The 143,754-nt window shown below is 45.0% G+C and overlaps 3 protein-coding genes and 1 long non-coding RNA gene across 7 annotated transcripts; 3 read left to right on the top strand and 1 right to left on the bottom strand.

Annotated features, from left to right (window-relative positions):
* Window positions 1–20,354: 20,354 nt before the first annotated feature.
* CD37 (CD37 molecule) lies at window positions 20,355–42,507 on the top strand. The gene is made up of 10 exons (XM_063137668.1): window positions 20,355–20,443; window positions 25,178–25,252; window positions 25,637–25,709; window positions 26,552–26,676; window positions 28,770–28,844; window positions 31,353–31,457; window positions 34,640–34,831; window positions 37,258–37,341; window positions 40,835–42,017; window positions 42,048–42,507. The coding sequence occupies exons 2-9, from the start codon at window positions 25,187–25,189 to the stop codon at window positions 40,910–40,912; spliced, it is 798 nt and encodes a 265-aa protein (XP_062993738.1). The 5' UTR covers window positions 20,355–20,443; window positions 25,178–25,186; the 3' UTR covers window positions 40,913–42,017; window positions 42,048–42,507.
* Window positions 42,508–42,667: 160 nt separating this feature from the next.
* Window positions 42,668–89,623, top strand: DKKL1 (dickkopf like acrosomal protein 1). The gene is made up of 5 exons (XM_063138319.1): window positions 42,668–42,868; window positions 83,218–83,388; window positions 86,371–86,487; window positions 87,244–87,333; window positions 89,149–89,623. The coding sequence occupies exons 2-5, from the start codon at window positions 83,251–83,253 to the stop codon at window positions 89,479–89,481; spliced, it is 678 nt and encodes a 225-aa protein (XP_062994389.1). The 5' UTR covers window positions 42,668–42,868; window positions 83,218–83,250; the 3' UTR covers window positions 89,482–89,623.
* On the bottom strand, window positions 43,801–70,260 carry TEAD2 (TEA domain transcription factor 2). 4 transcript variants are annotated; one of them, XM_063138317.1, is made up of 12 exons: window positions 69,962–70,260; window positions 59,169–59,378; window positions 55,532–55,596; window positions 55,368–55,430; window positions 52,955–53,080; window positions 51,561–51,619; window positions 51,381–51,445; window positions 51,149–51,282; window positions 49,873–50,049; window positions 48,277–48,339; window positions 45,975–46,130; window positions 43,801–45,135 (listed from the first exon to the last, which is right to left on the bottom strand). In XM_063138317.1, the coding sequence occupies exons 2-12, from the start codon at window positions 59,314–59,316 to the stop codon at window positions 45,022–45,024; spliced, it is 1,170 nt and encodes a 389-aa protein (XP_062994387.1). In that variant the 5' UTR covers window positions 59,317–59,378; window positions 69,962–70,260; the 3' UTR covers window positions 43,801–45,021. The 4 variants fall into 4 exon arrangements, with proteins under 4 accessions (XP_062994387.1, XP_062994385.1, XP_062994386.1 ...); XM_063138315.1 differs by having other exon boundaries at window positions 48,184–48,339; window positions 69,962–70,259; XM_063138316.1 differs by having other exon boundaries at window positions 48,184–48,339; window positions 49,873–50,043; window positions 69,962–70,256.
* Window positions 89,624–97,837: 8,214 nt separating the features above from the next.
* Window positions 97,838–124,478, top strand: LOC134406130 (uncharacterized). The gene is made up of 5 exons (XR_010025962.1): window positions 97,838–97,896; window positions 116,357–116,448; window positions 118,159–118,306; window positions 122,178–122,340; window positions 123,836–124,478. It is a non-coding gene; the product is annotated as an uncharacterized LOC134406130 (long non-coding RNA).
* The last annotated feature ends 19,276 nt before the right edge of the window (window positions 124,479–143,754 follow it).

The following is a 143,754-nucleotide window of genomic DNA, read 5'->3' on the forward strand; positions in this document are numbered from 1 at the left end:
CGGCAGCCCATTTCATTGGAGAGGCTGCAAATTTAGGGCCGAGTTGTTAATTTGGGAAGCTATTTTTGATTCTAGCAGGTTACTATAATAAGGGACAAAGAACAAAAAATTTGCGCATTTTAAAATCGTCTTCTCCATCTCTCAATTGTCTTCGTTATTGATCTCTTTTAATTTCCCCTGAATTATTGCTGCTGCTTTTAAAATAATATTTAATGTGTAATGGTTTAATTTGTTTTTAGCTGTGTATATTTGTTTTATATTGTATAATTTCATTTGTACACCGCCCTGAGATCCTAGTGATATAGGGCGGGATACAAATGTTTTAAATAAATAAAATAATAAATATCATTGGTTTTATTATGTTTGCTTTTATTTTGTATGTTAGCCTGACTGCTTTGGCTATGAAGTGACTAATAAATGGGGGGAAAGTAATAATTAAGCATGACTTTTCCTTGTAACAGTAAGTAATAGTAGCTTTTGTGTCTTCCCAACTTGTGATCGGGGGCAAGAACCCATCTCATTTTTTAAAAAAAGTTTAATTATTTTGTTTATGCAACTCTGTAAAGTGCTATATATGCTAATGGCACTGTAGAAATATTATTAATATTATTTTATTACCCCTGCTACTACTAAATATTATTATAGACAATAATCATAACTGTGAATTTTCTTCATGTCAGGCATGTGCCCTGTATTTATTTATTTATTGCATTTCAATTGATCTTGGCCCCTGGGCAAATGCTCTACCATACCACCTCCTGGAGCCAGCCCTGCCATTAACTCTTGCATCTGAAGAGAAACATATTCACCAATCTGTTGTACAGCCTATGTGACACAGCACTGGATTCCATTGTTCTGTAAAAGCAAAAAGGCAGCCAGGCATAAGGGGTGTTCATACAAACCCGTAACTTGTTAAATGGAGGTGTGAAGTGGCCCGTGGGAAGTGGGATTACACCCTCTGGTCATCTCCCTCACCAACACGGACACACCTGCATTTATATTTCATGGCATCACAAAATCGCACAAATAAGTTTTTTCAAGTTATACAGGAGTTTACTTCCTTGGTCATCAAAAATCTGTAGTTATTATCTCTTGACCCGTTTACCTGGGGCAGTCTTGCAATGGTATGGGCTAACCTGGTGGCTCCTGCTCCAAATTTCTAAAAGCATGATTCCTACCAAGTCGATTTTCACTGGCCTATACTAGGGTGACCATATGGAAAGGAGGACAGGGCTCCTGTATCTTTAACAGTTGCAAAGAAAAGGGAATTTCAGCAGGTGCCATTGGTGTGCATGCAGCACCTGGTGAAATCCCCTCTTCATCACAACTGTTAAAGCTGCAGGAGCTATCCTAGAGTGGCCAGATACAAAAGAAGGCAGGGCTCCTGCAGCATTAACTGTTGTGACGAAGAGGGAATTCCCTTTTCTATACAACTGTTAGATACAGGAGCCCTGGCCTCCTTTCCATATGGTCACCCTAATCATAGAAAGTCGATTGGAAGAGGCATGCCCAGAGTTTACAAGAGACTTTAATTAAAGAACTAGTTACATCTGCAGCATGGCTATGGTTCTCTCCATCCGCAGCAGGGCGCACACACAGAGTTTGGAAATGACCGGACTCAACTGATTGAGGCATACATCTTTGTCCGGCATACTTCCCCTGCTCCCATCCCAGTCCTATATGGATCAGTGGGAAGTTTGCCCTCTTCCAAGTGCTGGAGCCAGCTTCCAAATGTTCCATCCCACTCACTCTCTCCTTCGTTCAGCATCGTGTTACAAAGTGACCTACAAACCTTGGCACAGAGGTTGCTGCCGCTTTAAAAGCAGCCTTGAGCATCTCCTTAAAAAGGAAGTGACAGCAACAGACAATTAAACCACAGATCTGCCAGTTGTTCCTCTCTTCTTAGATTAGGAGACCTGCTAGTATCAGGACAGATCTCTCTCCTCCTTTTAAATCCAGCTTTTGGACTCAGTCTTCCCCACAAGTGAGCCTCCACTGAACTCCCTCTCTGTAAAGATTTGCAGGATCAGGTTGCAGGCTGGCTAAGCTTGGCGAATCAAGCAAAGCACTTTGCAAGGCAGCTCAGCTCCTTTGCAAGCCACTTAGCAGTTGAACCTGACTTGACAGGGTGGTTTATTTATTTATTTAACATAGTTTGATCCTGCTCCTCCGCCAAAAAGGCTCGCCAGAGCAGCTTAGATAACCGTCAAGACAGTTCTGCTTGCAGGCTTACAATCAGAAAGACACGACACGCAAGGAAAAACGAATGGGGAGGGAAGAGGGGGGGAAATCAAGTCTTCTAGCAGAGCTGGCCCGGCTTCCACTCATCCACCCCTGCCCATCTCCCTCAGTATATTTATTTATTTATTTATTTATTACATTTATATACTGCCCCATAGCTGAAGCTCTCTGGGTGGTTTACAAAGGTTAAAAACAGTTAAAAACAAATATACAAAAATATAGCTGGCTGCAATGGCTGGTCGTGGTTGCGTGTACAGCTGTAGTTGCATGTGGCTACCTCATGTTATCTTCATATTACAAAATTAGCAGATATTCATTGGCTCAGTTAAGATATTGGGCTGGATGTAGACTATGTTAGCAGCACTTAGTTACATTGAAATGAATGGGATTTAACATGACTAACTTTTCACATTGATTTCCATGGGACCTAAGCACAACTAGTTGAGTCTCGATTCAGCCCTTTCTGTAAAAGCATGCGAAGGTTAAAGCTGATGGTTTGGAGCGATCTCTGAATTGACAAGCCATGGTTTGCAAGTGGCCAGAAAAGCGGAGTAACAAAGCATGCTTCAACCTTGGTTTGGCCCCTGCCAAAGGAAGTGAGGCAGGTGGCTACCAGAAGGAGGGCCTTCTCTGCTGTGGCACCCCAGCTGTGGCATGAGCTCCCTAAGGAGGTTCGCCGGGCACCTACATGATATGCTTTTAGACGCCAGGTGAAGACCTTTTTATTCTCCCAGCATTTTAACAGTCTATAAATAAATTTTAACTCGATATTTTAAATTTGTAATTTTGCATTGCTGCTGTTTTTATCTGGTTGAGCTTTTATATTGTATTTTATTTTATGGTTTTATACTGTTGTTTTATACTTTGAATGTTTTTAATTTTTGTGAACCGCCCAGAGAGCTCCAGCTATTCGGCGGTATAGAAATGTAATAAATAAATAAATAAATAAATAAATAAAATCATGGTTAGTGTGACTCTGGTGTGGCGCAGCGACTGAATGAACTTTATCTTACGAGTCGACTAAACGCTACAGCCCTAACAAAGATCAATTCTAGTTTCAATTCTCTTAAGACCTGTTTCATATATTGACTGTTCAGAAGTCACAAAAAAACCAAGTTTTTTTTTTTAAACCCAGGATTGCTGTGAACGAAGTGCAAGCAAACATGCTGGTTCTCACTGCCTGATCGCTCCCTCTAAACAAGTGGGACAACTGAGCTAGGTTGAAGTATGACACACAGGCCCAGAATTCCATGTTGATAGAAAACTGTCCGTGGGCAGAACGGACTTTTGTCGTTATTTTCCTCCCAGTAAATTGGCCATTGTCTAACTGCAAGCATGTCCTGTTGAACTTCCAGACTAGCACGGAACAAACACGGGTACAGACTAACTCAACAGACAGAAGGGATTAAGGGTGTTGATTCAGGATACAAGCAAGGTAATCAAAGGAGTTTCGGCCGAGAAGGAGGGGGGAAGAAGGAGCAGGGAGTTGGCTACTTAAACTCTGTGTATGTTCAATAAACTTCACTTCGGCCCTCAAACCTCGGTGTGTGCGAGTTACTACAGTAGGTAGTCTGAGTTGTTGCGGGGAGAGACAACTCAAGAGTTGGAACCCAACTTTGGGTTGTTGTGACATCCGAATGCGGCCGATGAGAGTTTAGGAGACATCCGCGTTCTATATGCTAAAAACGTAACCCTCGATGCAAGGAACTCGTGGTTGGTTGCAACTCTTTATTATGGTACACACCTCTCTGGGAAAAGAGAGCCTGTTCCCCAGCTGTCACTCCTCCTCCTCCTCCTCAGCAAAGATACCTTGAGGCCAAATTCTCTTTTTGTGCTGCAGAAACACCCTCCCTGACTTCACATTCCCCGTCAAAAACCCAAGTGCCACTCCCTGGGAACTGGAGTTGCTCCACCCTTAACCCCAAACCACACACCAAAACAGCCCTGGTGTTTATATACTGCTGGATTGTGGGAATCATCTCCTCTCCTCTTACCCACATATTTTTCACCTGGTCCTTCTTGCACACTCACTCACACACACACACAAGCCCACATACCAACAGCCAAACTTAAGAGAGAATTTAGATACCGCCCCTCCCGCCTTTCTCTGATGCTGCTACAAAGTCCACTCCTGCCTTTCCTAAACTTTCTTCATTTCAGCAGCCTAATTTTTTTGAGGGGAGGGGGGTTATTTCGTTGTTGCTATTGTATGTATCTGTACATTTACAGAGAGCCAATGTGGTGTAATGGACTGGGAGTTGGGAGACCCAGGTTCTAATCCTCACTCAGCCATGGATGATCACTGGGTGACTTTGGGCCAGTCACAGACTCTCAGCCCAACCTATCTCACAGGATAGAAATTGAATTGTGAGGATAGAAATGGAGAGGGAGAGAATTAAATACGCCGCCTTGGGTTCCTTGGAGGAAAAAAGGCAGGATATGAATGTCATTAAATAAATAAATTTGTAAATTTTTAAGTCGCCTTTCAGCCCAAATTGGGCCCAGACAGTGACTGTTATTGTAGTCAGAACCCATTGATCTTCCTGAACCTGGTGTCCTCCAGACATGTTGGACTACAACTCCCAGCATCCACAGATAGCATTACTGAAGCTCTATTGTAAATCACCCAGAGATCTGCCAGACATTCTTGATCTAGGTTACGCTCACACCATTCTGTATTGAACTCGCCTCTTTTCCCCCTCCATGCAACTCTTTATTATGGAATTACATCGTAATTCTATATTTACGATGTATAGAATTACATGTATAGAACTACATGTAATTCTATAGCAGAATTACATCGGGGAAAGAGATTAATTTTCTCCACCACCACAAAATGCCGCAGACCTAATCTAGACTGGGCTACACATGACCACCTTGCCTCCCCACCCATACACATTTAATTTCGCCCACATACAAGCTTTTATATTGTATTTTATATTATGGTTTTATACTGTTGTTTTATACTTTGAATGGTTTTAATTTTTGTGAACCGCCCAGAGAGCTCCAGCTATTGGGCAGTATAGAAATGTAATAAATAAATAAATAAATCCCTTCCCAACTCCTATTAACATATGCTCCCCAAATCCCCGGGCTATGCATTCCTCATGCCTGCTGTGCATGCTAAGGAGAACTCATATCTTTATATTATTATTAGGGTTGTCACATAATAAATATAATCTTAGCCAGACACATTTTAGGCTATTAATAACAGGAATAAAAAATTGCCTATGAGTAAAACCAATATCTTTAAAAAAAACCGCACACAGAATAAAAAACCCCCCACTGTCTTGGTTTCCCCCCCTTACATGTGTCATAGTAGGCATCCTTTTAGAACAGGAGTTTCTACTGTGCGTGAGAGAGAGCGAAGACGGGGAATCGTTCTTAACAGTTGTTTGCCAGGTACAATTTTTAGAATTACTTGTATTCAAAATAATTTCATTTCAAAATTCTGCCACCTGATTAATTGGGGGGGGGGGGTAGTTTACACACATGTGCTTTTCCTTGGAGGGTGTGTTAATTATAATCGCTTTTAGTGCGCAATCCTATGCATGAGCTCCGGCAATTGGGCAGTATAGAAATGTAATAAATAAATAAATAAATAAATAAGCATTCCCCAGCCCTTACCTATCTGTCTACCCAACAAATCAATTAGACATTTCACCCCAGTTATCACTTCACACATTTCAAGGACACGTTTCAGGAAAACCTAGGCCAGGGCTGGGCCTCATACTCAGGGCTTACATACTTTGTTTCTTTCAAAAAAAAAAACCATCCAGATCAATCACAAACAAAAGACGCACATTCAGAATTAAAGCATTCTGAGCCGAGGAATTCCTCCCGCATAGGAGAACTGCATGATAACAAAACAATTCTTCACACACGTGTTGTCATGGAGTCGTTTTTGGAATCGTTTTGTTATTCCCCGTCGTTCAAGTTTTGGGGAGTCAAAAATCCTTGCCGATCTACTTCAAATCACCCAGAGATCTACCAACAAATCCAGAAGACCTGCCCACCCCTGTCCTGGATCACGCTCAACGTATGTTCAAACCAGATTCCCTACCAACCTAAACCCTATCCAGGATCGCCTTTTGAGCCTGGGGAACCTCTTCTTCCTTTCCTACCTCCTTCAGGACACATCTATCTCCCACCCACCCCCAACCCATTAGCCTGGCAGAGTTCCTTATTCTATTTATGGCATCGATTGCCCACTGTGTGACAGGCAGAAGTCCAACAGGGGAAACCTGCCCCAACCTGCAGATATACAGATTATGACCTGGAGGAGGGAGAGAGGAACCTTTAGCGATGAAGGATTATGTTTGCTTGTTATTATGCTGCTATTCAAACCACACGTGCCCTGGCTGGATTTTTTTAATGCTTTCTGTAGCAGTGGTTAATTCCCCCCCCCCGAGGACTATTTTGCCGTGGGGAGTCCCCGATCCGCTCCCCAGCAGCAGGAATCCTACATCTTGTTCCTCCAGCTGCTGCCTTTCAGATGTTTTAAACTACGTCTTCCTGGATTCCGTACCACGCTGGCCCTGCTGTCTGGGGCGGATGGACGTTGGAGTCCAAAGCATATGGCGCGTCCCAGGCTAGGGGAGGCTGCTGCTACGGCCCCCCTTCTTCTCGCGAAGGGTCCCCTTGCGCCAGCGCCGCCGCCCACTGCGAGGAGGCAGCCCCAGACCTACCTGTTCGTGCGTCCGGGTGTCCTGGCTCCGCCGTGACACCTGAAGAGCAAGCGAGGGCAGCGCTGGCTCTTTGCAAGCGTGGCCACGTTGCATCAGCCAACCCCAAAGCGGGCGAGGCGAGGCGAGGCGGGAAGAGCCGCCCCTGTTCCCGCCCAGCGCTTCTCCCCGTCTCTATAGGAAGGCGTTTCCGTTACGGTCGCTTTCCAAATTGCTCGGCTTGCTGAGAGGCGAAAGCGGGGAAGGAGGTCGGGACCCCAAGGTTGGAAGATCACGCAGACAGACAGTGGCGCGTTCCGTCCCACACTCACGTCCTGGGTAAAAAATGGGGCCTAAAGCAGGTCTCCTCCAAAGGCGTTGGACTACAACTCCCATCACCCCAGCCAGCACTCTGGCTGGGGGTGATGGGAGTAGTAGTCCACCACTTCTGCAGGGCGCCGGGGGTTGTGGGAAGGGGCTGACCGAAAGAATGCGTCTGGCATTTCAGGGTTTATTTTTAGCCTCCCCACCTAAGGAAGGCTTGTGGCTCCGATTTCGGTGGGGCTGTGAATACATTCTGGGTTTCAGTCAGAACCAGCCAGAACTCTAAAGGAGCTATCCAAAGTGCTGAACCCTATCTCCAAAACGAGTTCAGTACCTTGGACAGCTCCATTAGAGTTCTGGCTGGTTTTGACTGGAACCCCGAATGGATTCACAGCCCCTCCGAAATTGGAGCCACCAGCCTCCACTGCTCCCACCACCACCACCTGTGCAAGCAACTGGCTCCACCGTCTCCCAGAGCATCCTCTGCATTAGGAGCTGGGAAGGTCTGTGGTCCTCCAGATGTTTTTGGACTGCAGTTCCCATCAGCCCTAGCCAGAGGAGTGGGATGGTGGGAAGTGCAGTCCAACAACATCTGGAGGGCCACATGTTCCCTGACTCTGTTGTACACACACGCGCACACAAGGCTTTTCCTAACCAAAATAGAGAAAAGGAAATGGCAGAGGACAGGAAAGAGGGAAAGGAAAATGAGAATAAATGGTGGTTGGAAAAGACAGAAAGGAAGGGGAAATGAGACAAAAAGGCAGAGGAAAGAGGACACTGGCTTGCAAACAAATCAATTTCTGGGGCCTCTCTGGATATAAAATAAACTGGATTCAACTGAAGCCATGTCCATTGTGCAGATTTTTCATAGCACATGGCTTAATGTCCAGCCATTTACGTGGGACACTGATGCTTTAAATACCTTGGCATACACATACCCAGGCAAGTAGGGCAGGCTATTAAACTCAATCTAGACAGGCTCCCGGCATGGATTCAAATTGAATCAACTGGGCAAATATAGCAATTAGCTTTCAGGCGGGCTGAAGGGAGGAATAAATATCCTATGAATCAACACAAGCCCGCCACAATATTTTAGAAAGATAAGTAGTTTATTTAGAACTTCACTGTGGCAGACAGTAGCAAAACCACACGTTGCACTATCCAAATTACAACTGCCTGTAAAAATTAGGCAGTTTAGGCTTACCCAATTTAGGTATATATCATATCAGCTACCTAGTAACGCAAGCCAAATGTGAAAGGTGACTGCCCAGAAATGGCAGCACTAGAAACATTCCCTGTATTGCTGTTACCGGGATGGCCAGTGTTGTGATCAAAGCACATCAAGCATTGGGCAGATGAAGTAATTACTCTTTGGGCTAAAAGATGGGGACGGGACGGGACATAAGGGTCAGCCTAGGTTTGACCTGTATGCCCATAGCAAATACACTCTATGGGGGAACCCACATATTCTAAATTGCCACAAACCCATAATTTGGAAGGCATGGGCTGGCATGGATGTTTTTTTGTTTTTTTAATGTAGTTATCCCAATTACTTATAGAGATTTCAAAGCATTCCAAGCCCTTCATGATGTCAGGTATAGGTATAGGCCTTGGACCTAGTGGTTGGATTTATTAGGAAATAACCCTTTGAGAATGTCAGATGTTCCTTGCAAGCTTATCTCTGTAAGCAGTTCCCATGGGAGTAGCTGGTTCACTCCTTTGCTTCGGCCTTGAAGTAGCTGGTTCTCTGGGAACTTCAGAGTGTTTTGGAAAAGTTGGGGGACACTCTTCGAAGTGGGTTGTAACATCCTGCCCTCCCTCCTGCTTTGGATTCCATCTCTGCTTGGGACTTTGAAAGCACTCTGCACATGGACGCTTTGCTATTTGGACTTTGGATATCAAAGAACTGTGCCACGAAAAGTAGTGAGGCTTTTCATAGACTTAGACTTGCATAGGCTGTGGATTCTGTGTTCGTGCCCAGACTCAGGTGGCAAGGAGTTCTCAGTCCTTAGCAGAAGGATAGGACTCCTGGGCCTGAGGCTTAACCTTTCCTGAAGTCATGGTAACGGGGTCAGCTCAGTAGTGGTAGGCTGAGACTGACAAGTGCGTGACGGATCTCTCTGCCTGGCTCTGGTGGCTCAGAGCAACCTTTCCTGGGACTTTGTTTTAGGAGATTGGCCGTGTCCCTTTGAGGAGCTAGCATATGCGGTGTCTGGAGAAGCTCAAAGCTGTTATTGGCATACCCTATTCACACACACCCTCTCTGTTTGCCTTAAAGATCATTTCAGAAAAAAGATCCTAAAGCTTCCTAACCATCGTTCAGTTTTAAGTGTGTTTTAGAGACTCTGTAACAATTAAGCTTGTCTACTGTGTGATTTCCTCAGTAAAAGAAGTCTCACTGATGTGAGCGTCTCATGTAAGCTTGCCAGAACGTGTGAATGCCAGAGGGAACAGGCATGAACACGACACATGATGAATTTGATCTATCCTCAGTCATATGGCCATACAAACAATAAGCACAGGTTCATTTCCAAATTTAGCCCAGATGCACTAAGTGCAGCAGATTTTCCCACTTCTATTGGCAAAATTTCACAAACGTGGCACTTCACAAAATCAATACATTTCTTTATGCTACTCAATAAAATTCAAGCTTTAAGATATAATCTATCAGCCCTGTTGGGGCCCTCCAGATGTGTTGGACTGCAAGTCCCATAATTCCATGCTGGCTAGAATTATGGAAATTGCACTCCAACACATCTGGAGTGCACCAGCTTGGAGAAGGCTGGGTGAGGTGCTTTGTGGTGCTGCCATGACACAAAAATTGTCAAGGAAATGGGTCCTTACAGAGCTTTATGATGTTTATTTGAGAGATAAGAAGCTGCCAGATCTGGAAAGGATTTGTTTTTATTCTATGTGCAGTGCCCCTTATGGTGAATCATCAGAACTGCAGCTCAGAACATCTTCCTGGAGTGAAGCATTCTCAGGATCTAGATTGGCCCCATCCACCCAAGCTGACCACTGAATGCTCCTGGACAGGAAGGGCTATGCAAGGCTTGGTATCATGTTCTCTGGTTTTGATTCCCCTCCCCCTCTGGCTCAGGGGAGGATACCAAGGTGGAGGAGGCATGGTCCAGTGAGCCATACCTTCATGAAGCCTCAGAAGGCCTCTACATGTTGCTGAGACAATAATGCTTTTGGAGTCAGTTCCAGCTAGCATAGATCTGTCCATGGTCCTGTTTGGCCATGCCATTCTACCTCATTGGATTTTACTCTGATTCATTGGACTTGACTCTGCCTCACCATTCTAGAAATGGCTTCAGATGGCTCCCCTGGAAGCTTTGAGCCAAGCTAGACAGGACTCTTCCTCTCTGGGCTGGGTTCTTGCCGGAGCAATATGGCTCAGGTGTGTTTCTGTGGTGCTGACTGATTCAGTACTGACTCCAGGTTTTTGAGGACCCTTGGGCAAGATGTCCTCAATGGGACCCCTCCCTCAATGAGTCTACCTTCTCACCACCATGTTCCTGCTCCTTATGCTCTTTCTCCTCATTGCTACCACTTAGTTGCTTGACAGGCAGAGAGCCAGTGAGCAAGTAGTCCTTGGTATCTGCTGCTGCTCCTTTCACCGCCATCCTTGTCTGGGCCAGAGCAAGAGTCAGGTAAACAAGCAGGATGCAATGGTGAAGAGAAGAAACATCTCCAGTGGGGGTCTTCTCAGTGGGCCTGTGTATGGCTGTGCCCAACCATGCTTACCCTTGTTTGATGTTGGCCCTGCCCTGATTCACTTCTGTCAGTTGCCACCTGCCCAGCCTCGACAGCCCCAAATCCCCCATTGTGTTAGAGATTGGCAGCAACATTCATTCATATGCTGCTTTCCCACAAAAAGTGCCCAAAGTGGCTAGCAACACAACGGCTGTACAAAAACAAGAAAGCATACCAATTTATCTGTTACGATAGTACACCATTACAATAAAAAAGCCCAACCCAAACAGTTCACTTCACTACTACCTACATCATATTGTTTCAAATTGATTACGAGATAGGCAAAATCAACCATTACAACACAATGTCTATTGTTTATCAGGGATGCATAAGCCAGAGCCAAATAATGTGTACGCCTTTCCTATGCGTGGAGGCATTAATAAACAATACAAACTGCAAACAGCTACCGCAGAAGTACAAAGTGCAGAAAATAGCGACAAAATTTCTTACAGCCTGCAGCAAGTGAGCTCTCTCATGCCGGTGCAATTCTCAAGGCTCCAACAGAGACAAGGAGTATGTGTGTGTTTAGTCTCTTCCCCTGTGCTCTGGATATTTCTGGCGCTTCTCACATCCATGCTCACAGATTGCATGAGCTCATTGCACGTAGCATCACGGTGGTGCCAAAAATGAATTTTAAAAAATCATGGCATAGATCGTTGTGATTTTTAATGGACACATCCCAGCTCTGCCACGGAATCACAGCTCACATCTGTCTCCAAGACTGCTGAAACAAATCCCAGGACCATTGGCTTGTGGCACAGAAAAACGAGATCCGCAATTTTTACAGGCAGACTTGCTAAATTCATTGTCCACTCACAGATCACACTAGGTGGCACACTTTCCTCGCCGGCGCATAGCTTTACAGAAGGGCTATTCCAACCCATGCAAGATCAGATCCTTTTGCTAGTTTGTAAATATATAAAATGCTGTGGAACACTATAGGTCTTCAGTGATCACTCCTACAAAAGGAAGCCAAACCTTAGCAAGTGCTGTCCCTGGCAAATCTTTGCTTGGGGAAGTGGGGAACATATGACACACTATAACACAATAGAACATTAGCAGAGGTCAAAGAAGGGCTATTCCTCGGACACTTTGCGTAATCCTGAGTTGCGCAAACCCACATTCTCGTCAGTTATCTGGAAAATGCCATTTGCCAAAGATCAATGCTTAGTTCTCTCTGTTCTCAGCACGTCTTTGCGAAGGGATTCGAAGGAAGCGAAGGTGATCTGGAAGGCAGTTTGTGTACACCGAAGTGAGCTGAGGATTTCAGCTTTCTCTGTGCAAGACTATGGCCAGGGTCAGCTATAGAATAAATAGCACCTTGGGCAAGGAGTGCCTTAAGTTCCCTGCCACCCCTCCCAAGGTCAGTTTTGCAGGGCCATGCAGAGGTTTTATGGGGCCTAGTGCAGTTGATATCCATCGCGAATGACATTTCTCAAAACCTTGATCTCTCATCCACCGTGCTACAGTTTGTACAAGCCAAACTTCAAAAAGCCACATTCTGAACAGTGGCAGTGTGCTATGCAACGCAACACAGTAGAATTATCACAGGATGTTTTAATTCTATATTTTAACCTATATCAATTTTTGCTGTGTGGTTTTAATCCTGGTTGTGCTTTTTATATTGTATTTTGTATTCATGTTTTTAAATTTTTGGTTGTTTTTATGCTTTTCATGGTTTTAATTTTTGTGAACAGCCCAGAGAGCTTCGTCTATTGGGCAGTATAAAAATGTAATAAATAAATAAATAAATAAATAAATACAAATACTTAATTGTTGTTTAATTTTAATTTTGTAGTAGTTCTTATCTTTTGGTAAGTGTTCTGTATTTTAGAATAGCCATTATGATTTTTCTTTAAAATAATAAGAAAAATATTTTTTAATATTTAAAAATAATATTATTTTTCTTTAAAAATAATAAAGAAAATTTGTAAATATAAAAAGAATCCAGCTGGCCTTTTACAGCTTTATTTCATTACTATTTAGATAGTGCGTACAGTATTTACAGTATTGGAAGTGCTAAGTGCTGGGTAATGTTGCATCAAAGGAAAGCTGTTTTCCACTGATTTTTACATGGCGTAAATTAGATCAAAGTGGAAATTGAAAAAGGAACATAAGAAGAGCCATGCTGGATCGGAAAGGCCCATTTAATCCAGCACTCTTTTCACACAGCGGCCAACCAGCTGTCGATCAGTGACCCACAAGCAGGATACAGGTGCAACACCACCCTCCCTCCCATGTTCCCAGCAACTAGTGTATATAGGCTTACTGCCTCGGATACTGAAGGTAGCACATAGCCATCAGGGCTAGTAGCCGTTGATAGCCTTCTCCAGCAATTCATCCAACCCCCTTTAAAGCGATCCCAATTGGTGGCCATCACCACACCTTGTGGTAGTGAATTCCATAGTTTAACTATGCGCTGTGTGAAGATATACCGTATTTCTTCGATTGTAAGACGCCATCGATTGTAAGACGGACACTAATTTCAGTACCACCAACAGAAAAAAAAACCTTAAGACACACCTGCGATTCTAAGACGCACCCCATTTTTAGAGATGTTTTTATGGGGAAAAAAGTGTGTCTTAGAATAGAAGAAATAGGGTACTTTAAAGCTAATTGAGGGAAGATTGTTTTTGTAGTTAGAACCCAAAAATCCTGTAGAACCTTGAAAGAAAGGTTACAGGCACTTGCTTTTTGCCACCCTAGTTTACTAAAGACAGGACTTAAAAACACACATAGCCACTTAGCTCAGCGTCCAGGGCAACCGCCGAGTTCATCCATCCCTGAGGCCAGCCATGATCCCGGGCTCTGTTGTTCCAAGCTTGTTTTTGCACTGCAACAGTGCCATAAACCACAGGAGCTGTGATACCGTATTTCTTCGATTCTAAGACACACTTTCCCCCCCATATAAACATCTTTAAAAACGGGGTGCGTCTTAGAATCGTGGGTGCATTTATTATTTCTTAGAATCAAAGCTTTTTTTCTGTTGGTGGTACTAAAATTAGTGTGCGTCTTACAATCGATGGCGTCTTACAATCGAAGAAATACGGTAGTTGTTCCCCTGTCTAAATATGCATATGTTTTGTGATAAGATGGTAGATTCCTGAGACCTGAGAGAAAAAAGTATTTGGAATCTTGATGCAGAAGCCTGATTTTGCAACCCAAACTCTGGATCCTGGATTTCTACACTGTAATCCACAGCGATGGATGGGAGTTATGATTAAAGGGTTGCTTTTTGTGAGTTACATGTGGGGAGATGCAGCATTGAAGGTGAGTGGCTTTAGGCCTAGTGATCTTTCTCCGCTTTACCTACCTTAGAGAAAGGGGAATAAATGAGGATAGAATGGATGGGAGAACGTTGTACACATTGTACCCTCCAATATTTCAAATAGAAATATTTGAAAACAGCCCTTTCCACCTCTCATGGTTTGGCCTGTGAAGTAACTGGGGATAGGGGAACTGGCTTCAGTTTGGTTAGGGAGAAGAACTGGGACTTCTAACACCTGTTTGGTGGTAAAAGTAACTGTACAGAAACCATGTTTAAAAGAAGTAATAACATTCTGCAAAGAAGGTGGAAATTGAACTTTTCTCCTTCAAAGCAAACACATTTTGATCTTTGCAAATAATACACACTTTACAGTGTTAGCCGGACAGGAGAGCAGCAACTGCTTCAAGAAAGCCACAAGAAAGAAATGAAACTAAACTAATTTTTTAATGAACCAAAACAAAAGTGGTGACATTAGGAACCCAAAACTCAAAAAGCTGCAGGAAATACAACCTACACAACACAAAAGAAAAAAAAAGCAATGGGGAGGGGAAATTGAAAATTGGGCACTATCCAAAGTTAGTTCTGTGTAGAGTAGATCCTTTGAAATGAATGGAATTTAAGTTAGTTGTCTCATTCATTTCAGCAGGTCTACTTTACATAGGACTAACACTGAATGCTACCAATTATGATTTAGTCAACATGCCTGGTGTTTTACGGAGTAGGTCTCTGCCCGGAAGGGCATACAATCTAAAATTTGACACAGGGAAAATATTAGAGGAGGGTGAACCAGGATTAAACAGGAGAAGTCTATGGGCTCATCTACACCAAGGAGGATATTTCACTATGAAAGCAGTATATAAAAGGCAGGAGCCACACTACTGATTTATAGCGGTATTGAAGTGCACTGACAACTGTTGGGGCCCATTGACACAGACCATATACCGCTTTCATACCACTTTCATAATGTTATATCCTGCTTGGTGTAGATATGTCATGGGCCCCAACAGTTGTCAGTGCACTTCAGTACCACTACAAAGCAGTATTGTAGATCCTGCAGTGCACTTCAATACCTCTATAAAGCAGTAGTATGACTCCTGCCTTTTGTATACTGCTTTCATAGTGGAATATCCTGCTTGTTGCAGATGAGCTCTATGTGACTGTTTCAGTTACCAAGGCTTAGGGTTAGTTATAGAGGAGGCCATGGGTTTTAAAAACGTTGGAGATCATTAACTTTTCAGGCGCCTATTGGTGTTATGATTTTTGGCTCTTTGTCCTTTAAAACCGTGTGATCAGAACCAACTCCTGCACATTTGGGATTGCAGGAGGAAGAGCAGGAGAGGAGAGCCACTACCTCAGAGACGGTGAACAGGGCTGCTTCAAGATATTTTGCTGTCTGAGCTGGGGCAGCAAATGGCACCCTACCCCACCCCAAGTCAAGGCACATAGTATCCAAGGCCAGTCAAATTATTTTGACACCTGAGGAGTAAAATCCTACAAGCTAACAATTTGCTGTCCTTTCATGACATCCCAAACCAGCCGCTTGAGGCGGCCGCCTCTTCCTCCTCCCTCACAAACCGCTGCTCCTCACAACTTACATAGGGTTTTCCAGCTCCAGAAACAGATCCTACCGTGCATAGTAGTGATGTTGGTGCCAGATCCATTCCTGGAGCCAGGCCAGGATTTCTAAATGCTCTGGATTTATCACAGTGGGATCCATGCCAGGAATTTATACTAGATTGGCAGGGCAAGGAGCAATTATGGGAAGAGGAAGAGCAGCCTATGCAAGAGGCAAGGAACTCTAAAGCTGAGCTCTGCATTTTAGTCTGAAACTGGATCCTTGATTTCCAAGAGTTCCCAGGCTCCTGAATACAACAAGCAGTAGTAGCTGTAAAAGGAATTGGGAGGGCCTTTGACGTAGTTCACCCCCTATTGTGCAAAGAAAGTTGATCTATTTTTATACCCACCTTCCCCAGCCTGGCGCCGTCCAAAGCATTGGAGTACAGCTCCCATCGTCCCAGCCAGGGGATGATGGGAGCTGTACTCCAACGCTTTGGAGGGCACCAGGCTGAGGAAGGCTGCTATTACAGCAACAGAAGCATCAAAAGCGAATCGACACTGGCTGGGACAATGGGAGTTGTAGTCCAACCCCTGTGAAGGACACCGAGTTGGAGAAGACTGGTATTATAGCAACAGAAACATCAAGAGCAGAGGTTTTTTATTATTATTATTCCACCAGTGGATGCAGAACTCAGCGATGAAGTCATGAAACTTTTAAGTGCTTGTCTGATTAAGATGAAAAGATTGGAACACATCGTCACTTCGGTCCCCTCCTTGGCTGACTGCTCAGCCCTGATCCACTGATAGCCTAGGATTAGATAAGAAACCACACATGAACCTAGTCCTCAGCAACTCTGTTCTGAAGCGACTCTGCCTGGCACTGCCAATTCCTCAGGAGAGGAGGCATTTTGAGCAGAAGGAATAGATTCCCTCTCTCAATAAACCACTGAGAGCTCCTTGTTTCTTATGGTGAAGTGTAAAATAAGTGTTAATCCGCTGTTGTCCTTCCACCAACAGGCAAAGAGGTTTTAATTGGCTTGGTGCTGTTGATTTCATTTAGGGCTCATCTACACCAGCCAGATATTCCACTATGAAAGCAGTATGAAAGTGGTATATAAAAGGCAGGAGACACACGACTGCTTTATAGCAGTATTGAAGTGCACTGACAACTGTTGGGGCCCATTGACACATACTATATACAGCTTTCATACTGCTATATCCTGCTTGGTATGGCTCCTGCCTTTTATATACCACTCTCATACCACTTTCATAGTGGAATGTCCTGCTTGGTGTAGATGAGCCATTAGTGTTATGTTATTCATGTATTTGTTTTTACCTCAGCCTTTAAACAAAAAAAAATTAATCTGGCTTTTGTGGTTAGCTACCTAAAGCTCCATTTTGGGGACGGAATGGTGGGATATAAATTAAATAAACAAATAATTCTACTTTGAGCATGAGTTATTTGTGTTGCTGTTGTTATACTGGGTTGTTTTCTAAATGAGCCTTTAGTGTGATCCAGCATAACTCTTCTTATGTTTTCATATTTCTTGTTCACCTCAAAATATTCTGATCCTATTTACAGTAAACACAACTCCTGTTTTTGAGAAAAGTCCAGAAGTGTATTGTTCTCTAGACCGAACTAATGTCGTTTCCATACAGTTTGGCACCTTCCCCGGAAATATTGATTTCTCTCCTTCCTCCCCCAAATCTCCTATCTTTTCCCATCTTTCTCTCCCAACTGCTCACTCTTAACACAATTCTCTTTCCCCTGCATTCTCTGCTATTGCCTGGTAACCAGTCACACCCAGGGCCAAAACAGACATTACTTTAAATATGCGTCTAGCAGCTATGTCTAATTTTATTTTTTACACTAGAGTAGGTGCAGCGGGGATGATCCAGATCTTAAAATCGCCCCACTTCCTAAACCAGGGTCCCAACCCAGACTGAAGGCACTGCGCCTACCTCTAGAACAGCGGTTCTCAACCTGTGGGTCGCGACCCCTTTGGGGGTCAAACGACCCTTTCACAGGGGTCGCCTAAGACCATTGGAAAACACATATTTCCGATGGTCATTTATTTGTAATTAGAAATAAATATTTCACAATATATAATCACATATTGTTTTTGTGATTAATCACTATGCTTTAATTATGTTCAATTTGTAACAATGAAAATACATCCTGCATATCAGATATTTACATTACGATTCATAACGGTAGCAAAATTACAGTTATGAAGTAGCAACGAAAATAATTTTATGATTGGGGGTCACCACAACATGAGGAACTGTATTAAAGGGTCGTGGCATTAGGAAGGTTGAGAACTACTGCTCTAGAATAAAAATGGAGAGAGAAAGGGCAAAGGCACTAGATACACATTTAAAGTCTGTTTTGGCCTTACGCTGCAATTTTATTATTTGTGGCCGCACCATCAATGTGCAACAAAGTATGAGAGGACAGGGTGGTTCCCTGCCCCAAGGACCTTACAGTCTAACATTTGATGCAGAGGAGACAACAGAGGAAAGGGAGAGAGGGAGGCAGGATGGAATAGAAACCATCTGCTTGAGGTCTCTGTCAGTATATAGGAGACTGTTAATCTTGTTCATTCTGACATGTTACTGTATGTGGAACTCAGAAAACCTGACATGATCTAAGATGTTCTAAGCCTAAAATGATTCAGTGGGATTGGTTATTTCTGGGAAAGTAACTGTGTAGTCATGCATAACATTCTCTGTTAATCTGTTAGCAACATCTAAGCAAATGACACATCCTTAACATTTTACCCAGTCCTATGCATACTTACTAATAGGGAAGTCCCAAAGACTTCAATGGGACTTACTGCCAAATAACTATTTCCAGAGGGCGCTCTGGTGCATGAAAGCTTATTTATTTATTTATATAGGCACAATCCTATGCATGTTTAGACAGAAACAGTCATACAAGTCCCAGGATGTGCCCTAGCCAGCCCTTCATTTATTTATTTAATCAATTAATATACCTGTTACCATATCAAAAGATACCTTTCAGCATTTTACTTAGAGTTAGTCTTTAAGGTGCCACAAGATTCTTCGTTGTTCTCACCTACACTGAGTATAGCCTTTACTGACTATTTGCACATGCAAACACTCCATTTCCATTTCCTGTGGAAAGCAAAAGAAAGTTCCTGTTTTTTAGTAACAAAGAAATTATGTAAGCCAAGTAAGCGGAATGGACAAAAGTTTGGGTATTTCCCACAAACCAGATTTGGGGTATTTTATCTTACGTGGAAAAAAAAGACTAATTACTAGTCCTGATGGCTATGTGCTACTTCCAGTATCAGAGGCAATAATCCTCTGGAGAACATGGGTGGGAGGGTGCTGTTGCACCATGTCCTGCTTGTCCCTGGTCAACAGCTGGTTGGCCACTGTGTAAACAGAATGCTGGACTAGATGGACCCTTGGTCTGATCTAGTGTGGCTCTTCATACGTTCCTATGTTCTCCCTCTGAATAAATATTCCTTCTTTTGTACTATGCTCTGTATTACTACTAGTAGTAACCATCAAAACGAACTGTGTTTTACAGAGCAATAACGAAGAAATATACAAACTCAGATTTCTGTACTATTCCATCCCATCAGTGGCAGAAAACAATGGAATCCATTACTTTGGAATTGAGCTGATAGAGGTTTGGGATGTCTCCATGTAAACATCAGGAGGATTCATTCACGAGGATTCGTCCCTTCGTTATAGACTTTTGGGGGCATGGCAGCTCCAGAAATCCAAATGGCGCAGTCTACCTCTGAACAATGCTTTGAGGTCTGATGATGGTGAATTTGGGATCTGTCTTCCATGTAAACAAAAATGAAGAGCCCTGTCATGGATCCAGCCCTGCACTCCAGAAAGAGCTGGGTTCATGATTTGTACAATACAAATCGTGGGCAAGGATCTGACCTGTGCTTTGATGTTGGATGTGGGGTTATTTTTCTCCATATAAAACCCAGCGAGGATCAATGAGGAATGGCGCCGTGACTCTGCGGTTTTGCACGTTAGCGGTGCCAATGCCACGAAGTTTTTTTATGTGGTTTCTATGGTGCTGGGTTGCGTTGCTTTTGTGGCATGGGCTAGGATGAGTGTATCCCTCCCCCTCCCCGCTTTTCTGGTGGCAATCCATAGGGGCTGGGATGATTTGTATGGCATGCTTGAAAAATTCACGTGAATGGTCAGGAGCTTTGCATGCATAAGCTATATTAGATCCGATCTGTACAATTTCTCGGGTGCGGAGGGCGCAGGAAATAAACGTCATGAAACAAAACCAAAAAAGCCCTTACGAAACAGTTCCACCTTAAAAAAAAAAAAACACAGCACCCTCAACCTCCTTGGGGAAGGATAGAACCGCGAGGTCTGTGGGGTGGAACGCTGGAATCTATTAATTTTTAATATATACGCCCCGCCCCCTTTTTTCCTACGGGCAACCAATGAGAAGCGAGAGAAACTAATGAAGGAGGTGGGCCCCATTGGGTGGATGGGGGAAGTTTGGAAACTTTGTACTGTCTCAAAAGAAAAAAAGAAACGGAGGGCGGTGGGAGGAAACTCGTACCGTGATAGAAGCAGCGGCAGCAGTAAGAGGCGAAGGATCGTCTGAGTGATAACCAGGGTAAGCCATTCAGAGCTGATCCTGATGAACACTGAGAAGTGTTGGGGGTAGATTAACGGTATGAGATAGAATGGGATATTTGCTTGGGATGAGGGTTGGATATCTGGGGTGGGAACTCTTTGTTTTTGCCCCAGATACACAACCCCCCAATATCACCATGTTGATTACAGAAAGAATAGTCAACCCAAGGGGAATGGTTGGGTTGGCATGAATCGGTGAGGCATGGGGGGGGGGGCAGGTAAGCTTGGCTGGGTCTTTGCTATATTTTTTTATCTTTTGTGTTTTGATTTTGTCATCACCATTCAGTGCTTGGGAATTTTGTAGGCGTAGAGCTAAATACAGTATGTATGGTGTGTGTGTGTTGCTTAAGGGGCATCTTTGAGAGAGGTCTGTGGAGTGGGTGATCTATAGATAGGGCATAGATGTGGGGTCAACTGAAGTGAGGCTGGTGCAGATTTGGACCTATGGAAAGAAGGCACATTAGGGTGGTAGTGGAAGACAGACAGAGTGGTGGTGGTGGTTTCAGGTTGGGTGACATGAAAGAGATTGTGTGGGGCACAGGGTGGTCAGCTTTTGTGAGGTGCACTGGCTTTGTAGTGTGCCTGGGGACAGGGGAAATTGGGGGACGTATTTGTCCCCAAAGCTGACAATATGTGGACACCAAAGACTGGAAGGATAAGGATCCTAATTCTGTGTGCGCGTGACATTTTGCTTGTGATTCAGGCGACCCACCACAAACATGCGTCCCTGTCAAAATGTATATGGGACAAAGCGATTAAAAGCGCCCTGTGTGAATGCCTGTGTAGCTGAAAGCTGGCTGGCTTCGTCACTGCAAGAGGCTAAGTATCGCCGTGAATATGCATGTACCAGAACATGCTTGCGCGCACAATCCGAGAAACTCTTGTGCAACCTCAGAAAGGCTCATGAGTTTAAATGTGTCACAGGGAGTTACATAAGTGGTTCAGATTGCACATGCTTTTGCATGCGTAATGATGAGCACAAAACATTTTGCTTGAATTAGGGTGTGAATGAGCGAAAAACAAAATTCAGTCACAAAAGAGCTATACAAGTGAATCTGAATTTTTACATTAGAAAGGGTATGTTTAAATTGTGTAAAAACGTTTGTGCCAAGGAAGGTGTTCATGCAAGCTAGCATCTATACATGGAACCAGGTGTATATACTTGCCTATAGGAAACTGTGCGTACAAGGGGAAACTAACCACATAATTGTGCAAATGAGTGTCACCAGAAATAGGGCGGTATACGGATGAGTGTGAAACTCGTGAATGTAAAGTGTGTCAGCTCAGCCAGTAAAAGGCAGAGGTGTAGAGCAGGGGAATTCGTTCTCTGATCTTGGCATGCAAGATGGCAGCTCTTGCGCGGGCGAGACGTAAGAGTCAGTTGCATGCAGCCCCCAGGAAGTGAGCCTGTCTTTCTCAGAATCTGCGATGTGTGGCAGCTACGAAACTAACCGCTTCCTCTTTTGCTCTGCTGTGTGATGATATCAGCTGTCTTGCCGGCAGGGCTCAGCCTTGAAGCATTGTTCCGGGTGGCAGGAATGTGTGACATACAGTGACAATGCCTCTGTGCATGGTTAGAGTGTATTTTCTTCCATCACCCAGTAACCGCGGGTTGTCCAACCACAGGTACAGGATTGTGAGAATAGTTGAGCTAGACCTGACAAAAGTTCATCTAGATCAGCCTTTCCCCAACCCGCTGGCAGATGCTGGGACTTGTAGTCCAACACATCTGCGGGGCACCAGGTTGCAGAAGGCTGATGTAATTCAAAGCACTAGAAAGCAGAAGACCAGATGGTTTGGATTTCAACTCCCAGCATTCCTGACAATTGTCCATACTGCCTGAGGCTTTTGGAAGTTGAAGTCCTAAACATCTAGAGATTTATCTTGTAGTCACCAAGCCTGGTCTCTTCCAGGATTCTCTATTCCTGCTTTCTGACCTCCTCCCCATGGTTTCGCTGCCAAGAGCCATCTGTGGCCACTAACTATGCTCAGTCACTACAGCTCAGTTCTCCTCGTTGGGCTCCCTTAGGGTGGTTATTTTTTTAATCTAAATATTGTTTGGTACTTTGGCAGACTTGGGCTTCTCCTGAGCCTGCTCATACTTGTCTCATGTGTGGATGGTGCAGTTTTGGCTGCACAAGGACCCACGCTTGGAGGATGTTTGTTATTAGTATGTAGGACACTGGTGCTGAACATAGAGTGTCAGTCAGTAGAGGCTGGTGGCTCTGATATCAGTGTGGCTTGAATCCGCTCCGGGTTTTAGTCAGAACTCTAAAGGAGCTACCCAAGGTCCTTCCTTTAGAGTTCTGACTGAAACCCGGAGCAGATTCACTGCCCCACTGACATTGGAGCCATCAGCCTCCACTGGTGTCCATACAGCCGCTGTTGCTGAGAGAAAGCTTCTAGGTCTGTGAGGGTAGCTTTAAAACATGTGAAACATCTTATTTTGGAAATTAAGCAGTGTTGGTCCTACCATCCTGGGGTGCTTCCCCAGACATATAGCTCCTGGCTCCTGCCTTTCAAAAGACATTCATTCATTCATTCATTCATTCATTCATTTAATTTCTATGTCACCAGCTAGCTAGAGTTCTCTGAGCGGTTCCCAAAAATCATATCCCTAAACATGGCACGTTAAAAACACAATATAAAATCCTTAACATACCGAAATTTAAAACAATTCTGCAGCTATTCCATCTTTTCACCCCTTTGTGGGTTTTCTGAGGTAAGAAAAAAAGATGGAAGCAGCAGCAGGGGGAATGCAGGAGGATTATGAACAGAAAACTATGTCGTCTGGACACCTCGTAAAATGCCTTGAATGAGACAGGGCAAAAGCCTCGTCTGGAAGCCCCCCAAATGCATGGCTGTCATTGGGCTACCTCTAGCCCTGCGGTCGCCCAGGTTTTTTTATAGATATATACCCTCAGAACGGTTCCTCATATTGCTCTGGCATTTTGATTGGAACTGCCTTGGACTTGGAGACAGCAGGCCTCTGTATCTCCTGCACCCTGAATCTTGCAGCCAGGTTAGAGGCCGCACGATTTTGGAGAGGAGGGAGGTGTATGTGCCTTGTTAGCTTCAGGTTTTGGAAGCCCCATAGGCAAGACACCCTCAATGGCCAGTGTGGTGTAGTGGCTAGGTTGTTGGACTGGGAGTTGGGAGATCCGGGTTCTAGTCCCCACTTGGCCATGGAAACCCACTGGGTGACTTTGGGCCAGTCACAGACTCTCAGCCCAAGGTTGTTGTTAGAACATCAGAAGTGCCCTGCTGGATCAGACCAAGGGTCCATCTAGTCCAGCACTCTATTCACACAGTGGCCAACCAGCCATCGGCCAGGGATGAACAAGCAGGACATGTTGCAACGGCACCCTCCCACCCATGTGAGGATAAAGTGGCAAGGAGGAGGAGGATTATGTACGCTGCCTTGGGTTCCTTGCAGGAAAAAAAGGTGGGGTATAAATGCAATAATAAACAAAAAATTAAATGGGCCTCCTCCCTCAGTGAGTTGGCTTTCTCACCACCATTGTCACTACCTATTGTTCCTCCTCATCTTTCTTATCACTGATACCCTTTACTTGCTTGACAGACAAAGAGTCAGAGAGCAAGTAGGCCATGGCGTCCACTGCTCCTTCTCACGACTGTTGTCTGGATTAGAGTGAGAGGCAGGAGAACTAGCAGGTTGGAGTGGTAAAGTGGAGGAGTGAGCCCAGGGGGATCTTGTCAGTGGGCCCCTGCTAGGATGTGGACCCCCGGGAGCTGCCTGGCCATGCCTGCCCTTGACATCAGCCGTGTGTGTGTGTGTGTGTGTGTTTGTGTATGGTGAATAGGGTCCCAAACTGACCAGAGAAAATACAACAGCCTGAGGGGTCTTCAACATCAGAGTGATGTGCAGCAATTCACAGATGAAACTTCTCACAGCATGAAACTTCCCACACCTTAGATTTTTATTTATTTATTTCCTCCTTTGCTCATTCATTCATTCAAAGCATGTTTTATCCCGCTCTTCAGCCAAAGCTCTCAGAGGGGCTTACAAAGATCAGAAATAAGACAATCTGAGAGGCGTGACACAAAAGAAAAGGAGATTGAGAAAAGAGGGGGGGGGGGAGAAGCAAATACAGGCACTCAATTCTTCGTTGCCATGTTCAGCAAGTTCATATTATGCCCTAATAATGTTAGTGCCTTGACCTGCTTTTGGAGGTACAGCTGTGACAGCCGGTTTAAAAGTTGGCAACCCAATAGGTCTGTAGGTCTGGAAGATGGGTGGGAGCGTGTTATCGCTTGGAACCAGTTGCCAACAGCCATTGTTATCAGCAAGTCCTGGATCACAGCTCTTCAGGGGTTAGAGAAAGGAGGCTGGGAAAATCTCCCATTCTCTTTTTATTTCTTCTGCTCCCCCTCCTCAGCCTGCAAGTCCTGGAATGGAACTGGCACCCCCCAAGATGGGCGCTTCTGTTTCCCCAGCAACCAACTGGGCCCCTATTGTGACCTCGCTCCCTAGGCGTCTGGGTTACAATAGAGGCCGAGGCTCCATCTTTGTAGAAGACCTTTTTTAAAACCCAAACCCAAAAACAAAACCCTTTCCTTGAGGATGGGGTGGAGATAATATCCATGGATGTAGAACAAGGCTAAGAAGGGAATGGATCCCAGCTAAACTAGAGCAAGCCAAACTTGTATTTTGTCTCTCTTTTGACACCCCTATTGTTTTTCCTCCCCGCAGGAAGGAACTATGTCCCGCAAAGGGTGCCTCAGCGTCACAAAATATTTTCTCTTCATCTTCAACCTCTTCTTCTTTGTGAGTAACTAAGTGGGGGCAGGCCTGATGCCGGGCTAGATGGACCCAGAGTGGCCCACTTCTGGAGGGTGGGATATCATTAAAGAAGAATTGTAGTAGTATTTGCTAACATGGGCCTAATCTACACCAAGCAGGATACTGCCCTATGAAAGCGAGATGAAAGCGGTATATAAAAGGCAGGAGCCACACCAAGCAGGATGTAGCATTATAAAAGTGGTATATGGTACGTGTCAATGGGCCCCAGTGCACTTCAAATACTATAAAGCAATAGTGTGGCTCCTGCCTTTTATATACAGCTTTCATTCCATCTGCTTGGTGTAGATTAGGGCCACATCTTATAACCTCCTTTTTTAATTCTCTTCTTCTTCCCCCCTCCGCCTCCAGATCCTTGGAAGCCTTCTCTTCAGTTTTGGCTTATGGATACTTTTTGACCGAAATAGCTTTGCTACCCTCATCGGTAAGACCACGGAGCTCCCAATCCCATTCCCCATCCTCTTCTAACCCCCCCCCCCCCTTTCCAGGTTTGCTGGTAGTCTTCCATCCCAACTGGCGCTGCAACCCACCCTCTGGGCCCACTGGGGGACAGCTCTGGGGAATTAAAAAAAATCAGTCTTAATCACAGCACCCCACCCCATGTTTCCTACCTCCCATGTGGGTTACTGGTACATTTTGAAGTGCGGACGCTTATCATGACAGTCCCCCACAAATGAGTCTAAAATTGCAGGCAGTTGTGTTGATCCATGTCAAGACCCCTGTTCTAGCATTTTTCATCTCTACCTGGAGCAGGTCTTTTCTAAAACACATGGGTCTTAATTGCCCATTCAAGATCAAGCCACCCTGAAATACTTTACATTACAACAAGAAGCAATATATTGTTGCTGGAAAAATTCGTTTCCCACCCCCAGCTACTGTGAGTATTGCAGCTAAGAATTCGGATAGCAGTGTTGCAGTTGCGTCCCTGCTAGTGAAAGAGTGTTGGGACAGCATCCCTGTGAGCCCAGGTTCTGATACACCACTTCTCCCACCACATGGCCATTGTCAGCTCCTGTGTATCCTCTTTTGGGGCTCTTCAGAGGAGGGAAGCTTGTGGCATGTCCTGCAAAGGATTTTGGCTCCTTTGAACACAATCCGATAAGCAAGGATTGCTCCCCCTGAAGCCCCCTGCAAGGGGAAGAGCAGAGAAACCAGATGGCTGGAGAGGTGGACCCTTGAAATCTTCTCCACACCAACTTTGCCCTCTAGAGTTCCCAGCCAAGCCAGACTCTGGACTGATTTCTCTATTTCTCCCTTCCCCTGCAGGTTCGTCATATTATGCCCTAAAAGTCTGGTCCTATGTTTTCTGCGGTGTCGGCATCCTGACGATGCTGATGGGATTCCTCGGATGCCTGGGTTCCCTCAAGGAAATCAAGTGTATGCTTGGATTTGTAAGTTGTCTGTGGGGAGAAACAGGGAGCCAAAATTCTGGAGTTCTCTAAATAAGGGAAGTGGGTTGGAGCAGGGCATGCTGGGAAACGCCCTCTGTGGAAGCAGGAAGAGGTGGGTTTAAGACTGCGTGGGGATGGTGAGAAAAGCTAATTCCATGCTATGAATTATGAGGAAAGGGACTGAAAATTATAATGCCTCTTTATGAATACTATCGTATGTGCCATCTCAAAAAGGATATCGTAGAGCTGGAAAAACTGCAGGAAATGGCAACCGAAATCATTGAGTACTGGAGATGTCTGGAGCACATTTCCTATAAGGAGAGACAGTTCCATACACCAGAAATGGGCAGTGTCCATGGGGGTCATATTGCCCTACTGGGGCCTGCAGCTCTGCCCCCCCTCTGCCAGAGTTGCTGACAGCAAAATGGTGCCCCCCAAAAAAGAAGCAATTTTGCTTGCAAATGAGACGTGTGGGGAGCATGTCCCTTCTTCAGAAGCAAAATTGCGCTCCCAGGAGGCCGCAAATTCAACAGCAGTGGCAGATGGGGTGTGTGTAAAAAAAGACGGGGGGCATATGTGGCTCATGGAACAACCATCTACCCCTGAAATACACCAATTTGGCCAGTGTGGTGGAGAGATAAGCTGTCTCTAGATGAACTCAGCCCAGGAGGGGAAAAACAGAATACTTGTAAAATCCCAGGATAATGTAAACTTAGCAGGTACACCGCCAGTGTTCCTGGAAACAATGCCAAAGCCACCAGTCAGGGACAGTGCCAGCTATGCCACCCACATGCCGCCCACGCATGTAGGGAGCCAATGAACTCATGGTGGTGGGCACACGCCCCCACCCCAGCACATGTCTCTACATCACCACACCTGTAGAGTTTGTAAAATGACACCACAGCACCCACAGTCCATCAGCTCCAGTGTCACAGCTAGTAATGACTGCAAGTACTGCCAGTCCACAGCCATCTCTTCAGGCAGGGGTTCGAATCCCCGTACGTTCCTCACAAGCACTGTTTTGGAGCGCAACACAGTCAAAAGGAGGAAGGAGAACCCACATAGAAGGCTAGATTTCCAGGACGTTTTTGTAGCAGTCCCTACCTGCAGCCCTAGGAGATTGGCCTTTATTTATGATTTTTCTTCCTTTATTTATATTGTACACACATGTACATATACACACAAAAATGAACATGAAACTTTCTTGGTCCATTAGAACAAAAAAATCCAGACACAACAATAACATAATACTTTTCTCAGAACCACAAAGTAGTGAAAAAATGTTTGAGTTCTCCTGAGCTCTTCTTTAGGGTGACAACCAATACCCAGAGGACCTTTTTTTTTCTGCCGCTCCCAGATTGTGGAATGGCCTGCTGGGAGAGATTTGTCCACTTAAGAGTCTTCCGGAATTTAAGAAAGCCATAAAGACTGCTCTCTTCTGGCAAGCCTACCCAGTTGAATTTTAAGATGCCTTTTAATAATGTGCTGCTTTTAATAATGCATTAGTTTTTATATGTTTTAATCAATTATATGTATTTTAGGTGTTTGCATTTGTGTTGCACCCTGCCTCAATCCAGAGGGAGAGGCGGGTTATTATTATTATTATTATTATTATTATTATTATTATTTAGACTGGATGCTGAGTAAAAAATAAGGGGAAAAGGGGAGTTGGGGGAGGTGACCACTGATGGAACAGCCCCAAAGTCTGAAGTTGGTAACAGTCTGGATTTCTGAGTCTACATCTATAGAATCTCACTGTTAAGACTCTTACAAACTACAGACTTCAGGGTTTCTCCATCATGATCAGGTCCCCCCTCCTTTTTTGTCTTGTCCCATTGTCCCAGGAAAGTAGATTTAGAATTGCGGCCTGAAGTTGGAGTGCATCTGTAAATTGTGGCTTTTAGCTTTTATTTTTTTGTAAGGCTGCTATTCATTCTCCTTGGAAGCCTTCTGAGGTTTGTGTTTAGGAAAGGCAATAGTAAAAATTAATAAATTAGTAAATTTGGCATGCCTGCTTATAAAAAAAAAAGTTGTGGAAGCCTGGTGGACCTTGGCTGGGTTTTTCTGATCTCTCTCTTTCTCTTCGTTAACAGTATTTTGCCTTCCTGCTACTTCTCTTTCTGGCTCAAATCACCATTGGGATCCTGATATATACACAGCGCAATACGGTGAGTGAAGTCAGCAGCCACTGTGTCTCTGTCACATGGGAGGGTCACTGCAGGGCTGCCCCAAGATTCCTCACCACCACCTTGGTCAAATATATATATAAAAAAGTGATGCTTTCTCTCTCTATCTCCCTGCCCTTTTCCCATCATCCATTCCTAGTCCCTGGTCTGGTCTGCACATGTAATAGTTGAATGAGGTGGTAGAATGGACTGTACCACTTCAGACTGCAAATAGGGAGGAGGGTGTGAGACATTTTTTAATGCTCCTTTCCCTAACACTTGAAAGTCAAAGACTGACTAGGGACTCATTTACCAAGCAAGATATTCCACTATGAAAGCAGTATGAAAGCGGTATATAAAAGGCAGGAGCCACACTACTGCTTTATAGTCGTACTGAAGTGCACTGACAACTGTTGGGGCCCATGACACATCTACACCAAGCAGGCTATAATACTATGGAAGTGGTATGAAAGCAGTATATGGTATGTGTCATGGGTCCCAACAGTTGTCAGTGCACTTCAATACCATTATAAAGCAGTAGTGTGGCTCCTGCCTTTTATATACCGCTTTCATAGTGGAATATCTGCTTGGTGTAGATGAGCCCTAGCACTCTGTGAAGAATAATTCTAAGCCAGCTTATTTCCTGTGTGCTGTTTTCCACCACCACCACCACTTAGGCAGTTTTGTCTGTCGCCGGGGGAAACGGTTGTATTTTGTTTTTAAAAGTAATCCTGTACCGTTGTCTGTAGTGGAACATTCCTTTCCACCACCTCACAACTTTACCACTTTGTTCTGCTGCATGTGTAGACCAGCCCTAACCTTCCTGCACAGCACAGCACAGCCCAGGGAGGAGAGTGGTCAAAGAATGACAAGGGTAGCCAAAGGAAGAAAGATAGCCCTGGCCCAGTGTTCCCTTGCCCTCTCATGGTAGGCTCTTTCCTTCAGAGCCTTCCCTGTAGTGGGCCCGTATTTATAAAAAGCCCATCCCAGGGAGATCTGCCCAGCGTCAACTAAATAAGTTGAGGCACCAGGTTAAGACCTTCCTCTTCCAGTGGCCATTTCAGCTTTAATCTGTTGCTCTGATTTTTAACTTTACCGGTGGATCTTTTTCTAAAATCATTTTGTTATTTTCATTGTTGGATTTATTGTTTTAGTTATTGGCCCCAAACCATGGTTTTAGCCATGGCGGTTAAGCCGGAAAGCCGGGCTGTGTTCAGAAGACACCTTACATCATGGCTTTAACCATGGTGAATAAGGCCTTTTGCCTTATTCACCGTGGTTAAAGCTGTGGTTTAAGGTGTCTTCTGAACGGGGCCATTATTTTATTGTACTGTTGTCGTTTTATGATCGTAAGCCGTCCCAAGGGCACCTGCCAGTTGCGCAGTATACAAATTAAAATTGCATTGAAATTACAAGCAAAATTAAATTAAAATTAGACAGTGTTTGTGAAGCTCGGACAGGGACAGAGACAGGCAGGGAGGAAACTCGGGTGAAGTTGGGCACCCCTGAGTGTAGAGTTTCTTTGCTGGAGGCAAGGCCTGCTCTTTTCCTCCACCCTGGCTCCTCAGTCTCCATCTCCCAATGCAGATTTTATTCCCTCCACCCAGGCTTTTGGCAGGCTGTTGTTTTTTTAAAAAAACTCTTCCAAGCACCCAGCTTGTTTATGTATTTCATTATTTATTTGGCACCTTTGAAAAAAAAAGAACAATTAAGACAATTAAAGGTGCAACACTATGCATGTTCAGACAGAAAAAAAAGTTCTGCAATTCCCAGCACAGCTGGCTGGAGAATACTAGAAGCTGTAGGATTTTTTTTTCCCTGTCTAAACATGCATGTTGTAAATTATTCAGCGGTGTGTGTGGTAGGGTAGGAGGGAGCGGCTGTGAGGTTGCCACAAGGGTCAGCTAATCAGCACTCTGCACAGCCTTTTGGGAAAGGAGAGACAGGGTGTTGTGATGCCCGGAGTCAGCGCTCCGCACGGCTCTGGGAAAAAGAGAGAACGGGTTTCTCCAGAGTTCGGTTTGAAAGTTTATGGGGTGAATTTGCATCCAGACAAGGCTCACCCCTCGAGGTATGTCCTATCTTCACTCCCAATTTGGTTTTTTTTTTTTTTTAAGGAACCAGTGGAAACTGGGCACTTAGGGCTGGATCTAGATTGAGTCATACTCCGGGTAAACCTGTTGAAATCAATGGAACTTTAGTTAGATGATTAATTTAAATCCTGTTGATTTCAGTGGGTCTATTCTAAGTATAACTACATCTGGAGGCGAACCCTGGATTTTTACAGCCTTGCTTACAGGGGCTGCTGTGGTTTTCTTGCCTGTACCTGGACAGGTGTCGTGGAAACAAGCCGCATCCGTAGACTTAGGCCAGGCAGACAACTGGATAGCCTGCCTGCCTGCCTTTTTTGGTCATGCCAGACCAGGAGGACATGTTGGGAAATGGGATTGTTCCCACCCTTGCTACTGTTTGAAGACCTGACTTTGACCTTTCTCTACTTCCACCATACAGCTCAGCACAGTGGTTGGGGAATATGCAGAAGGCATCATTGCAAATTATGGGACAAAGAGTCCACTCTCGGATCAAGAAGAAAGCTGGGATTTTGTACAAGAGCAGGTAACGGTCCTTGCTTTGAAAAAAACAACATTCCACCTGGTGCTCACCTATACCAAGCAGGATATTCCACTATGAAAGTGAAATGAAAGTAGTATACAAAAGGCAGGAGCCACACTACTGCTTTATAGCGGTATTGAAGTGCACTACAGGATCTACGCTACTGCTTTATAGTGGTACTGAAGTGCACTGACAACTGTTGAGGCCCAGGACACATCTACAACAAGCAGGATATAACACTATGGAAGTGGTATTAGGGTGACCATATGAAAAGGAGGACAGGGATCCTGTATCTTTAACAGTTGTATTGGAAAGGGAATTTCAGCAGGTGTCATTTGTATATATGGGGAACCTGGTGAAATTCCCTCTTCATCACAACTGTTAAAGCTGCAGATGCCCTGCCCTCCTTTAATCTGGTCACTCTAGTATAGCTCCTGCACCTTTAACTGTTGTGATGAAGAGGGAATTTCACCAGGTTCTCCATATATACAAATATGACACCTGCTGAAATTCCCTTTTCTATGCAACAGTTAAAGATACAGGATCCCTGGCCTCCTTTTCATATGGTCACCCTAAGTGGTATGAAAGCGGTATATGGTCTGTGTCAATGGGCCCCTACAGTTGTCAGTGCACTTCAGTACCACTATAAAGCAGTAGTGTGGCTCCTGCCTTTTATATACCGCTTTCATACCACTTTCATAGTGGAATACCCTGCTTGGTGTAGATGAGCCCCCAGTTTCCTTTGCCATACCAATTAACTCCAGCTAGCTGCGGTCTTCTTCATGGACGGCCCCATCAGGGGTGCAGAACCTCAGGCCTGGGGCCACATCTGGCATGCCTGGGGTCCCACTCCAGCCCTCCTGTGTCCTCCAGACGGCCATGCCCCTGGCCACGAATCATTGGCTGATTTCCTGGCTATTGTGCAATTTCATCCCCATTCCGAAAGGCTGAAATGCCTCTTCTAAGACCTCATTACCTGCAACAAGAGCTTTGAGCTACAAAATGCTGGCCCCACCCCCTTTCGCCTTTGGCCCTGCCTACCACTGGGATGCATCCTGCATTCCCCAAGAGCTTCTCCAAAATGGGATTTGGCATTTGGGCTGAAAGACTTTCAACACCCCTGCTGTAGACCTTTTCATTCCATCATTGTTACTATTAATAAAATTATTACCGTATTTCTTCAATTCTAAGACGCCATCGATTGTAAGATGCACACTAATTTCAGTACCACCAACAGAAAAAAAGCTTTGATTCTAAGAAATAATAAACGCACCCGCGATTCTAAGACGCACCCCGTTTTTAGAGATGTTTATATGGGGGAAAAGGTGTGTCTTAGAATCGAAGAAATACGGTATTATTAAAATTGGACGCCGACTGCAAATCTACACGTCGTACTGAAGGCGCTTGCGTGCGCCTCCAGTGCGCCTTCAAAACGATGGTGTAGACGGCGAAAGAAGAGACGGAGGAAGAGACGGAGGAGCTTCTAACTAACTTCTCTCCAGCCCTGACTGACTCCTGAGAGTGCTGAGTCACTGTCTGCTGTGTCACTTCCTGATTGGGCGAGTATTCCTTCAATCAAAGTCTGTGTCCCTGACTTCCTCTTCCATCTGACTTCCTGTGTGTCTCACTTAGTTCTACCTATTGATACAGAGGCGGCTGGGGAACCGGCCGCGTCCTTACCGCCGCCGCCACCTCCCCGCCGGCCTCCTGCTGCCGGGCTAAGAGCCACCCAGGTCGGAGAGCTTGGCGGAAGCGGAAGCTGAGCTCTCTGACCCGGGTGGCTCTTACCCCGGCAGCAGGAGGCCTCCTCCGCCTCCTCCTCCTCCCCGCCGGCCTCCTGCTGCTGGGGTAAGAGCCACCCGGGTCAGACTTCGAGTACATCCTTTGAAACCAAAGGGGCTTAAGTGTATCATTGTGCCTAGTCAAAGCATGACTAAGTCTGGATCCAACCTGTTGTTATTATTTCCTGCTTTTGTTCCACAATGTGACTCAAGGCCAAGCATGTAAGGCAGGGGGTGGGGGAACTTTTTCAGACCAAGAACTGAATTCCAATCTGGGAAAGGTCTCCAGGGCTGCCTTCCTTCTGGGGGCGTGTCAAAAGGCAAAGGGGGCAGGGCCCAAACGGATAATGAGTGATTGTAAACTTACTCAGGGCATGGCCAGACGGGGCGATATGCTGGGGATCGTCGCTGTGCGTCCACATGACGCACAAGGGATCCCAAGAGAAGGGAGGGATGATCCCTGCATTTCCCCCAGGATATGACCCTACACATTTTTCTCGCTTTTTCCCGCGGTCCCGGGACGATCCCAAGACCGCGGGATGTGTGGGCAGCCATCCTGGTATAGTCCTGGCTCCTCACGAGTTAACATGAGGAGTCGGGAACCGGGCACAGGGCATGGAGCTCTGCAAGCTCTCTGTGCCCATCAGGGGTGGGGGGGAGCGGGGGTGGGGCTCTTTTTAAAAAAAACAAAACCCTATCTGTTTCTTTAAAAAAAAATGCCGGGCGCGACGTCCTCTTCCTCCTGGGACGTTGCGCGCTGCATGTAGACAAGGGGGACGATCTCGCTATCATCATATCACGAGATCATCCCCCTCCACCCTCCTCGTCTTGCCATGCCCTCAGAAGGAAGCAAGACTGAATCACTCAAAGCTCCCCCCCCCCCGAGCTGTGCCCTCCCACCCTGAAGGAAAAGCTCTTATGTCCGATCAGCAGGTGATCAGAGATAAGAGCTTTTCCTTGCCCAGAGCTGAGAAAAGGAGACCTTTTCAGTGCTCAGCAGAGAAAAGCTCTTCATCAGCTGCTGATTGGACATGAGAGCTTTTCCTTGCTGGGAGAGGTGACAGGGCCTGGGGGAGAAGCTGGCTGGCTGGGTGGGGACCTGCTGTGGCCCAGATCTGGCCCATGGGCAGACATTCCCCATGCCTCATGTAAGAGTTCCCATGGAGTCTCCATCCAGGCACTGAACAGCCCCACGCCTACTGACCTTCAGCAAGGTGGCTGCATCGCAGGCCTGCCAACCACATCTTTTCTCCGCCAGTAGCTCTGCCTCTTGCAGAGAGATGAGAAGCGATGGCTCTCGTACCATGGTGAACTCTTTCGGACAGGGTAGCTTTCCCTCCCGCCCCCCACTATTTCCTCCACCTCCTTCTCATTGGCTTCAACCCACCACCTTTTTGGTTCTAGCTCCAGTGCTGCGGATGGACATCCTACAAGGACTGGACGGAGAACCACGCCATCAAAAACTCCTCCGTATTGCTCTACCCTTGCTCCTGTCGTAACGACTCTCAGCCTGGCCATCCAGAGACCAACAACACAGCAAGTGATGCACCCACAGGCCTCTGCAGAGCTGAGGGAGAGTGGCCAGTCTATAAGGAAGTGAGTAGCTTAAGCACCACTTGGAGGGGAGAGGAAGCTCACCACCTTTTTGTGCTTAACATTCAAAGTTTGTCATCAGCAGTTCTGGATCTGTTCTCCAGGGCCTTGAATGTCCCTTGGTCCCAAGGGAAGATATTTTGCTTAGCTTAGTTGCCTTGCAGGGGGAAGTTTTCAAGGGCGATTGCAGCTAAGAAGGGAAGGATTAACTTTCCCATTCCCACATGCTGCAACACCCCAGTCCAAAATCTTTCTTTGCATGGCATTTAGTCTTCAGAAAGACACGTTTTCTTATTGGTTCGCTCTGATCTGGAGCAGGGTACTAGTAAATGGAAGAACTGATTCGATTTGATTTGGATGGGAAACTAATTGGTTGGCTTTCCCTCCCATGAAATTGAAATAAATCCTAGTAATGATTTCAGCATTTGAACGTAAACATATAAATCAACATATGCCACTTTTCTGTAGAGTTTGTGTCCTGTGGGCCTGGATCCCACATCAAAAAATGCAGTAGTAACATCCCTGCTTCTCATGATTTTTTTCTTTTTTAGTTCAGGAAAGAGATGGCTAAGGAATGAGAGCGCATAATCGATTATAAAAGGGTGTTTGAGTTGGAATATATGGATAAAGATGTTGTTGTCCCGCTGAATGATTCACGGTTCATGAATCTCATCGTTCTTGAACTGTGAATCACCCAGTGAAATTGAAGAGTTTATTCTCTTATTCATTCATTCATTGGCAGTTCATTCAGGAGAGACAAAAGGGTGCTGCCTCTTCACACCATGCATGATTAATTTGTGGAACTCACTGCCCCATGATGTCAGGATGGCCATGGGCGTAGGTACCTTGGAAAGGGGATCAGAGAGGTTCTTGGAGGATAGGACTAGTGGTGGCTGTTGGCCAGTAAAGCTAAATGGAACCTCCACGTGTAGCTTAGCATCTCTTAGGGACATATGGATTGTGTTAAATCCATTCTGTTTCCATTTCACCGATTGTCAGGTGTCTTTCATTCTGTCATCTGCTCATTCACCGACTCGGGTTTTTAAAACCAGACTCTTGCTTGGCTTGCGCTAATTTGCCATAGCAAATGTTTAAGGGTGTTTTAAAGATGTTTTAATCATGTATGGTATGTTTTTAATCAGTTTTTAATGTGTATTTTATATCATGTTTTTATACTGCTTGTTTTATACTTTGAATGATTTTAGTTTTTGTGAACCGCCCAGGGAGCTTCGGCCATTGGGTGGTATAAAAATGCAATAAATAATAACAAAGCACACACCCAGTGAAAAACTGGTCCACAAGTCCGTGGAATTCGTGCAACGTGGAAAAAGTTGGTCCGCTACAGAATCCGCAGGTCAGGTTCATAGAAATCTGAACTCATTTGATTCCATCCTGGATTTCTCTCACATCCCTTCAGTATCTCTGCATCCCAGCATGCGGAAAGTGGGGGTTGGCTGGTGTATTTCCTTCATGGCCTGCTTGTAGGGTTCCTGGATGCATTTGGTTGGCAGAAAAGATACCCCACTCCAGCAGAACACGGCATACATTTTCAACCAGTGATGTGGGACGAAGCAATTCTCCAAAATGGAACATTTTCCAGGGCTTGAATTTTCCCATTTCATATATTCATTAGTAGCAACATACGGATGCCAGTTGCAGATAGAATATTAGGAAAGCTTGGCAAAATTGTAGATGTGTGGCTGTCAGCATATCACACACAGTTCTTTGGGTTACTAAAATTTATTAGTGCAGCCTTCTTTAACCTGGTGCCCTCCAGATGTGTTGGACTACGGCTCCCAGCATTCCCAGCCACCATGGCCATTGCTGGCTGGAGGATGGTGGGAGTTGTAGTCCAACACATCTGGAGAGGACCAAGTTGAGGAGTTTTCAGTACTTACCTCTATACATGCTATTGCTTTTACCTTTTTTTTTACAAGTATTCCAATAATAATGTGTACATAATATAATAATTAAATCACATTAAGGGTGCTTTAATTCTCCCTCTCATTTGAGTCAAATATTTTCTGGTTTATAGGGACAAAAAATTAACATGGGTTACTTTTTTAAAAAAATTGTTTACTAAATTCAAGTGTGTGCTAAATTAGATCACCCTCTAGGACAAGGCTGGGCAGAAAGTAGATCTCCAGATGTTTTGGACTTCATTTCCTAGCATTCCTGGTCATACTGGCAGGGGCTTCTGGGAGTTGAAGGCCAAAACATCTGGAGATCTACTTTCTGCCCACCCCTGTTGTAGGGCATCAGAAAATTTTCCAATGCAAGCTGAAAATTTTCCAATCGACATTTCCTATGCAAAGTAGCCTTATTTGTGTAGACAAATTTTCCAATGTTGAAATTTTCTGGAAACCCCCCCCCATGTTATGTTTTTCAACACAGCTTCCCCTCTTTAACAAACTTTTGTCCAATCGCAGGGTTGCACAGACAACGTCAAGACCTGGCTGACCAATAACATCATCACTATAGTGGGGATCTGCCTTGGGATCGCTCTCCTGGAGGTAAGAGCTCTTGACCAGCTGTTACACTTCCACAGGTACAGCTTTAGTTCCACAGGTGCTGCAGTTGTACAAGGAGGTGGAGAGGACTACTGGGCTGGCTCAAAGCATTGTGCTTCCAGAAACAGAGCAGCAAGAGAATCTGCCACCAGATGGTGCTGAGTAAAGCTGTAGGTGGTGCCTGTAGCACAGCTCCAGTCTTGGCCACACTAAGTGCTGCTGGCTGACAGCAGAAGTGCGTATTTTTGTGTAAGCGAGAAAGAGTGCACTTCCCCTTCCCCATTCTAAACCTTTCTTATAGTTCCTGAAGCTGCTGTGCATGGTACTGATCAGCATCCTAGAGCACGGGGACTTGCATAGTGGTGGCTCCCAGGAGATCCTCTACTTCCCCAGCAGGTGGCGCACGGCTGCATTTGTGTACATGCATGGATGTTCTCTGCTTTCTGGCATGCCTTGTTATGGTAGCTACCGTATTTCTTCGATTGTAAGACGCCATCAATTGTAAGACACACACTAATTTCAGTACCACCAACAGGAAAAAACAAAACCCTAAGGCACACCCATGATTCTAAGACGAACCCCATTTTCAGAGATGTTTATATGGGAAAAAAGTGCGTCTCAGAATCGAAGAAATAGGGTACATGCATTTGTGTCTGCCTATGCTGGTGTGTGTGTATTACCTTCACTACCCACCCACCCCCAACATCCATTTCTTGTAGGCTGTTTTGCTTATGTGTGCATGCATCAGAAGGCTACCAATTTAAGTTGTGTGTGTGTGTACATTGACTAGGGAAACTGCTGTCATCTCCAAAAAAACCCATCATTACTTGCTTGTATATTGACAAGTCTGTACTCCACCCACCTACCCTGGCCTCGAGTGATTGTGTGATTCCCATGAATGCACTTGAACCACAGATGGAAAGGTTGGGTTCACACAAGTTAACCCACCCAGTGTGGGTTGTTGTTCAACTGTGGATTATTGTGTTGTCTGAACGCAGTGCATTTTCCCATGGGGTTGCTCATTAACTATGCAGTGTGGCTTGTTAACCACCACCCTGAATAACCCAACAAGAAGCCATGGTCCTCAAGGTTGCCTATTAGAGAAAAATAAGCCACACTGCATGGTTAACAAGCCACCCTGTGGAAAACACTCTGCGTTCAGACAACACAATAACCCATGGTGGGCTAGTGTGTCGTGTGAACCTGGTCTTTCTGGGCTTGAGGAATTCTCCCTCACTGGCTTTCTGGGTTGGGTACATGTGTGGACTCTCATGTTAAGGGCAGACTATTTCTGCTGGTTTCACAGGGTGGGTTCCAAATTTAGAACAGACCCATTCATTTAAATCAATGAGACTTAGATGTAACTAACTTAAGTCCCATTGATTCCAATGGGTCTACTCTAAATAGAACTAAATCTGAAATGATCCATTTTGAGTGGGTGGGGGCAAAACCGCAGTTGCCAGTGCTGCTGCTAAGCCACCCTACCGATTTTAAAAACCTTAAGGCATGGTGTATAATCAGGGCTTGGATGTTAAGCGAGGAAATACGGAGGAAATTCAGAATACAGAGAGAACAACGGTCTGCACTTCCCGTTAGTCCCCTTTGGGTCTGGAATCGATGTGGTATCACTTCATGACATGAATCCGAACTTCAAAATGGAGAGGGTTAAAAACGTCTCCTCCTCCTCTTGTCAGAATACTCCCTGGGCACAGCGCCTGGGCCATAAGAATTCCAACGCTGCCATTCTTTGTCTTTGCTGCTGCCGCCGCCTCCAACCATCCAGTTGATGGACTCTGTCTTCGAACACCCACCTGCGGAGGGCTTGCATGTGTTGGGTGCCATGGTTATGCACAAGATTGGTCTTCTTGCGGTTCTCAGCGCACACACCCCTGCTGCGTGTTTAGGCCTGTCTGTGAATGCTCGGTCTTGGTGTGATGAGCCATACAAAGTGATGCACGTCAGACGCTGTCGCTCTTGTGTTCTTTCCTTCTTGTTCTCTTCAGCTCCACCCTTAGTCACTCTCCAAAACCTGTTGTGTCTCCCTTTAAATGTATTTGTTTTTAATCTTTCCACTACCTGCTGCACAGGGACATCTACCTGGAGTACTGGCAAGGTAATTTACTCCAGCCTAAACGGGAGGGGATTTAGCTTCATCCCACTTTTCTGCCAAAAAAATGGTGCTCGGGACGACGAAAGATAAAGTACAGATTAAAAACCAAATATTAACTAAAGCATAATAAAAACAAATAATTTAATTAGAATTGACATCACAGTAGCTGCTGCTTATCTGCCTGTTTCAGCACCTTTCTCCCCACTTTTCAGCACCTGTATCAGCAGCTTTGCCTCCCCACCTTTCCCTATTTCCTCCTCGCAGGTCAACGGCATGTACCTATCCTGTGTGCTGTTTGGCAAAGAAAGCTTTGTTGCCCCTAAGTGGCGAGGAGAGAAGAAACTATACAGAACAACTGGGCCCAGGATCTAACTGTGCTTCACAAATCTGAACAGCCAACAGGGAGAGAGAGAAAGAGAGAGAGAGTGTGCAAGCGCCAGGGGGAGAGAGAGAAAAACCAAGCGCAGCAGAGAATAAAGTTAAAAGACTAAAATGCAACAGGGAATTCACAGTGAGGAGTGGTTATTTCTAGGGAGGGAGAAAATGGGGGAGAGGGGTTCTTACCTCTCGAACTAACAGTGGCAACCCTCCAGCCCCCCTCCAAGGCAGTTCTGATCTCTTCTGTCTCCTTTCATCAGTGGCGGGTGGTGCCCATTGGGACTGGTGGGGAAGAGAGCAGGTCAAGGAATAGTAGGTGGAGCCGAAGTGTCACAGTAGGCGAAGCCAAGGGGGTCATACTGATCTACAGCAGGCAAATTAACATTTGAGAATATTGGTTCAACCCTATGCATGTTTAGACGGGCAAAGGCCCTTCAACTCCCAGCATGCCCCAGCCAGCATGCTGTAGGACTTTTTTTTGGACTAAACATGCAGGAAACAGATTGCACCCTCTGCTTGAAAAGAGGATTGGGTGGGTGTATGGGGTGGGGGGGAAGCCACACAGAAACACTCTCTTGGTCCCGTATTTTTTTGTTCCAGTAACAATGCCCTTTGCGCAGAGAAAGCAAGGCAAGTGTCTTCTGGACCATTTGTGCAAAGTAGAGGGAATGATCTCATACACATACATAAACAAACACACAACTTTACACACACTTTTATTCTCTTACTTTCCTTTCCTTACTTAAAGCACTTTGGGGCTGAATCCAAATTGATGCTGCCCCACATGCACAAAGCAACAAGCCTTTCATCCTTGCATTTGCTTAAGGATTTTAGCCGGGAGTCACTTCCGGTCACTGTTCTAAATTCCAAGACCCACGTCTGGAGCAAGCAGTTACAATACGGGGCGCTTTATTTTTGATTCCTTGCCTAGTGAATCCCCTAGTGAACACGCCTCTTTGACGTGACAGCATTGCAATTGCTCTTAACAAGCTCTTTCTCTTCCCGCAGCTCTGCCTCATGACGCTATCGATGTTTCTGTGTAGGACCATGGGTCCCAACTACGACAAACTTGCCCGCTATTCCTAGGAATTGAATCTCTGCTTCCCAGATTCCCCACTTTCACAGGGGGCAGTATTGGAAATAATTCCCTCCAACTCAACCATTCTGCTTCAGGGTTTTTTTTTTTTTTTTAAATGTGACTGCAGGGTTGCAAGGCTTCTTGGGAAGGGGTTCTCCTCTTACCTTGACCAACCGTTACCCTGATGAACACAACCAACCCTGCAGGTACCAGCCAAAAACGGAAAGGTTTCTTCTGAGCAAGACTATCCCGCTTCATACAGCTGAACAGATTATTTAGCTCTTCAATCATCTCCAACATTGGCCATTACGAAATTTGGCGAGTAAAACCCTAAAATAAGACCTAGTTCCTACATGTTCATATTACTTTGCCTTGTGAACGTTCAGATTCAAGTCTTGAGCCGGCTTCAGTATGAAGAAAGCGGTTTGGCAGGAAAGTAACTCTTTGCTAGGCTCTGGTAGATTACTAAATACAACCTGGATACCAAATGTTTTTCCCCCCAACCACTTTTAAAAATCACTGTAATAAAGACCCCATAAATCCCTTAATAAGCTTGTTTTGGCACTAAAGCTAGAAATCTTGCCCTTATTGGTATTAAAACAAATCAGACATTAAAATGTAAATTTGAAATTGGCAATATACCATTGAGTTAAGACCTCTAGCAGAGAAACAAGGGCTGTGACAACTGGGCTGATGAACCAGGTTTTTGTTGTTTTGGGGGTGCACTTTGTTCAATTCCCAGGACTTTGACGTCACCTTCCGAGTGCTGGAGGTGGTTTATGCAAAGGCTCTTACAATGTCTCCACATCTGGAGTTAGTCTGTTCTATGCCATTCCTTTAACCCACTTCACAGTACTTAGCCTGTTGTATTGCAATCTCTTAAGTCACCTCGACTCAATTTGACTAGCACATGCTGAAAATGCCTTCTTGCGAAGGTTGGATTCCCTGCCCCCCCAAAAAAGTTTGATCTAAATTTCGTTCCGTCGCAAGCCCTACATTCAAGCAGCTGACTTCCAGTAAATTTAATATGCTCTCTCATTCTGACAGCTCTTTGCATTTGCAAAAACTTCAAAGCCCATACTTTGCCCTGGCAAAGATTTATCTCCCTTAGTAGTTGGGACACATCTACACCTGAATTCCCAGTCTTTGTCTGGGACTTGGGAAAAGGCAGCCCTTACTTGCACCTAGCCTGTGCATGTACACATTGATGCTCTTCCAGACGTTAAGATGGAGCCATGTTACACCCACCCCAATCCAATTCCTGATAAACATATGAAATAATGATTGCTGAAAGATAAGAGTGACCAGGTACGATTGTCATGGCTTCGTGTTCTGTCCTACAGGTCTACTGCTGTATAGTGGCAGACAGGAAAACCTACTTTTAACTTTTGCGGTATTTGTGTATTTATGTATATATTACATTTGGGTTTGTTTATGGAATTGTGAGGGGAAACAGGTTGAGAGGAAGGCTGGACTGGAATGAGGTACACGTACAATTTCACCTCTCTCCTCAGCTTGTTACTTTTTGTTCTTAAAATATTTGGTTGCAGGTTTGTTTTTGTATTCAATTATTTTGTAAGTAAATAAATAAAAATAGATCCACCAGTGGTCATTTTTGGTTCTTTGTACTTGGGGAATTTAAACAGCCAACCAGATGTCTACTAGAAAGGATGGCCAAATAAGACATTGATTGTTGCAGGATTATGCCAATCCAGCAACACCAGCCAACCGGAGTAAGGGGTGGGGCTGCTGATGCATTCTTAGCCACACCCCTTACTCCAATTGGCTGCTTTTGAGTCATAAAGGAGGCTTCTGAAAGACAACAGAAGGGCTTCTAGGGAGCTGCACGCAGGAACTGCTTACCTTGGACAAAGCTGGTCTGTGGCGGAACTAGTCCTGGAAACCCCAATCCTTTTATAAAGATTTCTTCTGCATCTTGCTGGGTTGACACTCTTTCACAAGGGGTAAGTGCTGAAGCTTATTTTTGACTTGTCAGACCTGTTGACTACTGCATCAAGTGTGTGCTGTGACTTGGCTGGGTTCAAAACCCATTAAAGGAATTATTCTGCTTCACCGTATCTGCTAAAAAAAAAACACCTCCATCTCTGAACAGTCAACCATGTAGTGAGAGCTACTGCAGACCACTTAGCGTGTTCCAGTGCAGGGCCACCTCCAGAAGGGGGTATGTTTGGGCATTTGCTAGAGCCAAGACCAGCAGAAGAGCCCACAGCCCTAAAAATTCCACTTTACGTAAGCCAGGTACAACTTAAAAGAATTCTTAGTTTGCTTCTCCTATTTTTTTTTTTACATATGGGGCCCAAATGAGGGTTCTGTGCCCACAGCCAACCCCCCACCCCAAAGAGCCAGCAGCATTCCAAAATCAATTTGCTGGAGGGGGGCACTCAATAGCTCTCCGATGCTTTGCGGGGAAGCCATTCAAAACATCCACATTATGTCAAAATAAACTTTATGCAAGATCACATCATTTCCCCCTTTCCCACCAAGGTGGGAGCCTGTTGTATCCTTGTGGATGTCAAAGTGAAGAGGATATATCATGAAAGTACATGGAGTCTGGATGAGTCGCACTCACGCTCCACTTTAAACAAAGCTTAGCTCGCTCTTACACTTTCCTTCATCTTGGGCTGGGTCTACACATGCAGCAAAACAAGGTGGTTAAGTTCCTGATTTTGGCAGCTGTAGGGAAGAGCTACATTTAGCTCAAAGACAGTCTAGGGAATCACAGATGTGTTTTTAAATACTCCCCTACATCTAAAGCATCCTGTAAGTAGAAAATTAGCACAGTAGAGAGATGGAATATAACCCCCAGATTTGCTAATATGCTTGGTAGAGAGTTTTTATGCCCAGGAATAACCAAAAAACACCTCACAGCTGCCACTCCACCCTCCTACTAGGGATTTACGTACAGGCAAAACTTGAGCTCGGAGTTCCCCAAATCATACCTCAAAGCTTGTTCAATCTTTAGTTCGAGAACTTCCCCTTCCTCCTTGTTGCATGAAAATTTGTGCTTAGTTTTCCAAATGTATGCACAGCCTTGAAACGCATGCATTTTCTCCCCTTGATTAAAGGGTGTTTGTGCACATTTTTCCATGCACATTTCCCAAACGTGTGCATCCTATCGAACACTTTTTTGGGGTTTTGGTCCGCCAGTCACATTGCAAGCTCGGAAATGCATGGACTTTCAACGGCAGACAGCATTCACAGCTCAGGAGGTGAGAATTGGGTGCACCCTGAGCAAAAACAAACTGAAGCAAATTTCTCATACATTCCACCTCCTACCACACGTTAATGGTGCATGTGTAGACGAAGCCTGAATCGCTTGCGAGAGGATATGCCTCTGGAAAGGCGAATGCCTCTACCATTGGTGGGCCTAGTGTTCAAAAACAGCAGAGGAGGAGGTAAACCGTTTACAAAATCACCTCAGAGTGCAGTGGGGGGTGGGGTGGGGTGGGGGGAAGCACACACAATTGGACAATCCAGCAGGTAGAAAACTAGCTTTGGTGGGATGGAGGACCATGTGCCCCTTCAATCTGAAGAGGTATAGCCCAGCTCAGAAACCGGTTTAGTGCCTTATCTGTTTTTTGTGAGACGTAGCTTTAAGAAACGTTGGACTCTGGCTACTGTATAACACAGGAGTGCTAGGAAATACCGTGAGTTGTTACAATGGAGTGTTAAATCCCAGAGACACAATCGTGAGGGGGAAGGTGGGGAGGTTCTTCGGGCAGGTCTGTAATGGCATCTGTAGGGCAGACGTTAAATACTGTTCCCACCGTGAGAGAGATGACTGACAAAACGAAGAGTCCTTTCAGAAGTAGGGCTGCCCAGAGGGATCCATGGTTACAAGATTGTCCGCTGCATAATAGCGGTTGTTGAGCGTTGGGCCTAGAACCTGGTTTGGGGGCCGTGAGAGAGAAGGAGGATATCCATTGGTAAAGTCAGTTGTTGGTAGGCCCACTGTCAGTGGGGACAGAAAAACCTATCACCGCAGGCTTAACAACCTTCAGGGCAGTTGAGACAGGCTGAGTGGTGGGACAGGAGAAGGTGTGTGGGGGGGGTTGTTTTGGAGAATGATGATTGATGGTGAGGTAAAAACTGTCCATCAGTCCCGGCCCAGCCGGTAGATGTGGTGCTGTGCCCCCCGCTCACTGGCAGACACTTCAAACACAAAGGCCACGCATAGTAGTAACTCCTGAGTTTCTTGATCCCGCAAAACCTGTTGTGGGGGAGATAGATTGTATGTTAACAAGGGGCAAGGGGACAGGCTAACCCAGCTCCTCGAACACAGATCCTTATGTTCTTCCTAATCTCACCCCACCACCCAGGAATTTGTGACAATCCAGCTAATAAGTTCAAGGTTTCCACTGTTCTCCCACCCACCTGCAATCTCTTTCTTAATTTAGATCTCAACCATTAAAATCCTACTTAGTCGGAGTGCTTCCACCTTCACTTCCTTCCCCTTATTGGTTTTCCTCTCTGAAGGCTGGGTTACACATGGCAGCATACAAGAATTTTTAATGAGTACTATCGTCCATTTTTCAAAATTAAGCCTTCAGTCAAAAACAGAAAGCAGAGGGGCACCCTGGATAGAGGGAGGAGATGGGAAACAGTATGCTCTCATCGTCTTTTGAATCACACTTTTCTGTCAGGATCCCTTCTCTAAAGTAAGAGGGACGGCTCCAGGTTTGGGAAGCCCCCTTCTATGTTGGTGGGTCCCCCTCAGGATCACCTGAGGGTGGCAGACACCTTATAGCTGCCATTTTCAATTTCCCACAATGCCCCAAACATAGCATTGCTAAAGGGCATTATGGGAAGTTGATGGCAAATCTCCAGACCCAGCTGCCCAGTAGCAAGGGATGTCCAGGGCAGGTATCTGTAGTAGGCCCTGTTGGGGTTCTGCAGTTGCCCTTGGCGACACCAGGCCTGTCAAAGAGGGAAGCCTCCGTTTACACAGAACGTAGGTTTCGGACCACCTCTTTTGCCTCACTACCCTTTCCCCAAGGAAGTCCCTCTCTTGAGAGTAAGATGCCCCCCTCGCTTCCTTGCCCCAAATACCTGCAGGATGGTGAAATTTTCAAGCACGCTATCCATCATTGGTTTTTCCGGCAGCGTTTGCAGTTTGCGGATAAAATTGATGAGGTACTCGCAGAGCGGCGAGCGTTGCAGCTGGAAGACAAAGCGTCCGTCTTCCCAGTGGGGAGGCTCAGCTGTCTGGGGGAGTCGGGTGGATGAAACGGGATGGTTAGTGCCAAAATGAACAGATGAGAGAGAAGCCCTAATCGTACACTCACATGTGTCCAACACCTTAATCTGTGGAAGGAAAGCACCTCCCCCATCTAACAGAGGGATAGCTTCCCCCTCCCCCCCAAAAAGTAAGGCTCAGTTCTAAAGAAAAACAAAAAGAATTTATGTGACACAAAGTTCCACTGAAATCAAAGTGATTATTATTATTATTTTACTGCCAAGTAAAACTGTTTAAGATTGGGATGGAGAATATCCAATTCCCATAGTGTCCAATGGCAGAAATGGCTTCTTTCATTCATTCATTCATTCACACATGCACACACACCTCCTTGGACCTGCTAGGCCTTTCTGCCCACTCCTTACTAAGCCTTGCTAACCTCCCAGCCCCCTCCATCACTGTCTAAAGCCATTAGTTCTCCAGGTCTGATCCTATAACCCTCAATTGCTTTGCTGCTACAGATCTACAAACCTAAATGCCAGTTTCCCCGATTGCCCTAAGCCCCCATGATCTCTTCTCGGGGTCATCGCCTGGTCTACACATGCAAAAAAATGAGGTGGTAGAATAGGAACACTTTAGGCTGCAGGTGGGAGGTCACTGTTTTAATGGCCTCCACGGAAACACCCCACTCCTTGAAGTAAAAAACCTAGTCCATCAAGAGGAAAAGGTTCTAGCCCATCTACGTCCCTGATGTGCTAGCTTTCTTACCGAGAAGTTTTGACCCAAAGGACTACCCCCCCCACCCCCTTATGATGCCTTTCTGCTGTCTGGAGTGCTACAGTCCAACAATCTACCACCTCAATCTCTGCATTTACAGACAGAGCTTACACTTCTGCTTCAGCAACCAGACTCTGGTTTGGACAAGTCCCTAAATCCAGAGCCATAAAACATTGGCTGCCATTCAGAGAAGCCAGGCTACACATTACACTCACCATGTGAGAAATGGCCACACATTGTCAGGCTTCTCCCCTTTAGGAATCCTTAAGGCTCCCTTTCAGGAAGACAGAGAACGCTGGAGATGGCAGACAAGTGCACAGAGAAGAAGCAGGAGCTGCCAGCTACCTCTTTCATTTTATCACCTCTCTCTTTTTGGCAGTTAGTTTTCCCTACGAGTTGGGAGGAGCAGGGAAAGTGAGCCCATGAACAGAGAAAGGAGAAAGGTGGCCAGAAGCTCCTGCATCTCTGTGGGTTTACCTACAATCCTTTCCAACCCTCTCTGCCTGTTTCCAGGGGAGCCTTCAGCTATTGCCATTGCATGGGAAGTCAAGGTCAGCATGGATAATACTGGCCAAGGGGGCCGAAGAGTTTGACCCGATGATAAATCAGCTTCCCATGTTGCTACAGGCGGCTGCTTTTTCCACATGGTGTATCCAGATATTTTAGCCCTAAAGCAAGGGTTTCTAATCTCTTTCAGCCTCAGGGCCGGATTCGATTTCAGAGAAGCTTTCAGGGGCTGCATTGGGCCAAAATCAAATTTGGGCGGGGTGAAAATTGTTGGCATATTTTAGCTTAAAGCTCTTATTGCCAGGATCTAAGCCTTAGAAGAGGCATTTCAATAATAATAATAATAATAATAATAATAATAATAATAATAATAATAATAGTTCTTACCCGCCTCTCCGTACATAAAATACTGATTAAAAACATAGCATACACTGTTAAAAACATCCTGAAAGCATACTAAAATTCCACTGGATAGGCCTGCCGGAAGAGATCAGCCTTTATAGCTTTCTTAAATGCTAAAAGACTGTTAAGTTTCAACCTTTCTGAATGGGGGAAAAACCTGCACAAAAGCCAGGAAACCACTAAATGACCAGTGGTTGGAGAAAAGGGCTGACTACTTGGGGAACTCCAGGAGGCCAGATTTGGCTCGCAGGCCTGAGGCCCAACACCCCAGCCCTCCATAAAAGGTTATTAATATCCCTCTAGCCCTCTCAACCCAGTATGCCCCCCTCTTCTCCGCCCTTCAACCCCATGGTTCCCTCCCCACCCCGCCTCTGCCCACCCACCCCCCGCACCCACCTCCAGTTTTTCCACCACCTGTTTGCCAAACGAGCAGACCTTGGAGGTGCAACTGAGAGTCAGAGCCCGAGGGCCCACGTATCGGCTGCTCACCCCATAGAAGGCCCCTCCTGTGCCCCCTGGTTCGTCTTCGAGGAGGGGAAAACTCAGATCAGCCTATGGCAAGGGGGGAGAGGAGAAAAGAAATTGCGCCTTTTTCAGCACTGAGACACAAATCAACATTTTGGATCCTTTACAAGAGGAGGACAAGCTTATCAACAGCTAACCGAAACCTCCCTGTACAGAAGCAGTATACCTGTGAACACCAATTTTGATGGGGGCAGACAGACCGTCATGCCCTATTTGTGATCATCCCAGATACACCTGGACGGAGAGAATTCTGGGACTACACAGACAAGCAATTCTTATGTTCTGTTGTTTAAAAATTATGGTTATTTGGACTGGCCACAGGGCATATTTTTAAAATAGGCCATTTTATCCTACGTCCAATTGTTGCTGCTTTTTAAAACTGGGATAGTACAATTTTAAATGCATATCGTCATTATATAGTAAACCCATCCTCTGAATGCTGATCGTTACATAGCCAAAAAAACACCATCCAGCCAGATATCAGCAGGCTTGGGGGGAAACCCCGAGAATAGCAGAAATACAAAGAAAAACTGTAGGAAAAATAACCTCTTTAGCGTAGGGGGAACCCCAAAACAGCCCAATGACAAAATTAAGCATGTTCAGTGGTCATGGAACGGATGGATGAGAGGGATAATGACATGGAGAGTATCTTGGAGGTGGGCATGACAATGCGCAGGCACGTGAAACAGAATCACTCCACCCCGCAACAATTTGTTGCAGAACCCTCCCACTTCCGTGTTTCTATTGCCGTAAAGCTGCCAAGGGCAGCATTCAGTTAACCAGTGTCAGAATCCAAACCTTCCTTGCTACTCGTCTGTAGGAGAGAGACCCCCCCCCCTTCCCCATCCATTACACCTATTTTACTGCTGTGGAGAAGTAAAGCTAGAAGACAGGCATTTGTCCATGGCTGAAAAGGGATTTGAATCCAGGTCCAAGAGCAAACAACAACACTATTCATTAGCTGAGTTTTCATAATGACTTTGTTTGCTACCACCACAAAAGCAGTAATGAGCACTGGAGTGCACCAAGCATTCCTGGGAGGCTTGGCATGACTGTTCTCACAACTGGCCCCTGGATTTCTCTGCGATGAACTTCCAAAGCAACCCATAAGCCCCAGTGAGCTGGGTAGACAAATATGTATGGGTTGTATTACTAGCCTCTTCCACAGGAAGGTCTTGCTTTCCTAGTTACGTACCTAGCCATATACTAGGCTCATCATTTGAGGCCGATGGCCAGAAGGGAGAGGGTCTTCTCAGTGGTGGCCCCCCGATTATGGAATACTCGTGCCTAGTGAGGCCCGTCTGGCACCAACACATCTTTCAGCACCAGGATAAGTCTTTACTCCCAGGCATTTGTCAGCACTGAATTTGGGGATTTAGTGTTGATTGTTTTAAACTGTTATATTTTTGGACATAATTGGTTTTATATTATGTTATTGTATCGTATTTTTAGGTTATAAATCTTTATATACTGCCCCGCTTTGGTTATTGGGTGGTATAGAAACGTAATAACCGAAATTCCTTGGGGATTGTGGCCAGGAAGAGCCAGGGGAATTCTCACCCAGAACTTGACCAAGAAGAAGGCGTGGGGAGGCCCTTGGTCATACAGGTCGCGCAGTCCGCCTCCCCGCTCGGGGAATTTGTCGTAGATTTGGCGGACGTCTACCATCTCCAGGGGTGCGTCAGAGGTGGGCGTAGGGTCAATATGTACAAAACGGTGCTGCTGCTGCTGCTGGCACTGTGGGAAAGAGAGGGGAAGTCAGAGATGCAACCCAACACACATGGACTCCCATGGACTTCCACTCAAGATTACACAGATCAGTGTCAACTGCCTGAATTTCATATCTCACTGAAATGACTAGCAAATAATACTCGAACATTCAAACAGCGTTTGATTCTCTTTACAAACATCATTGCCATAATCTTCCCAATAACCCTGTACGGTAGGTCAGCGTGATCCCCGTATTGCACAGGACAGCTGAGAGACCCGGCTTACTTAGGGTTACTGAGTAGGTTCGGGGCTAAGGTGAGATCAGACTTTCTGACCCACACATTTGATGTTCTTAGCCCCCCACCCCACCCCAATTCTCCAAGTGCAGTCTGGCTAGCGTCTTCACGTGCAGCTCTACCTTCGCTATGCCCGGTGCCTTCTGTTTGGCCCTCAGTCCACTTCAGTGTATCACACTGTATCCCAGCCTTCCCCAACCTGGTGCCCTCCTGTGGTGTTTGAGCGCAACTCCCAGCATTCCCGGCCTGCATGGCCAATAGCCACAAAGGGCACCAGGTGGGGAAGGCTGTGGAATCCTCTCTTGTCTCCAAGGAGTTCTGGGTGACATAAACAGGATTCTCTAATTTTTAACCTCTAAATAACCCTGTAGGACAAGGTTGAGCAGGCCGCATGTGACCCCCGCTGCCCCCAGGTGTGGGTCTTCTTTATTTATGGAGGAAATTGTACTGTGACTCCCTGTCCCCTATTTTGCTGCCAAGGGGAGCGAGGGCTGCCCCAGAGGATCCAAAATTGCCCACCCTGGTTAAACACTGCGACAGGCCCAAGGCTTCTCACTGACCGTCATCACCTGGAGACTGGAATCTTGGGGGGGGGGGGAGGGTTAGGCAGCCTGTTGCCTTCCAGCGTTTTGGCCTACATTTCCCATCATCCCAAGCCATTGGCCTGCTGGCTGGGGCTTATGGGAATTGTAGTCCAAAGGGCCTAAACCATGCTGACACCCTCTTCAAACTTTCCAAGCCAGGTTTGCCTTAACATATAGGGATAAGCAAGGGACAGAAGTGTTTGCGACGGGCGTGTGGGGCGGCTGTGCGCGCGCTCATCATCTCACCGCATCTTGTTCCCCCTGCCGCTCCACAAAAGCAGTGAACTCCACCAGTCGAAGGGTTTCTGTACCGATGTGGCTCCCCTGCCAAGAGGTAGCGTTGGGGAGGCGGGAAAGTCTCCCTGGGGCGGCGTGGTAACCTGCCAAGCCGAGGGAGAAAGTGTTGAGGCCAACCCGAAAGCTTTCCCTTCCCTAGCAGCAAGGCAGATCAGTTATGGAAATGGATACAGTGGCTTACCTGGGACAGCAGAGGGCGCTGCGATGGATGGAATGGGGTACGGGGCCTGAAGGATAGGCTTGACGCTAAAGGAAGGAGGAACGAAGAGTGGGATTAACAAGGGACAGGACTGGGCAAATGCTTCTGCCAGGCTGGCGGGGCAGGGCGGGGGGTAGACTGCAGTAAGCAGCAGAAACTTACTCTGGAGTTGCTCGTGGCTGGTTGGCATCCCCTCCCCAGAACTGGAAGAACTCTACGGACTGCAAAAGCCAAAAAAATTATCAAGATTAGTTATGGCGTGCCTGCTCTATTAGGCTGTAGTGCTGACTCAAAAACAATAAATTAGAACACACTCCTGTTGATTGCACCCTCGATGATCTTAAGCTCCCAAACCCAGAAGCTTCTGATCATCCAATGCAGGGCAGAAGGAGCGACGGAGGTGATCTTCGCCTCCCTGTCCTCCTGCCCTGCATTTTCGCTTGATGGGCTTTTTGGGCTGTCTAGCGAGGATGCTTTGGTGGGGGAGTGAAGGAGGATGGAGAGGCCTCAGGGTGGCTTGAATCCTCACCTCTCTGGTCTCTTCCCCTCCCCAACCACCAGAATGCCCCCCTTTTTGCCTTCTCCGGGGTCGCTTTTGTGACCTCGGAGGCTGACTGGCGCAATTCTTCCCACGCCAGCTGCGAGGGGACGGGGGATGAATTCCCAACTCCCCCGTCTGAGGTTGGAGTGCAGTCTCCAAGACTCTGAACAACGCTGTGGCCCCTCAGATGCTTTCTAGGAGCCATAGGATTGCTCCCTTAATTGGTTAGAGTAAATGAATTTTAAAACCTTTCAATTGATCAAAAGGTGCCCTCCCTTTTTAAAAAAGCATTTCTAAAAGCGACAGACTGCAAGCATCATCTTAGAAGAAGCATTTCCCCTTTACTGTCACCCAAAGGATGGAATGTCTCTTTTAAGCTGATGCGTGCTTTAACACATGTGTACCCCGTCTCACAACAAAGAAAGTAAGCTTCTTGCTTTAAAAAAATCTTTATTTTTACCATTAAGCAAATTTATACCAACTAATAAGATTAATCAACTGAGATGTCTTTAACTGGGTGACAGCCACTGGTTTAGTAATCAGTTCATCTCCACAAGGAATTGTAGTTCTGTGAGGTGGGGCTAGGCTAGAGTTCCTTAAATAGATCATTCTTAGTATTTCACCAAACTACAATTCCCAAGATTCCTCAGGGAAAGCTAAAATAATCAATCTGGCACAAACTCTACCCTACGGGTGGAAACCAACGTAAGCGCTACTTAGAGTAGACCTGTTGAAACGAATGGGATTTCAGTGAATCACAACTAACTTAAATTCCATTCATTTCAATGGGTCTACTCTTAAGTAGGAGTTAACTCCAAGGTTATAGTATGGAAAAGTCTTAGAACAGCCTTCCCCTATTGCCCTCCAGATGTGTTGGACTACAACTCCCATCATGCCCAGGCAGCAAGTAGCTGTAGTCAAGAACATCTGGAGGGCGCCAGCTTGGGGGAAAGCTGACTCAAAGTACAGCCCCATAGAAACCCCACCTCAAGGCCCCTCTTCCCCATATGCTTACGGTGGTGCTGGGTGGGTAGTGGGATTCCGACAGGCCCAGTTTCTCCTGGAGGACTGTGGCAGACACCAGCTGAGCAGAAGACATGGCTGCCATCGTCTGAAGCGCTTTGTCCTTTGCTACCTGGTCCTGAGAAGAGAGGTTTTCACTCAGGAGCTCATTCCTCTTGCCCAGGGGTTTTCAACGTGGATTACTCTACCAAAGAACATTTGTGTATTGGCCGTGGAGGGCCTGCCTGCTGCAAAGGATTCTGGGATGTGTGGTAAGGCACACACTCATATTAGGAAGGGCAACAGAATTCCTATTGGGACAGTCATCTCACGTGACACCAGGCTTGGGTAGGCCTTCAGCATACCGCTGCTGATCTCTCTCACAAGCACCGACTTGCCTTCCCATCCACCCCAGTGCTGCTGCAGTCAATGCAAGCTGTGTCCTCCTCCTCCAGGCTGGTGGTGGAAGCCAAATGGCTGCTCAGCTCCGATCAGAGCCAGGTGGCCAATGTCTTTTAGAAGCCACAAAGCAACGCCTGAAATTAGGCTTGGCATTGTGGGACATAAAAAATAGCAGCCACCTCCTCCGATTGGAGCCAAACAGCTGTTCCGTTTGCATACAGCCAATCAGAGCGCTGCCAGTGAATCATCCAACCCACTCGGAAGAGGGGGAGGCTGGTGAGGACCCAACACACAGGACATGGCCCCCATCAGTAGGCCGGTTCCGCCAGGTCTGGCAGACATCTGTAGCGGGCACAATATCTTTTAGGCGGACTGTCAGCCATGACCAGTCTTCTCATTGAGAAAGCTTATAGCAGGTTCCAAAGAGCTCCAGGCTGCTTACAGGTTGGTCACCCTGTGAGCCTTTGGCTGGTTGGTGGTGGGATACAAATGGCAATCTGCCTATCCTATATATTTTATTAGTCCTGCTTTTCTTCCATCATGAAACTCAAGGTGGTATATACATAGGGTTCCTAGGTGACTTACCATCCAGGCACTGACCACATCCAAACTTCCTTAGCTTAAGCTTCAAGTACCCTCATAAGAACATCAGAAGAGCCATGCTGGATCAGAACAAGGGTCCATCTAGCCCAGCATCCGACAGTGGCCAACCAGCTGCCTGCTAGAAACCTGAAAGCAGGATGTGAGTGCAACAGCACTGTCCTGCCCACATTCCCCAACAACTGCTGTATATGGGCCTACTGCCTCTGATACTGGAGGTAGCATATAGCCGTTGGGACTAGTAGCAATAGATGGCCTTCTCCTCCAGGAATTTGTCCAGTCCTTTCTTTGAAAGCCATCCAAATTGGTGGTCGTCACTACATCGTGTGGTAGTAAATTCCATAGTTTAACTATGTGCTGTATGAAGAAGTTTTCCCTTTTATCTGTCCTGAAGTTACCACCAATGAGTTTCATAGGATGACCCCGTACTATGAGGGAGGGAGGAAAGTGTCTCCTTATCCACTTTCTACACACCACACATGATTTTGTAAACCTTTATCATGTCTTTCCTGGCTCACCTCAGACCATGCCCTGTTAAATAGTTTTCAAACCAGTGCTCTAGACCAGTGGTCTTCAACTGGTGGGTCATGACCCAAAAGTGGGTTACAAGATCTATCCAAATGGGTCACAGCAAAGCTGTTGCCACCATGTTGGGCAATTGTGAAAGTGGGTCCCATGTTGTAGGTTGGGAGTCCGAGGTGGGTCTCAGCTCTGGACCAGTTGAAGTCCACTGCTCTAGACCCCATAATTCTTCCTAAAGAACCAGAGTCCAGAACTAGAGGAGTAGATCTCCCACCCCAAAATGTTCCTATTGATGTTTCACCTCTGGAAAACTAGGATTCCTGAGTTACAATTACTTCTCCTCCTCCTCCTGGCCATCGGACCTCACCCAAATCCCATCCCATCCCAGGGAACCCTGAAGTTCTATTTCAAGTTTCTGACACTTCCCACCCACTCAGCACTCCCATGCAGACACTCCACCAATGTGTGTGTCAGCCTTCCCCAATCTGGTGCTCTCCAGATGTTTTGGACTACAATTCCCAGGATTCTCAACTATTGGCTGTGCTGGCTGGGGCTGATAGGAGTTCAAATCCAATACATCCCAGTTTGAGGGAAACTGGTGTATGAGGATTCATTCAGTTCAAGAACTTCCCAGAGCCTCGGTTTTTCCCTCCCCCTCCCCCCACCCCACCATGGCTCCTTTCCCCTTGGGCAGGAATGGCCTGATACAGGACACTGGCAAAATATGATGAACTTGAAACATTCTGCCCACATTCAATGTTGAGAACTGAGTTCTGGCAAAGCATTATGGGAGTTTGGGGCCAAATACGTACTCCAATTATTTCTGCGCCTTCTCCTATTTCAGCAGGGCGGGTGGACAGGCTTGGCATGAACAGGTCAAGGGTGGCGGGGAAAGATCTCACCTTGAGCTTGGCCTGGATCTCGCGGGTTTTCCGCCGTGCCAACACCTGGATGTGGCTGGAGACCTGCGGAAGGAGTTGGGGAAGAGATGAGCAGTTTTATCCCTCCCAACACCCATATTTATTTCCTGCGGCTGAAGCGTCCCTGCTGAGCCCTTCACACTCACCTGTTTCCTTGTCCGTGTTTTCCCGGTCCTCAGTTTGATGTAACGGGCAATAAGCTCATTGCGGCCTGAGCGAGGAGAGAGAGGAAATCAAAAACACAACCTACCCAATCCCTGCATGAAGGCAGCACTCCTGCCGCCCACTTCCCCTACCCATGCCACCGTCAACAGGCTAACTTGTCACTTCCCAACTCTACACGTGCTCAGAGACACAATTCTTATACCAGGGGTGGGAAACTCCAGGCCCAGAGCGAACTTGGCCCTCCCCAGATCCAAATCCTGTCCTCTGGCTTTCCCCGGATGGACTCGTCCACCTTTCCACTGACTGTTTGGCAATTTCCTGGATTTGGTGCAGTTTTTCCCCATTCTCAAAGGTCGAAAGGCCTCTCCTAAGGCTTTAGTTCCTGGCAGTAAGAGCTTTAAGCAAAAATATGCTGGAATGTGGGAGGGGCTCCTTCTCTGTGAGCCCCTGCCAAAGGAAGTGAGGCAGGTGGCTACCAGGAAGAGGATGAAAAAAAGGGGTGAAGCAAATTCTCAGGATGCTGGGCTTTTTATTTGTAGGTTGAAGAGCCCAACGCATTTCAGCCTGTATCTTTTCCAGGCCTTCTCAGTTGGTTGTAGGAAGATGTCTGCAAAAATCTTCTTATCAACAGAATGTCTTTCTCAGATTGTTAATCGCAATTAAAAAGTTCAGCATCCTGAGAATTTGCTTCTCCCCTTTTTTCATCTGATTTGGGTGCTTTTCTCCCTGTTTTTGGTACCAGGAAGTGGGCCTTTTCTGCTGTAGCACCCCACCTGTGGAATTAACTCACTGGAGAGGTTCCCTGGCACCCCCATAGTACTCCTTTCAGCAATAGGTGAAGACCTTTTTATTTTCCTAGTATTTTAGCATTTTAGCATCCTCGTTTTTTATCTGTATTTTAAAACTCAGCATTGCTGTTCGGATTTATTCTTGATCTACTTCTATCTTGTGGTTTAAGTTTCCATATTTTATGCTGTACCTTATGGTTTTAATTTCTGTGAACCATCCAGAGAGCTTTGGCTAATGAGTGGTATAGAAATGAATGAATAAATAAGTAAAATTTTCAGGCCTGCCTCTTTGCTTTCAGCCTTGCCACCACTGGAATGCATCCTTCGAAATTGAATTCAGCCCTTCAGCTGAAAGAAATTTAACATCTCTGGATCATTTAAACTGTTAAGTCACCCCTCCAAAGATATTTTAAAAGATGGCTGGATGCACAACTGATTCTTCCTCTGCTAGTCCACGCACATCGTTCTTTTTGCTCCATACCAAGAGCACATTTTATCTCACCCTGCCTCTAAAGAACATTTCTACATTTTTCTTACGAATTTCTGTGCTGCCCCAAAGCCAAAGCTGGATGGTTCACAAAAACTGCGAGCCACAAATTCAAGGTAATCAAAACGTAATGTAAAAATCTTTAACATACAAAATTTGAAAACAATGTAAAACAGTGGTTCCCAATTGGTGGTCCGTGGACCCCAGGGGGTCCGCATAACCCACCCAAGGGGTCCGTGGCACCATTCACATATTAGCTCTGCAAGGTCTGCATTTTAATATAAGAAAATACGCCGTCTCCCACGCTCTGTTTGCTTTGACGGTGACATCATGAGCATTAATCGGTTTTTAATGCTTTATGTATGTTCTGTGTTTTAGAGTTTTAAATTTTGTATACTTGTTTTTACCTCAATTTTAGAATTTCTGTAAACCGCCCAGAGAGCCCTGGCTATGGGAGCGGTATATGTTTAATAAATAAATAAATAAATAAATAAATAAATAAAAGCACCTACGTGATTTAGCGACTAGCTTCAGAGATTACTTTCCTGCACCTAATCCTGAAAACTCATGGATAAGGAATCCTTTTGAATGTGGTGATGTACAACTAACAATATCTGTGGAAGAGTGAGGTGCACTTGTTGATGTGACTTGTGATGGTTCATTGAAATCATTTTTCAAAGAATATAGACTGGACCAATTCTGGGTGAAGGTTTTTCCTGATTATAAGAAGTTAGGTGAAAAAGCTTTGAAACATCTAGTTCCCTTTTGTTCCACATATCTTTGTGAGCAAACATTTTCGACATTTTGTTATATGAAGAACAAGTATAGAAGTATAGAAATCAGCTCGATGTTGATCCAGATTTGAGATTAAAAGTAGGAAATATTGAACCGGATGTGGAAGGGATTGTTCAGGACAAAAAGAGGTATGATTTCTCCCACCACATTTACGTTTAGTAGCTGCTCAACAGGTCATAATTTGTTCATTTGTAAACTAGACATTAGTAAAATTAAATTCGTCCTTATATTCCTAATTAAATCATTGTCATTTTTGCATGGTAATATCACAAATATCACAAATTTTATGGTCTGTTTTTTAGTATACCTAAAATCCTTTGCTTATTAGGGGCTACCCCTTATTTTCGCCAAAAAATTGCTTCGCACAAGTAACTACCATAGAGATAACAAATTTTTCAAAAGTAGGGGGTCCATGGCTTGGCATTTGAAAAACAGTACTTAGCTAATTGGGAACCACTGATTTAGAACATCTAAAAAAGCTACAGTAAGATACTAATCCTGATAAAAACTTCATAGAGAAAGGTCTTAGCTTGGTGCCGGAAAGATGACAACGTTGGTGCCAGGCAGATCTCAGTGAGAAGAGCATCCTATAATTGGGGGATTGTGGGGGGGGGGGGGGCACCACCGAGAAGGCTCTGTCAGCTGTTGCTACTTTCTGAGCCTCCCTTGCTGATTGTAGTGTCAGGTAGGTTCATATCGGGAGACGCATTCTGTCAGGTATTGTGGTCCGAAACATACAGCCAACGAAAGCAAATCATAATTGATGCTATTCACTCAGACCTTCTGGTCCCTACTATTAACCTGACTGCCACAGTTTGCACAAGCTGTAGCTTCTGAACGGTCTTCAAGGGCAGCCCCACATAGAGCACTTTGCAGTAATGCATGGGGTGTATGTATCCCAATTTTAACTATCCTATGAGGTAGTTTCCCAAACACAATTTCAAACACAAAAGCACCAGTTTTAAGAAAAGGGTACGTGCTTTCTCCATGAAAGACATCCGTGAACACGGGCTTGCCATTAACCGTTCACCTATGGCAAATAAGAACTGCAACTATGGCGAATCTCTGCTGCTGGAGCTGTAATGCTGCACATCCAAGTACAACAGAAGTGCCCTGTGTTTACAATAGTGCATATAGCTAGCTCACTTCTCTTTCTAACCCTAAAGAACTACTGGTTCTTTGTCTCTTTTCTATCCTTAAAGAGAGCCTTCTACACACCCTCTGTGGTACAACCCATTTAACCTAGAATCGCACCACAGAGGCTGCATGCAAAGGAACCTCTTTCTCCCCTCCCCAGAGGTCAGCGGGAGCAGATGCCATGATCACCATGCCACAGAAATGTAATGTTATCCACAGTGGCCTTCACAGCCACTTCCTAGTCTTCTGGGATCTCGAAACCACCTTCCTCCTTGTAAAATGTAAACCCACCTCCATATATTTTAAGCCCACTGCTTCTTTTCATATCCTCTGGTTTCAGGATTGTCCCCCCAAGTAATCCAGGAAAGGGAAGGAGCAGCCAAACATCTACAGAACATGTTCCACACATACCATACATCTTCCCCTCGTCAGAAAGAATTATCTTGCGCCTCCCGCAGGGTGGGTAGATTGCTAGCGCCTCCTGAAAGCTCTGCTCAATGTCGGGGCTCCAGACCCCTTCCGCATCGTTATCCAGACCCTTCTCCCCAGCGTCCCCCATCTCCCTGGAGGGGCTGGCCCCCTCTCCCCAGCTGCCAGGCTCTAGGGTGGAAAGAGGAAGACCTGAAAGAAAGCAGAGGAGGCAGTATTGAGAGTTGAGCAAAAGGTTTGTTGAAGCCCAATTCTAACAGGGAAGATGGTTCATCTTGATTCTTTCCTTTATTGTTTCTGTTGGCTTTGGATGCTTGGCTGTGCACTGTTAGTTCACAGTTACTTGTGTTTCAGTTAAGTTGCCCACTCCTAAGATATCCCAAGAAATTGCCTTCTTGGTTGAAACAAAATGACTAGTTAGCCCAGTATTCTCTTTGCAATAGTGGCCAGTCATAGGAAGCTGCCTTATACGGAATCAGGCCATTGGTTCATCTAGCCCAGCATTGCGGACATTGATTGGTTGTGGCTCTCCAGCGTTTCAAGCAGGAGCCATTCATAGCCTTACCTGGAGATGTAGGAGATTGAACCTGGGACCATCTGCATGCAAGGCATGTGCTCTACCACTGAGCTACAGTGTCCTGAGACACTTTACAACCAAAGCACACTGGAACAAAGGTCTAAAAGGCTTGGGGTCAAGACCATAAGATCATCTGCCCATAAGATGATCTTATCTACTGAAGATAAGATCATCTTCAGTAGTCCTTCTCCAGGAGCCCCTGCTAAAGAAAGCGAGGTATGTGGCTACCAGGAACGGGCCTTTTCTGCTGGGGCACCCTGGTTGTTGAATGTGCTTCCCAAAGAGGCTCACCTGGCATCTACATTGTGCTCTTTTTGGCACCAAGTGAAGACTAGGGATGTCACAGGAGTCCGGGAGGTAGGTGGAGTCAGCCTCCTGGACCTTGCTCATCCAGCCACCACCACTTACTGGACTGAGTGCCACTCAGTCCAAAAGTGTAAATGATCCCTTTATGGTTGCCATTTATGCAACATTACATTCCCAGAAAAAACCCAGCCACCATGAAAAATGGCAGCTCGCTAAGGGGATGGGTGGCCCTGTGGCTCTCGCCGGGCAGTCAGCAGCTCATGTGGTGCAGGGAGCGAGGGCAAGGTGGCAGCAGCTTGGTGAGCGCATGGCGAGAACAGACGGAGCTAACTCTGTCCATCTTTAATGAAGTCTTTTATTTTCCAGGGCATTTTATCTTTGTGGTAATCTGTTATTGTATTTTAAATCTCTGCATCGCTGCTAGATTTTATTGTGGTTTGTACTTTTTATACTGCAAGTTTTAAGCTTTTACATTTTATATTGTATTTTATGATTCATTTTGTGGTTTTAATTGTTGTGAACTGCCCAGAGCGCGTTAGCTATTGGGCAATACAGACACGTAATAAGTAAATAAAACAAATAAACACACACCCCTGCTCTGTGCTCCCAGCATCTGGCAAATAGAGGTATATTGCTCCTAAAAGCAATTCCATTTAGTAATCATGAGTAATAGCTGCTGACAACATATCTCTCTCTCTCTCTCTCTCCCCTGAAATGAGACATCCAGGCTAGGGGTCATAGTTACAGATTTTAGCTGTGGCAAGGAGGGTCTTTGTGTGGAGAAGGTCCTGGATCCAATTCTCCAGACATCCAGTTGCAAGTGGTTCCCAATCTCAAATCCCTAGGTGTTACTGGGCTGCAACTCTCATCACCCCTACCCACTGGCCATGCCAGGTGGGGGTTATGGGAGCTGTAGTCCAACTGCAACTGGGAACACAAGTTTGGGAAACACTCAAGAGGAGCTCAGGTTGCAAGTCTCGAAAGAACTTCTTGCAAAATAGCTGCTGGTTAGCATAGGTAATACTGGGTAGGGTAGGACCAGTTGAATGACTCGTTGTAAAACAGGGGTCCCTAATGCAGTGGCTGTGGGCACTTCCAAGGGCATCCGTGTAGTATCCATGGGCACCCACAAAACTTTAAAAATAATCTGTTTTTTAAAAATATATGGATTTGTTTATATCATAGCAATGAACACATATGAAAAGCATACAACTTTCTAGCAATTATGCATAGGCTTTAACAAAAGTGGAGCAAATATTCAAAGAAGTATCCATTTGCAGGTGGCGTCTAAATGCCACCTATTCAAATGTTGAAACTGTTATAAGGTTCTTAAATCTATTGCTTTATAAGAGGTGAGTGTTTATATCCTCCCAATGTTGTAATATCAGTCTTTTAGCTGTCAAAAGGGCACGGAGAAGTTCCATGAAGCAGGTTAATAATCTAAAAGTGTGTACATCAGTGAATATTTAAGTGTGTTTCAGTACAAAATTTACCTCAGCCTAACCTACCTCACAAGATTTGTTATGATGATAAATTGGGTGGGGATGAAGAACCATATACCTCAACCTGAGCTCATTAAAGGTGGATAAAAATGTAACAAACACACACCTATATACTACATACATGTATGCACAATCATGATAGGCAGGACTGAAATAACTTAACTAGCTTTTATGAACCCAAGGGGGCCTTTAAACTCGTTTTTCCTCAGACATAACAATCCTCCTCTACGCCATACTGCTCAAAACTGAGTAGACCTTTAGTTTAGGGGAGTAGTAAAGGTTTCTACTGGGCCAGTGTAAGCCTCTTGTAAGAGCCAGTGTGGAGTAGTGGTTAGAATATTGAACTGGGAGTGAGGAGAGCTGGTTTCTAGTCCCCACTTAGTTATGGAAGCCCACTGCGTGACTTTGGGCCAGTCACTGACTCTCAGTCCAACCTACCTCACAGGGTTGTTGTGAGGATAAAAATGGAGAGGAGGATTATGCATGCTGCCTTGAGTTCCTTGGAAGAAAAAAGGCTGGATACAAATCAATCACAATCAACCTATGCAGCTCTTTGGGTCCTGTGCTACATTCTGTATTTTGCCCTTCCTCCTGTTTGATCAGAGTAACACATAGGGAGCTATCCCATTTTATCCTTACATCTCCGTAAGAAAGGTTAGGCTGAGAGACAGGCAACTGGTTCAAGGTTAATAAGCACAGATTTGAACTCTGGCCTTCTTGGTTCAGAGCTGGTATTAGTTTACTTCGCCAGGGGGCAGGCAGAAGTCCTTCATTCTACTGAGGCACCCTGTTCCTTAGTCTTGATAGTATGGGCTCATCTACACCAAGGAAGATATTCCACTATGAAAGCGGTATATAAAAGGCAGGAGCCACACCAAGCAGGATATAGCAGCATGAAAGCAGTATATAGTATGTGTCAATGGGCACCAACAGTTGTCAGTGCACTTCAATACCACTATAAAGCAGTAGTGTGGCTCCTGCCTTTTATATACCGCTTTCATAGTGCAATATCCTGCTTGGTGTAGATGAGCCCTATGTCTACCCTTCGGGCCACTGCTCTGCTCCTGGCTCCAGTTGATGACCCTTGGGGGGCTAGGGAAAAAAAGGCACATTATTATTATCATTGTTGTTATTTACTAGCAAACAGACCATGTTTTGCACTGGCTTGGAATAGTCCTTAGTTCAATACTGCAAAGCCTTCAAGCAAACTTAAACAGCTGTCGGAACCCATGTTATACTGCATCTCCATAGCCCCTTGAAGGAAGGGTCGTGTCCACTCCATTCCCCTGATGGGGGCTGCCCCACAGCTGCAGGCAGGGAGCAAGCACCCAGCTCTGTCCCTTGGCCTATTCATCTCCTCTGGCTTCAAACTGTATGGACTGCAAAGCTGTGTGCCTCTTAGGGAAATCTGCTCTTAGTAGCAGTTGTTACAGCAGGCTTCAACAACACAGATACATTTAAATAAATTAAAATAAATTAACGCATTTTAAAAACAAAATATGCCCAAGGTGCATATCTAGTTTCAGGCATTTAGGTTTCACTGTCTTGGTGTTAATGGATGGACATCCTCTTTTATTTTTATAGATTATTATTATTTATTAAATTAGACACCTACCTCAAAAAGACTCAAGGTGACTTACAACAGAATTAAAATATACGAAAGTCAAAACAGCTCAATTATCCATTAAAATGCAACCATCCCGTAAATACATCTTGCAAGCCTGAAGTTAACCCACTCCAGCACAATACTACCCTGGCACCCTGAAAGCCCACTCACACCTAACAGTGGCAAATCATAGGTTAATTAACACACTGGTTAATGAACCCATGCACAATCAAATCTCTGATCGGGATGATCGAGGTTGTTTTGTGATGTGCAAACCCAGACACTATGACCACGTTTAGAAAAGTGGAGAAAACGAAACCACTGCACCTTCTTTCCTGTCCTGTGTGTGTCACTCGTGTGCCCACTGTTTCCCTAATTACCCTTGCTGCGGTGTGGATTGCCATGTAGTCCAAACCAGGCGAGGTATGCGGTGAGGATGGGTTCCAAACCACCCCGTAACTCCTACAAAAAGCCATGATTTGTTGGTTGGTTTGGAAGCCACCCCTGCTGTGCACCTCGCCAGGTTCGGCTGACACAACAACACACGCTGTGGGCAATTTACGAAATGGCAGGTGCATAAAATGGGGAAAAGAAACCACTGTGGCGTCTTTTCCTCGCTGGTTGTCTGAATCCAGTGTATGTGTTATTCATGAGTTAAACAACCCACAGTTAACTTAAGAACTAATTGTAGGTTAGCTGTGGGTTGTTTAACCCACTAATAATCCATAGGTTCGCACAGCAGAAAACAACTTCCGATCACAGGTTGATTATGCAAAATGGCAGCGGCACACCGGGTGACCCAGCAAACTGTGGGGTAATTAAGTAACTCATGATTTGCTGCCATTACGTGCAAAACCAGGTGTTTGTGCATAGGCTCCTAATCAGCAAAGAGGCATATTTTGAAGTGAGCAAGGCCTGTAACAGCCAGCAAAAGTGGCACTCTTGGCCTACCAACTCACTCTCCCACAGTTCCTTAACCCAGCCAGCCCACCTGCCTGTCCCCCTCAACAGCAAATGACATCATGGTTGAGTTCTCCCCTGAGGCGCAGCAGTTGGTCAATCTAATTTGCTTGTGTCTTGGCTGACATGCAAAAAAGGGGGGAGAAATGTGACTGACCGTATTTGCTATTCAAAGGGGGTGGGAAGGTTAAAGAACCATTTTCCTGGTTTGGGAGAAAGGGGATGAGGTACGTAATGGCTACAGTTGCCAACAGCAAGTGGAATCACCAAACTATTAAAATCTCCAGGGCAGCTTTCAATAACTCCCTGGAGATGAATGTGGATTCCTAGAGACTCCAGGCCTGTCCTGGAAGATGGCATCATGGTGCAGGAGTCAACCATTGCTATCAAGAGTTATGCTGGACAGGGAGGGGGGGTCAGATAGAAACAGGGAAGGAGTGGGGGGGGGGGAAGACAGCACTACTTACACATAAAAATAAACAACCCAAAGAGGCAAACCTGAAAAGCTGCCAAAGAAAATAGCATGTTTATTTATATAAGCCTTCCAACTTGATTCCATTTATTTATTACAGTTCTTTTACCACCTAGGGTGACCATATTTGGGAAACCAAAAAAGAGGACACCTAGTGTGTGTGTGGGGAAGCAGCTTTCTGAGTCCTGAAGAAAGTACATTATTCCCCCGCCACCTTAAAGAACCCGATTGGAGTGGAGGAGGGGAAAAGATTTCATTCTATACCACCACCATCCACTCCTTTTCTATAATGTCCACGAATGACCCACTTTCCCCTTTAAGACCTCAATTGGAGCTCGGGGTGGGGGAATGATGTGCCTCAAGAAAGCATGTCCTTCCCTCCTGCCATGCTAATGGCAGCCTTAAAGGGGAAGGTGTGTCATTCCAGGACATTATTGAAAATTATAGAAAATCCCCCCTGACACCATGGAAAGAACAAAAACCAGGACAAATCCGGGGAAATCCTGACAGTTGGTCGCCCTATTACCACCCAATAGCAAAAGCTCTTTACAGCTGCTATGGCACGGTTCGCCCAAATTTTGAGAAGCAGGACTCAGGCACAAGTCCTTAAGGGGGCCACGGTGGACCACCAGCTATCCCTTGGGGTTGGCAATGAACAAGCAGAAATGTATAGTATTTGGAGGGATGCAGCGTCGAAACCTTAAGTTCATAAAGAACAAAACAAGGTTCCCCCCCTCCTCTCTCTGAGTGGAAAGTTCAGCACATACTAATTAAGTCTCCTCCAGAGAAACCAGATTGCTCAAGGAAAGAAAGAACGAAAAAGCGTGGGCCTCTCTCACTCTCTCCCCTTCACTGCGCCCTGTCAAGTCGAAACCCGGTTCTCAGCCTGGTTACTCCAGTTCAAGTGACCCCTGGGAGCACAGTGCGGCAACGAGACAAAGAAAGCTTCCAGCATGGATTACATCTTGCGTTAAAGGCAGGAAGGGGGCTGGCTCTTTAATCTGTGATCAGATTCCACCCCCCTCACAGTATTGTAGGCCCCGGTTTCCTTTGCTTCCCCAGCCACAAGGCTCCCAACAGCTGCAGCCTTCCCAGACGGATAAAAACTTTTTACGAAGAAAGACACTTCCCTGGCGTAAGATTAATCACAGCCACCAGCTTCCGCAAAGCTGGGCCAAGGACATGCATTTGTGGAAGTTAAACAACTGATTTTGTTTTTGCATGCGCTCCGAGGTTTTTTCCTCTGCTTTTTGATACTGATTTTCAAGCGGCTGCGGGTAGAGGTGAACAAACTTATTCTGACAAACTTCCCTTCAGCAAACCCCCGCAGGGAACAGCTTCCTTGAACTGTCCTCTTCCTGGGAGTGTTTCCCAACCTCCTGGATTTCCTGTTTCTGCTGTTGCCATCTGAAAACCACTTATACATAAGTGGTTTTCAGAGTGTGGCCTTGTTCTGAGAAAGCGAGGTGTAGAATGATCTGGAACAAAGGCAATTGTGTGTACAAGGCAAACAAAAAACAAACAAACAAAAAACCGGCCCGAGGCTTTGAAAGAAAGGAGGCTGGCAAACTTTTATCAACGGTAACGAAAACCAAAGGTAGAAAGTTTTGCAGTCCTAAAGACAAAAGTTTCAAATCGGTATCATAAAAAACCATGCATAGAATTGGGCTCTACAAGTACCATCTTCACATGCACCTAGATTAACATACAATAAAGAGTATCCCTATTTGGACGATACAAAATTGAAGGGTTTCAGTGCAGAAATAAGAGCAGAAGTATTGGTTTGACCTTTACTTGACATCCCAGTTCTACACTGATGTTCTGGCATACTTGTGCATAAGCATGGGAACAAAAGACCAGAGGTGGGGGAGTGGGGAATAGGTACCCATATTGCAAAAGAGGAAAGAAATGAGGGGGACTTGAAAATGCTATTGAAAAAGTATGAACTGAGTTTTTGTGAGGTATTTTTATACCTCCACGCATTGCAACCAGACAGAAAAGCTTTGTAAACTGAAGCAAGAGTTGATTCTTTTGCTTTGGTCTCCCAAGGTGCCATAAGTAAGGATGCATGAGAAATTTGCTCCATCAAGTTTTTTTTAAACCAGATTTTTTACTCAGTTCGCACCTGAATGCAATTTGCAGCCAGAAATCCACATTTGCAAGTTTGCAATTTGTTTTGCAAATCAAAATTGCGTTTGACAAGCGCACATTCGAAAAATCTGCAAAGGAGAATATGTACATTTCCAAAATGCACACAAAACTCTTTAGTGAATGCATCCCAAAATGCATAAGTTAGAAAAATGCATGTGAATTTCTGTAGATTTCCCCCCCCCCATATCATAAGCATATGCAGAAACGGGACAGAACGAGCTTGACCTCAAAAAAATGACAATCCCAGCAAGACAGAAACTGATAGATCTGTCTATCTGTAGCCACTTATAACTTAATAGAAAGATAAGCCAACAAATTGGATAGCAAGAAGTCCTGTGGACTAGTAGCTTTAGTGGATTTATTGCAAAGCAGCTATACAAGTTAATGCATATGTAGATTCTTATTTTTATATAGGTTGCTGCTGCTTCCTCTTAGCATTTTAAGATAGCCTTCCATTCTTTCTACTGTGTGCTTATGGTATTGCAACACTGTCTATTGGAATTAACTATCAAGGATGAAGCCTATGGTTGGTAAACTAAACAATCCATAGCACTTTAAAAAGGGATTAAATCCCAGTAATCTCAGCAGGACTTACTTCTGAGCAAACTTATTTAAATCCCACCTTTCCTCCAACTAACTCTATAAAGTGTGCATATCCCCCACTGCCCTTTTATCCTCACAACAACTTTGCGAGGTAGGTTGAGTGAGCTTCCTCCCTCTGGGGATTTGAACCTGGGTTGCCCCAGTCCTAGTGCACATACTAATCAGCTTTCCCCAAGCTGGTGCCCTCCAGACCTGTTGAACTACAACTCCCATGACTCCCAGACAGCTGGGAATGATGGGAGTTGCCCTCCAATACATTGGGAGAATATCAGTTTGGGGAAGACAGTTCTAACCTCTACATCACACCGACTCACATTCTTTGAATTGGGATTACATGGCTCAAACCCTAGACATACCTACCTGAGAGTAAACCTGTTTGAACATGTGGAGCTTTACTTCCCAGTAAACATACATAAGACGGAGTTGCACATTTTAAAATCTGTATACAATTTAAGAAAAGCACTTTTATAACAGACTCAGAAGGCTGTTTTAGGAAGTTTTTAAACAGATCTTACACCTGTGTAAAGGTAAAATAAAGAACAAAGCAAAAAAAAAGATGCTTAGAGTTCCAGTGGTTTTTCATGGAGCAACATATGAAATACATAAATAGATTCCCAAGGATTTTTTAAAAAATCCAAGCTGGATGTAACCTCATTCAATGCAGTTGGCATGCAATGATTTTGAGAAAATGCCAAAATAGTTTTGCTCCTAAAGAACCTGCAAAATTGAGGATCTGGACTTTCCTTTCAAAAAGTTAAGCATATAATGGTTTTTTTTGGCAGATGCACACAGAAAGATCAGTCATAGATGGCTGTATAACAATCTGAAATCCCTCAGATGCAATGTTTTGATTGGCTTCTCCCCATTTTTTTTAAAGTGTAAAACAAAATCAGTTGTCGCATAGAAAGTTAAGAGAAGTGAGCTGCTCCTGCCCCACAAAGCAGTAATGGGCCCCAGCCTTATCCTGTAATTTGAGTAACAGATGCACCCATGTGAAAGGTCATGTTTGTTTTTGGAACAAGTCACATCAAGGTCTTGTGCAAATGGAGATTGCAGTTTCCAAGTCTCAGTCTCTCTCTCTTACACACACACACACACACACACACACACACTTTTATGCCCAATTGGGGAATGCTGGGAGTTCCATGACTTTCTTCTGTCTAAACATGAGTAGGATTGTGCCTTTAGTAGCATTTAAAATGCAAAACTGCATAGGCTCAGAGGTTTAGAGGGTGGGGGTGTTTTTTAAATCAGAATTAGCAACTCGTTTTTGTTATTATCGTTCTAATGTAAAAGCAGTTGTAAAGCATGGAATGGCAGTCGGGGCACCAAACGGAAATGGTAGTTGAGCGCTTCCCATCTGAAGTAAAACACATGGCCATCTAAAGGGGGGGGGGCATTCAGGATCTAAAATTACCTAGCTGCGCCACTACACAGAAGGTGATATAAACTTCCGAACTTTCCACTTCTACAGAAGAAATTGCCCTTGTTTTGGCTTGCTGGCTCCAAGCATTCACTTGTTTATTTTTAAGATGTTGGATCTGGCAGCCTTTATGGTGGGGGGCGTCGGTAGAAGTGCCTTCTCCTTGCTGATGCATCTCTGAATCATTACATTCACCCACTGATTTTTGAAAAGAAGGGACTCCCCACCCTACCCCCTCCTGCTCATGTTTACTCAAAAGTAAGTCCCATTGTGTTTAATGGATTTACTCACAAGTGTGTGTGCATAGGAAAGTTTGCTGGCTCTTGGGAGGGGGGAGAGAGGAAATAAAGACTTCCTAGTGGTGGGGGAAATGGGAGAAGGTAAGTGCACACAAACCCCGCTTTCCAGAAATACAATTAAGCTTTGGCAACAAATCTGTACACACCCTCCACTGAAACTCAATATAAAAATGACACCCATTCACACAATGCCCACAGGAAACTGTTGTACATTCTTAATAACCTAATGAACTCTTGGTTTAAAGACAAAACGTTCTCAGCCCCTGCCCCTTTTTCCGGACAAAGAGAAACCCATGGATACACCATCAAGCCGTTAAAAAAAAAAAGGTGTGGAATTCCCTCTACCCAAATCCATTTTTTGCTTCAAGATTTCACATACAAAAATGTTTTTTTTTTTTTTTTAAAGCAAGAGGGCACTTTTTGCTACTCACATGCAAAACTCTTCCTGTAAGAACACAGAGCGAAATTTCGATTCACATGCACAGAGATGCCGGATATTTTAAAGATCTTTGAAAACACAGACTCATAATGATAAACCTGTGACAAACCCCGATTAGTTAAAAATGCAGTGGTCTGTGTACATTTGTGTACGCCACAATCTAACCACACACCCTCAAACTCAGTGTGCCACCCCTTTAAATTAAAAGTAAAAAGTTAGCAGACTTCTCCCGCAAGGGGGAGAAAAGCTGTAAGATCTTTCCCTCTCTGCAAATCAAAATCAAAATTTAATCACAGCTTCCCCCTCCTACCCACCCCATACAGGCAAAGTTTAATCGAGACCTTCCCACAGCTGCTAGGACTTCCTCAGTTGGGATTAGTCACTGATTAAACGGAGAACGAACGACTAGGAGAGAGGAAAATAAAGGTACTACTTACTTTCAGAAGACACCCAAGAGGCTGGTTTTGTGCCTGTGAGTGAGAGAGAAAAGGAGAAACTTTCCCTGAACTTTGCTTTTTTTTAAAAAAAAAAAAAATTGATGGAGGGGAATGAGAAAGAAAGAGAGAATTAAAACTCTCCAACACCACCAGGGTTAATTTTGGCTCATCCAAAATAGGTTCCAGCCCACTTGCAGGGATTGGAAATGAGAAGATCTAGGACGGGTACGCAAAGCAGCAACAGGCCTGCGTGGTATTTTGGAAAGGTGACAGTTTTCCTCTGGAATCCTTGGAATGAGGCAGAGGAATTAAATTAGCAGCAGTGAGTCAGTTTCACAGGGGGAGGAAAGGGAGGAGCTGAGGGGTTGTGTGGGGGCGGGGCTTAGGGCACATAGGCCACACCTTCCCTAGCTGGGAAATGTTGCCCAGGAAAGGAGGAGGAGGAGGTTATAAAATATCACCCTTATCGGTGCAATCCTATGCACGTTTAGACAAACAAACAAACAAAGTCCTACAACTTCCAGGCAGCCTAGCTGGGAGTTGTAGGACATTTTTTTCTGTTTAAACATGCATAGGATTTCCCCTTATTAGGGATAGCTGAAAGGTTAAGAGGAGAGAGAGAGATACACTATTCATTTCCGCTCCCTTCCACAAGTTGTGGTGCTCACCAGTAGCTTAGAATGGCTTAAAAAAAAAAAGGATCAGGCAAATTCATGGAGGGTAGGTCTGTGACTCCTGGCCACTATGGCTGAATGGCCATCTTCTTTGCTGGATATCAGAGGTACAGCAACACAGCAGAGTTTAAGGGTCTCCTGGGGATATTTAGGTGGCCCCTGACGGAAGCCGGATATGAGAATATAGTAGCTTTATCCAAATAGGCACCCTCCAAATGTGTTGGATGTCAACACCCATGGCTGGGGATGATGGAGATTGTTGTACAACACATCTGGAGAGGGCTGTGTTGGGAAGCCATGTAATATAGAAAGCTGCCTTAGAGTCAAACAAATTAGTCTATAGAATCTAGACTGTCTGCACTCCTGTGACTGGTAACAGCTCTCCTAAGCTTCAGACAGATTTTTCCCAGCGTTACCTGTAGTTACTGGGGAATGGCCTTGGAAAGGTGCAGAGCATGTTCTGTAGCACTGAGCTACAGCAGCCCTTCCCCTGGCCCAGATGGACTTTTGATCCGATCTAGCAAGAGCGTTCTTGTGTTTCTGCTTGCCCAGGACATTTCAGGGTGAATATTCAGCCAAAATGAAGGGGGGAGGAAGAAAAAAAATGTTTCTGAGTATGTTAAAAATAAATAAATCCTACTTTGTACGAGGGGATGTAGGAAATGTAATTACAAACATGCAGCTCAGTGGGCCTTATTCCCAGATACTTGTGCCTAGGATTCCAGCCTCAGGCCACAATCCTATGCATGTTTAGACAGAAAAAAGCCCTACAATTTCCAGCATTCCCCGGCCAGCTGTGCTGGGTGTTGTAGGACTTTTTTTCCTGTCTAAACATGCATAGGATGTGGCCTTAATTAGGTTAGAGCAGGCTTCCCTAACCTGGTCCCTTCCAGATGTGCTGGACCACAACTCCTATAATTCTTAGGGAATGATAGGCATTGCGTTCCAACGCATCTGGAAGCCACCGGGTTGGGGAAGGCTGGTTTAGAATTAGGCTCTGCTAGGTGCAAAACAGATTCAGGGTTGGACACTGAAGGCTACCAGGAGAAATAAACAAGGGACACTCTCCCTTCGAAATGAGAAAAGGCAGCTGTTTACAGATCTGGATCAGAATATGTGGGGTCCCTTGTAATGCAGAGAGCAGAATAAGGTTAGGGTTATTTGGCAGCGAAGGCAGAAAGCCAGCGCAATTTTTTTCATTCCCATTGAAGCTTAAGGGGACTGACTTCTGAATAAATATTTATTATTTTAATTATTTAATCTGCCCTTCATCGTTACAGATACCAGGGTGATACACAAAGGGCATGATCAAGCTAATCATACCAAAATAAAATACAAGGAAACTAAAACAATTGAGTAAAACAGATTTCAAAACAGCACAACTAACTGACCAGTGCTAGGAAATAAGGTTTCAACTTTGCACTGAAAAGATTGTGGTCTCAGTGCCAGTCATACCTGTGTGGGGAGAGCATTATACAGGTGAGGTGCCACCACAAAAAAAGACACCTCTCTTGTTATAATGTACCTCTCCTGGGAAATGTACATTATGGTACGGAGAGGTACCTTTCCTGGCAGTTATTTGGAGGAGAGCCTTAAGACACGACCGCCAGTTGGTATAAGGGAGGTGCTCTCAGGGCTAGTTCCAGAGGGTGGCAGAACTGGGCATTTTCCAAGGCCCCAAAGCCAGCAGAAGGTCCACCCCACCCACCCCAAGCGTATGACCAAGAAGATCAGGTGCAGCCTAAGAGAATTCTCAGTTTGCATGTCCAAACTCTTCCAGGTTAGCCCTTCACCTGTACCAAGGGCAAGATTTAACTGCCTCCCTTCTGCAATATTAGTAGGGCGCTCTGAGGGCACACCATATGAGGATTGCTTGTAGTTGTGGTGATGATCATTTCCTACACTGGCTGGAAATGATGGGTGTTGCAATCCAACATATCTAGACAGCATCAGCTCAGGGAAGGGTGAAATAGTAAATAAAGCTTTGCATTTATATCATTTAGTCAAGCCCAAACTGGGTGCATCCAAGGCACACCAATATGCTCGAAGAAGGCTGCTAATGAAATGAATGAAATAACATTTGCTGTGAGCCCAGTTCCTCCATCCACAGGGGTGGCTGCCTGTTGCCTCTCTGTATGATCCACTGGGAGAGTTGTCAACTGAAGAACCAAGGAGGCAAGCCAGCCTGGTTTGCTCTTGTCCCTTGAGCAGCAATTTTGATTTGCAGAAATCTGCAAGTGAACCTAAATGTCTGTAGACAAAGCTGCTGTTTGAAGTAGAAGAAAAACAGCCTGTAAAACAATTGGCAACCCGATGCACTATTACAGCCAGTTCTCCAGTATCCAAGGCAGTAAGCCTGTGTGCACCAGTTGCTGGGGAACATGGACAGTAGGGTACTGTTGCACTTGTGGATTCTGGTCGACAGCTGGTTGGCCACTGTGTGAACAGAGTTCTGGACTAGATGGACCCTGGGTCTGATCCAGCATGGCTCTTCTTATGTTCTCTTTATAATTAGCCTGTGCTCTGGATGAGTAATTCAATGCTCCCCAGGTGTGATTGGATCACTCAATAACTCCCAATTTTACAGCAGAATTACTCCTGGAAAGCTTCCTGTTGCATCTATGCACGAGTTTCCCCCAACCTCAAATATGAATATTGAAATACATCACCCTTCTCCAACCTGGTGACCCTCAGATATTTTGAATGCCAACTCCCATCATTGCCAGCTATTGGCCATGCTGGAAGCTGGAACACAAAAAGTCTGGACAGCAAAAGGTAGGAGATGCTGATTTACACGATTATTGGAATGTTTTAATATGCAAGTTATTTCTATTTAATAATCCGAGAGTACAGGGGCTCGTAGGCTACAATAATAGGTTACGAAGGGGAATTGTTTATTTTTACAATCAAATCTGGTAAAGAGTCCATTTCTCCTTTGAGAAATACATTGTTAGTTTGTTAAATCCAGCCATTTCCAGAACTTTTAATCAGGCATTCCGCCATAGGTAATATGATGGCAGCAAATTTCCAGTGACCGGGTTCACTCAATCATAGATGGAAAATAACCCAAGGCATTTGTGAGTTGCCTAATTAGGATAATTACCCTCCTCTCTGGGCACAGGTTGTTGTGACATCCGAACCCGGGAAGGGTTGTTCTAGGGTGCTTTGCAAATCACCCCAGCAATTCACTCTCGCTAGGTTCAGATGTCATGACAACCTGCGCCCAGCGAGGGTAATTATGCTAATGAGGCATCTTGCAACATCATCATCTATTATACGGACACAGACCCAATGAGAAACAGTGGCAGACATTATTAAGACTGTAAAAACACAACCATTAGTTCATTATACAGAAGGCAGAGAAATTATTAAAACATACACAAGTTTAAAATATCTTAACATAGTTAAAACACCTGAGACAAAGATTTTTTTTTTTTGAAAACAACAACTTGAAATAGAAGTTGCAATTATGATGGGGATATCATCTTATGAGTCTTTTGTACAGAGAAAAGGAACTTAGCCACCGCCTCTGTAGTTGGTTTGTTCATCCCTGCCAGGAAGTATTCCAAATACTGCTCAGATGACCTTCCAGGGCATTTCCTCATGATAGGGCCAAGAAGTCTATTTTGTTCCTCCCTGTGGATGCTGCATTAAAAAAACATATGTCCTTACGATTCAACTGCTTCATCACCACAGCTACAAGCGATCCTCATATGGTGTGCCCTCAGAGCGCCCTACTAATATTGCAGAAGGGAGGCAGTTAAATCTTGCCCTTGGTACAGGTGAAACGGCCCAATGCCTTGCTAGGACAAACTCAGCTGCTAATCACTTAAGAGGGCACGGCCCCAAAGTACCTGCATTAATTGTAAGTAAAAAATTAATTAAAATGGTGCGTATGTGTCTTAAATCTGATGCCTGATTAATCTGGGGCACTTTTAATTGATCAAAAAAGATTTTCCACTGATTATTTAAAGGATTCATTGAATTTCTCCATGACACACAGTTTAGGAATAATGCCTTAGACTAAAAAGTAAAATAAAATAAATGCACATAAGCTTCTCTTCTACTAGTTGCACCCATGGGTGTTTCTAGACCGATGAGTCTTAGTGCTACCAATCAAAACACATTGTGCAACTATTCCATCTTTTCCTCCTTAACGGATTTTCTGCAGTAAGAGAAAAGACGGAAGAAGCTGTGAGAAAACAAGGGAGGGTTACAAACAGAAGATGACGACATCTGGACCCACAGTAAAATTCCATTAATGAGGAATCAGAGCATGTGGGAATGTTGTTATGTTAGAAAAAAACAGATGTGAATTTGCAAGGACTCTGCAGCCAAGTTTTAGAATTTTATTGTCCTGGTCAGCTAACTCAGACAATAGGATATAAATTTTGCATTGTAAAGGCAGAAAAAACAGTTTTGGGGTTCTGTGTTTTCTTCGTTATTTCCCCACATTCTATAAGATACACTTAAAATAAACATATTAGATCTTCACACAACTAAAGACAATCGTTACTTGTTGCATTTTTAAGCTCTTGTTCAGTAGGAAAGGAGGTTCTCGACACGTGTAGAGGGATTCAGCCTGAAGTTCTATTAAGTGTTGACAACAAAATGAAACAATAGAGCTCAAAGGTTCCTTCCCAAATCCGTTACAAGCATTTGTACTCTTTGACTTGCAATCTACCATATGAATTTAGCGAAGGAGTTTGCAATGACGTAATCGCTCTCGCTCTCCCAATTGTGTACATGCGCCTGCCCAGCCATCCCGGGTAGGAAGGGACATTCCCTGAAATTTTGAGCATGGTGGAATTTCTGGAAAAATACGTGCCAGTTTCACCAAAATCCTACATCGCCACTTAATGGTGACATGGCAAAATTGCAGCCTTCACCATTGTTTTTATGGAAATAAGTAACTCTTCCTGGTAATAAGAGACCTCACAGAACTGGTTAATGTTTATATTGGAGTACACAGAAATAAGTCCCAGCTTATCTGGCTGGGGAATGCTCTGAGCTGCAGGACTTTTTCTGTCTAATTAGGATTTCACCCCTAGTTTAGCATGTAGTATTTATTATTATTATTTACATTTATATACTGGCCCACAGCCAAAGCTCTCTGGGCAGTTCACAAAAGATTATAAATTATAAATCATTACAAATGATAAATTCACTAATAAACCATTAATACCAACTCACTAGATAGGCAAATGTACTTTAATAGAATGCAAAAGGAGTATCTTAAAATCTCAGGAAATTCAAAATTATCATAGTAGCTGTAAACATTATTTACAGTAAAGAAAATTAAAAGTAGAAATTATCAGACTTTGCATAATTCATACAAAAATCCTGTATTATAATAATGAATCATTGAACCAGGTAGCCTGCTCTAAAGACTTTTTCCTGGCTTTCATTTCAGCAGACATATCAAATAAATTATCAAGAGATTTGCCTAGCAAGCTTACTTTCTGCCTGGATCATGAGTTGGTTAAGGCTGCAACCCTATGCCCTCTAACCTGGGAGTAAGCCCCACTGAACTCAATGGGACTTACTTCTGAGTAGACATGAATAGGCTTGCCGTATAGTAAGTAGATTTTAGGTGATTCTTTAGCAATTTTAGTTTATTAAAGGGACACTTGCCTGATAGAAGGACGCAAAGTCTTATTTATTCTATCTAACCTACTTAGGGTTATTGCTAGTCTAAAATCCTCAAACAAGAAATCAATGCAGCAATCCAGCTCAACCTTTCAGGGTATGCTGGCAATGGGCTTCCAATAAAGCCACTGCAGTGAGATTCAAAGATCAGATAGGCGCTATTGTATATGCGAAAACGGCAGCCCACACCTGAGTTCTTCCAAAACTCAGCTATTTATTATTACAACTCATTGGGGAAATCCAGAGCAAAAGAATATGGATAGGAGGAAACCAAACACGGGCATCCAAAGAACTGTCCCTGGTTCCAACAGACCAAAGGCAGTTCCGACCCCAGAAGAGATCATACAAGCCCAACCATTCATCACGTTTCTGCTGCAAAAGTGAAGCGGTTTCTTGCAGTTTGCTCACGTGGCCTGTTAACACTGGCTTAACCTTGTTTGTCTACTAATGTTATATGAAACAATACCTTGGGGACGCTTAGACTTCTGGGGCCCTAGGACAATTTGCCCCCTCTCTCCCCGTCCTTCGCCCCTCTGCAAACCTGGCTTTAAAAACTTCTTTTATTTGCCCCCCCCCTTCTGAAAAAGTTAGGGTTAGAAGGAGGCATAAAAAGAACCAGTAGGGCGAAACCCCCAACTTGTTTGGAGCAAGCGCCAAAGCCTGCAATCTTATCCCCCGTAACCCGGGAGTAAAGCATGTGAACAAGTTAAACTATATAACACATCTAGATTTAGGGTGCAATTCTATGCAAGTTCAGACAGAAAAAAAGGCCTACAACTTCCAGCATGTTCCAGCCAGGCTAACTGGGGCATGCTGGGAGTTGCAAGCGTTTTTTTTCTGTCTAAACTTGCATAGGATTGCGCCCTTAATTACGGACGGTTGGCAACATATATCCGAGTGGGAATATATCCGAGTGGGAATTCCAGAGGGCTCTGGGGGATTTTCCTGCTGATATGGCCGGTGCTCCTGTCGAAGCCCAGGTCGCTCTGTGGAATGCAGAGATGACTCGGGCGGTTGACACGATCGCGCCCAAGCGTCCTCTCCCTCTGAGCAGAGCCCGGTCAGCTCCTTGGTATACATCTGAGCTGAGGGCGATGAAGCAAGAGGGGAGACGGCTAGAACGCAGGTGGAGGAAAACTCGTGCTGGGTCTGATCGAACACGGGCTAGAGCTCACTATCGAGCCTACTCTGTGGCGGTGAGGGTGGCAAAGAGGCAGTTCTTTTCCACCAGCATTGCGTCTTCTTGGTGTCGTCCGGCGGAGCTTTTCCGAGTGGTTCGTGGCCTGTTACACTCTGGGCCAGGGCGTGAGATAGTTGAACCCTCGGTAGCACGCTGTGACGAGTTTGCACGGCACTTTGAAGATAAAGTCGCTCAGATTCGTCATGAATTGGACACCACACTTAATGCAGCACCACTAGTAGAGGCGTTCAGAGTGCCGTCCGGCTCAGTTTTATTGGATGAGTTTCAGTTATTGAGGCCCGAGGATGTGGACAAGGTGCTTGACCAAGTCCGATCGACCACCTGTGTGCTTGACCCTTGCCCCTCGTGGCTCATTACATCAAATAAGGAGGGGATCGCCGGCTGGGTCCAGGAGGTTGTAAATGCCTCCTTGAGAGAGGGAGTGGTGCCGGCCTCTTTAAAAGAGGCGGTAATTAGACCACTCCTGAAGAAGCCTAATCTGGACCCGGAAGATGTTAACAACTACAGGCCGGTGGCAAATATCCCTTTCCTGGGCAAGGTGCTTGAGCGGGTGGTTGCAGGACAACTCCAGGCACTCTTGAATGAAACGGATTATCTAGATCCATTTCAATCGGGTTTCAGGCCTGGTTTTGGAACGGAAACTGCCTTGGTCGCCCTGTGGGATGACCTCTGTCGGGAGAGAGACAGGGGGAGTGCGACCCTGTTGGTTCTCCTGGACCTCTCAGCGGCCTTCGATACCATCGACCATGGTATCCTTCTGGATAGGTTGTCTGAACTGGGAGTTGGAGGTACTGCGTTGCAGTGGTTCCGCTCCTACTTGGATGGCCGATTCCAGAAGGTGGTGCTGGGGGATTATTGCTCTGTGCCGTGGTTCCTAAGCCATGGGGTTCCGCAGGGCTCTATTTTATCCCCTATGCTGTTTAACATATACATGAAGCCGCTGGGGGAGGTTATCCGGAGATGTGGACTGAGGTGTCATCAATATGCGGATGACACCCAGCTCTACCTTTCCTTTTCATCAAACCCAGGTGAGGCAGTGACTGTTCTGAACCAGTGCCTGGGCACGGTAATGGACTGGATGAGGGCTAACAAACTGAGACTCAATCCAGACAAGACGGAGGTACTGTTAGCGGGTGGTTCATTTGTCCGGTGAGGTGATGTTTGCCCTGTCCTGGACGGGGTTGCACTCTCCCTAAAGGATCGGGTCCGTAGTTTGGGGGTGCTCTTCGATCCAGAACTGTCACTTGAGGCACAGGTGAACTCAGTGGCAAAGAGCACCTTTTATCAGCTTAGGCTGATATACCAACTGCGCCCTTATCTGGACAGTGATAGCCTAGCTACAGTTATCCATGCTCTGATAACCTCTCGTTTGGATTACTGCAATGCGTTATATGTGGGGCTGCCTTTGAAAACGGTCCGGAAGCTTCAGCTGGTACAAAACAGGGCAGCCCGTTTACTAACAGGGACTGGCTGGCGAGATCACATTACACCAGTCCTTTTACAACTTCATTGGCTGCCAGTCCAGGTCCGGGCCCGATTCAAAGTGCTGGTATTGACATTTAAAGCCCTAAACGGTTTGGGGCCAGGTTATTTGAAGGAACGCCTCCTCCCATATGTACCTACCCGGACCTTAAGATCATCTACAGGGGCCCTTCTCCGTGAGCCCCTGCCAAAGGAAGTGAGGCAGGTGGCTACTAGGAGGAGGGCTTTCTCCGCTGTGGCACCCCGGTTGTGGAATGAGCTCCCCAGAGAGGTCCGCCTGGCGCCTACACTGTACTCCTTTCGTCGCCAGCTGAAGACCTTTTTATTCACTCAGTATTTTAACACTTAATTTTAACTTAAATTTAAATTATACTGTTTTAACTCTGTATTTTAACCTTATATCAATTTTGCTGCGTGGTTTTATCCTGGTTGTGCTTTTTATATTGTACTTTGTATTTGTATTTTTAACTTGTTGGTTGTTTTATGATGGTTTTAATTTTTGTGAACCGCCCAGAGAGCTTCGGCTATTGGGCGGTATAAAAATGAAATAAATAAATAAATAAATAAATAAATAAGAGGAGACGGACTACTGTAAACCTCTACTTTTAAGTTAGTCAAAATAATCATAAAAGCATTGCTCTGGATCTACAGCAAGACCGAGATAACACAAAAGAGATGCAGATAGGGTGGGGAATTGGTTCTAGGGACATACAAGGGATTCAAGGAGTAACTCAAGAGTAGGGTGACTCGGGGTGCGACTGCGCTGGACAGCAACAGAAAATAAAGGTTGAAGGATAGAAAGAGGAAGAAATTGGCGCAGATATTACCATGTCTCAGAATGCTCAGCAGAGTCCAGTCCATTCTTCAGGGAGAATGTTTTTAGATGCCTTCTGCCTCCTCTGGCTTTGACTAACCTAAGCGGCTTGCAGCTTAGGTTTAGAAAGGGGGACTAGGAGCAATGTCCCTTGGCCTGACTGTACTGAGAGCTCGTAAATAAAATTCCGGAGAAGGGAGAGGATCAAATAACAAGGGTAGGAAGGATAAATCAATCTGATTGGGATTTAGGGCCTAGCAAGGCTGGAACGAACTCCAAACGCCGTGTCCTCCTTTGGTAGTCATTCGGGCAGAAACTGCACCCAGGCAGAGCTGGGAAGCAGAGATTGCAATCTGGCCCAGCCTGAAGCAAGCGTCTCTGGAGCTTAATTTTTTATGGTCGGCTTGCCTAGGGGTTTCTTCCCTTAAACAATAGAATGAAGTTAAGAAGACCAGTGATAAGCAGATAAGGGCGCTGTTGTACTTGATGGCTCTTAATTACTGTAGTTTAGCAAGGGAAGGGCAGGTACTCAAAGTTAGGCAGGCTTTTCCTCAGGGGTTTTTACTGGCTAATCTGAACAGGTATCCCTTGGGATTTGGTGGACACTATCCGGCATGCGGCAGAGAGAATAGCATGTGCGTTTTCCAAGGGACACTCCCTGTGAGACAGGAAGAATCCTACATGAATGGTTGAGTCACGCTAGTGAGCTGTAGTAGAGCCATCCTATCCTTTGTTGCTGCGGCTGAAATGGAGAAAAGATAGAAGGGGCTCGCGGGGTCTGTCACATGAGCCTGCCAGTACTATCTGAAGGGGGCTTTGAGCCCTTGACCCACCCACCCCACAAACTTCAGGCCCAAAGCTTGCTTTACAGTGGATTTTTAAAAAATATATTTTTCTCTAAATTTCCAGATGTACATAATATTTGTAAGGATGATTACATCAGATGTAACCCATAGTCCTGCTTGTTCATCCCTGGCTGATAGCTGGTTGGCCACTGTGTGAACAGAGTGCTAGACTAGATGGACCCTTGGTCTGATCCAGCAGGGGACTTATGTTCTTAAGTATAGCCTTTTTCCATTTTAAAACATTGTCTTTACTTCTTACTTGGATTAATTTTCCTATCTGGATTTTGCTGAGTCCTACACCATGGAGGTATCTTCCAATTTTCCTCTGGATCCACAAAAGTGTACTCTTCAGATCTCTGCTTAGGATGGGTAGCTATAATTTTGTTTTTTCTTCTTCCCCCCCCCCTAAAGGTTCGGACAATACTGCTGTATATTTGAAAGCATCAAACATTGTATTTATGCAGTTTGGACTGGTGGAAGTTTAAGTAGAGCTAAGAAACAATTCAAATTTCTGCTAGTTGGACCTACTATAACTTTTGTATGTCATAGGTATTCCATTTGGTGCTCTAATACGGTTTTCCTAATATTGTTTTCTAATAGGCCTCACAAGAGTTAAACTGTTGTTTTACTTTGCATAGCGTAATCTTAGTATGCAGCCTGTATAGTTCATAGGGACAAATGTATTTTCTCTGTAATTATTCTATGTTCCACATTTCACTTCTGCATGTGATGTCCTTTTGTGTTTACTTTTCTCTATAAACCCTTCATATCTTAAAACTTCATGTGTAGCATGTTTTCATTTGGTTAACAAGTTTAAGAGCATTCAAAGTATTTTCCTGCTTACATTTAAAAATATTTTTTCAAACATATTGAACTTTTAAATAGCTGTAAGTCAGCTCTAATTACACTCTCTTGCCCATCAGAGCAAAGTCTGAACCTCATTTTCATGCATCACCCCCCAAAAAGGTACTGCAATTTGCATAATATTTGCAAGTACCAATTCATATGCATAGATACAAAATTAGAAATAATTATAGCTTAAATAGAAATATAGTACATCTCATCATAGACGCCTGCCTGTTTCAGTGTTTCTTTTGTATCTTTAAACTGGAATTGGAACGGACAGCCCTTCAAATAGAGGACTGTCTGCTGTAAAAGAGGACACATGGCTAACCTGCAAGTCACCTGCCTCACATTGCCTAATAACAGGGCTGGCCCTGCAGGTCTGATTGATGCTCAGTGATGCCAGCAGGTTCTGGAATCAGAACTCTTTTTCAAACCAGCACCTTGGAAGAAACTGACTTGACTGGTATTCTGATGCTGTGAGGGTGGTTACAGGCTGGTTACTGAATCAGGGGTGTAAAAAGGAACAGATCAGAACTGGATATTGAAAAACGGCTGTGGTGGATGATAGGCCATAGTGAGTAGGATTTGGGGGCGATTATTCAGGATAGGGGAAAATTTAAATCCAGGTAAATACTTTGTCATGGGGCGGGATAAAGCCCTGAAGGAACTAGGGTTGGCCATTTTGAGTCTGAAGTCTAGGGGCGCACTGTCTGCACCCCACCCCAGATGACCATCTAGTAGGGTGACCCTATGAAAAGGAGGACAGGGCTCCTGCATCTTTAACAGTTGCATAGAAAAGGGAAATTCAGCAGGTGTTATTTGTATGCATGTCGCACCTGGTGAAATTTCCTCTTCATCACAACAGTTAAAACTGCAGGAGCTATACTAGAGTGACCAGATTTAAAAGAAGGCAGGGTAGCTGCAGCTTTAACTGTTGTGATGAAGAGGAAATTTCCCCAGGTTCTCCATATATACAAATGACACCTGCTGAAATCCCCTTTTCAATACAGCTGTTAAAAGATAGGGAAGCCCTGTCCTCCTTTTCATATGGTCACCCCTAAAGACCCACAAATGAGGGGGGGACAAGTGGGAAATTTCCTCGCATTATAACCTGGGCTAACACCACACACTTTAGTCTTATTTTTTAAAAAAAATACAGTCAGGGTGAGGTCCAGTGGGGGTGCACATGCTTACAGATCCTTTATTATGTTTACTTTAAAAATATATTATCCTTTTCTACAGCAAAATGCTGCCTATTCCCAAGAAAAAATATTTAGCATCAGGAGAGCAAAAGCAAACTGTGTTTTATTCCTGTTGTCGGGATGGTGTCATGATTTCACAGAGTTTAAAATGTAAAAGTGCACATGCTCAGAGGTTCTCTCTCTCTCTCATCATCAGTTTTGGTAAAGTTTTTGTTGGTTTTTTTTTTATAACTATAGACACAGTTATAAAACATGGGATAGTGGAGGGGGTGGAGAGAAGAGAAATGTTAATTGTGTGAGCTTCACAAGTGAAATAACAGCCCCAGGCCATCTAAAGCCACCCCCTCCTCATTTCCTAAAACCATGAAATCCATGATCTAAAATTAATAAAGCTGCACTCACTGCTGGGATAAAAGAACGGAGAGATGTGTTTTGGGAATGCCTACAGAGGAGGAAGGAACGGGAATAGCCAGCAGGGGCGGTGCTTGTGGAAATACACCCCCACCCCTCAGATCTTTCCTTCTGCTTCTGTCTTTTGCGCAGGCCTGGCTCACGCAGCCACAGAACCCGGCAGGGATGCTGCTCCTGCCGCTGGTATGGGGATTATGGTGCCTGACTGCTCTGGAGCAGGGGGGCCCTGCATCTGCTGCCTTTCTTCCCCCCAGCGTGGAGAGACTCTTCCAGGAGTTTAACAACATCTTCGAGCAAAGTCAGGTAAGGAATGATGGAGTGGGGGAGGGTGTAAGGCCCCCTCTCCGCCCCCAGTTAGAAGGGATGCTCAAACACTGTCAGGACATCAGTTACGTTCTCAGAAGCTGTGATGTTCTGCAATAAGGCAGGATCTTTTTAAAGGACGGGAGGATGCTTGCGATAAGCGATATATCTGGCAGTCGTAGAGAAGACCAGCCTGTCCTTCACGTTCCAGCCAATATATGACTTCTCCTCACGCCTCCCAAATCAACATCTTTTTCCGCTAGTTATCCCCCCTCCCAGTTCCCTTTTCCATTGTACATCACATCATTCTTTGTTTTGGTCCATACACAGTTTTTATAGTCCCCACCCACCCTGGGAGTGAACACATGCAAGAGAACATTTGAGCAGTGGTTTTTATTATGGGAATTCTGAATGGAACCACTTCCCAACTTTTGTGACTCTAAAAAATATATTTCTTGGAGGTTTGCAAAGAAATCACTAATCTTGTGGAGTCCCGGGCCTAAAAGCTGGTTTCGGAGACACATGGTTCTAAATCTTGGGGGACTCCTCCCTCCTCAATTTGCATAATGAAATTTGAGTTGAGAAATCTGCACATTGTGGAAGCATCCACCTGGCAAATCCGTTCTCAGGAGTATTTTGGGGTGGCGGCATTTGGTCCTTGCAAATTTTAACTTGCAATTTGTTTTAGCCTTTGTGCTGCTAAAAACATTACACTGGCTCTAAATCTGCTTGCCTGCCTTGTTTCTCCCATTTATAGTGAAGCTTGGCCTGGAGAGACCCATCTGTTAATTACGTGTGAAGTAGCCTTTTATCTGCCCTGAATCTGTTGCCCATCCACTTGGGAACACAATATCCGAGGCAGTAGGCCTGTGTGCACCAGTAGCTGGAGAACATGGGTGGGTGGAAGGGGGTGCTGTTGCACCATGTCCTGCTTTGTTGGTCCCTGGTCGACAGCTGGTTGGCCACTGTCTGAACAAGTGCTGCACTACATGGACCCTCGGTCTGATCCAGCATGGCACTTCGTATGTTCTTATGTCTCTTATTCAGTCAAGTCCACCTGCCCCACTATTGTCTGCACCAGCTGTCTCCAACCTGGGGCCCTCCAGATGTGTTAGACTACAATACCCTTCATCCCCAGCCAGCATGGCCAATGGCAATGGCTGTCCAGGGTTTCAGACAGGGGCCTTTCCCAGCCCTACCTGGAGAGACCAGGGGTTAAACCTTGGACTTTCACCCTTGGAGCATCTCTACATTAGGGGGAAATTGTGCTGCGTTACTGGAGTGCTCCTTTGCGCGATTGTGATGGGCTCCATTATATGAATGTGATTTGAATTGCCGGCCACCTGGTTTGTAATTGAAAACTTTCCCTCCTTTTGGTCCTCATAGCCTTGAATGAGACAGCACCCTCTAGTGGATGCTTTGTAGCACAACTTTGGCTGTACATGTTAGGAAATTCCGTGATATTTCAGAAGAATTAGGATAGCCCAGATAACCAGGGGAAGGCACGGGAGATGTGCAGGAGGTTGACAACATCATCTAAAGGACCTGCAAACTTCCATGAGTGGCCAATCATGAATGTGCCACATATCACGAGTTTAGAAACGTTCTTGGTCTGCAACTGACTTCTGGCCCATAATTTATTTATTATAATTTATTTATTTGTTAGGTTGATACCCTGTCTTTCCTCCAAGGAGCCCAAAGCGGTATTCATGATCCTCCTCCTCTCTACTTTATCCTCACAACAACCCTATGGGGTAGGTTAGCCTGAGAGATAGGGTTCATCTACACCAAACAGATATTCCACTATGAAAGTGGTATGAAAGCGGTATATAAAAGGCAGGAGCCACACTACTGCTTTACAGTGATATTGAAGTATTCTGACAACTGTTGGGACCTATTTCACATACCTTTTACAATTTCAATGTAGGTGTGTTTTTCTCAGTTGTTTTTGACTGTTATGTCTGGTTGAAGTTGAAACAAGCTAAGACAAGCTTTAATCCATTTTGTTCCATGGCTAATGTTTGCAGGCTAATAGTAGTTTATACACTTTCTGAATGTTTGGTTGTTTGGTTGTTGTATACTTGTCAACTGCTTCATTTGTTCAGTATGCAGTATGCAGTAAGGTGATGGGGAAACAGTGTTAAATGTTAGGAAAAGTTAGACTATGGTCATCCAGTGAAGGATTTGCAGTCAGAAAAGATATTTGAGGGAAGGGAAGACTGTATCACACACAGGGCTCATTTACACCAAGCAGGATATTCCACTTTGAAAGTGGTATAGAAAAGCCAAGAGCCACACTACTGCTTTATAGCAGTATTGAAGTGTACTGACAACTGTTGGGGCCCATGACACATACCATATACCACTTTCATACCACTTTCATAGTGTTATATCTTGCTTGGTGTAGATGTGCCATGGGCCCCAACAGTTGTCAGTGCACTTCAGTACTACTATAAAGCAGTGGTGTAGATCCTGCAGTGCACTTCAATACCACTATAAAGCAGTGGTGTGGCTCCTGCCTTTTATAAACCACTTTCATAGTGGAATATCATGCTTGGTGTAGATAAGCCCTTAGTGACTGGTCCAAAGTCACCCAGTGAGTGTCATGGCTAAGTGAGGATTAGAACCCAGGTCTCTTGAGTCCCAGTTGAACACTCTAACCACTATACCACACTGGCTCTCAATTGGATGACCCTGACTTCTGTGCTTTATAGGAGAGGGAGAAACAAAATCTTTCCTTTCATCTGCTTTCTTGAGAGGGCCACAGCTCAGTGGTAGAGCACTTCTTTCCATGCAGAAGGCCCCAGGTTCGATTTCTGACATCTCCATGTAGGGCTAGGAAAAAATCCTGCCTCAAACCCTGGAGAGCCGCTGCCAATCAGTGTTGACAATACTGGGCTAGATGGACCGTCTCACTCAGTATAAGGCAGCTTCCTATGTGCCTCTGCATCATAAGGAAGGATCTATCTTTGTCCTATGTAGGAAGCGCTGGAGCCCTCGGTGGACATCAACCAACTGCCCTCCAACTACCACAACGAGGAGAAGCAACAACGGAAAGTGGGGAATGCCACTGTGTACAGCCACCGTGAAATCAGCAAAGTGAGTGAGCTACTGGGGGGAAATGGGGCATCCTCGTTCTTTAAGCATTTGAAGCCATGGATAACCACACTCAGCTCGGCTCATTGATTGGTGTACACCGTATGGAGCCTACAACTCCTGTATTATTCCACTGGATTGGCCAGCCCTTTCTCCCATCAGGGCTAGGTAGCCATTTTAATTCCTTGCAATGCTACATCGGGGGAATTCTGGGAAATTAAAATGGAGACCCGAGTCATGTCTGCTGCCAAATAAATCCACCAGGACTCACCCACATAAGATGGAAGGGAGGGCCTGCCAGAGGCCCTCTGTTGAGGAATCCCTCTCAAATACAGAACTAGCCATGGTGTAGACCAGGCCTGAGGCATGATTCAAATCTTCAGACAGTTGACCCTGCCAGTCCCTTCTCCTAGGTTGGGTTTTAACAATGCTGTGGGGTTTGTTTATTTATTTATACCTTTTAATATAGTAGAATGTCTAAGCTGTTTTAATTTACTTTCCATATTGGTTCCCTGGGTTAAGGCAGTCCCTATCTCAGCACCACCAGATCCTAGGCCTGGGGGCTACAGTGCTGGTGTGGGCGCTTCCCACACCATCTGGGGAACTCCCATGGGAAGCCAAGTCCACTGTTACCATAGGTTTGTGGAGTTTTGGCTACAAGAAGAAGTTTCGCCAGCAGCTGAGGGACCTAAGACTCCGAATGCTCATTCCCTTGTTCCACAGTTCCCCCTCATCCTCATGTTCTGTCCATGTCTGCAGGTGACCGATAACCGTACAGGCGATATGGTGTTTTCAGATAAAACTGTGACCTCTATCGAACAGGGAGAAGTCCACCCAGATGAGGAGAAAGTCAGTGTGAATGCAGGTGGAGGATGGACCTGTTCATCTGTTGCCAGCCAGATTTAGGCTGTGTTGCTTACCCAATTTCTGTGTGTGTGTATTTGAGAGAGAGGAGAGAGAGAGAGAGAGAGATTATATGTTAGATTCTAAAACAGGGATGCGGAACACCTGGCCCTCCAGATGTTCTTAGACTGCAACTCCCATCAGCCCTTGGCCAGCATAACATCTGGAGGGTGACACGTCTCCAACCCTGTTCTAGACTTTGTTCTGCTCCAAGCGGCAACCTGGTGAGCTGATCTGTTGGTGCATGAGCCATCCTATCCTGCTTTGCTGCTTTGAGCAGCGAGCCTGCAGGGAAAATTGTTCCCCAAAATGCCTGTCCAGATGTTGTAAGAAATACTGCAGGGATGTCAAGGCCAAACAACATGTGATGCTAAACATATATTTGAACCCCCTGCTTAGGATTCTCCTTGTTGGTTTATTTATTTATCACTAAGAGAGGCCACAGGAAGCCCTGATGTGAACTTTTTCCCCTGAAAATTGCCCCCCTGAAGCTGCTCTTAGCTCTCCCAGACCATCACTATGCCTTGCAATTAGCAGCTTTGGGGAGGGGGCAGTTTTTAACGAGAACCCCCCCCCAAGTGACGGCACAGAGCTGAATTAGGGCTCTCTGTGGCGACTGTTTTAAGAAAGGGTAAGGAGACTAGAACCCTAATCATGGGATTCAAAGACACATTTTGCGCCATGTCTAGTTTGTCCCTACGTATCTCTTTAAGGAGGCAACAACTCCCCTCCAAAATCAGAACCTTAATTGGAGCACTAACCAGGGGGACATGAGCTGAAATGGGGAGGTCTAACAGGCTGGACAAGATATTCCTTATCTGCTCCTTGGATACACACTCCGGGGTGGGGGGAACAGCCAGTGCACACAATTTCTCCTAGACTGCACTTCCCTCCCAGAGAACCCTAGGTGAATCCTGAATTTCTCCTGCTTTGTCCCACTGAGGCATTCTTTCCCGAACTCAGCCATCCCTCATCTGGTGCCCTCCAGATTGGTTGGACTACAACTCCCATTATCCCACAGTCAGGGACATGTGGTCCAACATATCTGGAGGGCACCATGTTGGCAGCTAAGAACTCATGGGTTAACATAAATGGAGGCTTGCGGGATCATTTCCCCCAGTGTTCTGTTTCCAGTAATGGGAAGCCAAAGGCCTCTGGGAAGTTTATAAGCAGCTACTAGTCATTATGGCTAAAACCTACTTCCAGTATCAGAGGCAAAATGCCTGTGTACACCACTTGCTGGGGCACATGGAAGATGCTGTTGCATTCTTATCTTACTTGTAGGCTTCCAAAGGCATGTGGTTGCCCACTGTGTGAACAGAAACTAGGTGGGCCCTTGATTTGATCCCGCATAGCTCTTCTTATGTTCAGGGGCTGAATGCTAAAACCTCCCTTGCTGTCTGTCCCCTCTCCAACATTAGACCCAGAGGTATACTGCCACTGAATATGGCAGTTTCGTTCAGTGATCCTGGTTACTATGTTCGACTTTTATGCTCCATGAATTTGTCCAATCTTTTTATTAAAACTGTAGCTCGTGAGTCCCCTCCTTTCCCCTCCTGATCCACTAGATTCAGCTTTCTCTGTTCCAGGAATTCCTCATTCGCTTCCTCTGATCTCCACTTTCCTCTCCCAGAGAACTGAGGAATCTGGAACCCCAGACACCCCCTCCCTCCTCCCCATTCTAAGCATAAGTTCTTCTCCGATTAATTCACACAGAGGTAATATTCCCCCCTCCATTGCATTTTGTCTGTATCTTTCCAGGAGACAAAGCCGGTGGCTAGTCAGGAAGAAAAAAGTCCCGAGGCAGACAGGCCAAGCCCTGGGCTCAGATTCATCAACTTGGGTCTCCCCCAGCCTCGGCCTCGGCTGACTTTTCTGATCTTTCGTTTGCCCCAGCATCTTAAGAGTGAGGAGATGCCCGAACCCAACTTGGTGAAGGAAGAGCCAGTCAGTGATAGGAGGCACAGGTTGCTGGCCATTAGGAACGGGCTTCTAACGGCCCCCCATCCCATCAAGAAGAAGGCCCTCACTTTGAACCGCACATTTGTACCACGGAAGCACCGCTTCTTTTTCCTCTGGCGGAAGAAAATATAAGGCAGAGGGGAAACCTCACTGGTCTTGGGAGAATATCCTGGTTTCCTCGACCGCATCCATAGGGTTGTAGGGAATCCTACTAAAGGAGGGAAAATGGTTTCTCTGAAAATCCTGAAATAAAAGTAATTCCTTTCAAAACAAATTCCAGAGATGAGTCATTTGTAGTTTTATTTTAGTTAAGTTATAGAATCAGGATCCCACTCGTTTTGAATATTGTGTATAGTTGTTTTTTATTTTTCTTGTGCCATCAGTGCACATAGCACCTTGAATGGGCAACAGAGATAGGTCTCTTCTCATGTAGAATTTGTAAAATGCAAATACAGGCATGTTTGTGGGGGCATTTTACCTCACCAAGCGATTTTCTCAGTGGGGTGGTAAACTGCCCAGTGAACAACTATGTGTCTATGCTGTCAGTAGTAGAATGCTTTAAACTGAAAATATTAGAAAAGTATCATAAACTGTCAAGGTAAAACTTTATCATAGGCCTGCTTCCCTAGGCCAGTTTTCGTTTGAAAAAGCCTTTGGACATTCTTATACCCCAGGCTGATGCTTGGTTTGCAGGACATAAAGACACCCCACTGATAAAATCAGTAGTTCTTCTTCGTGGTCTCTGTGCTTCACACACATGGGCTCTGCGCCTGCGCAGCTCATCTTCAGGAAACTTTTATAGCTAGAGGCGTTTCAAGTGGGAACCCCTCCCCCACCATAATCCGGGTATGAGGGAAGCTGTTAGCATCAGATGGTGGCAACTTACTGCCACAACGCACACATTTTCGAAATGGCGCCCTGAGGGCCATACGCCCAAGTGGGTGATCAAAGATCGTTTAAAACAAAAGCAAACAGTAAAGGAAGAATAATACTAAACAATAAATAGAAGAAAGGAAAGATAGAATAAAACGCCTCTTTAAGAGTTAAACTAGCTAACAGCTTCCCTCAAGATACTACCACAACGGTGGTTGAAAAGAGACTGAGGGGAAGGTGGGAACCCTTGGAATATACCCGGATTATGGTGGGGGAGGGGTTCCCACTTGAAACGCCTCTAGCTTATAGAAGTTTCCCGAAGATGAGCTGCGCAGGCGCAGAGCCCATGTGTGTGAATGCACAGATGACCCACGGTTACAGGTAAGCAACCTGCATATTCTGGAGATATTGTATGTGCATGGCAGAAAGCAGTGAGCTTGTTCGGATTATCAAACAGCCCACTGTGGCTTATTTAAGTCATGGTGGTTTGCAACATGTCGGCAGCCATTTTGGACATTCCAGCTGCAGCCGGGGTTTGTTGTGTCATCCGAGCCCAGCGGACTTGAGTTGTGCAACGATTGAACAAGGCCGTGAGGGTTGTTTAACCCTTGAACAACCCACCACTACAGTGTTCAGAAGTCATACTTTTCAAGATGGCGGCTGTGGGTACTGTGGCTCATCGTGGCTTAAGTCACACTGAGGTACGCCAATCAGTGGACCCAGTCAGTATGTGGTAAGAGGCTGAAATGTGGGGGCCTTATGCAGGTGACAGTAGACAGCAACGTTGTGGGAGAACTATGTTGTAGGTCTGCTTCTGTGTAAACTCGGCAATGTAAAGAGAATTTGGAGTACCTCTGCACCCTCATCTGATTAGAACAAGGTTGGATGGGGAAGTAACAGAGGGAGGGAAGAATGTGGGCAAAAATGCCATGATATACTTAAAGCTTATAAAAACAAACTAAAATAGCCATGAGTAAACATCCTTCCCTCTAAAAAAAATTCCACAGTTAGGTGGTATCTTTATTTAGGGTGACCATATGAAAAGGAGGACAAGGCTCCTGTATCTTTAACAGTTGTATTGAAAAGGAAATCTTAGCAGGTGTCATTTGTATATATGGGGAACCTAGGGAAATTTCCTCTTCATTACAACAGTTAAAGCTGCAGGTGCCCTGCCCTTTTTTAAATCTGGTCACTCTAGTATAGCTCCTGCAGCTTTAACTAGTGTGATACAGAGGGAATTTCACCAGGATCTCCTTATATACAAATGACACCTGCTGAAATTCCCTTTTCTATGCAACTGTTAACGATACAGGAGCCCTGTCCTCCTTTTCATATGGTCACCCTACTTTATTAGGACCAACCAAAATACCACAAAGGAACTTGAAGTGTTCAATTTCAGACTAAGTAGTATAAGAAGCAGGGCATGGGGAAAGAAACAGAGAAGTCAAAAATTTAGTCCAGAACTTATGGCTGTGAGATTTGCAGTATAGACTTAGCTTAAATCTTCGTTGCAGTTGGGAGTGAGGATTAAGAAGATAAGCCAAAGGCTATGTGGAAAAAGTGGAGTTTGAAGAAGGGCCTTGAAGGAAAGGGGACACCACAGTATAATTCTTGCAGCCTGCTATATTGCCCAGAAGCTACAGAAAAGCATAGAACAAGAAGCAGGGATGTGCAAAAGACCCACATATTCTGGGCACAATCCAAATATGTTTATGTGCCAATGATTTCAATGGGAGCTGTTTTTTGAGCAGGTTTAACTGTCATGCTGAAATCAGTTCTTCAATGTGCTTCTTGCTGACTGGGTTGTGCCTGCTGCTTTTCCGAAATCTCAACACCAAGAAAACAGACTGGATTGGGAAAGGAAGGGCACAGGAAACATGCAGCCTTTCTGGCTCATTCCTCTTGTCCTGTTAAGGCTGGGTTGGGCTCAGCTAGGGTGACCCTATGAAAAGGAGGACAGGGCTCCTGTGTCTTTAACAGTTGTAAAGAAAGGGGAATTTCAACAGGTGTCATTTGTATGCACGCAGAACCTGGTGAAATTCCTTCTTCATCACAACAGTTAAATCTGCAGGAGCCCTGTCCTCTCTTGTATCTAAAAAAAAAGGGCAGGGCTCCTGCAGCTTTGACTGTTGTGTTGAAAAGAATTTCACCAGGTGCTGCGTGCATACAAATGACACCTGCTGAAATTCCCTTTTCTATACAACTGTTAAAGATACAGGAGCCCGGTCCTCCTTTCCATAGGGTCACCCTAGGGTCAGCCCCAGGGCAAACGAGGAGCCAATCCCTTTAGCAAAGTCAGTAAGCAAAAAAAGGTCGGAGTATGGTATTATCAGTACAGGGCCAGATTTACACCATGGAGGATGTGACACTTTGAAAATGCTTTGAAAACTATATGGAGTGTATCCTGGGCCCCAACAGTTGTCACTACTGTTATAAACCATTTTAGAGCTGTAGTGTAGATTCTGCCCAGGAAAAAAGGCAAGTCCCAAAGCAGGGTCCTGTCAGCAGCATGAGAGATCGGTCCAAGGGAGAAGAGCAATTGCAAGGTACTCAGAACTGAAACGACCTGTTATCCCAGCAAACAGCAGCTCTCAACTGAGAATTTATAAGCTGGAGCTTCCAGAGCTGCTCCCAGAATTTGGGTGGGAGCAGCACATCAGAGGCTTTTGGAAGAAGTCTTCCTCAGGAGGAAGGCCCTACTAACAAAGAGTCTTTTACTCATGAGGAGCCTTCCTTTGCAAATGGGCACTCCTTCTCATAGGGGTTCTACTGGCCTGCCTCTTGAGACACCGCCACTCTTGGGGGCTCATTGGCCGCTCACTCTCTGTCTTGGAGGCAGAGTTGTTCTCTTGTGGGGATGGATCCATGGCCACCATGGATCCTTCCCCACAAGAGGAGAACCATATGACCATATGAAAAGGAGGACAGGGCTTCTGTAACTTTAACAGTTGCATAGAAAAGGGGATTTCAGCAGGTGTCCTTTGTATGCATGCAGCACCTGGTGAAATTCCCTCTTCATCACAACAGTTAAAGCTGCAGGAGCCCTGTCCTCTTTTGTATCTGGTCACTCTAGTATAGCTCCTGCAGCTTTAACTGGAACGCTTCCTGGAATAGGATTGTTTTCAGGAGGTGCCAGAAACAATGCAGTGTTGGTGCCTGTCTGAGCTCCAAGGGCAGGGAGTTCCAAAGTAAAGGGCCCACCACAGTGAAGGCTCTTCTCCGGGTGGACTTCAGTCGCATCTGTCACTGTCAGCTAGACCCAATCCTGTCATTCCCATTCACCTCCTCTTACAAATCTATTGCATGGACCTGTGAGTGAGACAGATCCTGAGCCACGCACAGTGTGAGTCTTCCATAGGCTTCTAATTCTAGATACTTTATTTAGGGTGACCATATGAAAAGGAAGACAGGGCTCCTGTATCTTTAACAGTTGTACTGAAAAGGGAATTTCTGCAGGTGTCATTTCTATATATGGAGAACCTGGTGAAATTTCCTTTTCATCACAACAGTTAAAGCTGCAGGTGCCCTGTCCTCTTTTAGAATGGTCACTCTAGTATAGCTCCTGCAGCTTTAACTGTTGTGATGAGGAGGGAATTTCACCAGGTGCTGTATGCATACAAATGACACCTGCTGAAATTCCCTTTTCTATGCAACTGTTAAAAGATACAGCAGCCCTGTCCTCCTTTTCATATGGTCACCCTACTTTATTAAAGGGCTCAAGGTAAATTGAGTGGGGAAACAAGAAGTTGTATTTAAAATAAAACAAGGAGAGTATTCTAAGTAGACCTTACAGATCCTAAAATCAGTTCCAGTGGATTCCAGATGAGAGGGTCCCATTCTTCAGCATGTCAGTGGAATGGATTCTCAGTGGTTAGTTGAGCCAGGGCTGCTCTGCTACTCAGATGTCCCTGATCCCTCTGAGTTTAGCTGTAATCCTCACAGTCGGGGTTGGGGGGAAGAATAGATTTTGTTCCCTATTGTAATGCGAAGTCTTTTGGGGTGGCTTGCTCTGGAATCAGCAATTCAGACCCATTCTCTTTACAAAGGACCTGCTCCTGGGACAGCTATAACTGGTTTATTGATGTGGATCTTCACAGCTGGTTGTATTTTTGGGCTCTCCCTGGGGGCGCAGCTACACACTTCAACTTTTATCAGTATGCCACTGGGAATTTCTGCCTGGAGGGGAAAAGGCAGAGCTTCCCCAGAGAAAAACAAAGTCATCATTCATGGTAAAAATCCTATTAATTTTTATGCTGTGTTCTGGGGAGCCATGAGAGAGAAGGGGGGTGGGGGAAGCAAGGGACCAATCGGCTAGGGCTTTAGGCTTGCAGAATCTCTGTCATTTTCACTAGAATCTAGAGCTATGTGCAAAATAAAGCCTCAGGAAGGGAGATGCAGAATCGAGGGACGAAGTACCTCTGAGCACATGCTCAGCTAGAAATTCATTTTCATGACACACAAACCCTTCTGTGCTCACATTCACTTTTGTTTCCCCCGGTCTTCTTTGATTTCAGCATCCAAATTTAGGAGTAAAAAAGGGGCTTTGTGCCGTCACTTTTGCTCAGCTATTGGGAATCAGAACCCCCTTGCTGACAGTTCAAGGTTTACCTGCTGCTGTGCTAGGGTCCTGGGTTTCCTCAGTGGTTCTTCAAAAAGGTTTGGAACCAATCTATCTGGAAGACCTCTTTTTCCTTTATGAGCCTACCTGGGTTTTAAGATCGTCAGGTGTGGCCCTTCTCTTGGTACCATCAGTGGTACCATCAATGTGAGAAAGGGCCTTATCAGTGGTGACTCCCAGGCTGTAAAACCCTGCCAAGGGAGGCTAGGGTCTCTCTCGCTCTCTCTACTGACTTTCCACCAGCAGGCAGACATTTTTATTCAAGCAGACCTTTGGTGTGTAAGCTGGTCTGTTGGGTTGTGTGCTGTTTCAATGTATGTATTGTTGAGTTTTTAAAATTGTATTTTGATGCATTTGTTTCATGATTGTTTTAACTAAGTTTTTATTTTTAAATGTTGGGTTTTGTTATTGTCAGTGGACTTGAGTGCCATTTCCTTGGGGAAAAGGCAGGGCATAAATCAAGTAAATAAGGCAGAATGGTGAAATTTAACATGCTGTTTTGCCCAAGGAAAGTGTAAACTCATGGAAATAGGATCAACCTCAGGAAACCACTAACTTGTGGATTTATGTGGAGCTCAGGCTACGTGAGCCAGCAGCCTTGAAGCTGTGATGGAAGGACAGGATCCCTGGCAGATAAAATAAACGTGAAAAGAGGATTGAGGGTTTGGATTCAGTGTTAACAGGTAATTTTCCACCTGGTTCAAGTTCACTGTTTAGAATAACAGGGCATCACAATATAGGATAAAAGCAGCACTCTATTACCAAATACAAACAAAATATTCAAATGAAAATATACAGAATCATCTCAGCATAAAAAATGTAAAGTGCAAAATGGTAGCCTACCAGCTAAAGTAAAGAACAGCAATTGAATCAGATGATCACCAGCCCTGGAAACAGCATGTTTACTGGGTGAATTTAGCCACAACTTATGTTTATGAGTATGAGGCTCTTCTTGTTTTCTCCTGCCAGGAGGGGGAAATAGGTGGGAGCAGGGGGCCCAAACTCTAGTGTGCTTTGAAATGCATTTTGTAATAAAAGATACTAAAAGTTTACAATACCCAATCATGTTCTGAAAGAAAGTACATGTCTTTCCTTCCTCTTACACATGGAACAGGCTGTGCAGGCCTGGTCCTACCATTGAGAAGAGTAGAGATGTAAAATTTCCAGATATTTTGAAGCCATGAAGAAAAAAATTCCCCAGTGGGTTTTTGGGGGAAATAGAAATTTTTGGAAAGATTGAAAAAAAATGCAAAATTAGCACTTTTTACAGTTTGAAAGTCACTTTGTTACTTTAGGAACATAAAATGTAATTATGTACAGTTGGTTTGGCATAAAATTATCACATTTGGTATATTAAAAATACAGCGTGTTCAAACAATTATTACAAACTGAATTTACTTCTTAAATTTTTTACTTTTTATTTGTAACAAATGGAGCTGCAAGCTCCTGAACTGTAAGGAACCTTTTTGGACAAAAACAATTTAAAAAAAAACCAGAAGAAACCATCAACATTAGTAACAAAGAAAATTATGTTTCCACAAGTCCTCCACAGTATCAAGCAGACATCAAGCACCCGTTCCCATAAAAATAATTAAGGGGACGGGAAGGGGGGACCAAGATTCAATGAATAGGCATGAAATTAAATCAGACTCATTTTCTGAGTTATAGCTATCACTATCAGTTTTAGTCTCTGCTTCTGCTTCGTTATGTTTGTCATCATCATAGTTATCACAGACTTCTAAAAACAAGGTTTGCCCGGATTGAAACAAGCTTCTCCACCCTTTCACATGTCAGTTTATTTCTTGATTTGGTGTGAGTGTTTCCAAACATAGACCAGATTCTTTCACACACTGCAGAAGTTGGAGGAATCTGAAGAAGGCGAGAAGCAAGAGGAGTCAGAGGCTGTGTTGTGCAAAGACCTTGCCACCATGTTGCAGGAGGGATATGTTTGGCAGAATCCCAGACTGCAGTCCACTGGACCAAATCCCTGAAGATGTTCTGTATTCTGTAACATTTGAAAGTACCTTTCCAACATCAAGTCCTAAGTGTGATGCTTGTTTTGCAATCCAGTCAAATGCAGTAGCAGTGCTATCATCACTTATATTTCCGCCTTTGAATCTTGGATCCAACAGATTTGCTGCGGCATGAATTGGATGGCAACAAAATTCTTCCCCTTTTTTAATAAAATCTTTCACTTTACTTTCTTCTATAGTTGTAAGTGGAGAAACACTGAGATTCTCAAAAACAGTTGTTTTTATCTTGGCCATTTGGTAAGGAATTTCTGACAAAAGTCCACCGTCTGATTCAGATGCAGTGATTGCTGAAGAAATTGGCTTTAGAACCTTTAAGGAATTCTGCAGCTGAACCCAGAAGACATCCTCATCAAGTACAGTGTCTCTTACACTCCTGGGTACTTTAAGATCCTCAACTATTACTGTTTCTTGAAGAGCTTCTTTGTTTCTTAATAAACTTTCAAAGGAGATCACCACTCCACCCCATCGAGATTTACTACAGAGCTTCAGTGTCACTATTTTATTCTTTGCATATTTTTCTACTTGCTGCTTCTTGAAAACTGCAGCTACAATATGAGTAGTGTTTACATGTTTTATAACTTCTTTTGCTCGTCTATAGGTCCTTTGAAGGGTGTCCAGTTTCATAATATCATTAAGAAGCAAGTTTAGCCCATGAGATGCACATCCTATTGCAGTAATATGTGGATATTTATCCAGTATGTTCTCCCATGCTGCTTTTATATTACTGGCATTGTCAGTCAGCAAAGCAAATACTTTACCGCTCCCAATTTTCTGTATAACTTCACATATTTTACAACTGATATACTCTGCAGTATGTCTGTTCTCTCCTGTTTCAATGCTTCTGTAAAAAACTGATTGAGGTGTTGTTATCACAACATTTATAACTCCTCTCACATTTGTCCATCCATCTGTAAGTAGTGCAAGACACAGTGCTTCGTCGATTTTTCCTTGCACAGATTCCATTACGTGTTCGTATTCTGACTCTAAAAGAGGCTTGCTCAAAGAATGACTGCTGGGCAAATGGTATGATGGTCTTAGTCATTTAAAAACTTCCTGCCAGTATGTATTTTCAATTACTGACAATGGGGTTCCAGACAAATATATTGCTCTTGCGAGAGCTTGATCAATTTCCCCCTGATCTTCAGGTTTCATCTTGTCTACAAAAGAAGCTACTGAGTGTTTTTCGGATGCAGTTGTTTTCAATATTTGTTTACCTGAAGATGCTGCTGATGGGACAACACTTTGTGATGCTGATGTTACAGATACTTTCCTTTACCTGGAAGACCCTTTGAATTTCCTGGCTGTCTTGCCTGGCCGTAGTGCTGATTTCTTAATGCTGATAATAGAATTGAGGACCTGGAAAGAGATCTTCGTCCAGGTCCTCAATTATAACGGCATCTGGATGGAAAAGCAGAAAAGTGAGAGTAGCTTTAAAACATGAAGGCAGAGGCCACTGTAGAGGTCCCATTTAAAAGCTCCACTAATTGGGGGTGTTTTTAGTACTGACGTACTAGCTGGATTAGTGGAAGAGGTCGTTTGGTCTTATTGGGGAATCTCTGACCCCAAAACTGAAGGATTCAGGGTGCTGGGGCAGAAATTCCTGAATTCTCTTGGGGCAGGGAAGGCTGTGCTTCCTCTGCATTCTTCCCCATCTTCACTCTTTCCAGCCAACTTACCCCTCTGGAGACGGAGCAGCTCCTCATACAGGGGAAGGGCTTCTTTAGCTTGTTTCCGGAGCTCCTCCCTGCCATCAAGGAGGAGCTCCTCCACTTCCCCCAAAAGCCGGAGAAGGACCGGGTGCTGTCCAGGCATCTAGAGGAAAAGAAAACAAGATAGATCTCTCTCTCATCCCTCAATGGGCCTCCATCCTGCAAAACTGCATGTACGACAGGCCCTCAGGGGGACTCCCATGGGACCCTGGCATTGGGAGGGAAGGGCTGTAACCCTTTGCCCCCCTGACAGTGGCCCTGATTCGGGCTCCTCCCCACCCCTGCTCATTCTATGGAGAAAACAGCTCCCTTTCCCTCCAAGAGCAGATTGGGTCCACTTCTGTGGCGTCTCCTGCAGTCCCAGTTCAGGGCTGCTGCCATGCCAGCAGGTGGGGATACTCACGGGCAATTCACGGAGGTGGAGGGCAAAGCCAAGGAGGTTCGTTGCTGCGACGAGGGCCCTCCACCTCTCCAAAACATCCCTGGACCTGACCCAGTAGTGGATGTGCTGTGGAGGGAAGCAGCAGCTCAGAATCCATGCCGGTTCTTCCCACTCCCACTTGGGGCTCCCGATTGGGTGTCCTCACATGTCTTGTGAGCAAAACCAAAATTCTCCGGCATCCCCACTCACCTCCAATAAAAAGACCACATGGCCCATGGTTGGCTCTCCACTGAACAAACCCCTCAGCATGAATTCGACCGTCTCGTACCCATAGGGCTTGAAGAGGTGCTGAAAGGAAAGAGAGAAAGAGAGCATTAGACCAGGGTGTCATCACTGAAGGATCTCCCCTGCCAAGGTAGCAAATTAGGCTCTGGCTGGAGTCAGCAATGTGGCACCCATGGATGCACAGGTGCCCACCGAGACCCCACAGTGTGCCCATGAGTTACTCATCCCCCCCCAACAAAGTCAATGGAGCAACACTGTCCCTTTGTCTTTAACAGAGGTGGGGGAAAGTGCACCTTGTAGCAAAATGGCTTGAATAAGCTCAGATCCCTGGAGCAAGAAGGCCGCTTCCCTCCAGCCCAACCACGTTTTGGCCATCCACCCCTCCCCCTCTTTATTTAGGTCAAAGAAGGGGCATGGGGGGAAAGAGAGATGAGAGTGTCCGATGGGCCTGCAGGCCTGGAAGCTTTGCCTTCCTCTGTCCCCAAGGCCAAAGGAAGCCATGTACCTCTGCTTCTCCAAGGAACCCTCCTTCAGGAAATGGTTCCATGGACTCAGCCCTTCCCCTCCTTCCCCGAAGCACAGACCTCTGCCCCCCAGATCACAAAGCTGATCTCTGCAACTGCAGTTGGAGAAGGGATCATGCACCACAGGCCCAGAACATGGTCTTTGCTCCAAGACCAATGCATCTGGCCAGGATTTACCTGATGCTGAGGGGCTGCTCTACTCCCGGAGTTGCTGAAGATCTCGTGGAGAGCCAACCGCAAGATCTTGGACTCCAGGTCCCTGGAAAATGCAGGTCCGGTTCGGCTGGTAGGAGAAAAGGGAAAGTAATCAGTTCTAGTGAGGGAGGGAAGGGCAGTTGTTCAGGCTGGGCCGAGGGCTGTATCTAGTCACCACGCAATGTGGATTTCCTCCTCTGGAAGGAGGAGATCGGATCACGGGACTTTCCCAGCCACCTCCAGTGATCCAACCTGGAAATCTCTGCCCTGGCTCCAGTTTGCAAGCAAGAGCAACCTCGGAAGAGAATGGGGAAGGTGGGGAAGAGAAAAGGCCTAAACCTCCCACCATTCCCCAGCCAGGACAGATTCTGTAAGCCACTGTAATACCTCAGACGGTAGATCGCCTTCAGGGCAGAAGCCAGGATGCCTGACGGGAGAGTTGCCCCGGGCTGGGTCTCCATGGCCACCTGGGAGAGGGCGACAGGGAAAAGGGAGAAGATGACAGTCAAAGCCCTCTCAAGCCCCAGGTTGGAGATTCTGGGCTCCTCACCCACCCTTCCCACTGGATTGCAGGGGCTACATCTCACTCACCGCTATTGCCTCCATCAAGTCATGTTTGGAGCAGGGGAGCTCCAGCGCCCAGCCCCTGCTCCTCCGGGTGGCCGTAGAAATGGAGATGAAGGCCTGGAGAAAGGTGACCTTCTCCAGGCTCTCAAAATTCTAGAAAATGGGAAGAATCAGGCTGTTAATTATGGAAAGACACTTCTGGGCCTTCATGTCAGGGCGTCCCTTATATAGGCTATGGGCTGCTTTTCCATGGGGAAAATCAGCTCCTCCATGCTGCCATGTGTAGGAGAAGCTCTCAGAGAACCCAGGAACTGCCTTCCTGGGTTCCCCCTGGAGCAAAGAGCAGTGGGCCTGGTCCTAGGCTGAAGGTGGGCGCCACCTGTGCAGGGGGATCTGGGAACCCAGGGTTTTGGGTTAAGGGTGGCGAGGAAGGGGGTAGCTGTACCTTTTCTCCAGCCTGAACGTCTCGTACGAAACGTTGCACAGTTTCCAGGCGTTTGGCGAGTTCCTCCGTTGTCCAGGCAGGAGGCAGGCAGGTGCTCGAATCCATTTGGTCTGTGGATGTAAAGAGGGAGAAGTCAGGGCAGATGGCAGGAGGAATGAGTGAGTCCTTCCCTCTTCCAAAGGCAGGCTCCTCTCAGGCCTTTGGACCCCAGACCTGCCTCCTCCTTCCACCAGCCCTTCCCCTGAGCTGTGGGCGTCACCTCACCTGAACCCTTTGATGCGGCCTTCTGGTCCTCCGCCAGGGCCTCCAGCCTCCGGAGCAGGAAGCTTGTGTCCAGGGCCTTCCTCTGCTTCAGAGGTTTCAGCCCCAGCGGATGGACTCTGGACTTCCAGCAGCAGGGCCACCAGAAGGGCCTTGGGGGTGCTGCAGGTGATGCACACCCCCTGGTGGACCTGCTCCCCTCTGCCTTGGCTGGCTGGACCTTGGCGGTCCCGAAGGCAGTGCGCAGCTTCCGCAGCCTAAAAGAGAGAAGGGGGAAAGTGAGAAATGGGGCAGGCAGTTCCTTCTCGCTCCATACAATGCAGTCAGCTGAGGCCACCGAAAATCTCCATGACTGACGTGTATTTGGTGGCACAAGCATCTTGGGGGGGAGAGTTTTTGATCTTTTAGAATGATGGCCGTTTTGCATCTAGGGCTCTCCCTCTCCAAGGGGAAGTTCTTCCTCCCACCCAGCTTGACTCACAAAACACTAAACCAGAGCAGGATCTACACTACAGCTTTAAAACAGTTTATAATGGTTTTGACAACTGTTCAGGCCCAGGACACACTACATATACTGTCTTCAAAACGTTATCAAATTGTTATGTCCTGCTTGGTGTAGGTTTCTAGTCCCATAACTAAACATTTATTCTTCCCAGCTCTTGTCCTGCAATTAATGCTGCTCATTCTGTTTCATGTGTTGTGTCTTTTGTTCATCTTTTGTCCTGTTTCCAGGCTGTTGATTCTTAGAAGTATGCCAGTATTTTTGCCCTTAACAAGGCCCAGGGAGCAGTGGCCAATAGAGTTCTTGAGAGAACCCATTCCTCGACGCGGGAACAGTGCAGGAGAAAACATTTCCACGTGTGGCCGGCAAATGGGCCTCTGTGGTTAATGCCACCCTCCGAAAGGGCCTCTCCTGCAGACCGTATTCCCCATGCAGCTTCATTGTAAGACAAGTGGCCCAGACAGAGGGCAGAAGTCCAGGTATTTTGAACTTCAACTCCCAGAAGCCCCTGCCAGCACAGCTAATGGTCAAGAATGCTTTGAGTTGAAGTCCCAAATATCTGCAGTTCTTTTTTCTACCCCTGCCTCAAATCCCTAATCCAAATCCTATGCGAGCTCATGTTCCTCGGAGGAATTGTGGGACACTGAAAGGATGGATAGACTCAGCCGCCCACTGCTACCACCACAGCCAAGTTAGCCCACCAAGGCCCATGAATACAGGAGGGGAGCCATCAAAGGAACCCCCTCCTCAAGGCTGCACACGCCCTGTTCAAGCGGAATTGGTTTAAAAAGAACTCTGTGCTCAACATGGAATTGATGCTTCCGAATGAAAATCCTGAGAGTAAAAGGTCTGTCCAAGATTCCATTCATCAGATGCTAATCCTATATCAGTATGAATGGGGTAACAATCAGGCCTCTTTCATTGGCCTAGAAGCAGATGCCACTTGCATGCAGGGTGGGTGGGGAGTATCTTTCTGATACTTGCCCCCTTTTGTGCCTCTGTTCCTGCCAGTGGGGAAGTTCCTTTACCATTTTTATTCATAAATGCATTCATAGATGCAGATCTTTGTTTTAAACAATGACACACACCCCCACTCGGGGGGGGGCATATAAGAATGTAAGAAGAGCTGTGCGGGGGGCCAGAGAGACCAGATATTTGTGGGCAGAGAAACTGGGACAATTTCACCTAATTTCTCCAGGGGGAGGCGAAATTCTCCAACAATTTCTCACAGTTAAGCATTACCAAGAGTTGTAGAACAGCTTCATTCTTTTTTCCCTATTTTTGTTTTGTTTTGTTTTGCTTTTTCTGCACTACTACTGCAAGTGGCAACAGCGTCAATTGTGTTGGCTGCCTGGCCCCCATCATGCATCCTCCTCAAGACTCCACACACCTAACAATATTCTTACAGTGGCTTCCAGTTTTCTGCCTCATTCTCAGGACATTTTATAATTCATTTTGAATGTGTGTTGGTGTTGACTTACTGCCTGTATTTTTCTTTTTTCTTTTTGCACATCTCAGCATTGCTCTGCAGTTCCCCAGGCTGCCTGCACTTCCTGATCTGAAAACGCCTTGTGGGAGGAATCAATTCATGATGCCTTCCCCAGGGCAGGAAGTGTGGGAAGCCAAGGAGGCTACAGACTGTCAGAGAGGTGACTGTGAAATGAAAAACATGACATTCCCAAACACACACTCCTCGGCCAGCTCATAAGTAAGGGAAGCACAAGAACTCTTAACCAAATCCATACGACTCTCACTGAAATGTCTTCTTGAATTTCCCCCCAAAAGCAATTTCCTTTCTTTCAAATTGAACGGGAAGGGTTGAAACCTTCATGGGAGAAATGGTCTGCGCAGCACTAGGACCAGACCAGAGGCAAGCAGTCTATTCCTACAGTGGTCATGGGTCCCACAGCCCCCTCCCACTGCTGCTTCCCAGCTCCTGATATTGGGAGAAAGGAAAATACGGGCAGTGCCCTCAGCCACCTCAGAGTCAAAGACAACACCGACACACATTCAAAATAAATTATAACATGCCCTGAGAATGAGGCAGAAAAACGGAAGCCCCTGTCAGAATGACGCTAGGTGGATGGGGCATTGTGGAGGACGCAAAATGGGGCCAGGCTGCCAACACAGGTGATGCTCTTGCCCCTTGCAGTAGCAGGGCGGAAACACAAAACAAACAAAAACACGGGGGGGGGGGAAGGGAGAGAAAGAAGCTGTTCTACAATCCTTGCCAGTGGTGACACCTACTCAGAAATTGTTGGAGAATTCCCCACTGTCAGGAACAGAGACACAACAGGAAGACAGTATCAGAAAGATACCCACGCACCCCGTCCCCCATGGCATCTGCTTCTAGGTCCACGAAAGGGGCTTGCATTGTTTATGGTGGTATTTTTCGTGCTGCTCTGAAAATACCCCCACCCCAAAACACACACTTCCATGAAACTTTTTGCCTCCTGTGAAAGAGGCAGCTCTGTTTTCCCCCATTTTCGCGTGTGTGTGTGTGTGTGTAGGGGGGAGAATTTTGTTCCACGTTCATAGTGGGGGGGGGGATTGTGCTTACATAAGAAATTGTGTGTGGCAGGGAGGTTTATTGTTTACTTGATGAGGATCTGTTGAAGAATGGGCAAAGTGTCTGCGTGTTCTTCTCTGAGCATGTGCAGAGTGTGCTTTTTATTTAAACAAAGCTTGCTAATCTTTCCCCTCATGCTGCATTTGTATAACTACTTCAGAAAGAATTTTCCATTATATTTTCTCTCTTTCATGAGGTTTCTAAGACTTTTTTTAAAAAAAGTTTTATTTGAGGTTCATTATTCGCTGGAGCCAGACTCTGTCATACTTAGTGTATAACCATTGAAATCAATTTGACTAGTTATGACAAATCAGTGTGATGTAATGGTTAGAGTGTTGGACTGGGTCTCCGGAGATCTGGGTTCGAGTCTCCACTCAGCCAAGAAATGCACTGGGTGACTTTGGGCTTAAATTGACTGCAAGCTTAAACAGCAGGCAAGTAGTGTGCAAAAACCTGAGCAAACAGCTCTGTGTGTGTTTGGGGAAGGAGGTTTCTGACATCTGGCCACCATCTTACTTAAAAACCTTTTCAAATAGCTTTTTGGTTTCAGTCTACAGTATGGAGGGGGCAGAGGTCCCTTGAGGGCATGCCCCCTGAGCCTTGCAGCTAGTTTCTGCCTCTTCCAAGCTCCTTGCCTGGGCTTTTTAGGGGGGTTAGGAGCACTCTTCGAATACCTGAAAGATTATCACACAGAAGAGGGCTAGGATCTCTTCTTAATCATCCCAGAGTGCAGGACACAGACTAATGGGCTCAATGTACAGGAAGCCAGATTCCAGCTGGTCATCAGGAAAAACGTCCTGACTGTTAGAGCAGTATGACAATGGAACCAGTTACCTAGGGAGGTCGTAGCCTCTCCCACCCTAGAGGCTTTCAAGAGGCAGCTGGACAGCTATCTCTCAGGGATGCTTTAGGGAGGATTCTTGCACTGAGCAGGGGGTTGGACTCGACAGCCTTATAGGCCCCTTCCAACTCTACTATTCTATGATTCTATGACCATGTAAGAAGCAATATCCATTGCTGCCTGGAAATAAAGATTTCTTTAACATGATTGGTTTTGAGTCAGTGACTGTCCAAAGTCACCCAGTGTGTTTCATATCTGAGTGGGGACTCGAACCCAGTCCAACACTCCAATCATTCCATCCTACTGGTTATTCATAAATAGAATCCCAGCACCATCCTGCATCAGCTGCAGGAGTTCTGAAACAGAGCCAAGGGAAGCCCCTTTACCTCAAACACAATCATCTATCTATCTATCTATCTATCTATCTATCTATCTATCTATCTATCTATCTCTATAATCTTAACCTGGCCATGAAAGAAAAGTGAGAGTCCCCCTAGGTTTCTGAACCATCACATTTAGTGTGAGAAGCAGAATATAAAACATATAAAAAATGTTACTCACATCTTTAAGCATTCAATGTTTCTTTAGACGCTGTCACTGTCCCTCCCACTAACTAACTCTAATAATATAAATAAATAAATAATAAATAAATATGAATGAATAAATAAATATGAATAAATATAATATTAAATATAATAATATAAATAAATAAATAAATAAATATAAATAAATAAATATAAATAAACTAACTCTAACTAACTCTAATAATATAAATAAAATAAATAATAAATATATAAGTAATATAAATATAATAATATAAAGAAATATGAATAAATATAATTTAAATAAATAAAAATAAATAAATAATGAAAATAACAACAAAACTCTCCACCGATCGATAACTTTCTCCAACTCTCTCTAACTCGCTAACTCTCTCTCTCTCTCTCTCTCCTCACAACCCACAAAGACCGTTTCCCCAGAGGCCTCCTAAAGGCCTCCCAGCTGGGGGACGTGTCACAATGGAAGACATGCCATGGTTCCTTAGCAACCTTGCTCAGCCATGGGCCTTGGTCCTCTCAGTACTGGGTTTTTTTGAGTATGGCCTATGATTTCACAAGGGTGCCCCATATTTGGTCAGCCTCCTAAGCCAGGTCTGTTTTGTGGCCACCCAAGTCCTGTCCCCCTCTTCCAAGAAGATGGGTTGCCCTGCAGACTGCTGAATGCATGGGCTCTGAGGGAGCTTCACCAAGTGAAACCGTCCAACCAGCCAAGGAGCAGCCTGGGTGCCTTCCTTGCAGGGGAGATGGCCATGTGGCTGATGGCACTAACCTGACTATTATGGGATTAAATGTATAACTGCTTCCTTAGAGGTTTTACATTTAGGACCTCTTAATATTATTAGCTGCAACAAGACTCTGTCTTTGTACTCCTGCCTCCTAGTTTCTTTCAGTCCTTCCAAAGTATCATCAAGCACTTTTGAAAAGCCAAAAATAAATATCACTATTCCGTTCCGTACATAATCTTTCTTTAGTGAATTAACTTGCTTCATAGTTCATGTTGTCTCTAGGGCTGGTGCCCATGTCATGCTTATGAGATTACTTAAAACACTGCCTACATTCTTATCAACCTGCTCACATGTTATGATCAGCAAGAGAGGCCTTCTCCTTTGCCCACCTGGAAGAGGACTTAGTTGGGTGACCACATGTGAGAGAGCCATCTCTGCAGTGGCCCCACATCTCTGGAATGAGTTGCCATCTGCAGTGCTCCATGTTCCATCATCACAGGCTTTTAAGAAGTCTTTGGAAACTGATGCTTTTGCTCTAGCCTTTTGATTGTGGCTGCTGTATTATTATTATTATTATTATTATTATTATTATTATTATTATTATTATTATTATTATTACTGTTTCTTTTGTTGGTTCTTTTTGCTCTTTTTGTTGCCTTATTGTGGAATTTGGAGGATGTCAGTGAGCACGAGGCTGGCTTCAACGTACATTTCGAATCCTAACTCAGTAAATAACAGCTTCATAAATTCTCGAAGCCAACAAAGTGACATCTCACCGTGGTTCTCTGAGCTCCGTATCGTGTGTTATAGTCCATGATCCACAGGTAGCATCCAGAGATCAAAGTCCAAGAGCACAAGGCACAGAGTGGCTTTTTCTCTCTTCCTTGTTTTTCCTCTTCTGGTTGGAAAATGTGAGGACTGGGCCCTGGAGCCAATTTTATTGCTGTTCAAAGTCCTTTTCAACAACCAGAAGGGGAACAACACCTCCTGAGTCAGCTCTCAGGCTCTCAGCAGGCAGCAGTGCCAAGGGGGAGGCCAACATGGTCCATCCGTCGGCCAGAGAAGGAGCACTTGAAACGGGCTCATTTCTCCTCCCTCCTTCCCTCTCTCTCTCCCAGCCAGAAAGGACACTGGCTGCAGCTGAGAGTTTCCCCCTGGGATGAAAGAAGGGAGGGGAGAGGATGCCCTGGACCCCTCCGTTGGCCCCGGCAACCTCAAGAGCAGCATAAGGGAAATCGGCTGGGCTGAAACACCACTTCTGGGCCCACGTAGAGCTCCTCCCCTTGTTCTGGCCTTGAAGGAACTGATCTCCCTCCTCTTCCTTTTCCCTCCAGTCCCCTTCCTTTGTGGGTCGTTTTAGCTGGTAACCCTGAGGGCAAGGCCCGTCTCGCTTTCTGTTACGGATGTCAGCCACCCTGGGAGAGCATAATCACCTGAAAAGTTGGGATACATCTGCAAGACTCAACCGACATGCAGAAGATGCCATGAGCTTGATGCAGCACGTTTTGAAAATGTAGGGAATCAATAATTTCATGTTAAACAATGGCAGAATTTAACAGGTCGATTTCATCCCAGCTGGAATTGAGGAAAGGGGTTTTGTATAGAAAGTGATTCACTTTACGAAATAGAAATGCCCTACTATAAGTTACCCATCATTGGAAAGGAGCCAGCAGGGTGCTGTCCACGATTGCCACACATGTGCTCTACTTCCCAGATGCTTCCGATACCCCAAATTGAGTTTGAGCTCTCAAAGTACGCGCTTCCCAGAATCACGGCTTGTGGTGGGGAGAGTTGGTACATCATATTTGCAGTCGGGGAAAAACCTCTCTGTTTCCTGGAATCAATCTTACCATTTATTCAGTATTTTTAAGCTTCCTCTTGTTCCTGGGATTCAGAAGTGATGCTGATTCCTCCCATATCACAAGCATGACCCTGTGTTCATCTGTGAAATGGGGGCGGGGGGCTATGCCTTAGTAAGTAGAAGCAGTAAAATTATGTTACTTAAATGTTGGATTTCGGGGGTCTTGCAGAAGTAATAGAAACCTAAAATTATATTTTAGAAAACATGACCTTCTTTTTCAATAAGAACTGATGGCATAAGATGCTCTTTAGTTCTCCCTCCCTACAGGTTTGGGACCAAGTTACTTGAAGGACCACCTTCACCCGTATCAAGCTGCCTGCATTTTAAGATCAGAAAGAGAGGCCCTTCTCATTTGCCCACCCATGAGAGTAATTAGGTGAGTGATCGCAAGCTGAGAGAGCGCCTTCTCCCTTACCAACCTGCCCTGTCACTGAGGTCATCCGAGGGCCTGTTCCTGGGGATTCCACATAGATCCATCCTCCGATTGGAATCCACCAGAGGAAGAGCCTTCAGCGTGGTGGCTCCCCTCCTGTGGAATTCCCTGCCTCTGGAGGTCAGGCAGGCGCCAACCTTGTACTCCTTTCGGCACCTCCTGAAAACATCTTTATTCCAAGAAGCCTTTCCTTAATATGCAGCCTTGAATCTCTGTTTTTGCTTCTTTTAAATTCTGTTTTAACTGTTTTATTCTGTTTTTATTTTCATTTGATTTTGTACACCGCTCCAAAAATTTTCAACGGAGAGCGGTATATAAATATTCTAAATAAATAAATAAATAAATAAATGTGAGAGGGCCTTCTCTGCAGTGGCCCCACACTTCTGGAACAGGCTCCCATTGGAGGTCCTCCATGCTCCATCACTTCAGGCTTTTAAGAAGGCCTTGGGAACGCGTTATTGCTATTGTTGTTGTTTCTGATTTTATTGTTGGCTGTTACTGTTGGCTGTTATTGTTGTTTTACTGCTATTTTATTGTGTTTATGTTTTTGTCACTACTAATAGTTTAACTGTATTTATTTTATGCATTTTATTGCTGTAAGACACTTTGGGAGGGTTTCTGCCCTGGGTATTTTAAATAAAATAACTCAAAAAATAAGTGGGAGCAGCACTGCCACTCAAAGAGCAGGAGCATCTGGCAATGGTTGAACAAGAAGTACCCTCCCCATTGACCTGGGTAGCCTTGGGGGAAGCTGCCTGCTGGTCAGTTAGGTGCTCCAAGAGGCTCTGGTAGAAGGAAGCTACAGCTCGGAAGGCAAAGGTTATGTACAGTCAGTGCTTCGGCCCAGCGAATAAGGGCACAACAAGGCAGAGGCTACTAGCACCTTGGACAGCATTCTTCTTCTTCTTCTTCTTCTTCTTCTTCTTCTTCTTCTTCTTCTTCTTCTTCTTCCTCCTCCTCCTCCTCCTCCTCCTCCTCCTCCTCTTCCTCTTCCTCTTCCTCTTCCTCCTCTGCTAAACTGGTGTAGCTCCAACAAGGGAAGAAGCTGCTGTTCTGGCCAGGGACAAGCAACAACGGAGGGCTTAAATAGGCTCATCTGCTCAGGTCTCTCAGAAGCTCCACCTCCCAGTGGATACTGACTGCAGCCTTAAAGGGCCCATGCTCATTTCTGCAGCCCAAAGGTCCTTCTGGCTGAGGGACCTGAGATGCTTTTGGCAAGAGAGCCTTGGAACCTGAGGTCAATGGGAGGGCTGAGTCCTTGGGTCTGGGGGAGGCATCAGAGGTTCCCGAGGAACCTCCCTGGAGTTGGCCGACCGGTGTCTCACTGGATTCAGAGCCCTCTTTGAGGTGACGCTGAGCCTCCAGACTATGACTCCGAGAAAGAGTACAGGCAACCAATAAGCACTTGGTTTCCCACCTGCATGGGCTGAAAAGCAATTGGTTGGCGCTTAACCACTGAGAAATCGCCATGCGGGACACGTTCCTGAGTAGACTGCAGCTCAGGCTCTCTTAACTCCCTCTTTATCTGCACAATTCATTGGCCAACAAAATGAATACAGCCTCTCAGCCTTGGACAGCAAAAGCCCGGTTTGCGGGGTGGAGGTGGCAGGAATCAAGCACCCAGGAGTTCACAATCCCCACCGCTCCCTCTCCCCCCAAGCAGTGTAGGCGTCAGCCGAACCTCTCTGGGGAGCTCATTCCACAGCCGGGGTGCCACAGCAGAGAAAGCCCTCCTCCTAGTAGCCACCTGCCTCACTTCTTGTGGCAGGGGATCACAGAGAAGGGCCCCTGTGGATGATCTTAAGGTCTGGGCAGGTACATATGGGAGAAGGCGTTCCTTCAAATAGCCTGGCCCCAAACTGTTTAGGGCTTTGAATGTTAGTACCAGCACTTTGAATCGGGCCCGGACCTGGACTGGCAGCCAATGAAGTTGTAAAAGGACTGGTGTAATGTAGTCTCACTGGCTAGTCCCTGTTAGAAGGCAGGCTGCCCTGTTTTGTACCAGCTGAAGTTTCCGGACCATTTTCAAAGGCAGCCCCACATATAACACATTGCAGTAATCCAAATGAGAGGTTATCAGAGCATGGATAACTGTAGCTAGGCTATCTCTGTCCAGATAAGGGCATAGTTGGTATATCAGCCTAAGCTGATAAAAGATGCTCTTTGCCACTGAGTTCACCTGAGCCTCAAGTGACAGTTCTGGATCCAAGAGCAACCCCAAACTATGGACCCGATCCTTTACGGAGAGTGCAACCCTGTCCAGGACAGGCTAAACATCACCTCGCCGGATAGATGAACCACCCACCAGCAGTACCTCCGTCTGGCTGGATTGAGTCTCAGTTTGTTAGCCCTCATCCAGTCCATTACCGTGCCCAGGCACTGGTTTAGAACAGCTACTGCCTCACCTGGGTTTGATGAAAAGAAAAGGTAGAGCTGGGTATCATCCGCATATTGATGACACCTCAGTCCACATCTCCGGATAACTTTCCCCAGCGGCTTCATGTATATGTTAAACAGCATAGGGGATAAAATAGAGCCTTGTGGAACCCCATGGCTTAGGTGCCACAGCACCGAGCAATAATCCCCCAGCACCACCTTCCGAAAATGGCCATCCAAGTAGGAGTGGAACCACTGCAACGCAGTATCTCCAACTCCCAGCTCAGACAACCTATCCAGAAGGATACCATTGTTGACGGTATCGAAAGCCGCTGAGAGGTCCAGAACCAACAGGGTCACACTCCCCTGTCTCTCTCCCGGCAGAGGTCATCCCACAGGGCGACCAAGGCAGTTTCCGTTCCAAAACCCGGCCTGAAACCCGATTGAAATGGATCTAGATAATCCCTTTTATTCAAGAGTGCCTGGAGTTGTCCTGCAACCACCCGCTCAAGCACCTTGCCCAGGAAGGGGATGTTCGCCACCAGCCTATAATTTTTAGCATCTTCCCGGTCCAGGTTTGCCTTTTTTAGTCATCACTAGCATCATGGGGAAAGGAAGGCCAGCATGGGGGTGGGGCCCCCTGAACCATTTGTTTCCCCCAGAAGTCCCGATCTCCTCCTGCACCTGTTGTTTGCATTGGGTGGGTGGGAGCTCTGCCATAGCCATTGGCTTCTTTGGGGAAATCCCACCATTCCTTGCAGTAATTGTTTAGCTTCAGCTCATGCGGCGATTCATATCTGGGGCTGCCCCTCCTTTCCCCTCCATGTTACAAGCATTTCTCTCTCTTCACCCGTGACATCGTGGCGGCTACACGTCAATAACCAGTAGCATCTCTATGACTGCATTTGGGTTTTGGACTCTCGCACTCAAAATGGTATTATTTCAAAAGGATGCAGTTAGAAATAGCTCACTCCTTTTAAATGAGAAAATACAGCATAAGATGCTCTCCAATTCCCCCACGCCCACAGATATGCTCCCCCCCCCCCCAATTCCGCTCCCATTTTTCTGGCCCTTCACATTGCCCGACTCTTTGGTTTAGTTAGATGCCCTTTTTGGTTTAGCAGTCAGTAGCTTTCCCACAGTGATCTAAGCCCCAAACTGCTTGCAATAAATGTGAAGGCGTTGGGGTTCAGCCCCAGTGTAACAGCAGGCTGTGTAGTTTACAGTCAGAATGGGATCTGAAGGGGTCAGGAAGGGTTTGGAGCCTAGTTCAGAAGGGCAACACAGGACAGAGAGGGCAGAAGAGAAATGGCCTGTTTGGGGTAGGTTGCATGGATGGGATACGATTCCCTCTACATTCGATAGTTAGGTGAGGTGTTTTGCATCCCTATCCTGGCTCTGAAGGCAATGCCCAGGGTGGGAGCATTTGCAGGGAACGTTGTCATTAACGCCCACCTTTCATTGCCCACCACACACTGCCTGTAACTCTTCATGTTCAAGATTTCGGTTCCTCTGAGAAACACCTCCCACATGGGCTTGGCTTGTTCACCTGCAATGTCTCTCTTCTTGAATCCTGAAGTGTTTGTTTGATCTGTGAAACCACCTGCTGTGGAAGGTATTGCTACATGTTCCATAGAATGTGGATTTGTTTGTATCTTCCTCATCACAAGCCCACAATGCCTGCTGGCTTTGACTGACCCTCACTCTTGGACTTTTCTATGTAGTATAGATATCATGAAATGGAAGGTGTGACCATCAAAATCTCTCTGCCTCTTCTTACTCTGGAACCTAAAGCCTGAATCTTGGATTTCATAGGCCTTGAACCATGTGGTGCCAACGTAGCAAGGAAGATTTAAAGGTGGGGCTTAATCTCTGCATCTCTGTATTTAGGTCTGTTTCTGGAGTGCCGGTCTTTGATAGCCTAGGATGGCTCATGCCAGGAACCATTCAAGCCCTTTGCCCACTCCTTTGAACCCTAGGGATTGCACGAGGGGAACCCAGCCGTTTAGACCTCTGACATGGTCATAGTTATTAGCTTGGACTGATCATGGAACTACGTATTGAGACCAGAGCTAATTACCAACAGCACTCATTAAGTTCTTGCCACGAGAGCTAAAAAGCTCTTCTGTGCACCTTGATTTGCTAAGCATAAGAGTTTGCACAGATTCTGGCATTTTGTGTTAGCTTGCCAGGATTGGTTTGTGCCAAGAGATGGACCCAGGCCATAACACATTGATGAAATACGTCACCTGGGGGGGAAAAGAATTAGTTTCAAAATGTATCAATTAAATCAAATAAAACAAAAGTTAGCAATTCAGAATAGATGGGATAAATTCTGTATGGCAATCAAATAATTTGGACTTGATCCATAGCAAGTATGCACCCAAAAACTAAAATGACAGAAAGAAGAAACAAGAGAGAAAGAGTAATCTAGCTAATCCATGCTGTGAGTTCTAGTCTCGCTGCACTCCAAGGGGCCACAGCAGCCTGGCTGAAACACAGTTCAGAAGTGGCTAATTTCCTCCCCATGGTTCACAGCTGCCTCCCTCATCTCTCCTCCAGGGGCAGAAGGAAAAGGATGGGTTTTCTAGAGTCCTGCCACTCCCATTTAGAGGCACCTACCAGAGATAAAACAAAAGCGAAGCAGAGAATTTTACCAGCCCACAGGCACACACAAATCTATTGTAGAAAAACAAACAAAAGACTCTTCTTTTGGTAAAGTTAGAAAATAGTTTACTTATGAGTATTCTTGCATTTACAATACGCAGGAAACGTTTAGGAGTTCAAAGCAGAGTTTGTTCAGTCCTTTTCTACAACACCAGCAGGAGATGGAGGAAGCATGTGCCCATACCAATGGAGGAAGGCAGAGGGGGCGGGGGGGAGGTGAGAACCGAAAAGGAGGAAACAGGAAGCTAAGCATAGGCTATAGAGTTCCTATGGCTAGCGATGCCCATGCATTAACTAGCTAAATGGCAAACTCTTAGGCTGCCCATACCCTCCGGAAAATTCCAGAAACCTCCTGGGAGAGCTGGGGGTCCGGAGGAACCGGACTTAGGGCCCAAAATACCGGGGTTGTGGTTACTGGGCCTGCAGCAACCCCAACCCCAACTTACCCGGCCTAAATTTCCCAAGCGAGTGGTGGTGGCCATCTTGAATCTCGCCCGAACTCACACGAGATCTCGGCAGCTGGCTGGGAACTCTGCGAAACCCAGCCAACAGCCGAGATCTCGCGTGAGTTCGGGCGAGATTCAAGATGGCCACTGCGAGGGGTGGGGTGAGTGGTTGGGGGCTGCATGCAGGAATTTCCAGCAATGCAGCCTCCAGCACCCCACCCCACCCCACCCCACCCCGCGCAGAAGAAGAAGCAGCAGCAAGAAGAAGCAGGAGGAGGAGAAGATAGAGGAGGAGGCAAGACTGAGGTTTGTGTGTGAGAGAGAATGTGGGGGTGCATGGGGTCTTTGAATGCACATGTGCATGCATGTGTGCATGCGTGTTTTTGGAGTGAGTGATGATGAGTGTGTGTGCGTGCACGCACACGTGTGCTGGCAGTGTGAGTGTATTGATGTCTGAATGGGATGTCTGGTTGTTTGAATGAATGAATGCATGTGCATGTTTGTAGTAGGGGTGGCTGTAGTTTTCTGTGAGTTGGGGGGATGATTTGGAGGTGATGTTCCTATTAAATAATGCATTTTAGATTTGTTTACTGTAATTGGCATGACGTATATTTTGTAACAGTGGCTGGCAATTGTTTATCCTTCTTAAAGAAACTTTTAAAAAATTAACAGGGTTGCTGTCATCATCATCATCATCATCATCATCATCATCATCATCATCTATCTCTCTTTTCTTGCTTGTGGTGGTTTTTCTAGATGAACATGATGGGCTTTGCCAAGTCATGTTGTTTTTTACTGATTCAGAAATATCCTGACTATTGAACATGTTTTAAGTATGACTGCTTTCTGGATGTTGGCGTGCATGTATTTTGGTAGGCCTAATTTTTGAAGGTTTTCTGTAAAAACAACCACGATGTCATGCTGGTGACTGATGTGACTAACAAATAATTGTAAGATTTTCCTGTTGCCATAGTTCTTTAACTTCCATATCCAGTCGTGTATATTTTTCTTTTCTGCAACATTTTTGTCATTAGGTATTGCAATTTCAATGTAGGTGTGTTTTTCTCAGTTGTTTTTGACTGTTATGTCTGGTTGAAGTTGAAACAAGCTAAGACAAGCTTTAATCCATTTTGTTCCATGGCTAATGTTTGCAGGCTAATAGTAGTTTATACACTTTCTGAATGTTTGGTTGTTGTATACTTGTCAACTGCTTCATTTGTTCAGTATGCAGTATGCAGTAAGGTGATGGGGAAACAGTGTTAAATGTTAGGAAAAGTTAGACTATGGTCATCCAGTGAAGGATTTGCAGTCAGAAAAGATATTTGAGGGAAGGGAAGACTGTATCACACACAGGGCTCATTTACACCAAGCAGGATATTCCACTTTGAAAGTGGTATAGAAAAGCCAGGAGCCACACTACTGCTTTATAGCAGTATTGAAGTGTACTGACAACTGTTGGGGCCCATGACACATACCATATACCACTTTCATATCACTTTCATAGTGTTATATCCTGCTTGGTGTAGATGTGTCATGGGCCCCAGCAGTTGTCAGTGCACCTCAGTACCACTATAAATCAGTAGTGTAGCTCCTGCAGTGCAGTTGAATACCTCTATAAAGTAATAGTGTGGCTCCTGCCTTTTATATACAGCTTTCATAGTGGAATACCCTGCTTGGTGTAGCTGAGCACACAGTATAGCAAAAGCTTCAACTTACAGCAAAAGCTACAGAAGTAGGAACGAGTGAAGTTAATTTCAGATACATTGAATGTCTCACTTATACTTTATTCCAGTGATTTTAACATTAAGATGTTATGTAGAACAGGTTTGTCTTAATTGTGTGCTGTGAAATCAGACCTGTGACCAAGGGCATGTTTGGGTGGGTACGCCCCTTTTGGGGGGCTGGACATGCAGGTGAGCACACCCCCTTGGGGGCTGGACATGTTGGTGGGCACGCCCCCTTGGGGGCTGGACATGTTGGTGGGCACAGCCCCATGGGGCAGCCATGTTGTCCTCCTTTTTGGTTTCCAAAATATGGTCACCCTACTACACTGCGCAGTCAAGTTTTGTGTATTTAGAGAAAGTCTGCTTTAATTTCAGCTTTTGTTCATCTACCTGCCCTTTCTCTCCAACAAGAATGTGTGAGTGACTACGACTGCCAAAAGGACCAGTTTTGCTTTACGACTCTCCTTGCTTCCTGGTGCAAGCAGTGCAAGGCCAAAGATAAGGTGAGTACACTCAATTTTACTGCTGATTTGCTGGAACCATCACTGGGAACTATTCCTACCACTAAGGGTGATACTCAAATTCTAAAATGAAAGAACCTAAGACTCAAGCGTACCAAAGGCTCCTGCTTTCCTCCCTATCCCATCACCCCTTCACTCTAATCCCAGGGCTGCTTGTGATTCCTCAGTAAGATTAACTTGTGTTGCTGGAAGGGGATCTGCACATGTGCAGAGGGCCTCTTCTCTTTATTATTACTTACCATATTTCTAGATTGAGCCCTGCCTGGCATCTGAAACAGGCCCTGGGTCAGAGTTGGGACTTATTAAGCCCTGATTTAAGACCCTTCACCTGTCTGGTGGAAGTTTAGTCTTAACTCCAACTGAAATGTGTCTGGGCAGTAGTACTGTCCAGTCGTAACTTAGCTGTAGTGCTGAGAATAATTCATCATTAAGGCACTGAGCAGATGGTTCTGGATACAGGGCCAGTCTTAGATGGATGCCTAGGACAGTGCTTTGAGGAACATGGAAGCAATTTTTGTTACAGGGGCTTTGTTTTCTCCAGCTGTTAGCTCCAGATTGGGACTGGCTGGCACTGGGGAATGGAAAAAGAGAAGAATAGATTCTCCACTGATTATAGTGCAGCAAGACATGGTGGTTGGCAGAACCTGCGTCAACACCAGGCATCCTTGGATAGCCCATGTTCACCCTTAAGACCCACAAACACTGAAACCTGCCCAACCTGCAAGAACAAGGTGCCATTTCAAATTCCCAGAGTGCCCCAGAACATCTGATATGGTGTTGTTCCTGGGCATTGTGGGAAATTCTAAAAGGTGGCTGCCCAGTTAGAGAACTGCTGTCACCATTGTGACGAGGGGTGCCTGTGGGGAGCTCTGGCGAGGGGCACACCAGAGCGCTGGGTGTTGGTCCTGCTAGTTCATTCCAGTGTTGCAATTCCTGTGTTTGTGTTCTAAGATATGGGAACAACCTCCAATTTAAAAAAAATGCCCCAGACATGTGTCTTTGTTGCATCAGAACAGTTGTCCGGAGCAACTATGCCAGAGATGTATGCCACAGTTTTCCATCACCACAGCTATCTGGGACCTGGCAAATTTCCTTCCCTCTTTCTCACCTCTGATTCTGTTCTCATATTTTGAAATGCTAATACAGAAAATGCAATGCCAAAACTGGCCTTCAGAAGAGAATATTGGGGTGTGGAATGCATGGTCTTTTCACAGACTCCAGCCTCTCCTTTTACAGCAGGGTGCAGATCCTCAAACCCAGGGGCCAAATCCAGCCTGGCTGTCGTTCCAATCAGGCTCTCCCTGGTTCCTCAGATGGCCATGCTTATGTCACCTGGCCCCTTTCCGTGACCATCAATTGTTTAGTGGCTTCCTGTCTTCTGTGCAGTCCCCCCTCCATTCTAAAAGGCTGAAATGTCTCTCCTGAGGCTTAGTTCCTTTCAACAAGCGCTTTAAACTAAAATATGCTGGTGCTTTTCACCCCGCCCCTTTTGCCTTTGGTCCCGCCCACCACTGGAATGTGGCCCCCAAGAGTGTCTCCAGAATGGAATTTGGCCCTCGGGTGGGGTGGGGGGGCAGGAAGAGATCCAATGTCCCTGTTCTACAACTTGTGTCATGAAGGAAATGTGCTAGCGTTGAGTTTAAAGAATGGAATAGATCGTGTCATGGTATTTCATCTGCTTTTGGCTCCTAGGCATGCTGGAAGGATGGGGAATGCTGCTTGGGATACCTCTGTGTCTGGGGCAAGTGTACAGAAGGTGTGAGCCACGGGGAGAGTGGAACAAGATGTGACCCATGCCAAGAAGAGTGCGCCCAGGGGCTGTGCTGCACCACCAGCAACTGTGAGATAGGTTCCTTATACGTGTACCTATTGCATGCTCCCTTTTCTCCTTGCCTTAGACTCAGGACCAAACTCCATGTGATGTTAAATGCATTACTTATTATTTAAAACAACAACAATAATAGCAGCCTATGGGGAGCCTGCTCTAGGATAGGGACCATGGTGTGTAGGAAGGGGTCATTAACCTTTTCCTCCTGCGCCATGGTCCTGGCCAACCCCCAGCGTTGGTCTATAAGCGAAGCTTGTATTGATGCCAAAGTGAGCTTTCCTTCCACGCCAAATAGCAGCCTTAGAAATGTGGGGAGCAACTTTCATTAGGACCAGGGCCAGTAGGCATGGATGGGTCCTTGCCAAGGGCCCACAGCCCAGCATGGGCCCACCGACAAGAGACTAGTTCCCTCTCTTCACCATTGTAATCTGCTTGTTCATTGGGTTCTCACTGTGGCCCAGACAATTGTGGTGGTGGGAGTGCGGCCTTCTTGCTCACTGGCTCTCTGTCAAGCAGGCAAGTGGAAGCAATAATGAGAAAGAGGAGGAGCAAGAGCAGTGAGAATGGTGGTGAGAAGGTAGACTCATTGAGGGAGGAGGCCCACTGAGGATATCTTTCCCGAGGGCCCTCACAACCTGGAGTCAGCACGGATTGAGATTACGGCAGAAGAGGAAGTAGCTAAGCCTCCTACTTTCAGCTTCAGTTCTGATCACCCCCTCAGTAGCTGCTATTTACAGTTTTTAAAAGATTCATGGAACTCAAGTTAACATCAAGTGTACTCTGGAGGTAGGGTGATTCTGGGGGAGTCTACACACCGTTCCGAAGGCGCCCCGAAGCCACTTGAGGGCGCCCCGAAAACGCTCGTGTAGTATATACCTTAATCGTCCCCAGAAGAGGCGGAGGAGGAGGCGTGCTTCGGCGGCGCAGACTGTAGGCGGGCTGCTCCAGGCTCCGTTTCCCTTTAGCCAGCAGGCCCTGCGAGAGCTCCGAGCAGCGGGGCTGGGTCGTGGGAGGGAAGAGAGCGGATGGGCGAGGAAAGGGGCGGCGGAGGCCCCTGCGTGGTCCCGGGGGCATGGGAGGCGCCCCCCCTTTCCTCGCCCGTCCGCTCTCTTCCCTCCCACGACCCAGCCCCGCTGCTGGGAGCTCTCGCAGGGCCTGTGGGCTAAAGGGAAACGGAGCCTGGAGCAGCCCGCCCACAGTCTGCGCTGCCGAAGGACGCCTCCTCCTCCGCCTCTTCTGGGGACGATTAAGGTACGTACTACACGAGTGTTTTCGGGGCGCCCTCAAGGGGCTTCGGGGCGCTTTCGGAACGCTGTGTAGACGTGGCCACAATGGGAAAGAAGCTGAGAACATTATTACTATTAAAGTTACGTCAATAGGTGGCACTGTGGCACATTGCATTGTAAAGGTATGTCTGCACAAGAGGCTGGAGAGAGGCAATCCCTTCATATCCCCTTCGTTTAAAACAGTTCCTTGATAATCCCTCCTTCTTTCATTCTTCTGCTGGTTCACAAATGGTTGCAATTCAAAGTGGAGCATAAGAGCAATCAGGGACAATCAAGTTCATGAAGAGGCAAGTTAATTTATGGGTAAACTCTCCAGAAAACCAAAGAATCCTCCTGGTGGATCAGACCAAGGTCTAGCATTCTAGCAGTAGTCAGCCAGGGTTGCCTCCACACTCGCTCTTTAGTCTGGAACTGCCATCCTGATTCACTCACTTTTAAAGGAGAATCCAGACAATTTTGTTGTGTATTTTAAATGTGTTCCCCCCCCCCCCAATGTATGTTTTAAACTTTGTAAGGCCGCCTTGAGGCCCAGTGTTGGGCAAAAGGCGGGATACAAATAAATATCATCATCATCATCATCATCATCATCATCATCATCATCTGTTGTATTCCAGTGTTTTCTATGTTGACTCTTTATCTTTTTTTCAGGCCTGGATTTATGATTTTTCAGTTAAAATGCAAGTGTAGTACCAGCTTGTCCAGTGTGGAGTGGCAAAGTACTACTGAGGCTTTGCAGGGCTACTGTGCTCTAGTTAGAAGCTTGCTCCTTGAAACATCTGCCCCTATATTTGTTTCCTGTTCAGTGGGAACATGGCATTACTGAATTGCCCCTTAGTCAATTCCTCTTTCCAAGGGGATGGGGTTTTAATTACTGGGTTCCTCTCATTATTTTTATTTACTTTTTAAAGCATTGAATTGCAAACATTTGTGGGTTGTTTTTTTTAAAAAAAGAAAAATAATATTGGAAGCCAGAAATCAACCCCCCTCCAAATGAAGGGTCAATGAAAGGGTCCATTTATCTATAACAACAAAAGAGGATGTGTATCCATCCATCACCGCCATAACTCCAAGATCATGAAACCCAGACACCTGAAATTTGACATGCATACTGAGGGGGGTTGTGCACCTCTGGGTTATTTCATTTTTAAAATTCATTATTAATTTTAATTTACTTAAATCTGTCCAATGTGTCAAAGTGGTTGAAGCCTGCAGCATATCCTCAGCCACTAGGGGCAGACTTCCCTAACAAGCACATAGTTTTGCAATCCATACAGTTCGAAGCCAAGGGAGATTGGTAGGCCCAAGGGACAGAACTGGGTGCCTGCTCCCTGCCTGCTGCTCTGTGGCAGCCCTCCTAGGGAAATGGAGTGGACAGATCCCTCTCGTAAGGTGCTGCAAGGATCTACTGTCAGGGGCGATGCTGAAGAGTGCTAGCAGGTGTGGCTTCGCTCAGACGATTCAGGCACAAAGTGTCTAACTCTAACAGCTGCGTAGGTTTGCTTGAAGACTTTGCTGTATCAAACTAGGGACATTTAGAAAGTTGAGGGACAGAGTTATATGCCTCCTCCCTTCACCCTGCTGTGGGGCAGCCTCCCTCAGGGGAATGGTGCAGGAAGACCACTTCCTCAGGGGGATATAGGAGTGCACCATGGCAGGGGCCATGCCTGCCCCCCCCCCCCAAAAAAGATATGTCTTCACTCAGACTGGGAAGGCATAATGTGTCCAACTTTTAACAGCTGCATATGTTTGCTTGCAGCCTTTGCTGTATCAGCGTAATGGCTATTCCCAACCGAGCGAAGCTGGGTCCGTTTGCTAGACAGTAGTAGTATCACCACACTCAACAGAAAGCAATTAGAGGGGCAGAAGCTGGAAGGAGCTAGTGTGGTGTAGTGGCTAAGGTGTCAGGAGATCTGGGTTCTAGTCCTCACTTGGCCATGGAAACCCGCTGGCTGACTTTGGGCCAGTCAACAAACTCTCAGCCCAGCCTACTTCACAGGGTTGTTGTGAGGATAAAATGGAGAGGAGGAGGATTATGTATGCTGCCTTGGGTTCCTTGGGGGGGGGGGGAAGGCGGGATATAGATGCAATAATAAATAAATAAGGAGGAACTTTGTTTCTAATTAAAGTTGCAGGGATCCATTGCTCACTTCTGAAACAATATTATAGAAGGATCTTAGCCATGGTGATGATCACTGCCAGATTATAGCACTATATTACGTCCCACGTGGAATTCCAACTTCCAGCTGATTGTGGAACAGCCAAGTCTCAGCAGCACTAAATGGCCCCAGTGTGAAAGCAACCTAGGAGTCTTAGGAACACTCATGGAGACGAAAGAAATCAAAGCACTGCAGAATGGATGACATAGCAATGATAAAACAACAGCTCTATGCAAACTACTTTTTATATTCATTGACAAGATCCTCCATATTGTTAAGCAATGTTCTTCTATCCACCAGAAGAACAATCTGCTGGGAACATTGCCTGCACCAGCCATATTCATTTCACTAGAGCTTGTGCGGGAGATCTTCCTGGCAGATTCCTGGCCCTGTGCATTTTATACGAATAACTTCCCAATCTTTTTCCTATCTTCAATGCAGCTCTCCCATTCCCAGTCTGCACTCCCGATCCAAAAGAAGGGGAAGCGTGTCAGATTCCAAGTGGTACCCTTTTTGGACTGATGGGCTGGGGCAGCCTGGCAGCATTTGCCAAACCTAGGCAGGACTGTCCATGTGCCCAGGGGTTGATGTGCAGAACTAAAAGGTAAGGAGGATTCTGTCTGTGTTGCACTTCCCCCCCCCCTTTTTTATTTTTGAGAGATGAGTGCTTGAAACATAATCTTGCACATCTGGCAATATAGCCTAGATCCTGCTGCTACGAAGCAGTCTGGGTTCACACATCACGCTACTGGTGTGTGCCAAGCTATGCTGGATAGGTCGTTATGTAAACGATGTACTGTGCTCCCGTCAGATGATCAGGCAAACAAGCTATGAAGAGTTTATTTCACACACACCCTCCTCCTGTAGTCTTCCCACCCAACCGGGCAGGTATCCCAGCTTCCTTTGCAGCTGGAATAGAGATCGCTCGAGAGGAGCAGGGCAGTGGCAATGATTTTGGTCACCTTTTCTGAGCAGCTCTGTAACCAACCTCTGTAACCCATGCTGCACACTAAGCCACCATAGGTAAAAACAACAACACACTAAGCCAGCATTGGTAAAATAAGTTACTGGAGACCATGGATTCTCAGGGTGGCTTATTACCCTGAGAACCCATGGTCTCAGGGTAATAACCCATGATTGGGGGGGGGGACATCCCACAGACAGCACACTAACTCATCTTGAGTTGTTCTGGAATATAAACCATTATGGTTTATAGCATGTTACGTGAACCCATTCAAAGTGTCTAATCATACCTACCCTCTCTATGTACCACTGTAATCTGTAAGACGACTGAGAGTATCCTCTTAACAATATCACTTTGTGTCACGTTCAAACAAGGAAGGAGCATGAGGTCTTGCTGACCTCACCTTGGTGAAGTTCTCTGTTTTTGATACCCACTAATGTTCGAATCTGATTAACCTGCAGAAATGCTATTAAGAGATCAATGCCAAGTGGGAGAATGGCCTTGGTGGGACTTTGATCATGAGCTGAGCAACTCAGGGCTAAACTAGATGTGAAATAGGAAATCTGTGATTAGGATCCCTTGTTTTTCCTTTCCTTTTTTTACTAATTAATAGCCTTAGCCTGCTTTGAAGGATGGGCAAGAGGTGCTTTAGGAGAGTGTGTTTAACCCTAGTGTAAATCCCTCTGCTGCTAACTTGGGAAAGTAGCAGGGAACAAGTACAGATACTGTAAGGGGGGAAAAAAACCTTGGAAGATCCTAATCACACTAAGGCCATGGCTAGATCAGGCCTATATTCTGGGGTCATCCCTGACTGATCCCTGGATCCCCTGTGTGTTATTTACATGAATAGGGATGACCCCGGGACAATCCCAGGATATAGGCCTGGTCTAGCCATGGCCTTTGTTTGGCCCTCAGCTGATTTCTCTGAACTATGTTAGTTTCCTCCCGCTCCACTATTTTGCAAGGCCAATTTAAAATACAAGTGCCATTTTATGATATTAATATGTTTATTTGCATATAATTTCAATGTTAGGATACTTTTAAGGTACAAATTGTCATTATTGGGATGGGATGGCATATGATTGTGTATCTGGCACTCATTCAACCTTGCCACCATATTGCTTTCCTCTCATAGATATACAACAGTTTCCACATGTGAAAAGCCAGACAATGATGTGGATAACAGCAGCCCAGGCCGACAGCTGCCTTTCTTCCAGCCAATCCTGATGCGTCGGGACAAAGAGGATGCTTATTACGATGACTCCAGACAAGATGGCCAACTGGCAATAGTCAGTCTGCCCAGAGGCCCTTATTCCATGGAAGATATTAGTCAAGTCAAGGGGCTGAGTGAAGACTATGATGAGAAGAGACAATTGCCGTGGCAGGAGGAGATGGCTTATCCCAACCAATCAGAATTCCAGGAACTCAAGGAATTGGCCAATCAAATGGGGCAGTACTTTGGGCCTGGCTTTTACTAATTACACATACTTTTTGTCCACAATTTGCATAGCTTGTTACTCCTCCTCATCCGCCTTCCATGTCTTTCTCCTTTACCTCTTCTGTGTTGTTCCTTATACTCCCCTGTTTTCTATATTCTGTACAGCAAACAAAACTTAAAACTGTTAATTCATTACTAGCTGTGCAAGTGTTGTTCTGTTCACATTGCGAACATAGTTCTTATTCTTGACAGTTTATGAAACATCCTTTCTTCACTATCTTCTAATAAATCTTCAGGCTAGTCTTGAAAAACTGCACACTTATTCCTATGATCCAATGTGCTGATGAATTACTCAACACAGAACCATTTCATAATTATGATCAAAAATAATATTTACATTAATACTGAAATCCCATCTTCCTCACACTTTTTAGGCTAATCTACAGCTTAGACAGGAAATGGTGGAAAAACTAGGAAGAGTTACTTTTTGTGAGACTTGACATTACAAATAAGAAACTGTATGTATAAATCTGTTTAGGACTGGGACTACGAGGGGGGAAATCAGCTTTAGATTGGGAGAGGGTGGCTGAGTGAATTTCTGGATATTTCTGTATATGGAGCTAAAGTAATACGGCAATTAACATCAGAACATAAGAAGAGCCCTGCTGGATCAGACCAAAGGGCTATCTAGCCCAGAGTCCTATTTTCCAGAGTGGCCCACAAGCAGAACATGAGAATAATACCCCTCCTGTAGTGTTGTTTTCCAGCGATTAATATCGCCTCTGATCCTATATAGCCATCATAACTAGTAGTATATATAGTTCATATATAACCATCATAACTAGTAGTCTTCTCCATCAATTTGTGTAATCCTCTTTTAAAAATGCCTAATTTGGCGGACATCATCACATATTGCACCAAAAAAGAGAGAAAATAGTTGGGAGGGAAGCCCTGGGAAACAAGCCAGAGAATGAAAGAAAATGTCTCAAATATGTCAGTATAACACAAGCCTAAAGGGGCAATTGTGGCTTGCTACCTACCTGTGGCCCTCTGGGGCACTGTAAATACTCGTATGTGGTCATGAGATGTCAGTGTGTATCCCAACCCTTTCCTACATCTTTCTTAGAACATCTAAGGGCCAACCAAGCCAATCCAAGGTGGTACAGGGATGCTTCTCCCTGCTTCTCCCTCAGTGGAGGAGGGCAGCCTAGAATGAGTAACTCTACTTATCAACTTCAGAAGCAAGATTATGCAAGTTACATTTGCCCATCAGAGGAGTTCAAATTCCCAGTTTCAATCCTGCCTTTTAGGCGCACGCTCCCAAAGCTCTTTCAGAAAGTAAACTTTTTGTGAGGATGGAATGGATGTTTCATTTAGCTTGTATGGTCAATAGCTGCTGGTAGATCTATCTTCCTGGAATTTTTCTAATTGATAGTGGCCATCACCAGAACTTGTGGGAATGAAATCCATGGGTCAAGCTCCTCTAGAGGGAGATGCTAACTGGTTAAGCAGATGACCCAGGACCTGGGCCACTGGAAGTGGTGTCTTAAGCTTTTCCTAGCACCATCCACACTCAGCTGTCCATGGCTAGATTTATTTGCTTTCTAAAGTGATTTCACAGAGGAGAAATTTTTTCATTATGTTTTGTTATGAGGCAACAGAGAGTGGTGGCAGTATGGATGTGCTGGAAAACAAGTGATTTAAATGCATTTTCCAGCCAACTATATTAAATGGCTCATCTGGGTCTGAGTTCATGAATGGCTGAGTGAAAGAAAGTCTTATGCGCTGTTGCCATGTTGTTGCTACTAAACTCAGCACGCAAGGCAAAGTAGAACAAAATGTGGGGGAGTGCGGGGTGGGGGGAGAAGAGTACTATATGGGATGAGGAAAGAAGAGTGGTATGGAACACAAAGAGAAAAGGGGGCAGGTAAGAGACTGGGTGCAAAGAGGAAGGACAGGTGAGAGACGGGCATGTGCTATAAGGCACAAAGAGAAAGAGGGGCAGGTGAGAAATGAGGGCGCAGAGAGAAAAGGGGAAGAAACCCAGACCTGGAAAGGCAGATATAAAGAGAGGTACATAAGAGACAGGGAGCAGGGAGAAAAGGGTTTGTTGAAGAAGATTGGTCTATTTCAGCTTTCCTCAACCTGGGGCGCTCCAGATGTGTTGGTGCAGTCCAACACATCTGGAGCGCCCCAGGTTGAGGATGGCTGGCTCTATTTGGTTCACAGGAATCTTTGGCTCCATAGGGACCAAGATCCTACAGTCCTGACCCTTGCCTGCATATCACTTGGAGAGGAAGAAATCATCCCTTCTTTGTCTAAACCTCAAGACCCCTGACTGGGAAATTTACAGTTTATCAGAGCAGGCTCTGGTACATTCCGTTGCCCCTGGGGCCTCTGGGAACAAAAAGTAACACTTGTACCGGCTATAGCTGAAGATAGTAGAAGGCATTGTTTGTGCAGAATAGTTGATTTGCAACATTTATGGGACGTAATCAAGGGAGGGGAGGGGAGGGGGGGAGAATGAGTTCTGCAAAGCATCTTTGAATGTATGTAAGATTGCTGTGTGACGAAGCACGCCAGAGTTCAGCCTTCAGCCTGCTGGAGGTTGCCTTTCTCCTACACGTGTAGAACTCTAATAAAATAAAAGCCTTTGTATCGGGACCTGCCTGGCCTTTGCTTCCTCTCGGCTTCGAGAATTTCCCTGCCAGGTTGTATCAGAGAGATGGGTGCTAAGCACTATAAATGCGCAGAGGAAAAGAGGAGGAGATGGGGGGGGTGCAAAGAAAAGAGGAGGCAGTTCGTAGGCAAAGTCGCCAGCGAGCAGTATGAGGTGGAGAGAGGCTTGAGAGAAAATACCACCTCCTAAAATCTGGGAACACTGAGCAAGCAGCAACCTCGGCGGTGGCTCTGCTTTTGAGTCTTCCCGCCCTTCCTCTAGCGTCTCCCTCAACAACACTTTTAGGCGCGCACCCGGCTACAGCTTCCTCTGGCTCCGCCTCCATCTTTGCTCTCTTTTTATATAAAAAGGGTCGTTTCCACTTGCTGCTCCACGGCAGAGTGATTTCTCCATCCTTTCGCTGAGGAGGAGTTGGAGGTCGTGGTCGTGCCATGGGCCCTTCTCCCGACTGAGGAACGCCTTTTCCAGGTTATCCCCTCATCGTGTGAGGCTGCCTCGCCTTGGCCTCGCATGAGTAATGGCTCCTTGAAAAATTGTTGTGGTACCGGGGTAAATAAATAAACCCCCGCTACTGAGGTAGAATTATTATTATTATTATTATTATTATTATTATTATTATTATTATTATTATTATTATTATTATTATTATTATTAATTTATATAGCACCATCAATGTACATGGTGCTGTACAGAGTAAAACAGTAAATAGCAAGACCCTGCCGCATAGGCTTACATTCTAATAAAATCATAGAATGCAAACAGGCACAGGGTAGGGTAAAACTAACAGTATAACTAACAGTCTAAAGTCCGAGCAACATCAAGTTTTAAAAGGAAAGGAAAAAGCTTTAGGAAAAAGAAAAGTTTTTAGCTGAGCTTTAAAAGCTGCGATTGAACTTGTAGATCTCAAATGTTCTGGGAGAGCGTTCCAGGCGTAAGGGGCAGCAGAAGAGAATGGACGAAGCCGAGCAAGGGAGAGAAACATGGCATCAGAGGAGCGAAGAGCACGAGCGGGGCAATAGTGTGAGATGAGAGAGGAGAGATAGGAAGGAGCTAGACAGTGAAAAGCTTTGAAGGTCAACAGGAGAAGTTTATATTGGATTCTGAAGTGAATTGGAAGCCAATGAAGAGATTTCAGAAGTGGAGTAACATGGTCGGAGCGGCGAGCCAAGAAGATGATCTTAGCGGCAGCGTGGTGGACAGAAACCAACAGACTGATGTGAGAAGAAGGAAGGCCAGAGAGAAGAAGGTTGCAGTAGTCCAACCTCACTTTACTGAGAAGCCTCACTTTACTGTACAAATCCACCCCCGTGGATTAAACCCATGCTGGCGCCACGCATTAACGTTAAAACGCCATCCTGTGACTTGGCAGCTTTTTTATTTTTCGTTATCCTCTCCAGTCTCTAGCACTAGTGCCGATTTACCTATTAATCTAGATGGGTTGGCAAAAGCAAATAAATCTATCTTTCTTAACTGTGCCAACCGTGACCCACAATAAACAGCTGCTGAGGCTGGCTGCTACAAAACGCTTGAGTTTTGTACCAACTTTCAGATACAGCCCATGTTATCATGGCTAGCAGAAGCCTGATTTGTGAACTGTGCTGACCCTCACAGAAATGTCAAAACCAATCCTTCACCTCATAATTGTGTCCCCAAATAAGCCTTTTTCATCCCCAGCCTCTGAAAAACTAGCCTTCCTCTCAGTGACTACTATAAAATTTCCCTCATCCTCCCAAATGAATAAAATCCCAAATCTTCCACCTTTTCCTCCTCTAAGGATTTTCCGTATTAAGGAAAAAGATGGAAGAAGCAGTAAGGCAACAAAGAAAGATCACAAAGTAGAAGACAACAACTTTTAGACCTCTGTGAATGAGACAGCAATGGCACCATAGAAGTCTTTTCTGGAAGCACCCTCAGATACCAGCTCCACAGAATATACCATTTACAGTAGGCTGGATACTTGGAAATAATTTGGTCAAACTAAAAAACTACCTTCAGATGGATGGATTTCATCCTAACTTAGAGTGACTTTATGAAAAGGAGGACAGGACTCCTGTATCTTTAACAGTTGTATAGAAAAGGTAATTTCATTTGTATACATGCAGCAACTGGGGAAATTCCCTCTTCTTCACAACAGTTACAGCTGCAAGAGCCCTGTCTTCTTTTGTATCTGTTCACTCTACAAAAGAGGGCAGGGCTCCTGCAGCTTTAACTGTTGTGTTTAAGAGGGAATTTCACCAGGTGCTGCATGCATACAAATAATACCTGAAATTGTGTTTTCTATACAACTTTTAAATATATAGGAGCCCTGTCCTCCTTTTCATATGGTCACCCTACTTAACTACTTGATAGTCAAATACACCTGAAATTGTGGCCCACTTTAAAACATATTCTGTAGCAAATGTTTGCTTGCCATTGATTGTACACATGGTGGGAAATCATGGCTTGCCCCTGAGCTTTCATAATTCTAATATGTTTCTGATGATAGCTAAGAAAAACTTCAAAGGGCATGAAAGCAAATAATTACCTAAAAAAGCTTCTTGCTTTGTAGATAGTGGAATGTGTTTCTGTTTTGTTTGCTGCAGGTAGATGAAGAAGTGAGCTTATAGTATATCTTTTTGCTTCTGTGGAATAAAGCTCTGATTTTGAAGGAACTTCTCAGTGTGTGACAATGGAGGATATTCATCACAAGTCTCTTGAAAATGCAGCAATTGCACAGTTAACTTCATTCTTGTCAACAGAAAGTAGGTATTGTATTGGTCGTGCTTGAAATTGCCTAGTTTGCAGTAGTTTACATTTTGTGAGAAACATTAGAATTATTTTTCCTTCCCTAGTTAACTTCATAAAAGAGAACTCCTACCTTACAATGCAGTTCAGTTGCAATCCTATGTATATTTACTTAGAACTAAATCTCAGAAACCAATAAGTTCTAATCTTTGACCTGGAGGAGAAAGTCCTTTATCCAACTTTAAGACAAAGGGATTTACTCCCAGGTAAGAGTGTATAGGATTGCAGCCTATGTTTCCCTATGTTAGGGTGACCATACAGAAAGGAGGAGAGGGCTCCTATGTCTTTAAGAGTTGTTTAGAAAAGGGAATTTCAGCGGTATTTGATGCATGCAGCACCTAGTAAAATTCCCTCTTCATCACAATAGTTAAGGCTGCAGGAGCCCTGCCCTTTTGACAAGATACAAAAGGAGGCAGGGCTCCTGCAGCTTTAACTGTTGTGATGAAGAGGGAATTTCACCAGGTCCTGCATGCATACAAATGACACCTGCTGAAATTCCCTTTTCTTTTCAACTGTTAAAGATACATGAGCCCTGTCCTCCTTTCCATATGGTCACCCTACCTATGTACATTGTAAAGTGAAGATGGACGGGGGACTGACACTTTAATTACACATTTCAAATGAGAAAAGTTCAGAGCTGGTGGCTGCCACTTAAAAGCCTGCAGCAATTGCCTTGAAATGACTTTACAGACAGGCAGTCAGGATTATTTTTCCCTTAAGGGTAAGACACTCACCACTTCTGCCACCAAATGTTGAAGAAAAGTTGCAAGGAAGAAAATTCTTCAGACGGATTCCGATTCCAAGGCTATTATATTCCAGATACTGCATGTGTAGGAGGGAGACAGCTTCCAGTTACTCAGATACTGAGCTCTGCCTGACTGTAAATCAGGCACAGTTTTATACCATTGAAAGCAATTTGCAACCCACCCCCCCTTGACCCTCCCCAATTTCCTTCTTCCCAATCCCTTAACATGAGCAGTCCTTGTTACAAAATCACCTAACATCAACATTCTTTTGTTACATGACCTTTCCTGTGTAGGTGACCAAATGCACAGATCCCGTGATCATTTGCACTGATAAAGCATGCTGACCTCCTTTGTTTCTAGTGTTAGGTTGTACAGACCCTACTGATAGATAGTAATATAAACGTTCTGAGCCTTTATCATCATTGGTATGTGTTCATCTCTTTTCAGTTCTTTATCATTATCAGACATACGAAATCTAATCTCTTTCATTATTTACATACGTCCAGTTTCTTTAACTTTCTTAAAAGTGTTCCCCTCCCTCTTCACTTTAATTACACATTTCAAATAAGAAAAGTTCAAAGCTGGTGGCTGCTACTTAAAAGCCTACAGCAATTGCCTTGAAATGACTTTACATGCAGACAGTCAGGATTTTTTTTCTTTGTTTTGTTGGAAAAGGGTTTGAAGCGTTGCTGTAGCTTGAGAGGTATAATATAAATCAGACACATTTACTTCTTTGTATTCCACTTCAATGTTTTATTCCGGTTGCACAATTTGTTTTGTAATGAATTAGGGTTGTGCTGTGTGAAATAAATAGAACCATGGAATGCTTAATACAAATTCTCTTATTCTTAAGCCTGTAGCAGAAATTGCTAAACTATTTGTGCATGGATGAAGACAAGCTTTTTTTTTTTTTAAATAAAGTTACATTAGGTACGTGAGCCATGGCAAGATATGAGATGCAATTGGAGTAAAAAATACTGGATTGGTGGAGAATTATGAATGGAAATAAGTAAAGAGAAAGGTATATTGTTGGGTTTTGATGGATGGAGAAATAGGTCTCCATTGGGGCAAATAACAGATCATTTCCTGCAATTTCTTCCTAGGCAGCTGAGTTTATTTTATTCTAGATTTTCCTTGAAGTAATATATATACAGAAATTGGTCAATTTACTTTTTTGAAAGGTTAGCACAGCTTTCGCCTCACAGAAATTTAGTAGGGAAGAGTCCCGTCAACAGTTTAACATCCCACCCAGCTTTCCCTCTTCCCAGATAATGATAGATCAAATTCATATTAAATCCCACCAAGGTTTTTGCAAGCAGATTTATTCTAGACATCCTCAACTCAATAATGGGATTGTAAATGCATTTCATAACAGCCCCATAAGGATGACTTGGTCTGCAGATAATCCAGGTTTGGGGGGGGGGGGAAATCTCATTTATGTTACATGTTACTTCCTCGTGTTCCTTAGCAGTGCCATGGGACAGCATTGGCGTCAGCAGCAAGAACATCCTTCTGAATGCAGGCCAGTGCTCTGAAGAACATGTTCTGAAATGCACATTCAAGGCTTGTGATCCGGAACAAACAGGTAGAAATCTTTTTAATATCAGCTGGAAACAGTCTTCAGAACTGATAGTTTTCAGATTATTGTGTTTTGCTGTTGACATGTGTAAGCACCTTTCAGAATAGTTTAGCACCAGGAGTCTTTTGTACCACACTTTGGCTGTAAACCCATGTCATTTTGTCAATGTACCCAAACACCATCAGGAAAACAAAGGAGAAGTAATTCAAAGAGAACTTAATGACGACGAAGAGAAAGATGGGCATTTTCTCTCTCACTCTCTCTTTTAGATTAGGTTTTCATTGACTAGGATGTGCAAAAAGCATTCATTGCCCTTTATGTTGAAAGTTATCCAGGATTGGGTTAGGCTATGCAAATTACTTTGTACTTGATTCCCATTCGGTGGGGGGGACCTCTTGCACTTCTAGTCCTTTCTGCTTGAAGCAAGAGGTTGTGTTAACAGCCTGAAACTTTACCAGACCCAGATGGAACTTTCTGTTGTATACTCCATGGGGGGGAAAATCCAGAAATGGCCACAAAGAGCAGCATTGCTTCTGGGCTAGTTCTAAAGCGTCATCTCACAGGGGAAAATCACATTTGCTTACCATCGCTTCTCCACCCATGTGTTTGTCCCTCATTACTTCTCTTTTGAAAGAAGAAGTAAACAACATGCATGTGGCCAGTTCCATGGGCTGTTTTGATCATGCTGCTTCTCCTGCACACAGCAGGAGTTAGCAGCAAATTCTGTCTTTATTTTAAGTTGGATTTACTGGGGTGTTTTTTTGTGGCGCGAAGAAGGCAAGAAGGGGTGGGAGGCAGATGATGTCATGAGAGGGACCTGCGGAAATCCGTGAGTGCCCAGTAACGAGCGTGCAATAAAACGCTCGTCTGATGGAGCTCCTAGTAAAGAGGGCAATCGGTTCAGGAAGGAAGCATTCACATTTTGGCTGGTAGTGATTGGGGCCAACTCTTCTGTTAGGATGGGAAACACTTCAAAGTTACATAAGTTGATTTTACTTGATATATATAAAAAAATGGAATTGGGATGGGAGGAGGAAGCAATGAATGAAGCTAATATTGCTTTTGAAATCCTGACATTTAAGAATAATGACAAATATTATGGCTTTTTAGACATCTACACCATGCATCCTTTCTTGTGGTTTCAGAATGGCTCTTTGTTCAGCAGCCATTTTCCCTTGAAGTAAGAGTACTTGAAGTTCATTAAAAACTGCATGTAGAAGTTTTCATTTCTTCATCAAGTGTTTTCAGACCAAGCAAAATTGCTTTCTGAGCTACTGCAATGGGGTAGTTTAAGACCATGAAGATATATGGATCAGTCAGTTTATTTACTGATGATCTTTATCATTTACAACCAGAGAAAGTATAATTCCCTCCTTTGTTCTAGACTGCAGAAACAAAGTCATACAGAATGTCTTGTAACAGGCTATACTGGTAGATAAGGAGAAAGCTAAACCCTGATCTTTTGGCTTCTGGTTCCATTAAATATGTATATGTGAGTTTTCTACCTACCTCTATAATTCTTTCCACCTATTTTGTGGTTATAGGAGAGGTGTCTGTTTTCCGAATCATTGAATACCTACAGGAGATGACAGGCCAGAGCTGTGAAGACTGGAGGTTTCAGTCTCTCTATAAGAGATTGGACCCTGAAGAGAGAGGGATCACTGTTGGTTTTTCTACCTTTCATGCAGTCATGAAAGATTGGATTGCAGACTGTCGACAGGAGGGGTTAGTATAGTAATTATTGTAGTCAGATATTGCATTACAAATTGTCTTAGCATCAATATTAAATTCCCTGAGAGAGGTCTGCATTGTTATTGTAATGTGGCAAACTTAGGGTTTCCAGACAAGGCTTTTATCCTGCATAGGGTGACCCCATGGAAAGGAGGACAGGGCTCCTGTATCTTTAACAGTTGTATTGAAAAGAAAATTTCAGAAGGTGTCATTTGTATATATGGGGAACCTGGGGAAATTTCTTCTTCATCACAACAGTTAAAGCTGCAGGTGCCCTGCCCTCTTTTAAATCTAGTCACTCTAGTATAGCTCCTGCACCTTTAACTGTTGTGATGAAGAGGGAATTTCACCAGGTTCTCCATATATACAAATGACACCTGCTGAATTCCCCTTTTCTATGCAACTGTTAAAGATACAGGAGCCCTGTCCTCCCTTTCATATGGTCACCTGCAATCCTCCTGCCTTAAACATGGAATTTTATAGGAGGCCCAGATGACATGGTCTTCCATTTGTAACACTCCTGTGTTTTCCCACCATTTCTTCCATTTTTTTTCTTACCACAATAAAACCATTAAGGAGGAAAATACGGAATTGATGCACAATGCCTTTTGATTTGTAGTGTGAGGAGCCCTCCATTTGGAAGAAGCCTTAGGCATGGTGAATTTGTTAATGTAACTAAATGTTGGAATTTTGGAAATGTAAAAATGATGATTGAAACAAAATGGAACAAATTAAGGATTTTTAACTTGCTTCAACTGGAGGTATTTTAAGCCAGGAGCTCAGGGAGGTTCAAAGAAGAGGAGCCTTCATGAATAACAAGTATTTCCAGAACTGGAAAAAAATCATAAATATTACTGCCAAACTTGGAGAAGTAATTTCAAAGGCACTCCTTGTTTGTGAGCAACAAGGGGCTAGGGTGTATTTATCCTTCATCTGCCTGGCATATTTTGCTGGTTCATTGCTAAAGATGGTATAGCAAAGATAGCCCCTGCACTTATTATATTCATATGCATATATTTCCAATAAGGCTAGATCTTTTTGCCAGGCTCCTCTGCAGAGATCCAAACTCTTTATTCCCATAATAAGCCTCTCCTTCCATCCAGGGCAGTCTGCCCATCCAACCTTTTCTTTTGCTGCTCTATCCACACAGGCCACAGCTAGACCTAACGTTTATCCTGGGATCATCCAGGGTTTGCCCCTGCTTGAGCACTAGATCCTCTGTGTGTCACCTAGATGAACAGGTTTGACCCTTGGACAATCCAGGGATAAACCTTAGGTCTAGCTATGGCCACAGTTTCAGATGTATCAGTTGCTGAGTGCAGCACTAGTGCTTAGTACATCTTCAACCTCCATGTTCTCTTCTCCAACAAACTTCCTTCCTATGCTGCTACCCCTTGCTCCTGTTCCCCAGAGATCAGATCCCCATCTTTGAAGAAAAAAACAAGATCAGTTTAGGTATTTTGATCAAATAATATTAGACTTGTTCTCTGTGGTTTTTTTCTCTCCTTTCCTATACTGATTAAGCAGGTGTCTTTCCATGGCTCAGTGGTAGTGGGTAAACGTTTCTACCAGCACATGGTTGAAGAAACAAATAAGAAATAATATGACAGATAAGGAAAGGGCACCCAATGCTTATTTCCTTTCTCAGGCCATTAATAAGGTAGGAGCAATGGCTGTAAATCTGTGTTTTAGCAAGGAGATTAGACAGTACCCAGAAGCTAGACAAGTTTATAAGCCATATTTACATGTTGCCATCTGGGAGCTTGTGCTGAAAAAAAGAAAAAGAAACAAATGAAGAAACTGAGGACATTGTCCTTAACTTTCTAAATATAGAGTGTTTGATAACATAGCAGCTTTTGGTACATTGCGCTAACTGACTGTGCTCGTCGGTTCTTCTTGTGACTTCTTAACAGCGAGGAGGAAATCTAGGCAGACACATCACTGTTTAGAAAGTGACCTATTCTCTGATTTGAAAGAAATGCCTATTTGCATATTCGGAATTGACAAGTTGGTAGCAGTCTCCCCAATAGGTTGACAGAATGTGTTTTGAGTAGTAAGTGAAAAGAGTTATATTTTGATTTGCTTTATGTATGCAATAAATTGAGAAAATTCTTTCTTTCTTTTGGAGATGACATGGGAGTACAGATGTGTTCGATGTCTTTGGTAGAGATATGGCAAATGAAAGTTTTGTAAATACAGACCTGCTGGACATATGAAACCCCAAGAAGGGGGGTCAAATATCTGTAGGAAATTTATGTTCGGATATAATATTGGGCAAGAACCTGCTCTTGGACACTCTTGAGCCCTTATCTGTCTTCTACATCTAATTGCCACCAAACCTTTCTCATTGAACTTGATCGACATAGAAAATGGGATTCAGACCAACTAATTCTTCAGTGCTCAGATATTTAATCCAAACTAGGTGATCCCCTATATTTATAGATTGAAGATTGTAGTTTAAATGATCTTCCCAGAGAAGAAGAAAGTCTGAAGAAAAACGGAATGCAAGAATTTGAAGTGCTGTGACTTCCAGCCCTGGTGCACTTCATTTTATAGTCCAGTCATAGATCACATTGAAATATAAGAAGAGCCATGCTATATCAGACCAGAGTCCTATCTAGTCCAACATTCTATTCACACAGTGGCCACCCAGCTTCCGTTGAAGCCCACAAGCAGGACATGAATGCAGCAGTACATCCAACCCCAACCCCTGCTTGTGTTCAACAACAATCCCATATCACAATAGATCATTAGCACATTTTAGTCAACCACACACATTAGCATATTTTAGTCAACCACATGTAGTCATGCAGGCTCCTGAAGTGAGGTATTCACAAAGAAAAAGCACAACTATCCCCCAGTTGTGTAGAAAATAAATTGCAATTTAGTCTATAGCTTATATTGGAAGAGCAATGAGTTATTAGTGCCAGGAGAAAATCTGTCTGGAAGTACCCAGGGTCCCACAGTCTTGTTGCTTAAGAGAGAATGTTGCAGTTTTACTTCCAGGCCCCAGATGTGAACAGGGAGGATAGAGATGGCATAGAAAGCCTGTATGCACATAGTAAACCTGTATACGCTAGTTGCTGGGGAGGGTGCTGTGCACCATGTCCTACTTGTGGGTCCCTGGTTGACAGCTGGTTGGCCACTGTGAGCAAAATGCTGGACTACATGGGCCCTTGGTCTGATCCAGCAGGGGACTTCTTAGGTCATCCATAACATATTGGTTTGGGCAGTAAAGGCAAGATACATGAAATAGTGATCTCCACAACATTGTTTTAAGAGATCATAGCACTGGTTCTTCTAACAAGTGTCTTTAAAAGTTTGAGACTCTACTTGTGCTCATCAAATTAATTTTCACCTTCATGAATATGAGGATCACTGCATTTGCCCTCCAACAGTTCTGTGAAACCTAAATGACAAAGAGAATGCAAAAAGTGCTTACTATTGGATTGCTGTTTTCTCCCTCTCTCTTCCGACAAAGGAGAAACAGGATTTGAGATTAGTACTGAATCCTCGATTTCCAAAGGCAAAATATAGTTTGCATTCACAGCTTTGTTTCTAGATTATCTCAACTGCATGAATTCTAGGAACAAACCAACATTCAAAATTCCATGTACCAGTGTCGCACACAGTGTATATATAGGACATTGGATGTGGTATAATTAACATTGTCGTGGAACATACTGGCAATGATCAATTTCTGGTTTACTAGCCTTTTCTGCCCTTTTCTAACACTAGAGAAGAGACTGCGGACCTGACAAACAGCATCAAAGACCTGCAGCATGGCAACAAGCAGCTCACGGTGCAGAATATTAAGCTGCAAAGGACTATTGAGACTGCGGAAGAGCTCAACTCAAGACTCTCTGAGGAGATCTCTGAGCTGAAAGGAAAGCTGAGAGGGTAAATGTTGTGACTGTCTGACATGGGATCATATGGACTACAACCAGTGGAGGCTGGGGGATGTTGAATCCCCTCCGGTTTCAGTCAGAACCCTAAAAGAACTATCCAAAGTGTGGAAGCCCCTTGGATAGCTCCTTTAGAGTTCTGACTGCAACCCGGAACGGAATCACTATTACGCTGATATTGAAGCCACTAGACTCCACTGATTAGGACTAATCCAAGGAGGCAAATAGTCGAGGGCTTAGTCAGTAATGAGAGGTGTGTAGAAAGTGGGGAAATCTAAGGATCTGTGTGTCTATGCTTGAGGAGCTGTTTGTTGTGATGAAATTTTAGCACTGAGACACCTCATTCAGGATTTGGTGCAGATCCCTGTAATTGAACACTGTACCCCCTGCTGAGCATGCCCTCTGCATCTACTTCTCTTAAACATCCTTCCTTAGTACGTCCCCACCCCCCCACACACCTTCTGAGTACAATGCTAGCTCCTCCTCCTAATTCTGAGTGCCTAGTTGAATCCCCAATTCTTTTTCCTTGTCATTTCCCTTGGCTGTTCTCACAAAACCTGATAATAGTGAAGTTTGGAGATAGAATTCAGATTAGTATAACTGAACATCCACCACCCTTTATTACAGCACACAGCAAGCCCTAGAGCAAGCCAGGGTCATGGCAAATGAATTAGAAGATTTGAAAGTGTTTTCAAAAATTCTGGAAGAGGAAAATAGTAAACTGCATACACAAGCACGACAGCTGGTAGGTCTGCTCAGCATTCAGTTTAGTTTTAGTTTGTAGAGTTGATCCATAATCTTGCCTCTTTTATAAAGTCTATGCACGTTTGTCTTAATTTGCATTGCTACTCAAATTATTATTTTTTAAAGATATTTTTGATTGGCAAGTTCAGGTTTTTATCACAGTCAATGCATCTGAAACTGGCAAGACTTTTAGAGGGTATCATGTAAGTGCATACACATGAAATGTGTTCTGCAAATGGATCATCGATGTAGCTTGTTAGGAGATCTTGTGAATTAAAACTGGATTTCTGGAAACTGCTGTTCATAGGATTGTTTACAAGCACTTTGTGTGAATGATCCATTTGCACAAGACGTTTTCACATGCATTGCCGATACAAGAAACACTCCAGGACTTGTCCTTTGGCTGCAAAATGTTTTGTCGGAATTCTAGATCTTCATGAAAGCCAATCAAACGTTAACTTGTTTTCTCCTGTACTTAAGGAGAAAGAGCAGCAGTTCCTCTCTACTCAAGTGGATAACCTGCAGGAGGAGGTGAGCCATATCAGCCATGAGACAGCACAAACATATTCAAGAAAATACATTGTTTGGCTCAGTAGTGGACGTGTGATGAAAATACATACAAGAAATTACATGTTCATCACAAAAATACCATCACATGTCTGTTTTATTGTATGTACACACTGTGGGATCCGATCAGAATGGGTATCTTCCCCATTCAGCTGGAAAAAAGACCCAACTAAAATACTGTTGATATAGCTCACTGCTTCAGCACAAGGGAATTTAGTAATGTTAAGAGTTCGTTTTGTTTTCTTGCAGAACAAGAAGCTGCTTCTGGAAAAAGAAAGCTCTAAATGTAAAATCAAAGAGCTATTTACAAAGAAGGATAAAATGAAGGTAGTAATTTACTGAGAAGTATACATACTTAAAATGACAATGTTCAACTAGTTTTGTAAATAACTGCTGTTCTTGTAGTTTTAATTTGTGATGATAACTTAAGGACAGGTGGTTTTTTTTATTCTTGCTTTCTTGCAGTCTCAAATCTGTGAGTATGAAAATCTTATATCCTGCAAAGATGCTGGCCTTAATGAGGTGAGCTGTCTATAGGGGGCATGACAAGTTGAACATTTAAAATTAAAGCACTGTGATGGAGCAGTAGTGGGAAAAGAGCAATGTGTATAAGGAAATTGGCAGGCCGACCAGGCAGTACAGTTACAGCTTTGGGGGACACAGGCAGCCGCCAGTACGCAGGTTGTGCATCCCTATACTAAAGGAAGACATTCTAAAGCTGTTTTTCATTTTTAGATGATACATTTGTGTGTTGCATCGGGCATTATCATAGTGCATTCTCCTCTCTCTCTTACAGGAGAGAATGCCTTTTCCAGAGATGGTACTTGCCATATGCAGTTTTTATAACTATTTGAGTTAAAATAATAATTTCAAATATCTGCTGCCTGAATAATCAAGAGCAGTTTTTTTAGTCCATTAAAACATGTTTAGAATCTGTTAATCTAAACAACTAAGTTAAACGTTGTTGCCATGTTTGTGTATATAGATACTCTGAAGTATTTTATGTATTCTTCTTCTGACGTTACACAGTACGTGGAGAATAGGAAATAGAAGAGGTGTTTTTTTACAAGCTTTGCTTTGTCTCTGCATTCAAGGATCACTAGGTGTCACTACAGCCTCACAGCTAGGCATAACTTGGTTGTGAAAAGAAACTTTCCATATTTTTTTTAAAAAACCGTTTGATGCCTAGATGGTACTAGGTTGCTGCTGCAGTTAAAGAACCCCTGCTCTTTCTCTGCTGCGGAGTGGCAGCAGCTAATCCAGATGAACTTCTGCCCTGGAGGATGGCGACCAATCAGGGGTCGCCATTTGCCCGGGAACGCCTCTGCTGCGACACTGGAGCAATGTTAGACAGTGGATGGGCTATATTCGCCGTGCTCTGGCGAAAAAGTCGGGGTGGTCCCCGGTTTTTTAAACTCACAGCTTTGTGGGAAAGCCCCGCAATGGTTGCAAGGTGGCTGCTGAGTCGTTTAACTAACACAGCAGCATCGTGGGGCTTTTAGAGCGTCTAGGCAGCCCCCAGGGCCTCTGCAAGTTCACAGTTTGCTTTGGATAAGACTGAGTTACTTGCTTATTTGCTTGGTTTTGGTTGTTTTTGATGTTTACAGAAAACAAAACGAGTTGAAGAGCTGACAGTGACTCTGGATGAGTACCGAATGGTGGTACAGGTAATGGGCATCTCATTTGCAACCAGAAGGACTCTACCCAGAGTAGCATATATATTGTTCAATGTGGACTTGAGTTGGTTGGGACGTACAAATATATATATAGCCCTCAAGACTCCCCCATCAAATTTCATGACTGCAAAATCCTCAGTCAGAATTGGTAATACAGACCAGGGATGGAAAGTGATAAATAACAAGCTCACAGGTTCTTCTTGAGTCTGTGTCCATTCTTCAGTCTATGGCAGATGCCTAGAGGGTGGCCAGCATTTCTAATGATGAGGGATGGTGGGAGTTGCAGTCCAGCAACATCTGGAGGGCTACATGTTTCCCATGCCTGCTGTACTATCATAGCAGCTACCATACATGTGCATCAGATTCCGTTTGTGATCTCCATGCAGGAACTCAAGCTGGAAATCAGCAGGCTTCAAGACCACCTGTGTCAATCCTATCACGATCTAGACATGTAAGTGTTGTCAGAATTAGCTGGGTCATTTTGACTGGTTTTTAGATTAAGAGGGGGAGGAAGTCCAGTACAATACTTATACTTTCTTTATTACGATCTATAGATCCATAAAAAGAAAACAAACAAACAACAAACAACCAAACACAAGAATCAGACATGAAATCATACAATTAGAGCTAATATCAACTTTAGTCTAATACACAAAGAGCTCTAATCTTGGCCGCCACTGTAAGAAATTTAGCAACAGCCAAAGTTACACTTGAAGACTTATCTTCCAACAGAAACTTAACATAAAATTTGCTTGAAGTTCTGGGCAGTTTGCTCAACAATGGGGTAATCACAAGATGTGGGTTTCCAGCCAGTGAAAGTTCTATAATTTTTGTCAGAATTGTCCATAAAAGTCTTGAACTAAGGACCACCCTTTCAGGACATGAAAATGATTTTACTTTATAAAACATAGCCCCAAAAGCAAATAAACGATTTACCTCTTTAAATATCTATACTCGTAATTCCTATAATAGGTAATTGTAAGTATATTCCTTACTTGTGACTGGTTTGATTTTTTTATGAATGCACACACTCAGAAAAGTACCCCAAAGTCAGTTATTGCATTATTGAGCATTGTTTGAAAGCTTTGCAAGACCTTTTCAATGAATTTTTTGTGAACTGCCCAGAGAGCTTCGGCTATTGGGCGGTATAAAAATGCAATAAATAAATAAATGTTTTCATTTGTTCTTTATACGGCCACAGAATTATTCTTTTGCTTGTATTGTTTTAGTTTCATTGTATTTGAATGTGTTAGTTTCAAATTCTTTTAGCTTGCCCTAAGCTTTAAGCGATGGTTTAGGACGCAAATTTTAAATAAATACATGAATAAAACTATTAGTCATAATAGTAATAATAAAAGTGGTGCATTGCTTTCTCAATAATATAATATTCTGCTCTAGTGAAACTCTTAAAATTGAGTGCCCTCTGGAGGTACATAATCAGTAACAGTTAAGACTAAATATTTATTTTTTTCTTAAGGGGAGAAGTTCACAGCTTCATTATCTGTCCATGAACAAATGAGGCTTAACCTACCATCTTAGTTCGGTGCTGCTGTTAAAAAATGACTTGCCAAGAGCAATGAGTCTACAAAGCAGCTGAGCAAGGAGCTGAAATTAGAGGTGTTAGAGAAATTCATTTGCACTTCTTGAACCAGTTGATGTGAACCGAAGCGTAATTATGCATTTCTCAAAGTTTTGTGATGCAGCACTCCAGCAAAAAATGCATATATTAAGGAAAAGCTCACACATAAATGTGTATAATAGGGGAAATAACGTGCAAGAATGTATTGAGTATGAAGAATTGTTTAGGCAAAACTGAACACAAAAATCTGTATATTAGGAAGAATGAGCATGAAATGCATATGAATTTTCAGGCTGACATATTTTTAATAATTGCAAACTAATGTGGAAACAGGATGGAATGACTGTAGACTGGAAAAGTGAGAATCTGAGAGGAACTGAAATTGACAGATCCAACCATTCCAAGCTGGAATGCATAGGGAACTATTTCTTCTGTACTTGGGAGTGCTTCATTTGCTGTCTCTAGAGAAATTAATTTTGTCCTCTACAAGACCTATCCATCTTACACACGCACACCATGCCTTGTGACCCAGTTCTGTGTGATTGGCACTAAGAATCTGAAATAATTCTTTCTGACTTTCTATAGAGACACTGAGGTTCGAGCTGGGTGTGTTAGGAGCACGGATGATTATGTCTTGCACTTTAGTGAGAAGGGAACAAACCTGGGGGGAAAGGTTCTTTGGAGTATTAAAATCAGAACTGGAGAAGAAACCCCGAGGGTGATCTAATCTAGCCCTCTTTCATAATAAGGTTTCCTTGGACCTAAATCATCTCTGAGAGACAGACACAGAGGGCCAAGCGCATCAGAGTCATTCATGACACATGATGGTGGCACCACTCTGCAATGCCTGCATAGGTTCCCTTTCAAGATGGCACATTTTTGTAGATTCGCTTTAGCGCAACTTTTTTTTTAAAGTGTGGCTCCCATGTAGTTCCACTGCAGTGTGCCCCGTCCTCTTCATCCTGGGCATGCCTAGGGGTGTTTCTGTGACTTGGTCAAGGGGTGTTTTTCTGTTGAATCACTGTCGTGTGTGGGCTGTCTCTCCCTCCTCCACATTCTCTTTGTTTTCCTCATTCACGATAGAGCGCTTTGGACACAGGCTTCCTTTCCTGCTTCACTTAGCCTTTTTTCTCAATAGTGCTCAACTCTTTACTGCTGCACAAACTAGTATGCTGATGACACCCAACTCTACTACTCCTTTCCACCCAATTCCAAGGAAGCTGTTTCAGTGCTAAACCAGTATCTGTCGGCAGTAATGGACTGGATGAGGGCAAACAAATTGAAGCTTGATCCTGACAAGACAGAGGTGCTCTTGGTCAGTCGAAAGGCAGATCAGGGAATAGGGATTCAGCTTGTGCTGGATGAGGTTACACTCCCCTTGAAGACACAAGTTTGCAGCTTGGGAGTACTCCTGGATTCAGCCCTGAGCCTGGATGCCCAGGTTTCGGCAGTGGCCAGGAGTGCATTTGCACAGTTAAAGCTAGTGCACCAACTGCACCCATTCCTTGAGATGTCGGACTTGGCCACAGTGACATAAGCCTTAGTTGCATCCCATTTGGATTACTGTAACGCGCTCTACGTGGGGCTGCCTTTGAAGGCTGTTTGGAAATTTCAGCTGGTTCAAA

The sequence above is a fragment of the Elgaria multicarinata genome, chromosome 11 (genome assembly GCF_023053635.1).
Source record: "Elgaria multicarinata webbii isolate HBS135686 ecotype San Diego chromosome 11, rElgMul1.1.pri, whole genome shotgun sequence".
Taxonomy (NCBI): Eukaryota; Metazoa; Chordata; class Lepidosauria; order Squamata; family Anguidae; genus Elgaria; species Elgaria multicarinata.

Bases quoted from the DNA above. Each gene is read 5' to 3' on its own strand.
- CD37 (XM_063137668.1), top strand. From the start codon at position 25,187: ATGTCCCGCAAAGGGTGCCTCAGCGTCACAAAATATTTTCTCTTCATC. The intron at 25,710-26,551 runs GTAAGACCACGG...CTTCCCCTGCAG, and splicing joins TAGCTTTGCTACCCTCATCG to GTTCGTCATATTATGCCCTA. The intron at 37,342-40,834 runs GTAAGAGCTCTT...CTCTTCCCGCAG, and splicing joins TTGGGATCGCTCTCCTGGAG to CTCTGCCTCATGACGCTATC.
- TEAD2 (XM_063138315.1), bottom strand. From the start codon at position 59,316: ATGGGGGACGCTGGGGAGAAGGGTCTGGATAACGATGCGGAAGGGGTC. The intron at 51,620-52,954 runs GTAAGCATATGG...TGGCTTTTGCAG, and splicing joins ACTACCCACCCAGCACCACC to TCCGTAGAGTTCTTCCAGTT. The intron at 46,131-48,183 runs GTGGGTGCGGGG...CGACTCCCCCAG, and splicing joins AGGTGGTGGAAAAACTGGAG to ACAGCTGAGCCTCCCCACTG.
- DKKL1 (XM_063138319.1), top strand. From the start codon at position 83,251: ATGCTGCTCCTGCCGCTGGTATGGGGATTATGGTGCCTGACTGCTCTG. The intron at 83,389-86,370 runs GTAAGGAATGAT...TGTCCTATGTAG, and splicing joins ACATCTTCGAGCAAAGTCAG to GAAGCGCTGGAGCCCTCGGT. The intron at 86,488-87,243 runs GTGAGTGAGCTA...CCATGTCTGCAG, and splicing joins GCCACCGTGAAATCAGCAAA to GTGACCGATAACCGTACAGG.